At 36.8% G+C, this 144,179-nt stretch overlaps 1 protein-coding gene across 1 annotated transcript; it reads left to right on the top strand.

Moving 5' to 3' along the window:
- Window positions 1-31,686: 31,686 nt before the first annotated feature.
- Window positions 31,687-131,244, top strand: LOC138305123 (integrin beta-3-like). Its single transcript, XM_069245522.1, has 11 exons — window positions 31,687-31,969; window positions 68,974-69,071; window positions 73,362-73,387; window positions 81,629-81,738; window positions 86,236-86,308; window positions 109,343-109,421; window positions 121,186-121,289; window positions 124,767-124,925; window positions 130,002-130,134; window positions 130,851-130,964; window positions 131,234-131,244. The coding sequence occupies exons 2-11, from the start codon at window positions 69,029-69,031 to the stop codon at window positions 131,242-131,244; spliced, it is 852 nt and encodes a 283-aa protein (XP_069101623.1). The 5' UTR covers window positions 31,687-31,969; window positions 68,974-69,028.
- The last annotated feature ends 12,935 nt before the right edge of the window (window positions 131,245-144,179 follow it).

Here is a 144,179-nt window from a genome sequence, read left to right as displayed (position 1 = left end):
ATAATGATAATCTATAATGGATGTAAATGTTGTCAGGTGTAGAATTAATAAAATACTGTAAGAATCCTTTTGTAGATTAAATGTGGCGTTTGCTAGAAATATGTTGTAAAGTAAATGTGAAAACTATAAGATTATTTTGTAAACATTGTGTGATTGCGGTACGAATGTTGTTTTAATAGATTTAAACTTTAACGTATGATCTTTAGAACTGACATGGCGGTTGTAAAAGGTATTTTGAACAGCTGATACGAAGCCTGTAAAACCCACATGAATTATTGTGTAGAACACGATTGGCGGCTGTATCTGTAGAGAAATTGACTAAACAATTCAGTATCAACGCTAAGTTGTCATTTGATGTTTCATACAGTTATCTAAAAATATAAAAAAAATAACAAATATAATAGAATCTAGTTGAATTGTTCAATGCTCAGAAGTAAAGCTGCTATAAGGCTTTAGTGACTTGTAAGAACTGTGACAGAGGATCGTGTATTGTGTTACTGTTACTCAACACGACATTTAAGACACTCTACACACAACTAGTCACTATCATCTTGTCATTATAAATCGGAAATTTTTGATTCGTGCACTACATTTATATTTCGCAGGAAATTATTTATAATCACGCGTCAGGTTGTATTGTAAAACTTGTCAACATTGGTGTCTGTTTAAATACTTTTAATGATCTATACACGATAACATTTGACAAGATAATTTATGTTATCTCCGTAAATATTAAATAGGGTTAATCCATCATCACAACACGGGTTCCTTCTTATAGACGTTGTCGAGGAATTCCTCTACGTCTATTGAAGTTTGCTAGCATTACACGCTAAGTGTGGAGGATTCATATAGGGATTGGATTGCGCTTTTATGTTAACTATGCTTGTATGGAGCAATTCCTCTAAGAATATATTCTATAGGGCGCGTTAGCGCCCCATATTGAATATATTTCTAAGAGGAATTGCTCCATACAAGCATGGTTAACATAAATATATATATATCTAAGTATGATACTGTATACAAGATGACATCGATATAAGGTGGGTATGATACTGTATACAAGATGACATCGATATAAGGTAGGTATGATACTGTATACAAGATGATATCGATATAAGGTAGGTATGATACTGTATACAAGATGATATTGATATAAGGTGGGTATGATACTGTATACAAGATGACATCGATATAAGGTGGGTATGATACTGTATACAAGATGACATCGATATAAGGTAGGTATGATACTGTATACAAGATGACATCGATATAAGGTGGGTATGATACTGTATACAAGATGACATCGATATAAGGTGGGTATGATACTGTATACAAGATGACATCGATATAAGGTGGGTATGATACTGTATACAAGATGACATCGATATAAGGTGGGTATGATACTGTATACAAGATGACATCGATATAAGGTGGGTATGATACTGTATACAAGATGACATCGATATAAGGTGGGTATGATACTGTATACAAGATGACATCGATATAAGGTGGGTATGATACTGTATACAAGAGATGACATCGATATAAGGTGGGTATGATACTGTATACAAGATGACATCGATATAAGGTGGGTATGATACTGTATACAAGATGACATCGATATAAGGTGGGTATGATACTGTATACAAGATGAATGATATAAGGTGGTATGATACTGTATACAAGATGAATGATATAAGGTGGTATGATACTGTATACAAGATGATATCGATATAAGGTGGGTATGATACTGTATACAAGATGATATCGATATAAGGTGGTATGATACTGTATACAAGATGATATCGATATAAGGTAGGTATGATACTGTATACAAGATGACATCGATATAAGGTAGGTATGATACTGTATACAAGATGATATACATACAAGATGACATCGATATAAGGTGGGTATGATACTGTATACAAGATGACATCGATATAAGGTGGGTATGATACTGTATACAAAGATGACATCGATATAAGGTGGGTATGATACTGTATACAAGATGATCGATATACAAGTGGGTATGATATACTGTATACAAGATGACATCGATATAAGGTAGGTATGATACTGTATACAAGATGATATTGATATAAGGTAGGGTATGATACTGTATACAAGATGACATTGATATAAGGTAGGTATGATACTGTATACAAGATGACATCGATATAAGGTGGGTATGATACTGTATACAAGATGATATCGATATAAGGTAGGTATGATACTGTATACAAGATGACATCGATATAAGGTAGGTATGATACTGTATACAAGATGACATCGATATAAGGTGGGTATGATACTGTATACAAGATGACATCGATATAAGGTGGGTATGATACTGTATACAAGATGACATCGATATAAGGTGGGTATGATACTGTATACAAGATGACATCGATATATGAGTATGATACTGTATACAAGATGACATCGATATAAGGTGGGTATGATACTGTATACAAGATGACATCGATATAAGGTGGGTATGATACTGTATACAAGATGATATCGATATAAGGTAGGTATGATACTGTATACAAGATGATATTGATATAAGGTGGGTATGATACTGTATACAAGATGACATCGATATAAGGTGGGTATGATACTGTATACAAGATGACATCGATATAAGGTGGGTATGATACTGTATACAAGATGATATCGATATAAGGTGGGTATGATACTGTATACAAGATGATATTGATATAAGGTGGGTATGATACTGTATACAAGATGATATCGATATAAGGTGGGTATGATACTGTATACAAGATGATATTGATATAAGGTAGGTATGATACTGTATACAAGATGATATCGATATAAGGTGGGTATGATACTGTATACAAGATGATATCGATATAAGGTGGGTATGATACTGTATACAAGATGATATCGATATAAGGTGGGTATGATACTGTATACAAGATGATATCGATATAAGGTGGGTATGATACTGTATACAAGATGACATCGATATAAAGGTGGGTATGATACTGTATACAAGATGATATCGATATAAGGTGGTATGATACTGTATACAAGATGATATCATATAAGGTGGGTATGATACTGTATACAAGATGAATCGATATAAGGTGGGTATGATACTGTATACAAGATGATATCGATATAAGGTGGGTATGATACTGTATACAAGATGACATCGATATAAGGTGGGTATGATACTGTATACAAGATGATGTCGATATAAGGTGGGTATGATACTGTATACAAGATGACATCGATATAAGGTGGGTATGATACTGTATACAAGATGACATCGATATAAGGTGGGTATGATACTGTATACAAGATGACATCGATATAAGGTGGGTATGATACTGTATACAAGATGACATCGATATAAGGTAGGTATGATACTGTATACAAGATGACATCGATATAAGGTGGGTATGATACTGTATACAAGATGATATCGATATAAGGTGGGTATGATACTGTATACAAGATGACATCGATATAAGGTGGGTATGATACTGTATACAAGATGATATCGATATAAGGTGGGTATGATACTGTATACAAGATGATATCGATATAAGGTAGGTATGATACTGTATACAAGATGATATTGATATAAGGTGGGTATGATACTGTATACAAGATGATGTCGATATAAGGTGGGTATGATACTGTATACAAGATGATATTGATATAAGGTAGGTATGATACTGTATACAAGATGATATTGATATAAGGTAGGTATGATACTGTATACAAGATGATATCGATATAAGGTGGGTATGATACTGTATACAAGATGATATTGATATAAGGTGGGTATGATACTGTATACAAGATGATATCGATATAAGGTGGGTATGATACTGTATACAAGATGATATCGATATAAGGTAGGTATGATACTGTATACAAGATGATATCGATATAAGGTGGGTATGATACTGTATACAAGATGACATCGATATAAGGTAGGTATGATACTGTATACAAGATGACATCGATATAAGGTAGGTATGATACTGTATACAAGATGATATCGATATAAGGTATATGAATGTTGTATGATAATGTATATAAGATGGTATGATGATATAAGGTAGGTATGATACTGTATACAAGATGATATTGATATAAGGTAGGTATGATACTGTATACAAGATGATATCGATATAAGGTGGGTATGATACTGTATACAAGATGATGTCGATATAAGGTGGGTATGATACTGTATACAAGATGACATCGATATAAGGTGGGTATGATACTGTATACAAGATGATGTCGATATAAGGTGGGTATGATACTGTATACAAGATGACATCGATATAAGGTGGGTATGATACTGTATACAAGATGACATCGATATAAGGTGGGTATGATACTGTATACAAGATGACATCGATATAAGGTGGGTATGATACTGTATACAAGATGATATGATATAAGGTGGGTATGATACTGTATACAAGATGATATTGATATAAGGTGGGTATGATACTGTATACAAGATGATATTGATATATGGTGGGTATGATACTGTATACAAGATGATATCGATATAAGGTGGGTATGATACTGTATACAAGATGATATCGATATAAGGTGGGTATGATACTGTATACAAGATGATATGATATAAGGTGGGTATGATACTGTATACAAGATGATATTGATATAAGGTGGGTATGATACTGTATACAAGATGATATTGATATAAGGTGGGTATGATACTGTATACAAGATGATGTCGATATAAGGTGGGTATGATACTGTATACAAGATGACATCGATATAAGGTGGGTATGATACTGTATACAAGATGATATTGATATAAGGTGGGTATGATACTGTATACAAGATGACATCGATATAAGGTGGGTATGATACTGTATACAAGATGACATCGATATAAGGTGGGTATGATACTGTATACAAGATGATATCGATATAAGGTGGGTATGATACTGTATACAAGATGATATTGATATAAGGTGGGTATGATACTGTATACAAGATGATATTGATATAAGGTGGGTATGATACTGTATACAAGATGATATTGATATAAGGTGGGTATGATACTGTATACAAGATGATATTGATATAAGGTGGGTATGATACTGTATACAAGATGATATATAAGGTGGTATGATACTGTATACAAGATGATATGATATAAGGTGGGTATGATACTGTATACAAGATGATATTGATATAAGGTGGGTATGATACTGTATACAAGATGATATTGATATAAGGTGGGTATGATACTGTATACAAGATGATATTGATATAAGGTGGGTATGATACTGTATACAAGATGATATCGATATAAGGTGGGTATGATACTGTATACAAGATGATATCGATATAAGGTGGGTATGATACTGTATACAAGATGATATCGATATAAGGTGGGTATGATACTGTATACAAGATGATATCGATATAAGGTGGGTATGATACTGTATACAAGATGATATCGATATAAGGTGGGTATGATACTGTATACAAGATGATATCGATATAAGGTGGGTATGATACTGTATACAAGATGATATTGATATAAGGTGGGTATGATACTGTATACAAGATGATATCGATATAAGGTGGGTATGATACTGTATACAAGATGATATTGATATAAGGTGGGTATGATACTGTATACAAGATGATATCGATATAAGGTGGGTATGATACTGTATACAAGATGATATCGATATAAGGTGGGTATGATACTGTATACAAGATGATATCGATATAAGGTGGGTATGATACTGTATACAAGATGATATCGATATAAGGTGGGTATGATACTGTATACAAGATGATATTGATATAAGGTAGGTATGATACTGTATACAAGATGACATCGATATAAGGTGGGTATGATACTGTATACAAGATGACATCGATATAAGGTGGGTATGATACTGTATACAAGATGATGTCGATATAAGGTGGGTATGATACTGTATACAAGATGACATCGATATAAGGTGGGTATGATACTGTATACAAGATGATATCGATATAAGGTAGGTATGATACTGTATACAAGATGATGTCGATATAAGGTGGGTATGATACTGTATACAAGATGATATTGATATAAGGTGGGTATGATACTGTATACAAGATGATATCGATATAAGGTGGGTATGATACTGTATACAAGATGACATCGATATAAGGTGGGTATGATACTGTATACAAGATGATGTCGATATAAGGTGGGTATGATACTGTATACAAGATGACATCGATATAAGGTGGGTATGATACTGTATACAAGATGATGTCGATATAAGGTGGGTATGATACTGTATACAAGATGACATCGATATAAGGTGGGTATGATACTGTATACAAGATGACATCGATATAAGGTGGGTATGATACTGTATACAAGATGATATCGATATAAGGTGGGTATGATACTGTATACAAGATGATATCGATATAAGGTGGGTATGATACTGTATACAAGATGACATCGATATAAGGTGGGTATGATACTGTATACAAGATGACATCGATATAAGGTGGGTATGATACTGTATACAAGATGATATCGATATAAGGTGGGTATGATACTGTATACAAGATGACATCGATATAAGGTGGGTATGATACTGTATACAAGATGACATCGATATAAGGTGGGTATGATACTGTATACAAGATGACATCGATATAAGGTGGGTATGATACTGTATACAAGATGACATCGATATAAGGTGGTATGATACTGTATACAAGATGACATCGATATAAGGTGGGTATGATACTGTATACAAGATGATATCGATATAAGGTAGGTATGATACTGTATACAAGATGACATCGATATAAGGTGGGTATGATACTGTATACAAGATGATGTCGATATAAGGTGGGTATGATACTGTATACAAGATGATATCGATATAAGGTAGGTATGATACTGTATACAAGATGACATCGATATAAGGTGGGTATGATACTGTATACAAGATGACATCGATATAAGGTGGGTATGATACTGTATACAAGATGACATCGATATAAGGTGGGTATGATATACTGTATACAAGATGACATTGATATAAGGTGGTATGATACTGTATACAAGATGACATTGATATAAGGTGGGTATGATACTGTATACAAGATGACATCGATATAAGGTGGGTATGATACTGTATACAAGATGATATTGATATAAGGTGGGTATGATACTGTATACAAGATGACATCGATATAAGGTGGGTATGATACTGTATACAAGATGACATCGATATAAGGTGGGTATGATACTGTATACAAGATGACATCGATATAAGGTGGGTATGATACTGTATACAAGATGATATCGATATAAGGTGGGTATGATACTGTATACAAGATGATATCGATATAAGGTGGGTATGATACTGTATACAAGATGATATCGATATAAGGTGGGTATGATACTGTATACAAGATGACATCGATATAAGGTGGGTATGATACTGTATACAAGATGACATCGATATAAGGTGGGTATGATACTGTATACAAGATGACATCGATATAAGGTGGGTATGATACTGTATATAAGTATACAAGATGACATCGATATAAGGTGGGTATGATACTGTATACAAGATGACATCGATATAAGGTGGGTATGATACTGTATACAAGATGACATCGATATAAGGTGGGTATGATACTGTATACAAGATGACATCGATATAAGGTGGGTATGATACTGTATACAAGATGATATTGATATAAGGTGGGTATGATACTGTATACAAGATGACATCGATATAAGGTAGGTATGATACTGTATACAAGATGATATTGATATAAGGTGGGTATGAACTGTATACAAGATGATATTGATATAAGGTGGGTATGATACTGTATACAAGATGATATTGATATAAGGTGGGTATGATACTGTATACAAGATGACATCGATATAAGGTAGGTATGATACTGTATACAAGATGATATTCATATAAGGTGGGTATGATACTGTATACAAGATGATATTGATATAAGGTGGGTATGATACTGTATACAAGATGATATCGATATAAGGTGGGTATGATACTGTATACAAGATGACATCGATATAAGGTGGGTATGATACTGTATACAAGATGATGTCGATATAAGGTGGGTATGATACTGTATACAAGATGACATCGATATAAGGTGGGTATGATACTGTATACAAGATGACATCGATATAAGGTGGGTATGATACTGTATACAAGATGATATCGATATAAGGTGGGTATGATACTGTATAACAAGATGATATCGATATAAGGTGGGTATGATACTGTATACAAGATGACATCGATATAAGGTGGGTATGATACTGTATACAAGATGACATCGATATAAGGTGGGTATGATACTGTATACAAGATGACATCGATATAAGGTGGGTATGATACTGTATACAAGATGACATTGATATAAGGTGGGTATGATACTGTATACAAGATGATATCGATATAAGGTGGGTATGATACTGTATACAAGATGATATCGATATAAGGTGGGTATGATACTGTATACAAGATGACATCGATATAAGGTGGGTATGATACTGTATACAAGATGACATCGATATAAGGTGGGTATGATACTGTATACAAGATGATATCGATATAAGGTGGGTATGATACTGTATACAAGATGATATTGATATAAGGTGGGTATGATACTGTATACAAGATGACATCGATATAAGGTGGGTATGATACTGTATACAAGATGACATCGATATAAGGTGGGTATGATACTGTATACAAGATGATATCGATATAAGGTGGGTATGATACTGTATACAAGATGATATCGATATAAGGTGGGTATGATACTGTATACAAGATGACATCGATATAAGGTGGGTATGATACTGTATACAAGATGACATCGATATAAGGTGGGTATGATACTGTATACAAGATGACATCGATATAAGGTGGGTATGATACTGTATACAAGATGACATCGATATAAGGTGAAACTATATCGACAAGTACATAGAAAAAGGAATACAAGTAAGTTGAAACTATATCGACAAGTATAGAAAAAGGAATTTGACGTTGTATGGACAAATAGTAAGGTGATGTTTACAGCCCGGCATTGGCAAATAGTAAGAAAATGTTTACAGCATGGTATGGACAAATATTATTGAGATATTTACAGCATGGTATGGACAAATATTATTGAGATATTTACAGCATGGTATGGACAAATATTATTGAGATATTTACAGCATGGTATGGAAAAATCGTAAGGAGATGTTTACATGGCATGGACATATAGTAAGGAGATATTTACAGCATATTAGGGACAAATAGTATGGAGATGATTACAGCATAGTTTGGACAAATAGTAAGAAGATATTTACAGCATGGTTTGACAAATAGTAAGAAGATATTTACAGCATGGTTTGGACAAATAGTAAGAAGATATTTACAGCATGGTTTGGACAAATAGTAAGAAGATATTTACAGCATGGTTTGGACAAATAGTAAGAAGATATTTACAGCATGGTTTGGACAAATAGTAAGAAGATATTTACAGCATGGTTTGGACAAATAGTAAGAAGATATTTACAGCATGGTTTGGACAAATAGTAAGGAGATATTTACAGCATGGTTTGGACAAATAGTAAGGAGATATGTACAGAATGTTTTGTATTGTCATTGAAAGGTAGGTACAATGTAATAAATTTGTGGATAATTTTTGGTTCTCAGAGTAGGAGTATTGATTGTTTCTGGCTATAGGAAGATTTAAACAATAGGTTAGACGAGGCAACCAGCCAAATAAAGGCTTCTAAATGATCTCATAGTTGTATGTCCATCTGTTGTTGGTGTTAGACATAAGCGTGTCCTGAGCGACGTTCCTCCATTTTGAAGATACTTATATGTATATGTAAGTTAAAGCTGACAATGCAAGTTAAAAACATGCATTTGAAATTAAAAAAAAAAAGATAACGAAATATTTTTTTCGAAAATTGTTTCTGAGAGATTCCCTAGTTATGACAGTGTGGTATCTAAGGAAGTGGCAGCCATTTTTCTTTTGCTCTGCTTAGTAACCTTCACTGGCCAACCCCCTATAAAAAGCACGGGACACTTAACACACGTGTGTCTTTCTAAACATGTCTTGTCTCAGATACTCATGCCCCGATATTGCAAATAACAATGTCAAATTGAAAATAAACACTGCACTCACCTGACAATATTTCATTGAAGTAAACGATGAATGTGTTGTCAGCAATATCCCAACATATGTTCAATACGAACTAACAAAACACTTCAATATACACTAGGTTTTACACGTACATGTACATCGACTCGTGTGTGTCCTTGATAGTTGTCGCTCGTTCGGGTCAGGTGCTATAGTCACGTGGCATCTCCTTCAATGGCGAGGCATAGGTTTACTTAAGCTTATTCCTTCAAGACATGCTGGACCTAATGGCATCTCCTTCAATGGCGAGGCATAGGTTTACTTAAGCTTATTCCTTCAAGACATGCTGGGCCTAATGGCATCTACTTCAATGGCGAGGCATAGGTTTACTTAAGCTTATTCCTTCAAGACATGCTGGACATAATGACATCTCCTTCAATGGCGAGGCATAGGTTAATTTAAGCTTATTCCTTCAAGACATGCTGGACCTAATGGGATCTCCTTCAATGGCGAGGCATAGGTTTACTTAAGCTTATTCCTTCAAGACATGCTGGACCTAATGGCATCTCCTTCAATGGCGAGGCATAGGTTAATTTAAGCCTATTCCTTCAAGACATGCTGGACCTAATGGGATCTCCTTCAATGGCGAGGCATAGGTTTACTTAAGCTTATTCCTTCAAGACATGCTGGACCTAATGGGATCTCCTTCAATGGCGAGGCATAGGTTTACTTAAGCTTATTCCTTCAAGACATGCTGGACCTAATGGGATCTCCTTCAATGGCGAGGCATAGGTTAATTTAAGCTTATTCCTTCAAGACATGCTGGACCTAATGGGATCTCCTTCAATGGCGAGGTATAGGTTTACTTAAGCTTATTACTTCAAGACATGTTGGACCTAATGGCATCTACTTCAATGGCGAGGTATAGGTTTACCGTCTAATAGTCCATGGACAAGGAGTGAAAACATGCACTGTATTTGTCCATCACAGCTCTCTTCAAATACACTAAATAAAATTCACGGGAATTTTTCACGATATCTACACTTGTATATCAGGCCTGATCTAAGTTCCTCTATCAATACTTTTCAATCTGAATCTAGGAACTGGTGTGTATGAGGCCCCGACAGACCACCACCTGTGTCAGACTAACATTTTTCAATCTGAATTTAGGAACTGGTGTGTATGAGGCCCCAAAAGACCACCACCTGTGTCAGACTAAGATTTCTCAATCTGAATCTTGTAACTGGTGTTCACAAGGCCCCCAGCAACCACCACCTGTGTTGACTAAGATTTCCCAATCTGAATCTAGTAACCGTTGTGCATGAGGTCCCAACAACCACCACCTGTGTTGACTAAGATTTCCCAATCTGAATCTTGTAATCATTGTGCATGAGGTCCCAACAACCACCACCTGTGTTGACTAAGATTTCCCAATCTAAATCTAGTAACCGTTGTGTATGAGGCCCCAACAGACCACCTGTGTTGACTAAGATTTCCCAATCTAAATCTAGTAACCGTTGTGTATGAGGCCCCAACAGACCACCACCTGTGTTGACTAAGATTTCTCAATCTAAATCTAGTAACCGTTGTGTATGAGGCCCCAATAGGCCACACCCTCTGTGTCTTAGATTTCTCTAAATAACACATTAGAGATGCAGACTCGGGTTTTTTCGTAATAAACTGTTGTTTATGACAGAGTCTACTATTATTCCTGAAGACTACTGGTATTATTCCATATAAAATGGGCTATTAAAGGCCCTCACGGATGTCATCGTACATCTTATTTTGTTTTTGACCGAATACCCCGTAATAGATAAATGATGGACAGGGGACCACTGCATTACAAAGATGATAACACGGAGACAATAGGTCACAAACACTCAACAACTATACGTGAACCTATTAACACGGAGACAATAGGTCACAAACACCAACCAACTATATGTGTACCTATTAACACGGAGACAATAGGTCACAAACACTCACCAACTATATGTGTTCCTATTAACACGGAGACAATAGGTCACAAACACCCTCCAACTATATGTGTACCTATTAACACGGAGACAATAGGTCACAAACACCAACTATATGTGTACTTATTAACACGGAGACAAATACCCCGTAGTAGATAAATGATGGAAAGGGGACCATGATATATCAAATGATTTTACAACTACCACTGCATTACAAAAGTGATAACTTGGAGACAATAGGTCACACTCACCAACTATATGTGTACCTATTAACACGGAGACAATAGGTCACAAACACTCGCCAACTATATGTGTACCTATTAACACGGAGACAATAGGTCACAAACACTCACCAACTATATGTGTACCTATTAACACGGAGACAATAGGTCACAAACACTCGCCAACTATATGTGTACCTATTAACACGGAGACAATAGGTCACAAACACCAACTATATGTGTATCTATTAACACGGAGACAATAGGTCACAAACACCCACCAACTATATGTGTACCTATTAACACGGAGACAATAGGTCACAAACACTACCAACTATATGTGTACCTATTAACACGGAGACAATAGGTCACAAACACCCACCAGCTATATGTGTACCTATTAACACGGAGACAATAGGTCCCAAACATTAACTATATGTGTACCTATTAACACGGAGACAATAGGTATCACAAACACTCGCCAACTATATGTGTACCTATTAACACGGAGACAATAGGTCACAAACACTCAACAACTATACGTGTACCTATTAACACGGAGACAATAGGTCACAAACACTCAACAACTATACGTGTACCTATTAACACGGAGACAATAGGTCACAAACACTCACCAACTATATGTGTATCTATTAACACGGAGACAATAGGTCACAAACACCCACCAACTATATGTGTACCTATTAACACGGAGACAATAGGTCACAAACACCCACCAACTATATGTGTACCTATTAACACGGAGACAATAGGTCACAAACACCCACCAACTATATGTGTACCTATTAACACGGAGACAATAGGTCACAAACACATCACCAACTATATGTGTTCCTATTAACACGGAGACAATAGGTCACAAACACCCTCCAACTATATGCGTACCTATTAACACGGAGACAATAGGTCACAAACACTCGCCAACTATATGTGTACCTATTAACACGGAGACAATAGGTCACAAACACTCACCAACTATATGTGTACCTATTAACACGGAGACAATAGGTCACAAACACCCAACAACTATATGTGTACCTATTGTAAGTTTAACAGGATAGAATAGAGTCAATGATATAGAACGAAGACAACCTCGGTACCAAAACATTCTTTTATGGACGTCTGTATAGGTAGGTTATTTTAAAAACATTATCTTTCGTTTTCCGCTCTATAGAAAGGCGTTACTTAGCTTTTATGGTCACGTGATTCGGCCATTATTGGTAAAGAATTCAGTCATAGACATTACATGCCAGAAACAAGGTAAAATAAGTCATTCTAATGAATGACATTACTTACTGTGTGATAGTTTGAAGCTTTCTCTTCCTTGTACCCACTTCTCCCGCTGTGCCTATCTAACAACGTCAGTAAGGATATCATTGTTTCGGTAACTCATCCCTACAAGATATTAGTTGTTTAAATAAACTATTCTGGAAAGGTATTAGCATTCTTCCTAAAAATCTGGATATGATAACAAAGTTTGTAATAAAACAATCGCAATATAAATGAAACCATTCTATGATGATGATATTGATGATGATGATATCAACAAATGCACACACTCTGATACAAGCATATCTGATGTGTCGCGATGTCCACACTAGTACCAAATACTAGACAGTTATATATCATCATTTCTGACGTACCAACGTGATGTCCACACCAGTACTAAAGGCTAGACATTTATATACCATCATTTCTGTCGTACCAACGTGATGTCCACACTAGTACCAAAGGCTAGACATTTATATATCATCATTTTTGACGTACCAACGTGATGTCAACACTAGTACCAAAGTCTAGACATTTATATATCATCATTTCTGTCGTACCAACGTGATGTCAACACTAGTACCAAAGTCTAGACATTTATATATCATCATTTCTAACATACCAACGTGATGTCCACACTAGTACCAAAGTCTAGACATTTATATATCATCATTTCTGTCGTACCAACGTGATGTCAACACTAGTACCAAAGTCTAGACATTTATATATCATCATTTCTGTCGTACCAACGTGATGTCCACACTAGTACCAAAGGCTAGACATTTATATATCATCATTTCTGTCGTACCAACGTGATGTCAACACTAGTACCAAAGTCTAGACATTTATATATCATCATTTCTAACATACCAACGTGATGTCCACACTAGTACCAAAGTCTAGACATTTATATATCATCATTTCTGACATACCAACGTGATGTCAACACTAGTACCAAAGTCTAGACATTTATATATCATCATTTCTGACATACCAACGTGATGTCCACACTAGTACCAAAGTCTAGACATTTATATATCATCATTTCTGACGTACCAACGTGATGTCAACACTAGTACCAAAGTGCTAGACATTTATATATCATCATTTCTACATACCAACGTGATGTCAACACCAGTACCAAAGTCTAGACATTTATATATCATCATTTCTGACGTACCAACGTGATGTCCACACAAGTACCAAAGGCTAGACATTTATATATCATCATTTCTGTCGTACCAACGTGATGTCCACACAAGTACCAAAGTCTAGACATTTATATATCATCATTTCTGTCGTACCAACGTGATGTCAACACTAGTACAAAAGTCTAGACATTTATATATCATCATTTCTGACGTACCAACGCGATGTCAACACTAGTACCAAAGGCTAGACATTTATATATCATCATTTCTGACGTACCAACGTGATGTCAACACTAGTACCAAAGTCTAGACATTGATATATCATCATTTCTGTCGTACCAACGTGGTGTCAACACTAGTACCAAAGTCTAGACATTTATATATCATCATTTCTGACGTACCAACGTGATGTCAACACTAGTACCAAAGTCTAGACATTTATATATCATCATTTCTGTCGTACCAACGTGATGTCAACACTAGTACCAAAGTCTAGACATTTATATATCATCATTTCTGACGTACCAACGTGATGTCCACACTAGTACCAAAGTCTAGACATTTATATATCATCATTTCTGACGTACCAACGTGATGTCCACACTAGTACCAAAGTCTAGACATTTATATATCATCATTTCTGACGTACCAACGTGATGTCCACACTAGTACCAAAGTCTAGACATTTATATATCATCATTTCTGACATACCAACGTGATGTCCACACTAGTACCAAAGTCTAGACATTTATATATCATCATTTCTGACGTACCAACGCGATGTCCACACTAGTACCAAAGTCTAGACATTTATATATCATCATTTCTGACGTACCAACGTGATGTCAACACTAGTACCAAAGTCTAGACATTTATATATCATCATTTCTGGCGTACCAACGTGATGTCAACACTAGTACCAAAGTCTAGACATTTATATATCATCATTTCTGACGTACCAACGTGATGTCAACACTAGTACCAAAGTCTAGACATTTATATATCATCATTTCTGACGTACCACGTGATGTCCACACTAGTACCAAAGTCTAGACATTTATAATCATCATTTCTGACGTACCACTAGTAAACGTGATATATCACAAGTACCAAAGTACTAGACATTTTATATATCATCATTTCTGACGTACCAACGTGATGTCCACACTAGTACCAAACACTAGGCATTTATATATCATCATTTCTGACGTACCAACGTGATGTCCACACAAGTACCAAAGTCTAGACATTTATATATCATCATTTCTGACGTACCAACGTGATGTCCACACTAGTACCAAAGTCTAGACATTTATATAATCATCATTTCTGACGTACAACGTGATGTCCACACTAGTACCAAAGTCTAGACATTTATATATCATCATTTCTGACGTACCAACGTGATGTCCACACTAGCACCAAACACTAGACATTTATATAATCATCATTTCTGACGTACCAACGTGATGTATACTCAAGTACCAAAGTCTAGACATTTATATATCATCATTTCTGACGTACCAACGTGATGTCCACACTAGTACCAAAGTCTAGACATTTATATATCATCATTTCTGACGTACCAACGTGATGTCCACACTAGTACCAAAGTCTAGACATTTATATATATCATCATTTCTGACGTACCAACGTGATGTCCACACTAGTACCAAAGTCTAGACATTTATATATCATCATTTCTGACGTACCAACGTGATGTCCACACTAGTACCAAAGTCTAGACATTTATATATCATCATTTCTGACGTACCAACGCGATGTCCACACTAGTACCAAAGTCTAGACATTTATATATCATCATTTCTGACGTACCAACGTGATGTCCACACTAGTACCAAAGTCTAGACATTTATATATCATCATTTCTGACGTACCAACGTGATGTCCACACCAGTACCAAAGTCTAGACATTTATATATCATCATTTCTGACGTACCAACGTGATGTCCACACTAGTACCAAAGTCTAGACATTTATATATCATCATTTCTGACGTACCAACGTGATGTCCACACTAGTACCAAAGTCTAGACATTTATATATCATCATTTTCTGACGTACCAACGTGATGTCCACACAGTACCAAAGTCTAGACATTTATATATCATCTATTTCTGGCGTACCAACGTGATGTCCACACTAGTACCAAAGTCTAGACATTTATATATCATCATTTCTGACGTACCAACGTGATGTCCACACTAGTACCAAAGTCTAGACATTTATATATCATCATTTCTGACGTACCAACGTGATGTCAACACTAGTACCAAAGTCTAGACATTTATATATCATCATTTCTGACGTACCAACGTGATGTCCACACTAGTACCAAAGTCTAGACATTTATATATCATCATTTCTGACGTACCAACGCGATGTCCACACTAGTACCAAAGTCTAGACATTTATATATCATCATTTCTGACGTACCAACGTGATGTCAACACTAGTACCAAAGTCTAGACATTTATATATCATCATTTCTGACGTACCAACGTGATGTCCACACTAGTACCAAAGTCTAGACATTTATATATCATCATTTCTGACGTACCAACGTGATGTCCACACTAGTACCAAAGTCTAGACATTTATATATCATCATTTCTGACGTACCAACGTGATGTCCACACCAGTACCAAAGTCTAGACATTTATATATCATCATTTCTGACGTACCAACGCGATGTCCACACTAGTACCAAAGTCTAGACATTTATATATCATCATTTTTCTGACGTACCAACGTGATGTCAACACTAGTACCAAAGTCTAGACATTTTATATCATCATTTCTCACGTACCAACGTGATGTCAACACTAGTACCAAAGTCTAGACATTTATATATCATCATTTCTGACGTACCAACGTGATGTCCACACTAGTACCAAAGTCTAGACATTTATATATCATCATTTCTGACGTACCAACGTGATGTCCACACTAGTACCAAAGTCTAGACATTTATATATCATCATTTCTGACGTACCAACGTGATGTCCACACTAGTACCAAAGTCTAGACATTTATATATCATCATTTCTGACGTACCAACGTGATGTCCACACACTAGTACCAAAGTCTAGACATTTATATATCATCATTTCTGACGTACCAACGTGATGTCCACACTAGTACCAAAGTCTAGGCATTTATATATCATCATTTCTGACGTACCAACGCGATGTCCACACTAGTACCAAAGTCTAGGCATTTATATATCATCATTTCTGACGTACCAACGTGATGTCCACACTAGTACCAAAGTCTAGACATTTATATATCATCATTTAGGACATACCAACGTGATGTCCACACTAGTACCAAAGTCTAGACATTTATATATCATCATTTCTGACGTACCAACGTGATGTCCACACTAGTACCAAAGTCTAGACATTTATATATCATCATTTCTGACGTACCAACGTGATGTCCACACTAGTACCAAAGTCTAGACATTTATATATCATCATTTCTGACGTACCAACGTGATGTCCACACTAGTACCAAAGTCTAGACATTTATATATCATCATTTCTGACGTACCAACGTGATGTCCACACTAGTACCAAAGTCTAGACATTTATATATCATCATTTCTGACGTACCAACGTGATGTCCACACTAGTACCAAAGTCTAGACATTTATATATCATCATTTCTGACGTACCAACGTGATGTCCACACTAGTACCAAAGTCTAGACATTTATATATCATCATTTCTGACGTACCAACGTGATGTCAACACTAGTACCAAAGTCTAGACATTTATATATCATCATTTCTGACGTACCAACGTGATGTCAACACTAGTACCAAAGTCTAGACATTTATATATCATCATTTCTAACATACCAACGTGATGTCCACACTAGTACCAAAGTCTAGACATTTATATATCATCATTTCTGACGTACCAACGTGATGTCCACACTAGTACCAAAGTCTAGACATTTATATATCATCATTTCTGACGTACCAACGTGATGTCCACACTAGTACCAAACACTAGACATTTATAAATCATCATTTCTGACGTACCAACGTGATGTCCACACAAGTACCAAAGTCTAGACATTTATATATCATCATTTCTGACGTACCAACGTGATGTCCACACTAGTACCAAAGTCTAGACATTTATATATCATCATTTCTGACGTACCAACGTGATGTCAACACTAGTACCAAAGTCTAGACATTTATATATCATCATTTCTGACGTACCAACGTGATGTCCACACTAGTACCAAAGTCTAGACATTTATATATCATCATTTCTGACGTAATAACGTGATGTCCACACTAGTACCAAAGTATAGGCATTTATATATCATCATTATTTCTGACGTACCAACGCGATGTCCATACTAGTACCAAAGTCTAGACATTTATATATCATCATTTCTGACGTACCAACGTGATGTCCACACTAGTACCAAAGTCTAGACATTTATATATCATCATTTCTGACGTACCAACGTGATGTCCACACTAGTACCAAAGTCTAGACATTTATATATCATCATTTCTGACGTACCAACGTGATGTCCACACTAGTACCAAAGTATAGGCATTTATATATCATCATTATTTCTGACGTACCAACGCGATGTCCACACTAGTACCAAAGTCTAGACATTTATATATCATCATTTCTGACGTACCAACGTGATGTCCACACCAGTACCAAAGTCTAGACATTTATATATCATCATTTCTGACGTACCAACGTGATGTCCACACTAGTACCAAAGTATAGACATTTATATATATCATCATTTCTGACGTACCAACGTGATGTCCCATACTCAGTACCAAAGTCTAGACATTTATATATCATCATTTCTGACGTACCAACGTGATGTCCACACTAGTACCAAAGTCTAGACATTTATATATCATCATTTCTGACGTACCAACGTGATGTCCACACTAGTACCAAAGTCTAGACATTTATATATCATCATTTCTGACGTACCAACGTGATGTCCACACTAGTACCAAAGTCTAGACATTTATATATCATCATTTCTGACGTACCAACGTGATGTCCACACTAGTACCAAAGTCTAGACATTTATATATCATCATTTCTGACGTACCAACGTGATGTCCACACTAGTACCAAAGTCTAGACATTTATATATCATCATTTCTGACGTACCAACGTGATGTCCACACTAGTACCAAAGTCTAGACATTTATATATCATCATTTCTGACGTACCAACGTGATGTCCACACTAGTACCAAAGTCTAGACATTTATATATATCATCATTTCTAACGTACCAACGTGATGTCCAACACTAGTACCAAAAGTCTAGACATTTATATATCATCATTTCTGACGTACCAACGTGATGTCCACACTAGTACCAAAGTCTAGACATTTATATATCATCATTTCTGACGTACCAACGTGATGTCGACACTAGTACCAAACACTAGACATTTATAAATCATCATTTCTGACGTACCAACGTGATGTATACTCAAGTACCAAAAGTCTAGACATTTATATATCATCATTTCTGACGTAACCACACGTGATGTCCACACTAGTACCAAAGTCTAGACATTTATATATCATCATTTCTAACATACCAACGTGATGTCAACACACTAGTACCAAAGTCTAGACATTTATATATCATCATTTCTGACGTACCAACGCGATGTTCCACACTAGTACCAAAGTCTAGACATTTATATATCAATCATTTCTGGACACATTAACGTGATGTCCACACTAGTACCAAAGTCTAGACATTTATATATCATCATTTCTGACGTACCAACGCGATGTCCACACTAGTACCAAAGTCTAGACATTTATATATCATCATTTCTTGAACGTACCAACGTGATGTCCACACAGTACCAAAGTCTAGACATTTTATATCATCATTTCTGACGTACCAACGTGGATGTCCACACTAGTACCAAAGTCTAGACATTTATTTATCATCATTTCTGGACGTACCAACGTGATGTCCACACTAGTTACCAAATGTCTAGACATTTATATATCATCATTTCTGACGTACCAACGTGATGTCCACAACTAGTACCAAAGTCTAGACTAGACATTTATAAATCATCATTTCTGACGTACCAACGTGATGTCCACTCACACTAGTACCAAAGTCTAGACATTTATAAATATCATCATTTCTGACGTACCAACGTCGATGTCCACACACTAGTACCAAAGTCTAGACCATTTATATATCATCATTTCTGACATACCAACGTGATGTCACACACTAGTACCAAAGTCTAGACATTTATATATCATCATTTCTGACGTACCAACGTGATGTCCCCACACGTAAGTACCAAATGTCTAGACATTTATATATCATCATTTCTGGACGATACCAACGTGATGTTCCACACTAGTACCAAAGTCTAGACATTAATATATCATCATTTCTGACGTACCAACGCGATGTCCACACTAGTACCAAAGTCTAGGCAAGTTATATATTCATTTTGACGTACCCACGTGATGACCTCACTAGTATTACAAGTCCTAGACATTATATATCATCATTTCTGGACGTACCAACGTGATGTCCACACTAGTACCAAAGTCTAGGCATTTATATATCATCATTTCTGACGTACCAACGCGATGTCCACACTAGTACCAAAGTCTAGACATTTATATATCATCATTTCTGACGTACCAACGTGATGTCCACACAAGTACCAAAGTCTAGACATTTATATATCATCATTTCTGACGTACCAACGCGATGTCCACACTAGTACCAAAGTCTAGACATTTATATATCATCATTATTTCTGACGTACCAACGCGATGTCCATACTAGTACCAAAGTCTAGACATTTATATATCATCATTTCTGACGTACCAACGCGATGTCCACACCAGTACCAAATGTCTAGACATTTATATATCATCATTTCACTGACGTAACCAACGCGATGTCCAACACAAGTACCAAAGTCTAGACATTTATATATCATCATTTCTAGACGTATACCAACTCGTGATGTCCACACTAGTACCAAAGTCTAGACATTGATAAATCATCATTTCTGACGTACCAACGCGATGTTCAACACTAGTACCAAAGTCTAGACAATTTATATATCATCAATTCTGACGTACCAACGCGATGTCCAACACTAGTACCAAAGTCTAGACATTTATATATCATCATTTCTGACATAACGTACCAACGTGATGTCCCACACTAGTACCAAAGTAGACATTTATATATCATCATTTCTGACGTACCAACGCGATGTCCACACTAGTACCAAAAGTCTAGACATTTTATACGAATCATCATTTCTGACGTACCAACGTGATGTCGCACACTAGTACCAAGTCTAGACATTTATTTATCATCATTTCTGACATACCAACGTGATGTCAACACACTAAGTACCAAAGTCTAGACATTTATAAAATCATCATTTTACTGACGTACCAACGCGATGTCCCACACTAGTACTAAAGTCTAGACATTTATATATCATCATCATTTCTGAACGTAGACAACGTGATGGTCCACACTAGTACCAAAGTCTAGACATTTATATATCATCATTTCTGACATACCAACGTGATGTCCCACACTAGTACCAAAGTCTAGACATTTATATATCATCATTTCTGACGCGAGTACCAACGTGATGTCCAACACAAGTACCAAAGTCTAGACATTTATATATCATCAATTCCTGAACATACCAACGTGATGTCCACACTAGTACCAAAGTCTAGACATTTATATATCATCATTTCTGACGTACCAACGCGATGTCCACACACTAGTACCAAAGTCTAGACATTTATATATCATCATTTCGGACATACCAACGTGATGTCCCACACTAGTACCAAAGTCTAGACATTTATATATCATCATTTCTGACGTACCAACGCGATGTCCACACTAGTACCAAAGTCTAGACATTTATATATCATCATTTCTAACGTACCAACGTGATGTCAAACGACACTAGTACCAAAGTCTAGACATTTATATATCATCATTTCTGACGTACCAACGTGATGTCCACACCAGTACCAAATTCTAGACATTTTATATATCATCATTTCTGACGTAACCAACGTGATGTCAACACTAGTACCAAAGTCTAGACATTTATATATATCATCATTTCTGAACGTACCAACGTGATGTCAACACTAGTACCAAAGTCTAGACATTTATATCATCATTTCTTGACGTACCAACGTGATGTCAACACTGTACCAAAGTCTAGACATTTATATATCATCATTTCTGACGTACCACGCGATGATCAACACGTAGTACCAAAGTCTAGACATTTATATATCATCATTTCTAACGTACCAACGTGAATGTCCACACTAGTACCAAAGTCTAGACATTTATATATCATCATTTCTGACGTACCAACGTGATGTCCACACAGTACCAAAGTCTAGACATTTATATAATCATCATTTCTGTCGTATTCTTACGTGATGTCCACACTAGTACCAAAGTCCTAGACATTTATATATCATCATTTCTAACATACCAACGTGATGTCCACACTAGTAACCAAAGTCTAGACATTTATATATCATCATTTCTGACGTACCAACGTGATGTCCACACTAGTACCAAAGTCTAGACATTTATATATCATCATTTCTGACGTACCAACGTGATGTCCACACACTAGTACTCCAAAGTCTAGACATTTATAAATATCATCATTTTCTGACGTACCAACGTGATGTCCACACTAGTACCAAAGGTCTAGACATTTATATATCATCATTTCTGGCGTACCAACATTACCAACGTGATGTCAACTACTAGTACCAAAGTCTAGACATTTATATAATCATCATTTCTGACGTACCAACGTGATGTCCACACTAGTACCAAAGTCTAGACAATTATATATCATCATTTCTCGACATACCAACGTGATGTCCACACACCAGTACCAAAGTCTAGACATTTTATAATCATCATTTCTGACGTACCAACGTCGATTGTCCTCACACTAGTACCAAAGTCTAGGACATTTAATATATCATCATTTCTGACGTACCAACGGCGATGATGTCCACACTAGTACCAAAGTCTAGAACATTTATATATCATCATTTCGGACGTACCAACGCAACGATGTCCACACTAGTACCAAAGTCTAGACCATTTATAACATCATCATTTCTGACGTTACCAACGTGATGTCCATAACACATTATACTGAACCAAAGTCTAGACATTTTTATATAATCATCATTTCTGACGTTACCAACGTGATGTATACTCAAGTACCAGGAATAAAGTCTAGACATTTATATAACATCAATTCTGACGTACCAACGTGATGTCCACACTAGTACCAAAGTCTAGACATTTATATATCATCATTTCTGACGTACCAACGTGATGTCCACACTAGTACCAAAAGTCTAGACATTTATATTCATCATTTCTGACGTACACAACGTGATGTCCACACAAGTACCAAGTCTAGACATTTATATATCATCATTTCAGACGTACCAACGCGATGTTCCACACTAGTACCAAAGTAGACATTTATAACTTACATTTCTGACGTACCAACGTGATGTATCCACAAGTACCAAAGTCTAGACATTTATATATCATCATTTCTGACGTACCAACGTGATGTCCACACTAGGTACCAAAGTCTAGACATTTATATATCATCATTTCTGACGTACCAACGCACTATGTCCACACTAGGTAACTAAAAGTCTAGACATTTACTAACCAAAAGTATCAACTATCATCATTTCTGACCTATACCAACGTGATGTCCACACTACGTACCCAAAGTCTAGACATTTATATATCAACATTTATTCTGAACGTACCAACGTGATTATCCACACTAGTAGTACCAAAGTCTAGACATTTATATATCATCATTTCTGACGTACCAACGCGATGTCCACACTAGTACCAAAGTCTAGACATTTATATATATCATCATTTCTCTGACTGTACCAACGTGATGTCCAACACTAGTACCAAAATGTCTAGACATTTATATATCATCATTTCTGACGAACCAACGTGATGTCCACAACTAGTATCAAAGTCTAGACATTTATATATCATCATTTCTGAACGTACATACGTGAAGTATACACAAGTACTCAAAGTCCAAGACATTTATTTATCATCATTTCGTACCATAGGTCTAACGTTTGATGTCCAACACTAGTACCAAAAGATCTAGACATTGATATATACATCATTTCTGACGTACCAACGTGATGTCCACACTAGTAAACCAAAGTCTAGACATTTATAGTATCATCATTTCGGACGTATACTGAGACGTGATGTCCACACACATAGATACTAAGTCTAAGGCATTTATATATCAATTCATTTCTGACATAACCAACGCTTATGGTCCACACAAGTCCCAAAGTCATAACTTTATAGATCATCATTCTGACGTACCAACGTGATGTCCACACTAGTACCAAAGTCTAGACATTTATATATCATCATTTCTGACGTACCAACGTGATGTCCACACTAGTACCAAAGTCTAGACATTTATATATCATCATTTCTGACGTACCAACGTGATGTACACTAAGTACCAAAGTCTAGAACATTTATATCATCATTTCAACATACAACGTGAAGTCAACACTAGTAACCAAAGTCCCCAGACATTTTATATCGTCATTTCTGACGTGTCATACGTGATGTCCACACTAGTACCAAAGTCTAGACATTTTATATATCATCATTTCTAAACTGTACCAACGTGATGTCCACACTAGTACCAAAGTCTTACTAGACATTTATATATCATCATTTCTGACGTACCAACGTGATGTCCACACTAGTACCAAAGTCTAGACATTTATATATCATCATTTCTGACGTACCAACGCGATGTCCACACTAGTACCAAAGTCTAGACATTTATATATCATCATTTCGGACATACTAACGTGATGTCCACACTAGTATCAAAGTCTACCAATATAGGTCATACTTACAACGTGATGTCCACATAATTACTACAATTTTATATATCATAAATCTGACGTACAACGTGATGTCCACACTAGTACCAAAGTCTAGACATTTATATATCATCAATTTCTGACGTACCAACGTGATGTCCACACTAGTACCAAAGTCTAGACATTTATATATCATCATTTCTGACGTACCAACACACTAGTGTGATGTCCACACTAGTACCAAAGTCTAGGCATTTATATATCATCATTTCTGACGTACCAACGTGATGTCCACACTAGTACCAAAGTCTAGACATTTATAAATCATCATTTCTGACGTACCAACGTGATGTATACTCAAGTACCAAAGTCTAGACATTTATATATTCATCATTTCTGACGTACCAACGTGATGTCCACACTAGTACCAAAGTCTAGACATTTATATATCATCATTTAGGACATACTTAACGTGATGTCCACACTAGTACTCAAAAAAAAAAAATCTAGATGCATTTATATACATCAATTCTGACGTACCAACGCGATGTCCACACTCTTAGTACCAAAGTCAGACATTTAAATATCATCATTTCTGACGTACCAACGTGATGTCCACACAAGTACCAAAGTCTAGACATTTATATATCATCATTTCTGACGTACCAACGTGATGTCCACACTAGTACCAAAGTCTAGACATTTATATATCATCATTTCTGACGTACCAACGTGATGTCCACACTAGTACCAAAGTCTAGACATTTATATATCATCATTTCTGACGTACCAACGCGATGTCCACACTAGTACTAAAGTCTAGACATTTATATATCATCATTTCTGACATACCAACGTGATGTCCACACTAGTACCAAAGTCTAGACATTTATATATCATCATTTCTGACACATACCAACGTGATGTCCACACTAGTACCAAAGTCTAGACCATTTATATATCATCATTTCTGACGTACCAACGTGATGTCCACACCAGTACCAAAGTCTAGACATTTATATAATCATCATTTCTGACGTATACCAACGTGATGTCCACACTAGTACCAAATCTTGTCTTGACATTTATATATCATTCATTTCTGACGTACCTACGTGATAGTCAACACTAGTACCAAAGTCTTAGACATTTATATATCATCATTTTCTGACGTACCAACGTGATGTCGACACTAGTACCAAAGTCTAGACAATTTATTATATCATCATTTCTGACGTATACCAACGTGATGTATCACACTAGTACCAAAGTCTAGACATTTTATATATCATCATTTCTGATGACATCTACCTGATGATGTTACCAGACAGTCCGATGTCAACACTATTACCAAAGTCTAGACATTTATATAATCATCATTTCTGACGTACCAACGTGATGTTATACACTAAGTACCAAAGTCTAGACATTTATATATCATCATTTCTGACGTACCAACGTGATGTCCAACACTAGTACCAAAGTCTAGACATTTATATATCATCATTTCTGACGTATACCAACGTGATGTCCACACTAGTACCAAAGTCTAGACATTTATATATCATCATTTCTGACGTACCAACGTGATGTCCACACTAGTACCAAAGTCTAGACATTTATATATCATCATTTCTGACGTACCAACGCGATGTCCACACTAGTACCAAAGTCTAGACATTTATATATACTTATGATGTCCACACTAGTACCTAAAAATCCATTGACATTTATATATCCATCAAATCTAACGTACCAACTAGTGTGATGTTCACACAAGTACCAAAGGCTAGACCTTTATAAATCATCATTTCTGACGTACCAACGTGATGTCCACACCAGTACCAAAGTCTAGACATTTATATATCATCATTTTCTGACGTACCAACGTGATGTCACACTAGTACCAAAGTTCTAGACATTTATATATCATCATTTCTGACGTACCAACGTGATGTCAACACTAGTACCAAAGTCTAGACATTTATATATCATTATTTCTGACGTACCAACGTGATGTCCCACACTAGTACCAAAGTCTAGACATTTATATATCATCATTTCTGACGTACCAACGTGATGTCAACACGCAAGTACCAAAAGTCTAGACATTTATATATCCATCATTTCTGACGTACCAACGCGATGTCCAACACTAGTACCAAAGTCTAGACATTATAAATCATCATTTCTGACGTACCAACGTGATGTCCATACTCAGTACCAAAGTCTAGACATTTATATATCATCATTTCTGACGTACCAACGTGATGTCCACACTAGTACCAAAGTCACCAGACATTTATAATATCATCATTTCTGACGTACCAACGTGATGTTCCACACTCAGTACCAAAGTCTAGACATTTTATATATCATCATTTCTGACGTACCAACGTGATGTCCACACTAGTACCAAAGTCTAGACATTTATATATCATCATTTCTGACGTACCAACGTGATGTCCACACTAGTACCCAAAGTCTAGACATTTATATATCATCATTTCTGACGTACCAACGTGATGTCCACACTAGTACTCAAAGTCTAGACATTTATATATCATCATTTCTGACGTACCAACGTGATGTCCACACTAGTACCAAAGTCTAGACATTATATATCATCATTTCTGACGTACCAACGTGATGTCCACACTAGTACCAAAGTCTAGACATTTATATATCATCATTTCTGACGTACCAACGCGATGTCCACACTAGTACCAAAGTCTAGACATTTATATATCATCAATTTCTGACGTACCAACGTGATGTCCACACTAGTACCAAAGTCTAGACATTTATATATCATCATTTCTGACGTACCAACGTGATGTCCACACTAGTACTAAAGTCTAGACATTTATATATCATCATTTTTCTCACGTACCAACGTGATGTCCACACTAGTACCAAAGTCTAGACATTTATATATCATCATTTCTAACGTACCAACGTGATGTCCACACTAGTACCAAAGTCTAGACATTTATATATCATCATTTCTGACGTACCAACGTGATGTCAACACTAGTACCAAAGTCTAGACATTTATATATCATCATTTCTGACGTACCAACGTGATGTCCACACTAGTACCAAAGTCTAGACATTTATATATCATCATTTCTGACGTACCAACGTGATGTCAACACTAGTACCAAAGTCTAGACATTTATATATCATCATTTCTGACGTACCAACGTGATGTCAACACTAGTACAAAGTCTAGACATTTATATATCATCATTTCTGTCGTACCAACGTGATGTGTCAACACTAGTACCAAAAGTCTAGACATTTATATATCATCATTTCTGACGTACCAACGTGATGTCAACACTAGTACCAAAGTCTAGACATTTATATCATCATTTCTGACGTACCAACGTGATGTCCACACTAGTACCAAAGTCTAGACATTTATATATCATCATTTCTGACGTACCAACGTGATGTCCACACACTATACCAAAGTCTAGACATTTATATATCATCATTTCTGACGTACCAACGTGATGTCACACACTAGTACCAAAGTCTAGACATTTATATATCATCATTTCTGACGTACCAACGTGATGTCCACACTAGTACCAAAGTCTAGACATTTATATATCATCATTTCTGACGTACCAACGTGATGTCCACACTAGTACCAAAGTCTAGACATTTATATATCATCATTTCTGACGTACCAACGTGATGTCACACTAGTACCAAAGTCTAGACATTTATATATCATCATTTCTGACGTACCAACGTGATGTCACACTAGTACCAAAGTCTAGACATTTATATATCATCATTTCTGACGTACCAACGTGATGTCAACACTAGTACCAAAGTCTAGACATTTATATATCATCATTTCTGACGTACCAACGTAATGTCCACACTAGTACCAAAGTCTAGACATTTATATATCATCATTTCTGACGTACCAACGTGATGTCCACACTAGTACCAAAGTCTAGACATTTATATATCATCATTTCTGACGTACCAACGTGATGTCAACACTAGTACCAAAGTCTAGACATTTATATATCATCATTTCTGACGTACCAACGTGATGTCAACACTAGTACCAAAGTCTAGACATTTATATATCATCATTTCTGACGTACCAACGTGATGTCCACACTAGTACCAAAGTCTAGACATTATTTATATATCATCATTTCTGACGTACCAACGTGATGTCCACACTAGTACCAAAGTCTAGACATTTATATATCATCATTTCTGACGTACCAACGTGATGTCCACACTAGTACCAAAGTCTAGACATTTATATATCATCATTTCTGGCGTACCAACGTGATGTCAACACTAGTACCAAAGTCTAGACATTTATATATCATCATTTCTGACGTACCAACGTGATGTCGACACTAGTACCAAAGTCTAGACATTTATATATCATCATTTCTGACGTACCAACGTGATGTCCACACTAGTACCAAAGTCTAGACATTTATATATCATCATTTCTGACGTACCAACGTGATGTCAACACTAGTACCAAACACTAGGCATTTATATATCATCATTTCGGACATACTAACGTGATGTCCACACAAGTACCAAAGTCTAGACATTTATATACCATCATTTTTGACATACCAACGTGATGTCCACACCAGTACTAAAGTCTAGACATTTATATATCATCATTTCTGACGTACCAACGTGATGTCAACACTAGTACCAAAGTCACTAGGCATTTATATATCATCATTTCTGGACCAACGTGATGTCTAGTACCAAACTAGGCATTTATATATCATTATTTCACATACTATCGTGACCAACAAGTACCAAAGTCTAGACATTTATATACCATCATTATTTTTGACGTACCAACGTGATATCCACACTAGTACCAAAGTCTAGACATTTATATATCATCATTTCTGACGTACCAGTCTAGATATTTATATATCATCATTACGGATATACCAACGTGATATCAACACTAGTACCAAAGTCTAGGCATTTATATATCATCATTTCTGTCGCACAAACGCGATGTCCAACCAAATACTAATGGCTAGACATTTATATGTCCGTAATATCATCAAATATTGTCCGTCACATCACCGTGTATATCCGTCATATCATCGTGTATTTCTGTCACATCATCGTGTATTTCTGTCACATCATCGTGTATTTCCGTCACATCACCGTGTATTTCCGTCACATCACCGTGTATTTCTGTCATATCATCGTATATTGTCAGTCATATCATTGTATGTTGTCCATCATGGTACGTCGGGTGTGATATATTCTGCTATTGTTAACAATTTTACATTTTCATTTTCAACTTCCGTATATTTCATTGAAAGAATTCATTTGAAGAAACTATTCATGAATAGCTGAAGTATATTTGTAAATCATATGATTCTAACCCCTATAGGGGTCTTGTAGGCGGGTCAAAATGTACTTAAAAATCGCATATAAATGAAGTCGAACCCCGCATGGGACATTTGCCAGTTACCAATAGTAGGTCGATGCTTTTACTGTTGTTACATAATAAAGTACTGTGGTATTCCTAAAACTACTACCTTCAGAGTCAACATTCAAAATATTTTATATAAAAATGTGAAATAGACCAGTTTTCGTTATACACTCTGTGAGATAAAGCTGCTAAACTCTTATCGATAACAATCTGTTTTCAACATAATTGTGGAGAAACACGTTACCGTTTTACAGACTACCACCGAACAGAAAGTTATAGAAGTAAAAACACCATGTCCAGATTGTCTGTATGTGTTAATTCTTTATTTACGTAAAGGTACATAATAAATAAACATCTCGATAAAGGGTTAATTCAGTATTTTATTAGCCTCATCCCTTCCGCTCTCCAATGATCATCTGTCTAGTGTTGTCTGCTATACCATAACACGTCTCGATTCAGCAGCTGCAGCAGAGAGCTGAACATCAGCGGCCTGATATCGGCAGACGTCCGTGGTGTGAGGTTGTGTTCACCTGTATTCATACAGAGGATATTTACGTGCCGTGGTTAATGGGGATTTATAAATAGATTTTTCTGATCGTGTCATTGCGTGTTATGGGAAGGAATTAAGATACAAAACAGTTGGTAAGTTTTCATTATGTTATTTTATTTAGATATACAAATTAGTGTGTATGTTTGTTTAATTGGCCCTTTTCTAATCAAGTGAATGACCTTACCTATTCTCAGGTTTTGTCTTGTAAATACTGATGATTGTATGTTAGTCGTTTAAACCTAACCGTTACCGTATAGTTGATTACAATCGCTGTTTAAACCTAACCGTTACCGTATCATTAAAATTATTGTTTAAACCTTAACCATTGCCGTATCATTAAAATCATTGTTTAAACCTTAACCATTGCCGTATCATTAAAATTATTGTTCAAACCTTAACCATTGCCGTATCATTAAAATTATTGTTTAAACCTTAACCATTGCCGTATCATTAAAATTATTGTTTAAACCTTAACCATTGCCGTATCATTAAAATTATTGTTTAAACCTTAACCATTGCCGTATCATTAAAATTATTGTTTAAACCTTAACCATTGCCGTATCATTAAAATTATTGTTTAAACCTTAACCATTGCCGTATCATTAAAATTATTGTTTAAACCTTAACCATTGCCGTATCATTAAAATTATTGTTTAAAACCTTAACCATTGCCGTATCATTAAAATTATTGTTTAAACCTTAACCATTGCCGTATCATTAAAATTATTGTTTAAACCTTAACCATTGCCGTATCATTAAAATTATTGTTTAAACCTTAACCATTGCCGTATCATTAAAATTATTGTTTAAACCTTAACCATTGCCGTATCATTAAAATTATTGTTTAAACCTAACTCTACCCGTATAATTACAATCATCAATTTATTAATACTGTAAGATAAGAAAACATAATTAATTGTGTTTGTGGCTACCTTTATTACTCAGACTGAAGTTTTCTATGTCTGTAGATACCACGGAATCTTGTGAGTGTTATAGACGAAGAAGCTAGGTTAAGCAAGAATGTCCCTGGATTATTTGATTTGTTTTAAAAGAGACCATTTTACTTGTAGCTCCCCTGCTTTGTCAGTAAACAGTATGTAATCTTGCGCGCTTTAAAATCGCCTGTTTTATTATCTTGTGTTTAAAACAGTCCCACTCTATCAGTGAATAGCTGGTCCTTAGGTTTTCCCAGTCCCACTCTATCAGTGAATAGCTGGTCCTTAAGTTTTCCCAGTCCCATTCTACCAGTGAATAGCTGGTCCTTAAGTTTTCCCAGTCCCATTCTACCAAGGAATAGCTGGTCCTTAAGTTTTCCCAGTCCCACTCTACCAGTGAATAGCTGGTCCTTAGGTTTTTCCCAGTCCCATTCTACCAGTGAATAGCTGGTCCTTAGGTTTTCCCAGTCCCACTCTACCAGTGAATAGCTGGTCCTTAGGTTTTCCCAGTCCCATTCTACCAGTGAATAGCTGGTCCTTAGGTTTTCCCAGTCCCATTCTACCAGTGAATAGCTGGTCCTTAAGTTTTCTCAGTCCTACTCTACCAGTGAATAGCTAGTCCTTAGGTTTTCCCAGTCCCATTCTACCAGTGAATAGCTGGTCCTTAGGTTTTCCCAGTCCCACTCAACCAGTGAATAGCTGGTCCTTAGGTTTCCCCGAGCATGGGTTTCGTACGCTGTTCAATACTTATGAAATCAAACCCGGTTTCAAAATTTTGACAGCTAAACATTATTTAACGATATTCCAGTCTCTAAGAGTGTTACGTATTCATAAACCGAAATCCTCTTGTCATATAACTCTAATCTTAATTTTGGTAAAGTATCAGGCATTTCTAACAACAGTGATAAGATGTCCTTTTAATGGAATCCGCTATTGTCTCGAGACTCTCTTAAATATGCACGTACCATCATATGTACATTAAAACTTGGCATCGGCAAAATAAACGGATCCCTTGCCCTCCTTTGTGAATATCGGTTTTTAATCAGTATTCATGAAGTTTAAGTATGCAATTTCTGAGATCTTCATATTTGGATTATCCGAAAAAAGGAGTAAAGCGATTCATATAAACTCTTAGCCAATGCCTTCTATTCTTTTAACGTGACTCATCTTTAAAGTTGTGTTGTTGAAAGTTGTGTAGTTGATGTTGGTACAGTTGTGTGTGTTGATGGTGGTACAGTTGTGTATGTTGATGATGGTACACCTTGTTGTGTATAGTGGTTATCTGGTTTACAGTTGATGATCACAGTGTTATGTTTGATGGTGGTACATGTGTTGTTGAGAACTACGGCGGAGTATGTGATATGTTGATTCCTGGTGGTACAGTTGTGTGTGTTTGATGGTATTTAGTTGATGGTGGTACAGTTGTGTGTGTAGCATTCGAAAGAATGGTGGTACAGTTGTGTAACATGATGGTGGTACAGTTGTGTATGTTAATGTGGTACAGTTGTGTATGTTGATGGTGGTACATTTATGTGTATGTTGATGGTGGTACAGTTGTGTATCACATGAATATGTGTATTACAGTTGTGTGTGTTGATGGTAAAATTGTGTAATTTGAAGGTTGGTTGTAGCATGGTTTGTGTTGATGGTGGTACAGTTGTGGCACTGTTGGATGGTGGTACAGTTTGTTTGTGTTGATGATGGTGTACAGTTGTGTATGTTGATGGTGGTACAGTTGTGTATGTTGATGGTGGTACAGTTGTGTATGTTGATGGTGGTACAGTTGTTGTATGTTGATGGTGGTACAGTTTGTGTGTGTTGATGGTGGTACAGTTGTGTGTGTTGATGGTGGTACAGTTGTGTGTTGATGGTGGTACAGTTGTTGATGTTGTTGATGGTGGTACAGTTGATGTGGTACAGGTTGATGTTGTGGTGGTACAGTTGTGTATGTTGATGGTGGTACAGTTGTTGTGTGATGTTGATGTGGTGGTACACAAGTTGTGTGTGTTGATGGTGGTACAGTTGTGTGTGTTGATGGTTGGTACAGTTTGTGTGTATGTTGATGGTGGTACAGTTGTGTGTGTTGATGGTGGTACAGTTTGTGTGTGTTGATGGTGGTACAGTTGTGTGTTGATGGTGGTACACAGTTGTTGTGTAGTACAGTTTGTGTGTTGATGGTGGTACAGTTGTGTATGTTGATGGTGGTACAGTTGTGTGTGTTGATGGTGGTACAGTTGTGTATGTTGATGGTGGTACAGTTGTGTGTGTTGATGATGTTGATGGTGGTACAGTTGTGTATGTTGATGGTGGTACAGTTGTGTGTGTTGATGGTGGTACAGTTGTGTATGTTGATGGTGGTACAGTTGTGTATGTTGATGGTGGTACAGTTGTGTATGTTGATGGTGGTACAGTTGTGTATGTTGATGGTGGTACAGTTGTGTATGTTGATGGTGGTACAGTGGTGTGTTGATGGTGGTACAGTTGTGTATGTTGATGGTGGTACAGTTGTGTATGTTGATGGTGGTACAGTTGTGTGTGTTGATGGTGGTACAGTTGTGTGTGTTGATGGTGGTACAGTTGTGTGTGTTGATGGTGGTACAGTTGTGTATGTTGATGGTGGTACAGTTGTGTATGTTGATGGTGGTACAGTTGTGTATGTTGATGGTGGTACAGTTGTGTATGTTGATGGTGGTACAGTTGTGTGTGTTGATGGTGGTACAGTTGTGTATGTTGATGGTGGTACAGTTGTGTGTGTTGATGGTGGTACAGTTGTGTATGTTGATGGTGGTACAGTTGTGTATGTTGATGGTGGTACAGTTGTGTATGTTGATGGTGGTACAGTTGTGTATGTTGATGGTGGTACAGTTGTGTATGTTGATGGTGGTACAGTTGTGTGTGTTGATGGTGGTACAGTTGTGTATGTTGATGGTAGTACAGTTGTGTTGATGGTGGTACAGTTGTGTGTGTTGATGGTGGTACAGTTGTGTATGTTGATGGTGGTACAGTTGTGTGTTACAGATGGTATGTACAAGGTACAGTTGTGTATGTTGATGGTGGTTTACAGTTGTGTGTTGATGGTGGTACAGTTGTGTATGTTTGAATGGTGGATACAGTTGTGTATGTGTTGTTGATGGTGGTACAGTTGTGTAGTGTTGATGGTCGTGTTGTGTACAGTTGTTGTGTATGTTGATGGTGGTACAGTTGTGTATGTTGATGGTGGTGGTACAGCTGTGTATAGTTGATGGTGGTACAGTTTTGTGTAGTTGATGGTGGTACAGTTGTGTATGTTGATGGGGGTACAGTTGTGTAGTTTGATGGTGGTACAGTTGTGTATGTTGATGGTGGTACAGTTGTGTGTTGATGGTGGTACAGTTGTGTGTTGATGGTGGTACAGTTGTGTATGTTGATGGTGGTACAGTTGTGTATGTTGATGGTGGTACAGTTGTGTATGTTGATGGTGGTACAGTTGTGTATGTTGATGGTGGTACAGTTGTGTATGATGGTGGTACAGTTGTGTGTGTTGATGGTGGTACAGTTGTGTGTGTTGATGGTGGTACAGTTGTGTGTGTTGATGATGGTGATGGTGGTACAGTTGTGTATGATGATGGTACAGTTGTGTGTGTTGTGTGTTGATGGTTGATGGTACAGTTGTGTGTGTTGATGGTGGTACAGTTGTGTATGTTGATGGTGGTACAGTTGTGTATGTTGATGGTGGTACAGTTGTGTATGTTGATGGTGGTACAGTTGTGTATGTTGATGGTGTACAGTTTTGTGTGTTGATGGTTGGGTACAGTTGTGTTATGTTTGATGGTGGTACTGTTGTGTATTGATTGGTGGTACAGTTGTGTTTGTTGATGGTGGTTCCATAGTGTATGTTGTTGGTGGTACATGTTTTGTGTTTGTTGATGGTGGTACAGTTGTGTATGTTGTTGATGGTGGTACAAGTTGTGTGTGTGTTGGTGGTAGGTACAGTTGTGTTGTGTTGAAGTGGTGGTACATAGGGGGGGTTTTTTTTTTGTGGGATGTTGATGGTCTGGCGGTACAGTTGTGTGTGTGTTGATGGTAGTACAGTTGTGTGAGCGCTTGATGGTGGTACAGTGTGTTTGTGTTGATGGTGGTTCACAGTTGTGTAAGTTGATGGTGGTACTGTTGTGTGTTGATGGTGGTACAGTTGGTTATGTTGATGGGTGGTACAGTTGTGTATGTTGATGGTAGTGGTACAGTTGTGTGTGTGATTGATGGTGGTACAGTTGTGTATGTTGATGGTGGTACTGTTGTGTATGTTGATGGTGGTACAGTTGTGTATGTTGATGGTGGTACAGTTGTGTGTGTTGATGGTGGTACAGCTGTGGATGTTGATGGTGGTACAGTTGTGTATGTTGATGGTGGTACAGTTGTGTGTTGATGGTGGTACAGTTGTGTATGTTGATGGTGGTACAGTTGTGTATGTTGATGGTGGTACAGTTGTGTATGTTGATGGTGGTACAGTTGTGTGTTGATGGTGGTACAGTTGTGTATGTTGATGGTGGTACAGTTGTGTATGTTGATGGTGGTACAGTTGTGTATGTTGATGGTGGTACAGTTGTGTATGTGTACAGTTGTGTGTGTTGATGGTGGTACAGTTGTGTGTGTTGATGGTGGTACAGTTGTGTGTTGTTTGATGGTGGTACAGTTGTGTGTGTATGTTGATGGTGGTACAGTTGTATTATGTGTATGTTGATGTGGTACAGTTGTGTGTTGATGGTGGTACAGTTGTGTGTTGTGTGGTGATGGTGGTACAGTTTGTGTGTGTGATGGTGGTACAGTTGTTTGTGTTGATGGTATGTTGATGGTGGTACAGTTGTGTGTGTGTGATGATGGTGGTACAGTTGTGTATTGTGTTGATGGTGGTACAGTTGTTGTGTGATGTTGTATGGTGTGTACACAGTTTGTACAGTTGTTGGTGGTTGATGGTGGTGGTACAGTTGTGTGTGTTGATGGTGGTACAGTTGTGTATGTTGATGGTGGTACAGTTGTGTGTGTTGATGGTGTGGTTGTGTAGTTGTGTGTGTTGATGGTGGTACAGATGGTGGTACAGTTGTGTGTGTTTGATGGTGGTACAGTTGTGGATGTTGATGGTGGTACAGTTGTGTGTGTTGATGGTGGTACAGTTGTGTATGTTGATGGTGGTACAGTTGTGTATGTTGATGGTGGTACAGTTGTGTGTGTTGATGGTGGTACAGTTGTGTGTGTTGATGGTGGTACAGTTGTGTATGTTGATGGTGGTACAGTTGTGTGTGTTTATGGTGGTAAAGTTGTGTGGTTGATGGTGGTACAGTTGTGTTGATGTTTGTTGATGGTGGTACAGTTGTGTGTGTTGATGGTGGTACAGTTGTGTGTTGATGTTGATGGTGGTACAGTTGCTGGTACAGTTGTTGATTGATGGTGGTACAGTTGTGTATGTTGATGGTGGTACAGTTGTGTGTGTTGATGGTGGTACAGTTGTGTATGTTGATGGTGGTACAAGTTGTGTGTGTTGATGGTGGTACAGTTGTGTATGTTGATGGTGGTACAGTTCGTGTATGTTGATGGTGGTACAGTTGTGTGTGTTGATGGTGGTACAGTTGTGTATGTTGATGGTGGTACAGTTGTGTATGTTGATGGTGGTACAGTTGTGTGTGTTGATGGTGGTACAGTTGTGTGTGTTGATGGTGGTACAGTTGTGTATGTTGATGGTGGTACAGTTGTGTGTGTTGATGGTGGTACAGTTGTGTATGTTGATGGTGGTACAGTTGTGTGTGTTGATGGTGGTACAGTTGTGTATGTTGATGGTGGTACAGTTGTGTATGTTGATGGTGGTACAGTTGTGTGTGTTGATGGTGGTACAGTTGTGTATGTTGATGGTGGTACAGTTGTGTATGTTGATGGTGGTACAGTTGTTTGTGTTGATGGTGGTACAGTTGTGTATGTTGATGGTGGTACAGTTGTGTGTTGATGGTGGTACAGTTGTGTATGTTGATGGTGGTACAGTTGTGTATGTTGATGGTGGTACAGTTGTGTATGTTGATGGTGGTACAGTTGTGTGTGTTGTGTGTTGATGGTGGTACAGTTGTGTATGTTGATGGTGGTACAGTTGTGTATGTTGATGGTGGTACAGTTGTGTATGTTGATGGTGGTACAGTTGTGTGTGTTGATGGTGGTACAGTTGTGTATGTTGATGGTGGTACAGTTGTGTATGTTGATGGTGGTACAGTTGTGTATGTTGATGGTGGTACAGTTGTGTATGTTGATGGTGGTACAGTTGTGTATGTTGATGGTGGTACAGTTGTGTGTGTTGATGGTGGTACAGTTGTGTATGTTGATGGTGGTGCAGTTGTTGTGTGTTGATGGTGGTACAGTTGTGTATGTTGATGGTGGTACAGTTGTGTGTTGATGGTGGTACAGTTGTGTGTATGTTGATGGTGTACAGTGTGTATGTTGATGGTGGATTACAGTTGTGTGTTGATGGTGGTACAGTTGTGTATGTTGATGGTGGTACAGTTGTGGATGTTGATGGTGGTACAGTTGTGTATGTTGATGGTAGGTACAGTTGTTTGTGTTGATGGTGGTACAGTTGTGTATGTTGATGGTGGTACAGTTGTGTATGTTGATGGTGGTACAGTTGTGTATGTTGATGGTGGTACAGTTGTGTATGTTGATGGTGGTACAGTTGTGTGTGTTGATGGTGATTGGTACAGTTGTGTAGTTGATGTGGTGCAGTTGTATGTTGATGGTTGTGTATGTTGTGGTGGTAAAGTTGTATGGTGGGTACAGTTGTGGATGTTGATGGTGGTACAGTTGTGTATGTTGATGGTGGTGCTGTTGTTTGTGTTGATGGTGGTACAGTTGTGTATGTTGATGGTGGTACAGTTGTGTGTTGATGGTGGTACAGTTGTGTATGTTGGTGGTACAGTTGTGTATGTTGATGGTTGGTACAGTTGTGTTGTGTTGATGGTACAGTTGTGTATGTTGATGGTGGTACAGTTGTGTATGTTGATGGTGGTACAGTTGTGTATGTTGTGGTGGTGGTAACAGTTGTGTATGTTGATGGTGGTACAGTTGTGTGTGTTGATGGTGGTACAGTTGTGTATGTTGATGGTGGTACAGTTGTGTATGTTGATGGTGGTACAGTTGTGTATGTTGATGGTGGTACAGTTGTGTGTGTTGATGGTGGTACAGTTGTGTATGTTGATGGTGGTACAGTTGTGTATGTTGATGGTGGTGCAGTTGTGTGTGTTGATGGTGGTAGTCAGTTGTGTTGTTGATGTGGTACAGTGTGTGATGTTGTGGTGGTACAGTTGTGTGTGTTGATGGTGTAACAGTTGTGTGTGTTGATGGTTGTACAGTTGTGTATGTTGATGGTGGTACAGTTGTGTAATAGTTGATGGTGGTTTACAGTTGTGTATGTTGATGGTGGTACAGTTGTGTGTGTTGATGGTGGTACAGTTGTGTATGTTGATGGTGGTACAGTTGTGTGTGTTGATGGTGGTACAGTTGTGTGTGTTGATGGTGGTACAGTTGTGTATGTTGATGGTGGTACAGTTGTGTGTGTTGATGGTGGTACAGTTGTGTGTGTTGATGGTGGTACAGTTGTGGTGGTACAGTTGTGTATGTTGATGGTGGTACAGTTGTGTATGTTGATGGTGGTACAGTTGTGTATGTTGATGGTGGTACAGTTGTGTGTTGATGGTGGTACAGTTGTGTATGTTGATGGTGGTACAGTTGTGTGTTGATGGTGGTACAGTTGTGTATGTTGATGGTGGTACAGTTGTGTGTGTTGATGGTGGTACAGTTGTGTATGTTGATGGTGGTACAGTTGTGTGTGTTGATGGTGGTACAGTTGTGTATGTTGATGGTGGTACAGTTGTGTGTGTTGATGGTGGTACAGTTGTGTGTTGATGGTGGTACAGTTGTGTATGTTGATGGTGGTACAGTTGTGTGTGTTGATGGTGGTACAGTTGTGTATGTTGATGGTGGTACAGTTGTGTATGTTGATGGTGGTACAGTTGTGTATGTTGATGGTGGTACAGTTGTGTGTGTTGATGGTGGTACAGTTGTGTATGTTGATGGTGGTACAGTTGTGTGTTGATGGTGGTACAGTTGTGTGTTGATGGTGGTACAGTTGTGTATGTTGATGGTGGTACAGTTGTGTATGTTGATGGTGGTACAGTTGTGTATGTTGATGGTGGTACAGTTGTGTATGTTGATGGTGGTACAGTTGTGTATGTTGATGGTGGTACAGTTGTGTGTGTTGATGGTGGTACAGTTGTGTATGTTGATGGTGGTACAGTTGTGTATGTTGATGGTGGTACAGTTGTGTATGTTGATGGTGGTACAGTTGTGTATGTTGATGGTGGTACAGTTGTGTGTGTTGATGGTGGTACAGTTGTGTATGTTGATGGTGGTACAGTTGTGTGTGTTGATGGTGGTACAGTTGTGTGTATGTGATGGTGGTACAGTTGTGTATGTTGTGGTGGTACAGTTGTGTGTGTTGATGGTTGGGTACCAGTTGTGTATGTTGATGGTGGTACAGTTGTGTGTTGATGGTGGTACAGTTGTGTATGTTGATGGTGGTACAGTTGTGTGTTGTGATGGTGGTACAGTTGTTTGTGTGTTGATGGTGGTACAGTTGTGTATGTTGATGGTGGTACAGTTGTTATGTTGATGGTGGTTGTGTGTATGTTGATGGTGGTACAGTTGTGTGTGTTGATGGTGGTACAGTTGTGTGTATTGATGGTACAGTTTGTTTGTTGATGGTGGTACAGTTGTGTTGTGTGATGTTTGTGTACAGTTGTTGATGGACTGGTGGTACAGTTGTGTGTGTTGATGGTGGTACAGTTGTGTATGTTGATGGTGGTACAGTTGTTTGTGTTGATGGTGGTACAGTTGTGTATGTTGATGGTGGTACAGTTGTGTATGTTGATGGTGGTACAGTTGTGTGTTGATGGTGGTACAGTTGTGTATGTTGATGGTGGTACAGTTGTGTATGTTGATGGTGGTACAGTTGTGTATGTTGATGGTGGTACAGTTGTGTATGTTGATGGTGGTACAGTTGTGTATGTTGATGGTGGTACAGTTGTGTATGTTGATGGTGGTGCAGTTGTGTGTGTTGATGGTGGTACAGTTGTGTGTTGATGGTGGTACAGTTGTGTATGTTGATGGTGGTACAGTTGTGTGTGTTGATGGTGGTACAGTTGTGTATGTTGATAGTAGTACAAGTTGTGTGTATTGATGGTGGTACAGTTGTGTATGTTGATGGTGGTACAGTTGTGTGTGTTGATGGTGGTACAGTTGTGTATGTTGATGGTGGTACAGTTGTGTATGTTGATGGTGGTACAGTTGTGTATGTTGATGGTGGTACAGTTGTGTGTGTTGATGGTGGTACAGTTGTGTATGTTGATGGTGGTACAGTTGTGTGTTGATGGTGGTACAGTTGTGTATGTTGATGGTGGTACAGTTGTGTATGTTGATTGTGGTACAGTTGCTGTGATGTGTGATGGTGTACAGTTGTGATGTGTTGATGGTGGTACAGTTGTGTATGTTGATGGTGGTACAGTTGTTTGTGTTGATGGTGGTACAGTTGTGTATGTTGATGGTGGTACAGTTGTGTATGTTGATGGTGGTACAGTTGTGTGTGTGTTGATGGTGGTACAGTTGTGTATGTTGATGGTGGTACAGTTGTGTGTGTTGATGGTGGTACAGTTGTGTATGTTGATGGTGGTACAGTTGTGTGTGTTGATGGTGGTACAGTTGTGTATGTTGATGGTGGTACAGTTGTGTATGTTGATGGTGGTACAGTTGTGTATGTTGATGGTGGTACAGTTGTGTGTGTTGATGGTGGTACAGTTGTGTATGTTGATGGTGGTACAGTTGTGTGTTGATGGTGGTACAGTTGTGTATGTTGATGGTGGTACAGTTGTGTATGTTGATGTGGTATGTTGATGGTGGTACAGTTGTGTGTGTTGATGGTGGTACAGTTGTGTATGTTGATGGTGGTACAGTTGTGTATGTTGATGGTGGTACAGTTGTGTATGTTGATGGTGGTACAGTTGTGTATGTTGATGGTGGTACAGTTGTGTATGTTGATGGTGGTACAGTTGTGTGTTGATGGTGGTACAGTTGTGTATGTTGATGGTGGTACAGTTGTGTGTGTTGATGGTGGTACAGTTGTGTATGTTGATGGTGGTACAGTTGTGGATGTTGATGGTGGTACAGCTGTGGATGTTGATGGTGGTACAGTTTTGTGTGTTGATGGTGGTACAGTTGTGTATGTTGATGGTGGTACAGTTGTGTATGTTGATGGTGGTACAGTTGTGTGTGTTGATGGTGGTACAGTTGTGTATGTTGATGGTGGTACAGTTGTGTGTGTTGATTGGTTGGTACAGTTGTGTGTTTGATGGTGGTACAGTTGTGTATGTTGATGGTGGTACAGTTGTGTGTGTTGATGGTGGTACAGTTGTGTGTGTTGATGGTGGTACAGTTGTGTATGTTGATGGTGGTACAGTTGTGTATGTTGATGGTAGGTACAGTTGTGTATGAATGATGGTGGTACAGTTGTGTATGTTGATGGTGGTACAGTTGATGTAGTGTTGTTGATGGTGGTAACAGTTGTGTATGTTGATGGTGGTACAGTTGTGTGTGTTGATGGTGGTGGTACAGTTGTGTATGTTGATGGTGGTTACAGTTGTGTATGTTGATGTGTGAGTACAGTTGTGTGTGTTGTTGTGGTATAAATGGTTTTACAATACTAGTTGATACAATAATAGTTGTTCATGTAATGATATTAGACAATTCATTGACTATTACGCTTTGACCAAATATAGAAGTTGTCTACCAATTGGTATTAAAGTTTGTACAATGTGTACTAACAATTCATTAACGGTATTACCTGCTTTGACCAAAATTACTATATATGAAATACTAATTGACAATTCTATTAACCAGTATTACTCTTTTACCAAATAGAAGTTGTCTCTATAATGATACTAGACAATTCAATAACGGTATTACTCTTTGACCAAATAGAAGTTGTCCTATAATGATACTAGACAATTCATTAACGGTATTACGCTTTGACCAAATAGAAGTTTGTCTATAATGATACTAGACAAATTCATTAACGGTATTACTCTTTGACCAAATAGAAAGTTGTCTATAATGATACTAGGGACAATTCATTGAAGGTATTACTTATTTGAACCAAATAGAAGTTTGTCTAAGAATGATACTAGACCAATTCATTAACGGTATTACATCTTCCGACCAAATAGAAGTTTGTCCTATAATGATACTAGACAATTCATTAACGGTATTAATCTTTGACCAAATAGAAGTTTCGATCAATAGAAGTTGTCTAGACAATTCATTAACGGTATTAATCTTTGAAAAAATAGAAGTTGTCTATAATGATACTAGACAATTCATTAACGGTATTAATCTTTGACCAAATAGAAGTTGTCTATAATGATACTAGACAATTCATTAACGGTATTACTCTTTGACCAAATAGAAGTTGTCTATAATGATACTAGACAATTCATTAACGGTATTACTCTTTGACCAAATAGAAGTTGTCTATAATGATGACACTAGACAATTCATTAACGGTATTACTCTTTGACCAAATAGAAGTTGTCTATAATGATACTAGACAATTCATTAACGGTATTACTCTTTGACCAAATAGAAGTTGTCTATAATGATACTAGACAATTCATTAACGGTATTACTCTTTGACCAAATAGAAGTTGTCTATAAAGATACTAGACAATTCATTAACGGTATTACTCTTTGACCAAATAGAAGTTGGTCTATAATGATACTAGACAATTCATTAACGGTATTACTCTTTGACAAATAGAATGTTGTCAATAATACGCATACTAGACAATTTCATTAACGGTATTACTCTTTGACCAAATAAAAGTTGTCTATAATGATACTAGACAATTCATTAACGGTATTTACTCTTTGAACCAAATAGAAGTTGTTATTCATAACTATAATGATACTAGACAATTCATTAACGGTATTACTCTTTGACCAAATAGAAGTTGTCTATAATGATACTAGACAATTCATATAACGGTATTACTCTTGGAACTAAATAAAAGTTGTCTATAATAAATATGCCGATACTAAGATACATAGACAATGCATTAACGGTATTACTATTTGACTAAATAAAAGTTGTCAATAATAAATATGCCGATACTAAGATAATAGACAATTCATTAACGGTATTACTATTGGACTAAATAAAAAGTGTCAATCATAAATATGCCGATACTAGATAATAGACAATTGCATTAACGGTATTACTCTTTGACCAAATAAAAGTTATCAATATAAATATGCCGATACTAGATAATAGACAATTCATTAACGGTATTACTATTGACCAAATAAAAGTGTCAATTCATAAATATGCCGATACTAGACATAATAGACAATGCATTAACGGTATTACTATTTGACTAAATAAAAGTTGTCAATATAAATATGCCGATACTAGATAATAGACAATGCATTAACGGTATTACTATTTGACCAAATAAAAAGTGTCAATCATAAATATGATTACTAGATAATAGACAATGCATTAACGGTATTACTATTTGACTAAATATTAAAAAGTGTCTCAATAGAAGTATGTCTATAATGATAACTAGACAATTCATTAACGGTATTACTCTTTGACTAAATAGAAGTTGTCAATAAAATGATAGCTAGACAATTCATTGAAGGTATTACTCTTTTACCAAAATAGAAGTTGTCTATAATGATACCTAGACAATTCATTAACGGTTACTCTTTTGACTAATAGAGTTGTCTATAATGATACTAGACAATTCATTAACGGTATTACCTTTGACCAAATATTGAAGTTGTCTCCTATAATGATACTAGATACTAGACAATTCATTAACGGTATTACTCTTTGACCAAATAGAAGTTGTCTATAATGATACTAGACAATTCAATAACGGTAGTTACTCTTTTGACCAAATAGAAAGTTGTCTATAATGCTGGATACTAGACAATTCATTAACGGTATTACTATTGGACTAAATAAAAGTTGTCAATAATAAATTATGCCGATACTAGATAATAGACAAATAGAAGTTGTCTATAATATACTAGACAATTCATTAACTATTTTGAGACTAAATAAAAAGTGTCAATCATAAATATGCCGATACTAGATAATAGACAATGTATTAACGGTATTACTATTTGACCAAATAAAAGTTTGTCAATCATAAATATGCCGATACTAGATAATAGACAATGTATTAACGGTATTACTATTGGACTAAATAAAAGTTGTCAATCATAAATATGCCGATACTAGATAATAGACAATGCATTAACGGTATTACTATTGGACTAAATAAAAGTGTATCAATCATAAATATGCCGATACTAGATAATAGACAATGCATTAACGGTATTACTATTGGACTAAATAAAAAGTGTCAATCATAAATATGCCGATACTAGATAATAGACAATGTATTAACGGTATTACTATTGGACTAAATAAAAAGTGTCAATCATAAATATGCGATACTAGATAATAGACAATGTATTAACGGTATTACTATTGGACTAAATAAAAGTTATCATCAATCATAAATATGCCGATACTAGATAATAGACAATGTATTAACGGTATTACTATTGGACTAAATAAAAAGGTTGTCAATCATAAATATGCCGATACTAGATAATAGACAATGCATTAACGGTATTACTATTTGACTAAATAAAAGTTATCAATCATAAATATGCCGATACTAGATAATAGACAAATGCATCAACGGTATTACTATTTGACCAAATTAAAGTTATTCAATAATAAATATGCCGATACTAGATAATAGACAATGCATTAACGGTATTACTATTGGACTAAATAAAAAGTTGTCAATCATAAATATGCCGATACTAGATAATAGACAATGCATTAACGGTATTACTATTGAACTAAATAAAAGTTATCAATAATAAATATGCCGATACTAGATAATAGACAATGCATCAACGGTATTACTATTGGACTAAATAAAAAGTGTCAATCATAAATATGCCGATACTAGATAATAGACAATGCATTAACGGTATTACTATTGGACTAAATAAAAAGTGTCAATCATAAATATGCCGATACTAGATAATAGACAATGCATTAACGGTATTACTATTGGACTAAATAAAAGGTGTCAATCATAAATATGCCGATACTAGATAATAGACAATGCATTAACGGTATTACTATTGAACTAAATAAAAGTTATCAATAATAAATATGCCGATACTAGATAATAGACAATGTATCAACGGTATTACTATTGGACTAAATAAAAGTTGTCAATCATAAATATGCCGATACTAGATAATAGACAATGCATTAACGGTATTACTATTGGACTAAATAAAAAGTGTCAATCATAAATATGCCGATACTAGATAATAGACAATGTATTAACGGTATTACTATTGGACTAAATAAAAAGTGTCAATCATAAATATGTCGATACTAGATAATAGACAATGTATTAACGGTATTACTATTGGACTAAATAAAAAGTGTCAATCATAAATATGCCGATACTAGATAATAGACAATGTATTAACGGTATTACTATTGGACTAAATAAAAGGTGTCAATCATAAATATGCCGATACTAGATAATAGACAATGTATTAACGGTATTACTATTGGACTAAATAAAAAGTGTCAATCATAAATTTGCCGATACTAGATAATAGACAATGCATTAACGGTATTACTATTGGACTAAATAAAAAGTGTCAATCATAAATATGTCGATACTAGATAATAGACAATGCGTTAACGGTATGTAGTTAGCTACGAACAATTAACATTATATATTTCTAAATACCAGATGTATCCGAAACAATCGTTTTGACTAGATATCAGATCTCCCTTTATGTTCAAATTAATGTCACCTACCAACACTAAATAAAGATACATATATTGTAGGATACACTATCTATTCACGATGTGTCCAGAGCTAAGAATCGTTAGGTATTGACACAAACAACTCTAAAATGTATTTAACAAATTCCTCATAGTCGTCATTTCTTTTTTGAAAACTACTCGGCATAAAGATAGAAACACACACCGCTTTGATGACAATGAAAAAGTTTGAATCAGTGTTTGACAATCTGTGTAGGGAAACATGACATACATACATTTTTGATAACTGTTTAAATGGGTTTTAATGAGAACATGCTTATTGAAATCCATCATTTTGGTTTGAGACTGTAAAAGCTCTTAAAATCGGTCAAAAGTAATTCTGTTTTCACTTTAGACATCCAACAAGGTCCCAGAGGAAATGAAAGCAATTGCCGAACAAACCTGCGAATATTTTATGACTTAGACTCGCATATACCGATAAAAGAAAGTACATTGCTATAAGTATATCCATTAAAAAACTGTCTGGATTTATGAATCTCCAACTAGTGTGAGAGTAGTTAAGATAAAATTAAAATCCTCTTTAGATGGTGTCTACGTGTCCCCTCCTCGCCTTAGCGAACCAATTGTTAGTGAACCTTTATGGAACAGTGATTAAACCGCGATGAAGTTATTACGTTATCAAGAGGAAAGAATAAAAAAGGAACAAAATGTCAGGTTTATCATTTTGGATCACACGTGAAAATAATGTATCGAAATGATAGGAATGGGGTTTATAATTGAGAAGCATAGTTGATAAAACAAGAACCAATAAAATCAAATATTGTGTTAATATGATTTATTCCTCTGGCTAACATCTGGTAGATCTAGTTTGAAAACATTACTGCTAGCGTCTGTTCCGACTTAAAAGTTAAGGCATTGAGTATAACTAATCGAGCTTCAAGGTTCCAAAGTCATGACGATAGTGTGACTTAAACGCAATGCATTATTACTTGTGTGGAGGACGAAACACTCCCTTATCTTTGTACAGCTATGGCTTTATACTAGATAACAACTCAATGGTTTCAGACGATCACAGAGAAAAACGTTACTGCATTAATTGTGCGCTATACAGAATGGTACCCATTGTTTTGAAGGACGGAAAAATCCCTTTCTCGACTTGGATACGATGTTGAAGAAATTTGACTGTATATATTCAACGAGTTATCATCAAAATCACAAACAGGCATTATAGCATAATTGTAATTCTAAAACTTTTGAAATGAGGAACAGGTACAGAAGTTGTATTTGTGTAAAAGAGAGAAACGATTAAATGCGCATTTCCCCTCTACACAACGTTCTATATATATATATATATGTGTGTGTGTAAATGTGTTATTAACATATTTAAGTAAGAGTGAATGTTTTTCTTATGAAGATATCATATGACCATTTTGGATATATTAAAAATCTGTTTTTGTTTAGAATAATTCTAGTGCCATCCGATGTAAGTCTACTCTTTCTTACCGACAATATGGACAATATATGCTACCTTGTATATGGAGTTTACAATGATTAACATAGAGTATTTCATATTCGTCTATAATTTCCTCAACATGATCTCGTAACCTGTAATTGTATATCTAGACAATGTTATCTGACGACCCATAACCAAGTTTGACTCTCTATTTTGTTATTTCAATTGAAGTAAATAACTTTGTTGTTGCTGAAATCATGCATTGGCGTTCAAGCGTTTAAACATATATTTAGTGAGCGGAATTCCTCTGTTATATTATATATGGGGACCGGCTCCTCACAGACATGTACGTGAAACAGCAGCAATGTATTTAAATAAATATATCGTCCCGAAATTTGAGTCTGCAAACTATTTGTGATTTCATATAGCACTGGACTCGGCGAAGTTAATGAAGGTCTATCCCTGCTGGGTAGAAAAGAGACACTCGGACGCCATTTCAAGTGGTTGAAATAAAGAAGTCCGCCGGTCAAACGACTAGTTAGTAGTAGGTGATGGATTTCTTCTTAACCTACAGATGACGTACAGTTTCAATGGGCAATGGAGTTAATGTGAAAAGTATGTGAACTCTCTGTCATTACTCAAATCCGCTAGTGTTTATATATCATAGACATGGCTTAATTGGAGATAAGCATGTGGCATGCAGATATTGGAGTGAATGTGTTTGAGATTAGGGCCAACTGCCATACCACTGTGATATATAGTTGATCAGGAACCGCCGGAAGGTTCGCTTCCTCCATCAACTACCAACAACACTAACACACCTTACAGTTCTCCTCCTGTCTCAATGCTCGCCTTATAACTACTCTACATCCAAGTTTATAGTTTGAAGAATAATTTGCAAATTTTCTTTATCCCATAACTATGCATGTTTCAAAATAGAAAAACAACACGTGATCAATTACACCTACGGCGCCTCTGATTGGTTCACAGAACATTGGCTCGCTGTTTAGGCACTGTATTTTATGGTGGAAATATATATCATTACACATTGTATGGTGGATAGTTTTCTGATGGAAGACGAGAAATGGTTACATTTATATATAAGTTTCTAAACTACCGTTAGTAAATTAAAAAAAAAAAAAAATAGACACACGCTAAAGCTGGTATCTTTTCACAATATGAGAAGTATCTCACTGGAATCAATATGATAGACAAGAATCAGATGTTTGGGAACCTCCATTTATCCTGCCGGGACACATTGCATGACAAATCGCTGCTAGATGATTGTGTTTTCTGCAAACTTTGATATATCAACAAACGATGATCAGAAAGTGACGTCATAATTGTATCAATAATAGTATCAAGAGACGCATGCTGAGAAAATATACCGTTATATTTACATTGCCATTTTACAGTACATATATGATGGTACTAAGCCCAATATGTTTGATTTTCCAATGTTAACATTATCAGTTAGGTTCTGACGTACTTATACCATAATCAAATTTCAAGAGGTTGTCATGATAACACTTGATTTCAGTCAGTGTGATAATTCACTGAAAGAATGTTTAAATATTCTTATAATTGGTCAAAATGAAAATATTTGAAATGGATTGAAATGTTGTATTTATCTTTGTATATCTGGTTTGATGCTGTTTAGTCGATTGTCCATAAGTTGACAACCTACTGGAGGACAGTGGCATCCAATATTTCCTGCCAAATCATAGGCTGTTTGATCAACTGTTATTTTTCTCCATGCAGACGTATACGTCTTTTTTCATGTTTTATTGTTTTTTTATCTGTTTCCTTTTTTAAACGATAATGACTACATCATATGTAAATATAAGCATCGGTTGTCATATTTGTGACATGCATTGGTGTTTAAAATACATTGGATATGCTAGAACACCCAATATATGTGACACACCAATGCATGTCAAAAATGTGATAACCTATGTTAAAATGATAATGTCAACAGACGCATGATAAGACAGTACCGTCATAATAATGTTATCAGACGCTTGATCAGACAGTGATGTCATAATTATGTAATCATATGCACATATCAGATACATTGTAGTACAATGTCAATAGACGCATGATCAGACAGGAACGTTATAATAACGTCAATAGACGCATGGTCAGACAGTAACGTTATAATAACGTCAACAGACGCATGATCAGACAGTAACGTTATAATAACGTCCACAGACACATAATCAGACATTAACGTTATAATAACGTCCACAGACACATGATCAGACTGGTCAGACAGTAACGTTATAATAACGTCAACAGACGCATGATCAGACAGTAACGTTATAATAACGTCCACAGACACATGATCAGACATTAACGTTATAATAACGTCAACAGACACATGATCAGATATTAACGTTATAATAACGTCCACAGACACATAATCAGTGTTATAATAACGTCCACAGACACATATCAGACGGTAACGTTATAATAACGTCAACAGACACATGATCAGACAGTAACGTTATAATAACGTCAACAGACGCATGATCAGACGTTATAATAACGTCCACAGACACATATCAGACAGTTATAATAACGTCCACAGACGCATGATCAGACAGTAACGTTATAATAACGTCCAACAGACGCATGATCAGACAGTAACGTTATAATAACGTCAACAGACGCATGATCAGACAGTAACGTTATAATAACGTCAACAGACGCATGATCAGACAGTATCGTTATAATAACGTCAACAGACGCATGATCAGACGGTAACGTTATAATAACGTCAACAGACGCATGATCAGACGGTAACGTTATAATAACGTCAACAGACGCATGATCAGACATGCAGTAACATTATAATAACGTCAACAGACGCATGATCAGACAGGAACGTTATAATAACGTCAACAGACGCATGATCAGACGGTAACGTTATGATAACGTAAACAGACGCATGATAAGATAGTAATGTTATAATAACGTCAACAGACGCATAATCAGATAGTAATGTTATAATAACGTCAACAGACGCATGATCAGACAGGTAAACGTTATAATAACGTCAACAGACACATGATAGATAGTAATGTATCACAACAGACGCATGATCGATAATAGATAGAAGTTATAATAACGTCAACGACGCGATGATCAGACAGTTATAATAAAGTCAACAGACGCATGATCAGACAGGCAACGTTATAATAACGTCAACAGACGCATGATCAGACGGTAACGTTATAATAACGTCAACAGACGCATGATCAGACGGTAAGTGATAATAACGTCAACAGTTATAATAACGTCAACAGACGCATGTTCAGATGGTAACGTTCAATCTCTCCCAGGATTCAATGCGGTCCCCACATTCACCTCTGTCAACGGCTCACTAACTTGCCGTCTGTTTACCTCGGGTCACAGAATATTACGTCTAGACGATTGTTTAATACATGGTGACCCCTTTATATATGACGTCACTGTGATTGTTTTTGAAACGGCGGACGTCGTATGCAAATCGTGACTATTTACTTACAAGTAAATCTAATGTATCCGCAAAAGAATCCAATAATGTTTGGTTTGATATTGAATGATCAAATTATATAATGTCAGAACTCACAGTCGTTTATAGGAAAATGATACTTACAATATGTATTAAAGAATTTGGTATATGTCCGAAATTTTTTATTCAAGAATCTTGAAATTTCGCTGAGCCGTTTACAGAGGTGAAATTGTGGCGACCGCAATGCACCTTGGGAGAGATTGGGTAACGTTATAATAACGTCAAAAGGCGCATGACCAGACGGTTACGTTATATTAATATACCTCTACTTTATTTACGCTCTATAAAAGTTACTTGGTTAAATTGACTAGCCCTCTACTTTTTCCAAAAACCTCATTCAGCTGTGTGGTAGTCATCGAACTAGCACACCCCTGGAAGCTAGCACACCCCTGCACTCGGATATTTCCGTTTAACAAATCAAATTCGAGGTGGGTGGGGCTTGTTTCCGATCACGCCATCAGTTGCTAGGTGACGTAACAATTGGGCAGAGCTAGTTTCCGATCACACCATCTCCGTTGAGGTACTCAGACGACGTTAGTATCGAACAGAAACTGTTACCGAACACGTCGTCATGTTTATCTTGTGGGAGGCTTGTGAAAAATGCAATGGGACAATACCTTTTATATGTACGTACAGATGTTATGTACATGTACGTACAGATGTTATGTACATGTACGTACAGATGTTATGTACATGTACGTACAGATGTTATGTACATCTTTAGGCTACATGTAAGTGGTTAACGTCTCGGAATTTCAACAATACTTGTATATAAATTTAGTATTATGCCTAGTGGTATAAATGTTGAAATATTGAGAAATCATAGCGGAATCAAATCTTAACCGGCGGTTTGAATAGAAGCAAAACAAAACGGACATGGAATCACAATTGTTATCTCAAATAATTTATATGTTTGAAGATAAGATTACGTAGATCGATTACAATGTAAAATTCTCTCAATCTCTAATGACCATTGCCGTACGCGACAGGAATGTAGTGTATGAGAATAATATATTTTAGTATAATCAAAGCTTTTGTATGTATCGGTATATTAAAACAGTAAAAGTATTGGATTCAGTGATATGGCCAATTTCCGGTTTCTCTCGAACTTGCCTATTTCACTCGGCTCCGCCTCGGGAAATAGACAAGTCTCGGGAAAACAGAAACTTGCTATATCCCTCATCCCCATACTTTAACTGTATAATAAGGTCAACAGACGCATGATCAGACAGTAACGTTATAATAACGTCAACAGACACATGATCAGACAGTAACGTTATAATAACGTCCACAGACACATGATCAGACAGTAACGTTATAATAACGTCAACACACGCATGATCAGACGGTAACGTTATAATAACGTCAACAGACGCATGATCAGACGGTAACGTTATAATAACGTCAACAGACACATGATCAGACAGTAACGTTATAATAACGTCAACACACGCATGATCAGACAGTAACGTTATAATAACGTCCACAGACACATGGTCAGATATTAACGTTATAATAACGTCAACAACGCACAGACAGTAACGTTATAATAACGTCATGATCAGACAGTAACGTTATAATAACGTCAACACACGCATGATCAGACGGTAACGTTATAATAACGTCAACACACGCATGATCAGACAGTAACGTTATAATAACGTCAACACACGCATGATCAGACGGTAACGTTATAATAACGTCAACACACGCATGATCAGACAGTAACGTTATAATAACGTCAACATACGCATGATCAGACGGTAGCGTTATAATAACGTCAACACACGCATGATCAGACGGTAACGTTATAATAACGTCAACAGACACATGATCAGACGGTAACGTTATAATAACGTCAACAGACACATGATCAGACAGTAACGTTATAATAACGTCAACAGACACATGATCAGACAGTAACGTTATAATAACGTCAACACACGCATGATCAGACGGTAGCGTTATAATAACGTCAATAGACACATGATCAGACGGTAGCGTTATAATAACGTCAATAGACACATGATCAGACAGTAACGTTATAATAACGTCAACAGACACATGATCAGATAGTAACGTTATAATAACGTCAATAGACACATGATCAGACGGTAGCGTTATAATAACGTCAATAGACACATGATCAGACGGTAACGTTATAATAACGTCCACAGACACATGATCAGACGGTAGCGTTATAATAAAGTCAACAGACGCATAATCAGACAGTAACGTTATAATAACGTCCACAGACACATGATCAGACGGTAACGTTATAATAACGTCCACAGACACATGATCAGACGGTAACGTTATAATAACGTCCACACACACATGATGAGACAGTAACATTATTTAAGGAATAGATATTAATTTTGTTGAGGTTATGTGGGTATAATGATAATGGAGCACGTGTAAATTATGTAAGCCCCGGCGAAGCCGGGTTACATAAAATTTACACGGGCTCCATTATCATTATACCCTCATAACCTCACCAAAATAAACATTTATTCCTTATATTTACAGTTTTTTCAAGTAAATGAATATTATTGATTCCCGCGGCAGTTGCTTATTTTTTATTAAAATACACATATTTTTTTCTCTCCCGTCATCGTCAACGAATTCGATTGAACAGCTGATTGGAATCGAGTCATTCATATGTTCCCGCCAAAAGTGGGGTCATGATCCCACGTTGCTACGTCATCAACTATTCACGTAACAATAGAATCGCCGCGCGTGTTGTGCTAACATTATACACTGAAAATGATAATACTAGAAAGCATGGTTATTGAGTCCATGTCAGTGCAAACTGTAAATATGATAACGTCCACAGACACATGATCAGATATTAACGTTATAATAACGTCCACAGACACATGATCAGACAGTAACGTTATAAGAACGTCAACACACGCATGATCAGACAGTAACGTTATAATAACGTCCACAGACACATGATCAGACGGTAACGTTATAATAACGTCCACAGACACATGATCAGATATTAACGTTATAATAACGTCCACAGACACATAATCAGACGGTAACGTTATAATAACGTCCACAACATGATCAGACGGTAACGTTATAATAACGTCCACAGACACATGATCAGACAGTTACGTTATAATAACGTCCACAGACACATAATCAGACATTAACGTTATAATAACGTCCACAGACGCATAATCAGACGGTAACGTTATAATAACGTCAACAGACACATGATCAGACGGTAACGTTATAATAACGTCCACAGACAAATAATCAGACATTAACGTTATAATAACGTCCACAGACACATAATCAGACATTAACGTTATAATAACGTCCACAGACACATGATCAGACAGTAACGTTATAATAACGTCCACAGACACATGATCAGACATTAACGTTATAATAACGTCCACAGACACATAATCAGACATTAACGTTATAATAACGTCCACAGACACATAATCAGACATTAACGTTATAATAACGTCCACAGACACATGATCAGATATTAACGTTATAATAACGTCCACAGACACATGATCAGACAGTAACGTTATAATAACGTCCACAGACACATGATCAGACATAAACGTTATAATAACGTCCACAGACACATGATCAGACATTAACGTTATAATAACGTCCACAGACACATGATCAGATATTAACGTTATAATAACGTCCACAGACAACATGATCAGACGGTAACGTTATAATAACGTCCACAGACACATGATCAGACGGTAACGTTATAATAACGTCCACAGACACATGATCAGACAGTAACGTTATAATAACGTCCACAGACACATGTTATCACAGACAGTAACGTTATAATAACGTCACAGACACATATCAGACAGTAACGTTATATAACGTCACAGACACATGATCAGACAGTAACGTTATAATAACGTCCACAGACACATGATCAGATATTAACGTTATAATAACGTCCACAGACACATAATCAGACAGTAACGTTATAATAACGTCCACAGACACATGATCAGACAGTAACGTTATAATAACGTCCACAGACACATGATCAGACAGTAACGTTATAATAACGTCAACAGACGCATGATCAGATATTAACGTTATAATAACGTCCACAGACACATAATCAGACATTAACGTTATAATAACGTCCACAGACACATAATCAGACGGTAACGTTATAATAACGTCAACAGACACATGATCAGACAGTAACGTTATAATAACGTCCACAGACACATGATCAGACGGTAACGTTATAATAACGTCAACAGACACATGATCAGACGGTAACGGTATAATAACGCCACAGACATATGATCAGATATTAACGTTATAATAACGTCCACAGACACATGATCAGACAGTAACGTTATAATAACGTCCACAGACACATGATCAGACGGTAACGTTATAATAACATCCACAGACACATGATCAGACAGTAACGTTATAATAACGTCCACAGACACATGATCAGACAGTAACGTTATAATAACGTCCACAGACACATAATCAGACAGTAACGTTATAATAACGTCAACAGACACATGATCAGACAGTAACGTTATAATAACGTCCACAGACACATAATCAGACATTAACGTTATAATAACGTCCACAGACACATGATCAGACAGTAACGTTATAATAACGTCCACAGACACATGATCAGATATTAACGTTATAATAACGTCCACAGACACATGATCAGACATTAACGTTATAATAACGTCCACAGACACATGATCAGACGGTAACGTTATAATAACGTCCACAGACACATGATCAGACAGTAACGTTATAATAACGTCCACAGACACATATCAGACAGTAACGTTTAATACGTCACAGACACATAATCAGACAGTAACGTTATAATAACGTCCACAGACACATAATCAGACAGTAACGTTATAATAACGTCCACAGACACATAATCAGACAGTAACGTAATAATAACGTCCACAGACGTATGATCAGGCAGGAACGTTATAATAACGTCAACAGACACATGATCAGATATTAACGTTATAATAACGTCAACAGACGCATGATCAGATATTAACGTTATAATAAGGTCAACAGACGCATGATCAGACAGTAACGTTATAATAACGTCCACAGACGCATGATCAGATATTAACGTTATAATAACGTCCACAGACACATGATCAGACGGTAACGTTATAATAACGTCAACAGACACATGATCAGACAGTAACGTTATAATAACGTCAACAGACGCATGATTAGATATTAACGTTATAATAACGTCCACAGACACATGATCAGACAGTAACGTTATAATAACGTCCACAGACACATGATCATCAGACGGTAACGTTATAATAACGTCCACAGACACATAATCAGACGGTAACGTTATAATAACGTCCACAGACACATAATCAGACAGTAACGTTATAATAACGTCCACAGACACATGATCAGAAATTAACGTTATAATAACGTCCACAGACACATGATCAGACAGTAACGTTATAATAACGTCCACAGACACATGATCAGACGGTAACGTTATAATAACGTCCACAGACACATGATCAGATATTAACGTTATAATAACGTCCACAGACACATAATCAGACAGTAACGTTATAATAACGTCCACAGACACATAATCAGACATTAACGTTATAATAACGTCCACAGACACATGATCAGATATTAACGTTATAATAACGTCCACAGACACATAATCAGACATTAACGTTATAATAACGTCCACAGACACATGATCAGACAGCAACATTTTAAAAAGAACATGAGAAATAACCCATATCTATATGGGTAATTCACGGTGGGAGTAAACACTGATGAACAGATTCATTTTCTGTACTTGGTGCAGTAATAATGTATGGATCAAAAGAGAAAAGTAAGATTTATGCCCTTAAAAGTATCATCAGAGACGATTTTCTGGTGCAACTAACATAAAACAAATCGTACTATCTATTTCTTTAAGAATATCCCTTGGCATGGTCCATAAATAGTCACACAATACACGCGGCCTCAGCTACTCTCTAGTTTTCGACATGATGAGAAAGGACTCGGAACTGGGATGGACGAACGTGTCTTTAGTTACACCTTTGGTATTCCGACAAATGTAGCCATTTAGACAAATCCAAGCAAATAAAAATATGTATACTAAATAATGTGCAGAAATGAATCTTCATACAAAGTCGTTATAATCAAATTGTAACGTATAAACAAACTAAACAACTGATTTTAAACCGGAGAGGCACCTAAAACCATTTAGCAGTGAAGTGGGCATATAAACTAGCAGCGAATCTCAGTAAGGTAGACTTTTATAGAGACCTTGACGGGGAATGGAAGTTACTATGAAAGCATGCTTATTATTAACGTGTTTTAATGTTTACCAACGTTCATCGCAATAGGACGATCTAGATTTTGTCCATTCAGAAACACCAAGAAATAGCGGCAATGTTGTTGGCGAATGCGTAAGCCAAGCATGCGCACTTCCGTACCATGATGGACGCAAGGCTTTTTATAAAGTAATTTTTGAGAAATGTGCCGGATAGAATTATGTGGAAACAAAATAAAATCCTGTTGCTAATTATCAAAAATATTGTAGCTCAACCAATATATACATGTACTTAGAGAAATGAAGAGGCTCAATTATTGTAAACCAAACATGTAAATCAACATATAATTCTGCAGCAATGACGATGCTTTCAGATATAGCTTTTACAATAAAATGTATAACTATAGTAAAAACATATACTGTATCAAAACCCTTTAAATACAGTCATTTCACCGGGTATATGTCAACAAAATGTGTGGAGGCAGGTTGGCTTCCAATTACGATGATTATTAAGTCAATGTTCAGCCGGCGCGTAATGCACGAGCTCTGGGTCAAAGGTGGTAAAGAATGTCCAATTGAATTACACAGATTAATACGATGGCCATCAGCGGCCGGCAAAAAACAACCCCTACAAAACGTTTTTCGTACTTAAATAGTCATTGATATTTAAGTATAACTTTTATTTTCTAAAATTATTTTTTGTCATGAGAAATAATTTTGTACAAAATAATTATGTATAGAAAATATTTTCTTTACTAGAAATGTTTGTGTCATAGTATTGCTGATAAACAGCGTGACACATTTACTTTACTACACATTTGTGTCAGGCTGCTATCGGTCATCGTAATAACTTAGATATATAAAAGGCATTATAACTAGGCAAAAATAGTGATTATGACCTGTTTATTACCACTTACATTTTGCGACTTTATGAACTTTCTCAAATATAGATAAAATAAAGTCCACTAAGAAACCCGTATTAATTGATTGTGTATGACCCAGTCTATTTTTTAAGCAAGCCAAATGGAACATTCATAATTGTACACCTGAGAATAGGAAAATTATTTTTCATGACAAAAAATATTTTCAGAAAATAAAGTTGTACTTAAATATCAATGAATATTTTAGTACGAAAAACGTTTTGTAGGAGTTGTTTTGTGCCGGTCGCTGTCGGCCATCGTAGATTAATGTTGATTTGCATATGACGTTTTAAAACTTACTGTATATCACGTGAATCTAGGCGTGCAGGCTGTCTTGTCTTGGGTAAGGCAAAGAATTCTTACTCTTCCAGGAAGTGCAGACATATCTGTCCGAAGGAGTAGAATAACTATTGGTCGGACAGTAAGCTTAAATTTTAACACTGGGTGAAGGGATAGGCTATTACATGTACTTCAGATAAGATTTAACAAGTGATTCGGCGTCAAATTAGACATACTGAAGTTATTCATAAATTTTTAAATCCTTATAGAATTATTATCGTATCCAGTAAATAGTTAGGTAATTCTAAACTTTGTTAAGTTATGCACATTTTCAGACAGTGAATGTCGACTAATAAACAAAGAAATGAGGAAACCTAAGAGGAGAGAGTTATTCAGACATCTATAGATAAAACTTAAGGATAGGATCTATACGTTTCTCAATGGCACGGTACTTATCTGATGAAGTGAGAATTGCTTTAGAGCGCGGCTCCTTAACCCAGAGGTAATATTATCACCGATCTCAAGGCATTTGCTACTTTCTAATTTAATGTTACCGTGATCAGATAGTCTTACTTTCATTGATGTTAGATTATAACCTAAGCGTATCTCTGTTTACGTTCAAACCTTTTTTCTATGTTGTAAAGGAAGTGTATCTATGTTTAAGCTAAAACAATTTTCAATGGAATTGTATCTGTGGTTACTTTCATAACTCGTATATGTTATAAAGGAAGTGGATATTCTGTTATGACCCAGGATTTCTGTTATGACCCAGAATAACAGAAATGAGAATCCAGCAGCTAAATTCAAAACACAATTTATTTATGTATACAATATTAAACAGAGATGGTTTACAATATTTAAAGTAATTGGTGGTGGTACAAGAGTAATACGATAATTTAAAGTGTTACTTATCTGTATGCGAATGTCCTGGTATAACCCTTGATCCTTCCAGGTTTCAAATTAACAATGATCACAAATCGACAAGGAAAATTTACTTTTTAATTTAATTTTTTGTGTCTCATTACAGTTCTGAATAGCCTTGGACAGCTGGAGAATAGCCTTGGACAGCTGGAGTATATATAGCTAAACCCTAATTCAAGAATATTTGAGAACTTTCTACTCCTAGAAATATCTAACTAAAAACAGTAAACAAATAAACACACAGAACTTTCTGGAAATAGATCAATCTAGATCCCTACTTATAATCAACATGTTACAAACAAGTATGTTTATACATGATATTATTCTAGAAAGTTCTATAGCCTAAATTAATGATATAAACTTTATAGGATGTATCAATAATAAAGCTATAGGAGTTATCTCCCTTATCTAATAACTACATGTATTTAGTGTCATACATAACCCTAAGTTTAAGCTAAAACTATTTTCAATGTTATAAAGGAATGGTATCTGTGGTTACTTTCATAACTCGTATATGTTATAAAGGAAGTGTATCTATGTTTTCGTTTAAATAGTTTTTCTATGTCATATAGGACGCTTATCTATGTTTAAGCTGAAACCCTTTTTCTATATTACAAAGGAGTGGTATCTATTTTTACGTTCAAACCTTTTCAAGTTCTATCTAATAAATGAAGTGTGTCTATGTTTAACCCGAAACCTTTTTTCTATGCTATAAAGGAAGCGTATCTATGTTTACGTTCAAACATTTTTTATGTTATAAAGGATGATATCTCTTTTTAAACCGAAACTTCTTCTATCATAAAAAGAAAATCTGCCAATCAGAAAGTCGGATTAAGTATGACAACAAATACAAATTATTTTGCTATATTTTGGGATGAATGAAACGTATATATGTTTACGGTGAAATGTTTTATATGTTATACCGTTGTCTGTGGATAGGCGTGACCCCACTAATTACATGTACATTGTCTCCCTTGCTGTGATTAAACGTGACCCCACTAATTATATGTACATTGTCTCCCTTGCTGCATGGCCCTTGTTATACCACTGTCTTTGGATAGGGGTGACCCCGCTAATAACATGTACATTGTCTCCCTTGCTGCATGGCCCTTGTTATACCACTGTCTGTGGATAGGCGTGACCCCATTAATTACACGTACATCGTTAACCTTGCTGTGGATAGGCATGACACCATTAATTACATGTACATTGTCTCCCTTGCTGCATGGCCCTTGTTATACCCTTGTCTGTGGATAGGCGTGACCCCACTAATTACATGTACATTGTCTCCCTTGCTGCATGGCCCTTGTTATACCCTTGTCTGTGGATAGGCGTGACCCCACTAATTACATGTACATTGTCTCCCTTGCTGCATGGCCCTTGTTATACCATTGTCTGTGGATAGGCGTGACCCCATTAATTACACGTACATCGTTAACCTTCCTGTGGATAGGCGTGACCCCACTAATTACATGTACATTGTCTCCCTTGCTGCATGGCCCTTGTTATACCCTTGTCTGTGGATAGGCGTGACCCCACTAATTACATGTACATTGTCTCCCTTGCTGTATGGCCCTTGTTATACCACTGTCTGTGGATAGGCATGACCCTTAATTACACGTACATCGTCTCCCTTGCTGTGGATAGGCGTGACCCCATTAATTACATGTATATTGTCTCCCTTGTTGTCATGGTCCTTATTATACTAATGTCTGTGGTTAGACGTGACCCCACTAATTACATGTATATTGTCTCCCTTGCTGCATGGTCCTTGTTATACCACTGATAACATGTACATCGTCTCCCTTGCTGTGAATAGGCGTGACCCCATTAATTACATGTATATTGTCTCCCTTGCTGTCATGGTCCTTATTATACTACTGTCTGTGGTTAGACGTGACCCCAGTAATTACATATACATTGTCTCTCTTGCTGTCATGGTCCTTGTTATACCACAGTCTGTGGATAGGCGTGACCCCACTAATCACATGTACATTGTCTCCCTTGCTGCATGGTCCTTGTTATACTACTGACTGGTTAGACGTGACCTAACTAATTACACGTAAATTGTCTCCCTTGCTGTCATGGTCCTTATTATGCTGTTGTCTGGGGATAGACGTGACCCCACTAATTACACGTACATTGTCTCCCTTGCTGTCATAATCCTTGTTATACCACTGTCACTTATTACATGTATATTGTTTCCCTTGTTGTGGATAGGCGTGACTTAAGGGAGACAATGTACATGTAATTAGTAGGGTCATGTCAATCCACAGACAGTAGTATAACAAGGACCTTGATAGCACGGCAGACAATGTACATGTAATTAGTAGGGTCACGCCTATCCACAGACAGTAGTATAACAAGGACCTTGATAGCACGGCAGACAATGTACATGTAATTAATGGGGTCACGCCTATCGACAGCAAGGGAGACAATATACATGTAATAACGGTCTCCCTCGCTGTCATGGTCCTTATTATACTACTGTCTGTGGATAGACATAACCCACTTATTACATGTACATTGTCTCCCTTGCTGTGGATAGACGTGACCCCACTAATTACATGTATATTGTCTCTCTTGCTGCATGGCCCTTGTTATACCACTGTCTTTGGATAGGGGTGACCCCGCTAATTACATGTACATTGTCTCCCTTGCTGCATGGTCCTTGTTATACCACTGACTGTGGATAGACGTGACCCCACTAATTACATGTATATTGTCTCCCTTGCTGTCATGGTCCTTATCATACTACTGTCTGTGGATAGACGTGAACCCACTTATCACATGTACATTGTCTCCCTTGCTGCATGGTCCTTGTAATACCACTGACTGGTTAGACGTGACCCAACTAACTACACGTAAATTGTCTCCCTTGCTGTCATGGTCCTTATTATACTACTGTCTGTGGTTAGACGTGACCCCACTAATCACATGTACATTGTCTCCCTTGCTGCATGGTCCTTGTTATACCACTGACTGGTTAGACGTGACCCCACTTATTACATGTACATTGTCTCCCTTGCTGTCATGGTCCATGTTATACCACTGACTGTGGTTAGACGTGACCCCATTAATTACATGTACATTGTCTCCATTGCTGTCATAATCCTTGTTATACCACTCTCTGTGGTTAGATGTGACCCCACTAATTACATGTACATCGTCTCCCTTGCTGCATGGTCCTGGTTATATCACTGTCTGTGGTTAGACGTGACCCCACTAATTACACGTACATTGTCTCCCTTGCTGTCATAGTCCTTGCTAAAGCACTGTCTGTGTATAGACGTGACCCACTAATTACATGTACATTGTCTCCCTTGCTGTCATGGTCCTTATTATACTGTTGTCTGTGGATAGGCGTGAGCCGACTTATTACATGTACATTGTTTCCCATGCTGTGGATAGACGTGACCCCTCTAATTACACGTACATTGTCTCCGTTGCTGTCATGGTCCTTGTTATACCACTATCTGTGGATAGGCGTGACCCCGCCAATTACATGTCTATTGTCTCCCTTGCCGTCATGATCCTTGTTATACTGTTTCTGTAGATAGGCGTGACCCCACTTATTACAGGTACATTGTCTTCCTTGCTGTGGATATACGTGACCCCACTTATTACATATACATTGTCCCTTTTGCAAGCATGGTCCTAATTATAACACTGACTGTGGATAGGCGTGACCCCACTAATTACATGTATATTGTCTCCCTTGCTTTTGATAGACGTGACCCCACTAATTACATGTACGTTGTCTTCCTTGCTGTGGATAGACCTAACCCCACTAATTACATGTACATTGTCTCCCTTGCTGTGGATAGAAGTGACCCCACTAATTACATGTACATTGTCTCCCTTGCTGTCCTGGTCCTAATTATACCACTGCCTGTTGACAGGCGTGACCCCACTAATTACATGTACATTGTCTCCCTTGCTGTGGATAGACGTGACCCCACTAATTACATGTACATTGTCTCCCTTGCTGTCATGGTTCTTGTTATACTGTTGTCTGTGGATACACGTGACCCCACTAATTACATGTATATTGTCTCCCTTGCTGTCATAATCCTGTTATACCACTGTCTATGGATAGGCGTGACCCCACTAATTACATGTATATTGTCTCCCTTGCTGCCATAATCCTTGTTATACCACTGTCTGTTGATAGACGTGACGCCACTAATTACATGTATATTGTCTCCCTTGCTTTGGATAGACGTGACCCCACTAATTATATGTACATTGTCTATCTTGCTGCCATGGTCCTTGTTATACTGTTGTCTATGGATAGGTGTGACTCCTTTAATTACACGTACATTGTTTTCCTTGCTGTGGATAGGTGTGACCTCACTAATAACATGTACATTGTCTCCCATGCTGTGGATAGGCGTGACCCGACTTATTACATGCACATTGTTTCCCATGCTGTGGATAGGCGTGACCCGACTGATTACATATACATTGTCTCCCTTGATGTCATGGTCATGGTTATACTGTTGTCTGTAGATAAACGTGACCCCACTAATTACATGTATATTGTCTCCATTGCTGTAAAACAACTCTAGATAATGTACAACTCCTACAGTGTTTCCAGAGCCAGTACAGCAGCTCTAGATAATGTACAACTCCTACAGTGTTTCCAGCGCCAGTACAGCAGCTCTAGATAATGTACAACTCCTACAGTGATTCCAGAGCCAGTATGGCAGCTCTAGATAATGTACAACTCCTAAAGTGATTCCAGAGCCAGTATGGCAGCTCTAGATAATGTACAACTCCTACAGTTATTCCAGAGCCAGTATGGCAGCTCTAGATAATGTACAACTCCTTCAGTTATTCCAGAGCCAGTACGGTAGCTCTAGATAATGTACAACTCCTACAGTGATTCCAGAGCCAGTATGGCAGCTCTAGATAATGTACAACTCCTACAGTGATTCCAGAGCCCGTATGGCAGCTCTAGATAATGTACAACTCCTACAGTGATTCCAGAGCCAGTATGGCAGCTCTAGATAATGTACAACTCCTTCAGTTATTCCAGAGCCAATACAGCAGCTTTAGATAATGTACAACTCCTACAGTGATTCCAGAGCCAGTATGGCAGCTCTAAATAATGTACAGTCCTACAGTGATTCCAGAGCCAGTACAGTAGCTCTAGATAATGTACAACTCCTACAGTGATTCCAGAGCTAGTATGGCAGCTCTAGATAATGTACAACTCCTTCAGTTATTCCAGAGCCAGTACAGCAGCTTTAGATAATGTACAACTCCTACAGTGATTCCAGAGCCAGTATAGCAGCTCTAGATAATGTACAACTCCTACAGTGATTCCAGAGCCAGTTTGGCAGCTCTACATAATGTACAACTCCTACAGTGATCCCAAAGCCAGTATGGCAGCTCTAGATAATGTACAACTCCTACAGTGATTCCAGAGCCAGTATGGCAGCTCTAAATAATGTATAATTCATACAGTGATTCCAGAGCCAGTACGACAGCTCTAGATAATGTACAATTCCTACACTCATTCCAGAGCCAGTATGGCAGCTCTAGATAATGTACAACTCCTACAGTGATTCCAGAGCCAGTATGGCAGCTCTAGATAATGTACAACTCCTACAGTGATTCCAGAGCCAGTATGGCAGCTCTAGATAATGTACAACTCCTACAGTGATTCCAGAGCCAGTATGGCAGCTCTAGATAATGTACAACTCCTACAGTGATTCCAGAGCCAGTATGGCATATCTAGATAATGTACAACTCCTACAGTGATTCCAGAGCCAGTAGAGCAGCTCTAGATAATGTACAACTCCTACAGTGTTTCCAGAGCCAGTACAGCAGCTCTAGATAATGTACAACTCCTACAGTGATTCCAGAGCCAGTATAGCAGCTCTAGATAATGTACAACTCCTACAGTGATTCCAGAGCCAGTACAGCAGCTCTAGATAATGTACAACTCCTACAGTGATTCCAGAGCCAGTATGGCAGCTCTAGATAATGTACAACTCCTACAGTGATTCCAGAGCCAGTATGGCAGCTCTAGATTATGTACAACTTCTACAGTGATTCCAGAGCCAGTATGGCAGCTCTAGATAATGTACAACTCCTACAGTGATTCCAGAGCCAGTATGGCAGCTCTAGATAATGTACAACTCCTACAGTGATTCCAGAGCCAGTATGGCAGCTCTAGATAATGTATAACTCCTTCAGTGATTCCAAAGCCAGTACGGCAGCTCTAGATAATGTACAACTCCTACAGTGATTCCAGAGCCAGTATGGCAGCTCTAGCACATTTATGTGCTCCCAGTGTTGACACCTCCGTACGCAACCTCCAATTCGCCCCTTGTCAGCTTGCCTGGCATGTAGTCATTATTATTCCATTATATTCATTCTAACTCACTTCCTTACTTCACTATAAAAACTTACACTTTTACTTAGTATTACAAATATGGTTAATCTAACATAGACAAGAGGATGTTTCACATGAAGGATTTTGGGGGATTTTTGTGTAGTGTTTCCCCATACCTCGTCCTGTCTGAAAATGTTTAATTTCTGTTACATTGTGTCGTGGTTGGGCAACACTTAGAGGATACATTACCTAGCTACCATGGGTTTATCTTCTCCTGAAATTACAGCAATTCACAAATACATTTAAGTTATTTCACAATGATGTCGTTATGATATATTTCGATTAAAAGGACGAAATCCAAAGATGCTGAACAATTTTCCAAATATGAATTATTAAATATAACTTCCTAAAAGTCGGTAGGCGATTCCCGGAGTATCCGAAAATCGACCCGTGCCGTCCAAGCTCTAGACCCTCACTAACTCATCACAAAGCATAACTCATATGATATATATATAACAAAAAATGGAAGATGAACAGACAGCATTTAGAATTATAATAAAACAGTGGTCTTGCAGGTAAATTAATTGTCCATTGCCCTTGGGATAAGTGTCATGTCTGGTTGGTCTCCTTAATACTACTCAGTTAACACTTCACGATAAATAGATATAATTACTACTCAGAGTTGAGTCAACAACAATAAATCAAAAACTTACCAAATTGATCATAGAATTTCAGTACAATATTATTACACAATATTAAAATGATTTAGCAAAAATTGGTGATTAAAAGTCTCAAATGATATAATAGATCGAATGTTCATAACTGTTCTAATAAGCACTTTTTCCTTATGAAAGTTATATATGCTGTTATGTTTATACTTGAGAATCAAGAAGCACTTTTTAAAGTTATTCACTATCAGGTTTTAATAACACAAAACATTATACTTACGGTTACAGTGCAGTATAAAGACTACACAAAGTAAGACCAGAAAACCAGATTATCGTCTATTTTTACAGTGATTTATGTATAACGTGACTTCTATATGTTTTCATCTTAACATAATCAACCATAAAACAAGAACATTCACAGTGTATAAAGTATGTGTTGTTTGAAATGCTGATAAAGCATCATGCATGTTTTTTTTATATCCGTCCGTGCCTTTAAATTATATTTACAGATTAATTCAACATAACTTATGGTTGTCAATAGATTATTGAAGAAAAAATAACATGTCAAAATTTCACAATATGACTGTATTAAAGATAAAATTAACCTGATTTTAGAACAAAATAGTATCAATTATTTTTGTTTTGTCCCATTGTACTACATTGTATTATGAAAAGTTTGATGAAATTCACCTTTTCATTTTCAGCATCCTAGAGATATAAGGACATTTCAGGCAGAAATCTACAAAACAACTTGAAGTAATGGGTCGGCAGACATATTGGGTGGTTATTGCTGTGCTTGGATGTAAGTATTAAAGCCTGGTGGTAATAACATTATACGATGTCTAATCTCACTCATGATGAAAAACAACATAGCAATACCTCCATGAACCGACACGATCGAATTGGTGATATATAACGTTTGATAATAGACCTAAGACACATAGAGTGTTACATTATGTATTTTTTAAATTTGTTCACATTTGCATAAACCTTCACGAATAAGAAAAAACAAGAAAGATGTCCTTAAAACTGATAATCTCTTTTACTTTCTTATATCTTTTGGATATCTACACCGCTACTTATTTATCCCTTAATACAAAATTTTCCCATGTAATTGAATTCTGATTTGACAAGACTGTTTATGGTTTATGTTATAACAATGATAAAAAGTGATCAATGTAATACAGGTAATCAGATCAGTGTAATACATGTAATCAGATCAATGTAATACAGGTAATCAGATCAATGTAATACAGGTAATCAGATCAATGTAATACAGGTAATCAGATCAATGTAATACAGGTAATCAGATCAGTGTAATACATGTAATCAGATCAATGTAATACAGGTAATCAGATCAATGTAATACAGGTAATCAGATCAGTGTAATACATGTAATCAGATCAATGTAATACAGGTAATCAGATCAATGTAATACTCGTAATCAGATCAGTGTAATACAGGTTATCAGATCAATGTAATACAGGTAATCAGATCAATGTAATACAGGTAATCAGATCAATGTAATACAGGTAATCAGATCAATGTAATACAGGTAATCAGATCAATGTAATCGGGTAATCAGAACAGTGTAATACAGGTAATCAAATCGATGTAATACAGGTAATCAGATCAATGTAATACAGGTAATCAGATCAATATAATAAGGTAATCAGATCAATGTAATACAGGTAATCAGATCAGTGTAATCGGGTAATCAGAACAGTGTAATACAGGTAATCAGATCAGTGTAATACATGTAATCAGATCAATGTAATACAGGTAATCAGATCAATGTAATACAGGTAATCAGATCAGTGTAATACATGTAATCAGATCAATGTAATACAGGTAATCAGATCAATGTAATACAGGTAATCAGATCAATGTAATACAGGTAATCAAATCGATGTAATACAGGTAATCATATCAATGTAATCGGGTAATCAGAACAGTGTAATACAGGTAATCAGATCAATATAATACAGGTAATCAGATCAATGTAATACAGGTAATCAGATCAGTGTAATACATGTAATCAGATCAATGTAATACAGGTATTCAGATCAATGTAATACATGTAATCAGATCAGTGTAATACATGTAATCAGATCAATGTAATACATGTAATCAGATCAATGTAATACATGTAATCAGTAATCAGATCAATGTAATACAGGTAATCAGATCAATGTAATACAGGTAATCAGATCAATGTAATACAGGTAATCAGATCAGTGTAATACAGGTAATCAGATCAATGTAATACAGGTAATCAGATCAATGTAATACAGGTAATCAGATCAATGTAATACAGGTAATCAAGATCAATGTAATACAGGTAATCAGATCAATGTAATACAGTAATCAGATCAATGTAATACAGGTAATCAGATCAATGTAATACAGGATCAGATCATGTAATACAGAATCAGATCAATGTAATACAGGTAATCAGATCATGTAATACAGGTAATCAGATCAATGTAATACAGGTAATCAGATCAATGTAATACAGGTAATCAGATCAATGTAATACAGGTAATCAGATCAATGTAATACAGGTAATCAGATCAGTGTAATACAGGCAATCAGATCAGTTGTAATACAGGTAATCAGATCATGTAATACAGAATCAGATCAATGTAATACGAATACATGTAATACAGAATCAAATCAGTGTATCAGTAATCAAAATCAGGTAATCAGATCAGTGTAATACAGGTAATCAGGTATCAGTGTAATACAGGCAATCAGATGAATGTAATACAGGTAATCAGATCAATGTAATACAGAATCAGATCAATGTAATACAGGTTATCAGTTCAATGTAATACAGGTAATCAGATCAATGTAATACAGGTAATCCGATCACTGTAATACAGGTAATCAGATCACTGTAATACAGGTAATCAGATCAATGTAATACAGGTTATCAGTCATGTATACAGTTCAATGTAATACAGGTAATCAGATCAATGTAATACAGGTAATCAGATCAATGTAATACAGGTTATCAGTTCAATGTAATACAGGTAATCAGATCACTGTAATACAGGTAATCAGATCAATGTAATACAGAATCAGATCAATGTAATACAGGTAATCAGATCAATGTAATACAGATAATCAGAACAGTGTAATACAGGTAATCAGATCAATGTAAAACAGGTAATCAGATCAGTGTAATACAGGTAATCAGATCATCAAAATGATGAAGTGATCAATGTAATACAGGTTATCAGATTTTCCAAATGAATAAGTGATCAATGTAATACAGGTAATCAGATTTTCAAAATGATGAATTGATCAATATAATACAGGTAATCAGACCATCTAAATGATGAAGTGATCAATGTAATACAGGTAATCATATCAATGTAATACAGGTAATCATATCAATGTAATACATGTTATCAGATCTTCCAAATGATCACAAACAAGCCGAAATGCCTTTTTCGTTAATTTCCTTTTCATCAATGAACTGATTAGATAAGACATTACCACTGTCCTTAATGCTTTAATGTGATACTTTACCTTCCTTTGCCGGCAGCACGACGTGGGTTTTAGCTGAATTCTCTAACATACAGTGTACAAGCTTAATGTCTAATAAAATACCCTCAAAATGGATCACATGATGTCATTAAAGTTATATTTCATGCTAATTTCACTGTTTTTGTCACGATTTGTCGGTGAACATGGACATGCAACTTGATGATTTAGCTCCGCAAAAGCACATGTCAGCCTATAAGAGATCCGACATCATGGGATAATATTTTGCTAGTTTTGAATAAAGCGCCTTCAATCACCGCCATGTTCAGTACCGAAGGCTGCCTTCGACTGGCAACTCTCAGGTCGACAGAGTTATTACTCGAGCACTCGAACGCACAGGGTTCTTACTTGAGTATGCTAAAAATAGATTTTATACGGAAGGTGAAGATCGTTTTCAGAACCCTCGTTTTTGGAGAGTTTAATCAGAGTTAAAATGTCGGAACGAGGCTGACCGTTTTCATTTATTCGTAACAACCAGTTCGGCCGTTTGTTAAAGTGATTATTTCAAGTATAAATCATCACTGAACTATAGCTTTTTTATACTAGCTTATGCGGGCTTTGTCAAGGCTCGTTTGAAATAACATAAAATCCCCAGATCTGTTTTTATTTCACAAAAGAACAACTAGAGGTCCAACCAGTCAAGCCGTATAAACGAAAATGTCCTTACTCTCGGAGTGAAACATTCGACTGACAGAGAGTTTGACATTACTATAAATAGCCTCATTCATACTCGAGAGTTGCCAGTCGAAGGCAGCCTAAGAGTTCTGTCGGAATCCGGAATCGTATCACATGACTGATGTCGACACGACCTGCAAGCAACTGTGTGCCAGGTAACTAGCGTAAGCGCACATGTGTTTATTTACGTTTTTTTTCTAGCTAATATGAGCAAATTATACTGGTATATATGTATTATTCTCTTTATTTCCTCCAGTTTGAAGATTACATAAATAGAATAACATACATGTAATACAATATTCAACATGGCTTAATCTGTACAACGAATAATATAAGTGATGTGACAACTAGTTGAGTAGATGTACATAAAACTATTTAGTACTATCTATATTATTCACAAATTACCGTAAAATATTGTGTGTATCAAATATTGTAATGTGCGAGCATTATTTTCATTGTAAACCAGGTCTGCTGAGGTCGACTACATGGATTTTTTAAAGAAAAAATGTTGACATTTTCTCTTGGTTTCACAACTCTTGTGTTACTTAGAGATTGTCGCGACGATGTTCGGAAGAGTTCGGAAGATGCGGCACCTTTCGAGCCTTTTTTTCACATGTACTTTTATAATTGAAAATACGTCCAACTTTATAAATTTTTCACTATGACAAAAAGAGCGAAAGTTATAGACCATACAACTTTGAATCTTTTTATTTTTTCTAACAAGTCGATGATGTTATAACAAAATGCTTTCACATTATTAGAATTTATCTCAGTTTCTTTAAATGGAATATCCACGACACTCGCCTTGTAATTCATTGTTCTCACTTCATAGTATAATTTATAGTAATTATAGTTTATTATTCAGTTGCAGGTCAGCTGGCACAGACACAGGTAAGGAAAACATACCAGGCAGAGTCATATAGATTTTCTGCGCTTTCTGTTTACGAGGAAAACGTTTATAATTCGATTTACCACTGAATTATTTATGATACTGTATAATTTCATTAAAATTCCTGTTGGTGTAAATGCATTTTAATGATTTTATTTTTTCCTCGTGGCCATAAAATAATTTTATGTGCTCCTATATAAAGCGTTTTATTGAACCACGTGTTTTAATTGTATTTATAAAGTTTTTAATAGCCGACAAAAATGATAAAAGACATAATTTACCGTGATTAGATAAGTCCTTTACCTGCTGTATGTTTATTTCAGCTATATCTTGGTGGCATAAGTATCTTCATTCCTCAAACACTTTTCCTTTGGTTATCAATTACTGCTTAACTTAACAATTTTTTCTATATTTTGCGTCTTTATTAATTTCAACGAATTCAGGAATATATTCACGAAATATTGCTGCCTACTACAAATGTTCCTAGTATATAATACTTTAGACTAACTTTGTTGTAGATCCCTGTCTGTAGTGACCATAGATAAAGCCGACTGTTACTGCAGACTACCAATGTTACTAGTATATAATACTATAGACTAACTTTATCATTGTTGTAGACCCCTGTCTGTAGTGACCATAGATAAAGTCGACTGTTACTGCAGACTACCAATGTTACTAGTATATAATTCTATAGACTAACTTTATCATTGTTGTAGACCCCTGTCTGTAGTGACCATAGATAAAGCCGGCTGTTACTGCAGACTAACCAATGTTACCAGTATATAATACTATAGACTAACTTTATCATTGTTGTAGACCCCTGTCTGTAGTGACCATAGATAAAGCCGGCTGTTACTGCAGACTAACCAATGTTACCAGTATATAATACTATAGACTAACTTTATCATTGTTGTAGACCCCTGTCTGTAGTGACCATAGATAAAGTCGACTGTTACTACAGACTAACCAATGTCACCAGTATATAATACTATAGACTAACTTTATCATTGTTGTAGACCCCTGTCTGTAGTGACCATAGACAAAGTCGACTGTTACTACAGACTACCAATGTTACCAGTATATAATACTATAGACTAACTTTATCATTGTTGTAGACCCCTGTCTGTAGTGACCATAGATAAAGTCGACTGTTACTGCAGACTACCAATGTTACTAGTATATAATACTATAGACTAACTTTATCATTGTTGTAGACCCCTGTCTGTAGTGACCATAGATAAAGCCGGCTGTTACTGCAGACTACCAATGTTACCAGTATATAATTCTATAACTAACTTTATCATTGTTGTAGACCCCTGTCTGTAGTGACCATAGATAAAGTCGACTGTTACTGCAGACTACCAATGTTACTAGTATATAATTATAGACTAACTTTATCATTGTTGTAGACCCCTGTCTGTAGTGACCATAGATAAAGTCGACTGTTACTACAGACTACCAATGTTACCAGTATATAATACTATAGACTAACTTTATCATTGTTGTAGACCCCTGTCTGTAGTGACCATAGATAAAGTCGACTGGTACTGCAGACTACCAATGTTACCAGTATATAATACTATAGACTAACTTTATCATTGTTGTAGACCCCTGTCTGTAGTGACCATAGATAAAGTCGACTGTTACTGCAGACTACCAATGTTACTAGTATATAATACTATAGACTAACTTTATCATTGTTGTAGACCCCTGTCTGTAGTGACCATAGATAAAGTCGACTGTTACTACAGACTACCAATGTTACCAGTATATAATTCTATAGACTAACTTTATCATTGTTGTAGACCCCTGTCTGTAGTGACCATAGATAAAGTCGACTGTTACTGCAGACTAACCAATGTTACCAGTATATAATACTATAGACTAACTTTATCATTGTTGTAGACCCCTGTCTGTAGTGACCATAGATAAAGTCGACTGTTACTGCAGACTACCAATGTTACCAGTATATAATTCTATAGACTAACTTTATCATTGTTGTAGACCCCTGTCTGTAGTGACCATAGATAAAGCCGGCTGTTACTGCAGACTACCAATGTTACCAGTATATAATTCTATAGACTAACTTTATCATTGTTGTAGACCCCTGTCTGTAGTGACCATAGATAAAGTCGACTGTTACTGCAGACTACCAATGTTACCAGTATATAATTCTATAGACTAACTTTATCATTGTTGTAGACCCCTGTCTGTAGTGACCATAGATAAAGCCGACTGTTACTGCAGACTACCAATGTTACTAGTATATAATACTATAGACTAACTTTATCATTGTTGTAGACCCCTGTCTGTAGTGACCATAGATAAAGCCGACTGTTACTGCAGACTACCAATGTTACCAGTATATAATTCTATAGACTAACTTTATCATTGTTGTAGACCCCTGTCTGTAGTGACCATAGATAAAGCCGACTGTTACTGCAGACTACCAATGTTACCAGTATATAATTCTATAGACTAACTTTATCATTGTTGTAGACCCCTGTCTGTAGTGACCATAGATAAAGTCGACTGTTACTGCAGACTACCAATGTTACTAGTATATAATACTATAGACTAACTTTATCATTGTTGTAGACCCCTGTCTGTAGTGACCATAGATAAAGTCGACTGTTACTGCAGACTACCAATGTTACTAGTATATAATACTATAGACTAACTTTATCATTGTTGTAGACCCCTGTCTGTAGTGACCATAGATAAAGTCGACTGTTACTGCAGACTACCAATGTTACTAGTATATAATTCTATAGACTAACTTTATCATTGTTGTAGACCCCTGTCTGTAGTGACCATAGATAAAGTCGACTGTTACTGCAGACTACCAATGTTACCAGTATATAATACTATAGACTAACTTTATCATTGTTGTAGACCCCTGTCTGTAGTGACCATAGATAAAGTCGACTGTTACTACAGACTACCAATGTTACCAGTATATAATACTATAGACTAACTTTATCATTGTTGTAGACCCCTGTCTGTAGTGACCATAGATAAAGCGATGTACGACTGTTACTGCAGACTACCAACTGTTACTCCATGTACAGTATATAATACTATAGACTAACTTTATCATTGTTGTAGACCCCTGTCTGTAGTGACCATAGATAAAGTCGACTGTTACTGCAGACTACAATGTACCAGATAATTACTAGACTAACTTTATCATTGTTGTAGACCCCGTCTGTAGTGACATAGATAAGCGACTGTTACTCAGACTACAATGTTACAGTATAATACTATAGACTAACTTTATCATTGTTGTAGACCCCTGTCTGTAGTGACCATAGATAAAGTCGACTGTTACTGCAGACTACCAATGTTACTAGTATATAATTCTATAGACTAACTTTATCATTGTTGTAGACCCCTGTCTGTAGTGACCATAGATAAAGCGACTGTTACTGCAGACTACCAATGTTACAGTATATAATTCTATAGACTAACTTTATCATTGTTGTAGACCCCTGTCTGTAGTGACCATAGATAAAGTCGACTGTTACTACAGACTACCAATGTTACCAGTATATAATTCTATAGACTAACTTTATCATTGTTGTAGACCCCTGTCTGTAGTGACCATAGATAAAGTCGACTGTTACTGCAGACTACCAATGTTACTAGTATATAATTCTATAGACTAACTTTATCATTGTTGTAGACCCCTGTCTGTAGTGACCATAGATAAAGTCGACTGTTACTGCAGACTACCAATGTTACTAGTATATAATACTATAGACTAACTTTATCATTGTTGTAGACCCCTGTCTGTAGTGACCATAGATAAAGTCGACTGTTACTGCAGACTACCAATGTTACTAGTATATAATTCTATAGACTAACTTTATCATTGTTGTAGACCCCTGTCTGTAGTGACCATAGATAAAGTCGACTGTTACTGCAGACTACCAATGTTACCAGTATATAATACTATAGACTAACTTTATCATTGTTGTAGACCCCTGTCTGTAGTGACCATAGATAAAGCCGGCTGTTACTGCAGACTACCAATGTTACCAGTATATAATTCTATAGACTAACTTTATCATTGTTGTAGACCCCTGTCTGTAGTGACCATAGATATAAAGTCGACTGTTACTGCAGACTACCAATGTTACTAGTATATAATACTATAGACTAACTTTATCATTGTTGTAGACCCCTGTCTGTAGTGACCATAGATAAAGTCGACTGTTACTGCAGACTACCAATGTTACCAGTATATAATTCTATAGACTAACTTTATCATTGTTGTAGACCCCTGTCTGTAGTGACCATAGATAAAGTCGACTGTTACTGCAGACTACCAATGTTACCAGTATATAATACTATAGACTAACTTTATCATTGTTGTAGACCCCTGTCTGTAGTGACCATAGATAAAGCCGGCTGTTACTGCAGACTACCAATGTTACTAGTATATAATACTATAGACTAACTTTATCATTGTTGTAGACCCCTGTCTGTAGTGACCATAGATAAAGTCGACTGTTACTGCAGACTACCAATGTTACTAGTATATAATACTATAGACTAACTTTATCATTGTTGTAGACCCCTGTCTGTAGTGACCATAGATAAAGTCGACTGTTACTGCAGACTACCAATGTTACTAGTATATAATACTATAGACTAACTTTATCATTGTTGTAGACCCCTGTCTGTAGTGACCATAGATAAAGTCGACTGTTACTGCAGACTACCAATGTTACTAGTATATAATACTATAGACTAACTTTATCATTGTTGTAGACCCCTGTCTGTAGTGACCATAGATAAAGTCGACTGTTACTGCAGACTACCAATGTTACTAGTATATAATACTATAGACTAACTTTATCATTGTTGTAGACCCCTGTCTGTAGTGACCATAGATAAAGCCGGCTGTTACTGCAGACTACCAATGTTACCAGTATATAATACTATAGACTAACTTTATCATTGTTGTAGACCCCTGTCTGTAGTGACCATAGATAAAGTCGACTGTTACTGCAGACTACCAATGTTACCAGTATATAATTCTATAGACTAACTTTATCATTGTTGTAGACCCCTGTCTGTAGTGACCATAGATAAAGTCGACTGTTACTGCAGACTACCAATGTTACAGTATATACTATAGACTAACTTTATCATTGTTGTAGACCCCTGTCTGTAGTGACCATAGATAAAGCGACTGTTACTGCAGACTACCAATGTTACTAGTATATAATACTATAGACTAACTAACTTTATCATTGTTGTAGACCCCTGTCTGTAGTGACCATAGATAAAGCCGGCTGTTACTGCAGACTACCAATGTTACTAGTATATAATACTATAGACTAACTTTATCATTGTTGTAGACCCCTGTCTGTAGTGACCATAGATAAAGCCGGCTGTTACTGCAGACTACCAATGTTACTAGTATATAATTCTATAGACTAACTTTATCATTGTTGTAGACCCCTGTCTGTAGTGACCATAGATAAAGTCGACTGTTACTACAGACTACCAATGTTACTAGTATATAATACTATAGACTAACTTTATCATTGTTGTAGACCCCTGTCTGTAGTGACCATAGATAAAGCCGGCTGTTACTGCAGACTACCAATGTTACCAGTATATAATACTATAGACTAACTTTATCATTGTTGTAGACCCCTGTCTGTAGTGACCATAGATAAAGCCGGCTGTTACTGCAGACTACCAATGTTACCAGTATATAATACTATAGACTAACTTTATCATTGTTGTAGACCCCTGTCTGTAGTGACCATAGATAAAGTCGACTGTTACTGCAGACTACCAATGTTACCAGTATATAATACTATAGACTAACTTTATCATTGTTGTAGACCCCTGTCTGTAGTGACCATAGATAAAGTCGACTGTTACTGCAGACTACAAATGTTACTAGTATATAATACTATAGACTAACTTTATCATTGTTGTAGACCCCTGTCTGTAGTGACCATAGATAAAGTCGACTGTTACTGCAGACTACCAATGTTACTAGTATATAATACTATAGACTAACTTTATCATTGTTGTAGACCCCTGTCTGTAGTGACCATAGATAAAGTCGACTGTTACTGCAGACTACCAATGTTACCAGTATATAATACTATAGACTAACTTTATCATTGTTGTAGACCCCTGTCTGTAGTGACCATAGATAAAGTCGACTGTTACTGCAGACTACCAATGTTACCAGTATATAATACTATAGACTAACTTTATCATTGTTGTAGACCCCTGTCTGTAGTGACCATAGATAAAGTCGACTGTTACTGCAGACTACCAATGTTACCAGTATATAATACTATAGACTAACTTTATCATTGTTGTAGACCCCTGTCTGTAGTGACCATAGATAAAGCCGGCTGTTACTGCAGACTACCAATGTCACCAGTATATAATACTATAGACTAACTTTATCATTGTTGTAGACCCCTGTCTGTAGTGACCATAGATAAAGTCGACTGTTACTGCAGACTACCAATGTTACTAGTATATAATACTATAGACTAACTTTATCATTGTTGTAGACCCCTGTCTGTAGTGACCATAGATAAAGTCGACTGTTACTGCAGACTACCAATGTTACCAGTATATAATACTATAGACTAACTTTATCATTGTTGTAGACCCCTGTCTGTAGTGACCATAGATAAAGTCGACTGTTACTGCAGACTACCAATGTTACTAGTATATATAATACTATAGACTAACTTTATCATTGTTGTAGACCCCTGTCTGTAGTGACCATAGATAAAGTCGACTGTTACTGCAGACTACCAATGTTACCAGTATATAATACTATAGACTAACTTTATCATTGTTGTAGACCCCTGTCTGTAGTGACCATAGATAAAGCCGGCTGTTACTGCAGACTACCAATGTTACCAGTATATAATTCTATAGACTAACTTTATCATTGTTGTAGACCCCTGTCTGTAGTGACCATAGATAAAGTCGACTGTTACTGCAGACTACCAATGTTACCAGTATATAATACTATAGACTAACTTTATCATTGTTGTAGACCCCTGTCTGTAGTGACCATAGATAAAGTCGACTGTTACTGCAGACTAACCAATGTTACCAGTATATAATACTATAGACTAACTTTATCATTGTTGTAGACCCCTGTCTGTAGTGACCATAGATAAAGCCGGCTGTTACTGCAGACTACCAATGTTACTAGTATATAATACTATAGACTAACTTTATCATTGTTGTAGACCCCTGTCTGTAGTGACCATAGATAAAGTCGACTGTTACTGCAGACTACCAATGTTACTAGTATATAATACTATAGACTAACTTTATCATTGTTGTAGACCCCTGTCTGTAGTGACCATAGATAAAGTCGACTGTTACTGCAGACTACCAATGTTACCAGTATATAATACTATAGACTAACTTTATCATTGTTGTAGACCCCTGTCTGTAGTGACCATAGATAAAGTCGACTGTTACTGCAGACTACCAATGTTACCAGTATATAATACTATAGACTAACTTTATCATTGTTGTAGACCCCTGTCTGTAGTGACCATAGATAAAGTCGACTGTTACTGCAGACTACCAATGTTACCAGTATATAATACTATAGACTAACTTTATCATTGTTGTAGACCCCTGTCTGTAGTGACCATAGATAAAGTCGACTGTTACTGCAGACTACCAATGTTACCAGTATATAATTCTATAGACTAACTTTATCATTGTTGTAGACCCCTGTCTGTAGTGACCATAGATAAAGTCGACTGTTACTACAGACTACCAATGTTACTAGTATATAATACTATAGACTAACTTTATCATTGTTGTAGACCCCTGTCTGTAGTGACCATAGATAAAGTCGACTGTTACTACAGACTACCAATGTTACCAGTATATAATACTATAGACTAACTTTATCATTGTTGTAGACCCCTGTCTGTAGTGACCATAGATAAAGCCGGCTGTTACTGCAGACTACCAATGTTACTAGTATATAATACTATAGACTAACTTTATCATTGTTGTAGACCCCTGTCTGTAGTGACCATAGATAAAGCCGGCTGTTACTACAGACTACCAATGTTACTAGTATATAATACTATAGACTAACTTTATCATTGTTGTAGACCCCTGTCTGTAGTGACCATAGACAAAGTCGACTGTTACTACAGACTACCATTGTTACTAGTATATAATACTATAGACTAACTTTATCATTGTTGTAGACCCCAGTCTGTAGTGACCACGGGACCATGGAGAAGGGCATGTGTGTATGCGATGAAGATTACATGGGTGTCAATTGTTCTGTTAATAAGATAGACAATTGCAAAAAGCCGTAAGTAGAGCAGAACAAACATTGCGCTTAAATTTACATTTTTAATATCAGCATAATAGACTTGAACTTCGTACTACGTAAATGATATGATATTCAATACACAAGTATAAAACTAAAATACATGGTAAAAAACGAAATAGAATACAATGTAGATAAATAACTATATTAAAAATATGATAAAGTTAATCATTTGGTTGAATAGCTTGTTTGCCTGCTGCAAAGAAAAATTTGGGGAGATAGCCCACTCACATAGGATATCGCAAGAATTTCTACAATTCTCGAACATGTTAAATGCGTAGAGCAGTCTGTATCATCCCGCATAGACTCTCGAAATGCTCACAGAAGGATGCATCTCAAGTCAAAAACATAATTTAGTAATACAATTTACAGAAATATCAGTTTCTAATCTAGGATTATGTATCAAAGTAATAAGTACACAGCCCTTACGAAGTGCAAAGTGTTTCATAAATGGAAAACCCTATCTTCACCATTCCGGCCTGAAAACTGACAACTTAAGTCTTAGGGAGCCATGTTGGATTCCTATGTAGAATTCTGGGTAAAAATCACAACGGACAGGAAGTTTTACAGTTATATCATTATATTACTAAGCGTTTCAAACACGTAAATATCCATCCGGCAGAAGCATATTGATATCACTGCAAACGTTCAAGTGATTAAATTTGTAAGACAGTAATTTGATTGCTTTAGCTTGACTTCTTTATTATTAAGTCATTTGATTAAAATAATGATTGTTGCCCTCGATCGCAGGTTTGATCCCATTTAAATCTTCAGAAATATTTTCTACAATTTTTCCAACCTGTTGGTAAATATATTTTCTTGGGTGGTGTTCAAATAATTCTCTCTTTACCAGCTTCCAATATAATCAGCTGACCAAAACAGAATATCTGCAATGGAACTATAATTATTTTTCCCGAATGAGGGCGGGGACGAAAGGTGGCGTGTGAAATACATAAATGAAAATAAAACATCAAGTTGGTACCGTTGTTATCATAAAATACACATGATCACATAGCTCATTCCCCGAACACGAACTCTGCTTAATACAATGGGAGGTGTTTATGTAGGGAACCCTTTGAAGTTTAGTTATAGTCTGTTTCAAAATCTAACACTAACACAGGTAACTTTTCAACCAGGTAATTTCATACTCATACCTATGATAAGATATATATTAAGATATACTACAGTTTTGTTAATTAAGTTCAAGCACTCACTTATATATTCTATATTATTTATTATATAATTATTATTACTTTTTTAAATCATCATATAAAAACACACTGTGCAATAGGCCTAATTATTAGAGAGTCACACATATTTTACAAATAAGATATTTCAATTGGTATATATTTTACAGTAATTAAAATATCCTAGCACTCACGTAATTGAATGTTTTCCAAAATGATCATATAATAATAAGACATTATACAAGTGTCACATATATTTTATACAGTAAGTTATTTACCATTAGAGCATGCTCATATGCAAAATAGTTCCTGCCAATTTAAACAATGTGCACAGTTGTGATGCTGATCATTAATCGGCATATGTCATCAAGTCAACTGTTCCATTCTGGTATCCCAAATATTGTCTGTATATTCTAAAATTGGTCTGATATAGGAGAGATATAAATTCTTGGTAAATTTCTATCTAGTTTATGTTTCAATGTTCGTAATAAGTTCTGTCTTGATGAAGCTTTTTCACAAATATTTAAGATGTGATCCGACCATGATACTTTTTTTGGATTAAAAAGAATTAGCCATTGATTGATAAGCCCATGAAGAAATTGGTGATAGATCATCATTCAAGAACTCTGCATGTGTTACTCTCAGTAAAAAGTCATCATCATTATCAATACAGAAATGTATCATCAGCAAATATTTTTATATTACATTATCCGTTAAGTCATTTGTAAACAATAGGAAAAGAAAAGACCAAGTACTGAACCTTGCGGTACTCCAGCATTTATCGGTTTTTTATTGGATTAATTGATATTCCTTTATTGTTACGCGTTTTCTGTAAGATTAGTAGGCTTCAAACCAATCATACAGTTTACCTTTAATTCCATATTTTTTTCAACTAATACAATAAGCCTAAATGCCATACTCGATCAAAAGCCTTATATTACTTATATCACAGAAAACAGATAAAAATAGTGATTGATTTATAAGAGAAACACCCCACTAAGTGTTTAAAAGGGTCATTTTATGATATTTCAGATCATATCTGACATTATTTGTTTCTCAAAAGAAATCTCTGAATTAAAGAGGAAGATTATCATCCTTGAAAACAGAAAAATAACACTGCCAGTCAAGTATAGATCACTAAGAAACTGTAAATTCGACATTTCTAGTACATATGTTTTACAAAGTATATATTAATCTAAATTTGAAAACTAAAATAAGTCAGAAATGATAAGAAAATGATGAGACATTTAATGATCTAGTATACTATTTATATTTAATATTTACACTTATAACGCTGAGAAATAGCACAAGAATATTTAGCTTATACACTTTCTGAAGTATGCCATGCACTGTTTTATACACCATTCTGCAGCAGCATGACATGCAGTTACTGATTTGCTGTTCACCTACCAAGTAAGTTGATTTACCTAAGATTTACCTGTAATCTTGCACTGAGAGCAATTCTGACATAGACTATAACACCCTATCAACACACCTTAACCCATATGAAAACACCCCACCCTACCCAGAGTTGGTGTTCGGGGAAGACCCCGATCACATTGCATAAATTCTAAAAATTTTAATTTGTTTACTTAAACATTTGGCTACACTCTTGAATGCATTGCCTTCAGTCATATTACAGAAAATTGTTATTATAATCTGAAAACAACTTTCCTTGAATAGATTTTACATATAAATAACTTTTTCACGGAAGATTCCAAATTCAAGACAATTATTATATTCACATAGTATGTGGTGTTGTAACGTTTTTCCGTCCTGCTCTGCTGGGTTCTTTCGCCAATATGGCGAAACTGTAGTCACAGACTCACGTACTTAAGTCAGTCCTGGCTGTAATGTAACAGTCTTCACTTACAGTGGTGGAAATTAACTTTGTAACAGTGTAATATATGGTTTTATTATTTTTCTGGATTTTTTGTCACTTCTCATTGGTCAAAAACACGCCACGTGATCACCGATAAAAACAACGATTTTTTTAAGATAACGTTATCCTCTACGTTACCAAAACGCTTCGTGTTCCTGGCGCTTTGAAACAAACGCTTTGATGACCTGAGTTTGAAGCGTAACCACAAAATGTGACAGACGACGTTGATTGTTTAGGTTTCTAACAAAGATGATGATGGCTTCCAGCTGATGACTACCGTTTAAGCTTTTAAAGTTTCAATATAAACACGGTAGGAGTGTAGGAAATAATCGAATAACATTCATTAAGCGTCTGGAGCCATTGTATAGTGAACAAGTTTGATATTTATTTTTGAATTCCACCTAGGCTACTTACAACATTAGGCCTAGGCTAATCCTACTGTATGTATACGATTTTTATTTACGGAATGGAGTACTAAGCATAAGATAATGTATCTTAATGTCAATCTGAATCTGTTAATATATGTTTGACTTCGAAGTGTATTATTTCAACGGAGAACAAACTATACATTTATTGACTGTGTCCTTAAGACATGGAGCTACATGTATAATGGAGTACATGTACATGTATGCAATTTACAAACACGCATGCACCGGGTTCATGTAATAAAAGCTTGAAGTGCATCAATTGATACTGTTTTCATATGTTGTTTTTGAATTATACTTGTTACAAAATCATAGGATTGTAACTGTCATCACGAAGCAGAATTTACAATGCGATGCTCATTTAGTTTCACACTCATTTCAAAATGTAAAAAATCCAGAAAAATAATAAAACAATTATAGCATTTTGATTTCGGTCAAAACATGGTTATATCGACCACAGAAAAAATATCGACCTCGGACTACGTCCTCGGTCAACATTTTTTCTTTATTTGTATAATATATAGCTATCCATGGAATTCTTAAATAAGTATACAATCACTAAAAACCAGGAAACAAATAAATGCTCACCTACAAATGTGAACTATCGGAACAGATATGAGGTCAGGAAGTGTATTCATTTTAGATGATAGGAGTTATCACCCTTGCAACACAACCAAGCTTTATACAGTATCAGTTAGGTTTACCCCGATTGTAGCTAGTCTGTAGTATCACATGTCTGCTTCAAATGATCTCTGTACTAAAATGTGATTAAAACAACTGAAGGTTACGTGTTGGGGTAATGACAATGCCTATTGATTTTTCTATTGTTTACCAGTGACTTTATATTGTTGTCTCATAAACTCATAGACCTACCAATCCAAATAATGAGACATGAGTATTGGACCGTATCGGTCTTTACTATATCAGTAACTAACTTTAATTAATCTGTGTTTTCATGATAAATCTTTGTAAATGTTTTTAACAGGGGCGATAACTCAGTCTGTTCAGGTCATGGCTACTGTATGGATGGGACGTGTCTTTGCCAGTCTAGGGGAGATGTAAGTAAATCTAGTTAAGATACATTCTGTTTACCGTTTTATTTGGTCTTTGTAATATAACACGTATTGATTACCATCACCTGAAGTTAAGTAGTATAAACTAGAGCACAATTACCCTGGCAATATTTGTATAATAGAGATGACATTCAAAACGAAAGCAAAGTATCGGTTATTTACCTGGTTTCGCTCGAAATGAGATGCTTCAAGAAAAGCTTCATTCACTAAACCGAATGAGAGTGTACTTTTTGCTTCACTATACAAGCGTTTTCGCAAATAGTTCCAGTAATTCTGTTCAGTGTGTAATATCATTGCAATAATATGGAAATATTAAAGCCCAATGATTATCCATAAATAATTACTTTACAATACATTCCTTTGCCATAAGCCGAGAGAAAGACAACACCGCCATATGAGAGTTTCGATAGTAAGGCATGACGTTATCCCGGTGATGTCACGTCACATTTTAATGACGTTTCATTCACTTGATTGTGTAAAATAAGAGGTCAAGTTAGAAAATGTTTTAGCACATGTGGACGGATAAAGCATTTTGTATTGACGGATAAAGCATTTTGTATTGACGGATAAAGCATTTTGTATTGACGGATAAAGCGCAAATTTATCTGGCAGTTTTTATCGTCAGTATGTGCGGCATTTGCAGGATAAAAAAATGATGTTGTCAGATATGGTAGTAAATCGTGTTAGCTGTGATGTTGTCAGATATGGTAGTAAATCGTGTTAGCTGTGATGTTGTCAGATATGGTAGTAAATCGTGTTAGCTGTGATGTTGTCAGATATGGTAGTAAATCGTGTTAGCTGTGATGTTGTCAGATATGGTAGTAAATCGTGTTAGCTGTGATGTTGTCAGATATGGTAGTAAATCGTGTTAGCTGTGATGTTGTCAGATATGGTAGTAAATCGTGTTAGCTGTGACGTTGTCAGATATGGTAGTAAATCGTGTTAGCTGTGATGTTGTCAGATATGGTAGTAAATCGTGTTAGCTGTGATGTTGTCAGATATGGTAGTAAATCGTGTTAGCTGTGACGTTGTCAGATATGGTAGTAAATCGTGTTAGCTGTGATGTTGTCAGATATGGTAGTAAATCGTGTTAGCTGTGACGTTGTCAGATATGGTAGTAAATCGTGTTAGCTGTGATGTTGTCAGATATGGTAGTAAATCGTGTTAGCTGTGATGTTGTCAGATATGGTAGTAAATCGTGTCAGCTGTGATGTTGTCAGATATGGTAGTAAATCGTGTTAGCTGTGATGTTGTCAGATATGGTAGTAAATCGTGTTAGCTGTGATGTTGTCAGATATGGTAGTAAATCGTGTCAGCTGTGATGTTGTCAGATATGGTAGTAAATCGTGTTAGCTGTGATGTTGTTCGATATGGAAGTAAATCGTGTTAGCTGTGATGTTGTCAGATATGATAGTTAATCGTGTTAGCTGTGATGTTGTCAGATAGGTAGTAAATCGTGTCAGCTGTGATGTTGTCAGATATGGTAGTAAATCGTGTTAGCTGTGATGTTGTTCGATATGGTAGTAAATCGTGTTAGCTGTGATGTTGTCAGATATGATAGTTAATCGTGTTAGCTGTGATGATGTCAGATATGGTAGTAAATTGTGTTAGCTGTGATGTTGTCAGATATGGTAGTTAATCGTGTTAGCTGTGATGTTGTCAGATATGGTAGTAAATCGTGTTAGCTGTGATGTTGTCAGATATGGTAGTTAATCGTGTTAGCTGTGACGTTGTCAGATATGGTAGTAAATCGTGTTAGCTGTGATGTTGTCAGATATGGTAGTAAATCGAGTTAGCTGTGACGTTGTCAGATATGGTAGTAAATCGTGTTAGCTGTGATGTTGTCAGATATGGTAGTAAATCGTGTTAGCTGTGACGTTGTCAGACATGGTAGTAAATCGTGTTAGCTGTGACGTTGTCAGACATGGTAGTAAATCGTGTTAGCTGTGATGTTGTCAGATATGGTAGTAAATCGTGTTAGCTGTGATGTTGTCAGATATGGTAGTAAATCGTGTTAGCTGTGACGTTGTCAGATATGGTAGTAAATCGTGTTAGCTGTGATGTTGTCAGATATGGTAGTAAATCGTGTTAGCTGTGATGTTGTCAGATATGGTAGTAAATCGTGTCAGCTGTGATGTTGTCAGATATGGTAGTAAATCGTGTTAGCTGTGATGTTGTCAGATATGGTAGTAAATCGTGTTAGCTGTGATGATGTCAGATATGGTAGTAAATCGTGTCAGCTGTGATGTTGTCAGATATGTTAGTAAATCGTGTTAGCTGTGATGTTGTTCGATATGGAAGTAAATCGTGTTAGCTGTGATGTTGTCAGATATGATAGTTAATCGTGTTAGCTGTGATGTTGTCAGATAGGTAGTAAATCGTGTCAGCTGTGATGTTGTCAGATATGGTAGTAAATCGTGTAAGCTGTGATGTTGTTCGATATGGTAGTAAATCGTGTTAGCTGTGATGTTGTCAGATATGATAGTTAATCGTGTTAGCTGTGATGTTGTCAGATATGGTAGTAAATTGTGTTAGCTGTGATGTTGTCAGATATGGTAGTAAATCGTGTTAGCTGTGACGTTGTCAGATATGGTAGTAAATCGTGTTAGCTGTGATGTTGTCAGATATGGTAGTTAATCGTGTTAGCTGTGACGTTGTCAGATATGGTAGTAAATCGTGCTAGCTGTGATGTTGTCAGATATGGTAGTAAATCGTGTTAGCTGTGACGTTGTCAGATATGGTAGTAAATCGTGTTAGCTGTGATGTTGTCAGATATGGTAGTAAATCGTGTTAGCTGTGACGTTGTCAGACATGGTAGTAAATCGTGTTAGCTGTGACGTTGTCAGACATGGTAGTAAATCGTGTTAGCTGTGATGTTGTCAGATATGGTAGTAAATCGTGTTAGCTGTGATGTTGTCAGATATGGTAGTAAATCGTGTTAGCTGTGATGTTGTCAGATATGGTAGTAAATCGTGTCAGCTGTGATGTTGTCAGATATGGTAGTAAATCGTGTTAGCTATGATGTTGTCAGATATGGTAGTAAATCGTGTTAGCTGTGATGTTGTCAGATATGGTAGTAAAACGTGTCAGCTGTGATGTTGTCAGATATGGTAGTAAATCGTGTTAGCTGTGATGTTGTTCGATATGGTAGTAAATCGTGTTAGCTGTGATGTTGTCAGATATGATAGTTAATCGTGTTAGCTGTGATGTTGTCAGATATAGTAGTAAATCGTGTCAGCTGTGATGTTGTCAGATATGGTAGTAAATCGTGTTAGCTGTGATGTTGTTCGATATGGTAGTAAGTCGTGTTAGCTGTGATGTTGTCAGATATGATAGTTAATCGTGTTAGCTGTGATGTTGTCAGATATGGTAGTAAATTGTGTTAGCTGTGATGTTGTCAGATATGGTAGTTAATCGTGTTAGCTGTGACGTTGTCAGATATGGTAGTAAATCGTGTTAGCTGTGATGTTGTCAGATATGGTAGTTAATCGTGTTAGCTGTGACGTTGTCAGATATGGTAGTAAATCGTGTTAGCTGTGATGTTGTCAGATATGGTAGTAAATCGTGTTAGCTGTGACGTTGTCAGATATAGTAGTAAATCGTGTTAGCTGTGATGTTGTCAGATATGGTTGTAAATCGTGTTAGCTGTGACGTTGTCAGACATGGTAGTAAATCGTGTTAGCTGTGACGTTGTCAGACATGGTAGTAAATCGTGTTAGCTGTGATGTTGTCAGATATGGTAGTTAATCGTGTTAGCTGTGATGTTGTCAGATATGGTAGTAAATCGTGTTAGCTGTGATGTTGTCAGATATGGTAGTAAATCGTGTTAGCTGTGATGTTGTCAGATATGGTAGTAAATCGTGTTAGCTGTGATGTTGTCAGATATGGTAGTAAATCGTGTTAGCTGTGATGTTGTCAGATATGGTAGTAAATCGTGTTAGCTGTGATGTTGTCAGATATGGTAGTAAATCGTGTTAGCTGTGATGTTGTCAGATATGGTAGTAAATCGTGTTAGCTGTGATGTTGTCAGATATGATAGTTAATCGTGTTAGCTGTGATGTTGTCAGATAGGTAGTAAATCGTGTCAGCTGTGATGTTGTCAGATATGGTAGTAAATCGTGTAAGCTGTGATGTTGTTCGATATGGTAGTAAATCGTGTTAGCTGTGATGTTGTCAGATATGATAGTTAATCGTGTTAGCTGTGATGTTGTCAGATATGGTAGTAAATTGTGTTAGCTGTGATGTTGTCAGATATGGTAGTTAATCGTGTTAGCTGTGACGTTGTCAGATATGGTAGTAAATCGTGTTAGCTGTGATGTTGTCAGATATGGTAGTTAATCGTGTTAGCTGTGACGTTGTCAGATATGGTAGTAAATCGTGCTAGCTGTGATGTTGTCAGATATGGTAGTAAATCGTGTTAGCTGTGACGTTGTCAGATATGGTAGTAAATCGTGTTAGCTGTGATGTTGTCAGATATGGTAGTAAATCGTGTTAGCTGTGACGTTGTCAGACATGGTAGTATATCGTGTTAGCTGTGATGTTGTCAGATATGGTAGTAAATCGTGTTAGCTGTGACGTTGTCAGACATGGTAGTAAATCGTGTTAGCTGTGACGTTGTCAGACATGGTAGTAAATCGTGTTAGCTGTGATGTTGTCAGATATGGTAGTAAATCGTGTTAGCTGTGATGTTGTCAGATATGGTAGTAAATCGTGTTAGCTGTGATGTTGTCAGATATGGTAGTAAATCGTGTCAGCTGTGATGTTGTCAGATATGGTAGTAAATCGTGTTAGCTATGATGTTGTCAGATATGGTAGTAAATCGTGTTAGCTGTGATGTTGTCAGATATGGTAGTAAAACGTGTCAGCTGTGATGTTGTCAGATATGGTAGTAAATCGTGTTAGCTGTGATGTTGTTCGATATGGTAGTAAATCGTGTTAGCTGTGATGTTGTCAGATATGATAGTTAATCGTGTTAGCTGTGATGTTGTCAGATATAGTAGTAAATCGTGTCAGCTGTGATGTTGTCAGATATGGTAGTAAATCGTGTTAGCTGTGATGTTGTTCGATATGGTAGTAAGTCGTGTTAGCTGTGATGTTGTCAGATATGATAGTTAATCGTGTTAGCTGTGATGTTGTCAGATATGGTAGTAAATTGTGTTAGCTGTGATGTTGTCAGATATGGTAGTTAATCGTGTTAGCTGTGACGTTGTCAGATATGGTAGTAAATCGTGTTAGCTGTGATGTTGTCAGATATGGTAGTTAATCGTGTTAGCTGTGACGTTGTCAGATATGGTAGTAAATCGTGTTAGCTGTGATGTTGTCAGATATGGTAGTAAATCGTGTTAGCTGTGACGTTGTCAGATATAGTAGTAAATCGTGTTAGCTGTGATGTTGTCAGATATGGTAGTAAATCGTGTTAGCTGTGACGTTGTCAGACATGGTAGTAAATCGTGTTAGCTGTGACGTTGTCAGACATGGTAGTAAATCGTGTTAGCTGTGATGTTGTCAGATATGGTAGTTAATCGTGTTAGCTGTGATGTTGTCAGATATGGTAGTAAATCGTGTTAGCTGTGATGTTGTCAGATATGGTAGTAAATCGTGTTAGCTGTGATGTTGTCAGATATGGTAGTAAATCGTGTTAGCTGTGATGTTGTCAGATATGGTAGTAAATCGTGTTAGCTGTGATGTTGTCAGATATGGTAGTAAATCGTGTTAGCTGTGATGTTGTCAGATATGGTAGTAAATCGTGTTAGCTGTGATGTTGTCAGATATGGTAGTAAATCGTGTTAGCTGTGATGTTGTCAGATATGATAGTTAATCGTGTTAGCTGTGATGTTGTCAGATAGGTAGTAAATCGTGTCAGCTGTGATGTTGTCAGATATGGTAGTAAATCGTGTAAGCTGTGATGTTGTTCGATATGGTAGTAAATCGTGTTAGCTGTGATGTTGTCAGATATGATAGTTAATCGTGTTAGCTGTGATGTTGTCAGATATGGTAGTAAATTGTGTTAGCTGTGATGTTGTCAGATATGGTAGTTAATCGTGTTAGCTGTGACGTTGTCAGATATGGTAGTAAATCGTGTTAGCTGTGATGTTGTCAGATATGGTAGTTAATCGTGTTAGCTGTGACGTTGTCAGATATGGTAGTAAATCGTGCTAGCTGTGATGTTGTCAGATATGGTAGTAAATCGTGTTAGCTGTGACGTTGTCAGATATGGTAGTAAATCGTGTTAGCTGTGATGTTGTCAGATATGGTAGTAAATCGTGTTAGCTGTGACGTTGTCAGACATGGTAGTATATCGTGTTAGCTGTGACGTTGTCAGACATGGTAGTAAATCGTGTTAGCTGTGATGTTGTCAGATATGGTAGTAAATCGTGTTAGCTGTGATGTTGTCAGATATGGTAGTAAATCGTGTTAGCTGTGATGTTGTCAGATATGGTAGTAAATCGTGTCAGCTGTGATGTTGTCAGATATGGTAGTAAATCGTGTTAGCTATGATGTTGTCAGATATGGTAGTAAATCGTGTTAGCTGTGATGTTGTCAGATATGGTAGTAAAACGTGTCAGCTGTGATGTTGTCAGATATGGTAGTAAATCGTGTTAGCTGTGATGTTGTTCGATATGGTAGTAAATCGTGTTAGCTGTGATGTTGTCAGATATGATAGTTAATCGTGTTAGCTGTGATGTTGTCAGATATGGTAGTAAATCGTGTCAGCTGTGATGTTGTCAGATATGGTAGTAAATCGTGTTAGCTGTGATGTTGTTCGATATGGTAGTAAATCGTGTTAGCTGTGATGTTGTCAGATATGATAGTTAATCGTGTTAGCTGTGATGTTGTCAGATATGGTAGTAAATTGTGTTAGCTGTGATGTTGTCAGATATGGTAGTTAATCGTGTTAGCTGTGACGTTGTCAGATATGGTAGTAAATCGTGTTAGCTGTGATGTTGTCAGATATGGTAGTTAATCGTGTTAGCTGTGACGTTGTCAGATATGGTAGTAAATCGTGTTAGCTGTGATGTTGTCAGATATGGTAGTAAATCGTGTTAGCTGTGACGTTTTCAGATATAGTAGTAAATCGTGTTAGCTGTGATGTTGTCAGATATGGTAGTAAATCGTGTTAGCTGTGACGTTGTCAGACATGGTAGTAAATCGTGTTAGCTGTGACGTTGTCAGACATGGTAGTAAATCGTGTTAGCTGTGATGTTGTCAGATATGGTAGTAAATCGTGTTAGCTGTGATGTTGTCAGATATGGTAGTTAATCGTGTTAGCTGTGATGTTGTCAGATATGGTAGTAAATCGTGTTAGCTGTGATGTTGTCAGATATGGTAGTAAATCGTGTTAGCTGTGATGTTGTCAGATATGGTAGTAAATCGTGTTAGCTGTGATGTTGTCAGATATGGTAGTAAATCGTGTTAGCTGTGATGTTGTCAGATATGGTAGTAAATCGTGTTAGCTGTGATGTTGTCAGATATGGTAGTAAATCGTGTTAGCTGTGACGTTGTCAGATATGGTAGTAAATCGTGTTAGCTGTGATGTTGTCAGATATGGTAGTAAATCGTGTTAGCTGTGATGTTGTCAGATATGGTAGTAAATCGGTTTAGCTGTGACGTTGTCAGATATGGTAGTAAATCGTGTTAGCTGTGATGTTGTCAGATATGGTAGTAAATCGTGTTAGCTGTGATGTTGTCAGATATGGTAGTAAATCGTGTTAGCTGTGATGTTGTCAGATATGGTAGTAAATCGTGTTAGCTGTGATGTTGTCAGATATGGTAGTAAATCGTGTTAGCTGTGATGTTACCACGCCGAAGGTGGAGAACTTCTATCTAGCTGTGTATTTAAGATTAAGGTGGAGAGCATTTTTCTAGCTGGGTATTTAAGATTAAGGTGGAGAGCATTTTTCTAGCTGGGTATTTAAGATTAAGGTGGAGAGCATCTATCTAGCTGTGTATTTAAGATTAAGGTGGAAAGCATCTATCTAGCTGTGTATTTAAGATTAAGGTGGAGAACATCTATCTAGCTGTGTATTTAAGATTAAGGTGGAGAGCATCTATCTAGCTGTGTATTTAAAATTAAGGTGGAGAGCATCTATCTAACTGTGTATTTAAGATTAAGGTGGAGAGCATCTATCTAGCTGTGTATTTTAAGATTAGGTGGAGAGCATCTATCTAGCTGTGTATTTAAGATTAAGGTGGGGAGCATCTATCTAGCTGTGTATTTAAGACTAAGGTGGAGAGCATCTATCTAGCTGTGTATTTAAGATTAAGGTGGGGAGCATCTCTCTAGCTGTGTATTTAAGTTTAAGGTGGAGCGCATCTATCTAGCTGTGTATTTTAAGATAAGGTGGAGAGCATCTATCTAGCTGTGTATTTAAGACTAAGGTGGAGAGCATCTGTCTAGCTTTGTATTTAAGGTTAAGGTGGAGAGCATCTATCTAGCTGTCTAATTAGGACTAAGGTGGAGAGCATCTATCTAGCTGTGTATTTAGGTTTAAGGTGGAGAACTTCTATCTAGCTGTGTATTTAAGATTAAGGTGGAGAGCATCTATCTAGCTGTCTATTTAAGATTAAGGTGGAGAGCATCTATCTAGCTGTGTATTTAAGATTAAGGTGGAGAGCATCTATCTAGCTGTGTATTTAAGATTAAAGTGGAGAGCATCTATCTAGCTGTGTATTTAAGATTAAGGTGGAGAGCATCTATCTAGTTTTGTATTTAAGATTAAGGTGGAGAGCATCTATCTAGCTGTCTATTTAAGATTAAGGTGGGGAGCATCTATCTAGCTGTGTATTTAAGATTAAGGTGGAGAGCATGTTTCTAGCTGTGTATTTAAGACTAAGGTGGAGAGCATCTATCTAGCTGTGTATTTTAAATCAAGGTGGGGAGCATCTATCTAGCTGTGTATTTAAGATTTATACCAATTGTAAGATATCAGTCTCTGTGTATTGAGTAATCAACTAATAGCACATGACCTTTTCGTCTTTCTAGACTCAACATTTCAAACAATTTCCCCATTAGGAATAATCATCCCTTTAACACCAAATAGGAGGATGAATGTCAGGATGTTCATGTTCCTAAAATAAACCAGTTCCTTGGAGAAATGAAACGCCAAACTACATAACATTTATCGTGTAATGCGTTATTGCTGAATGAAAGGTATGGTCCCCTAAATGAGAGGTAGGGTCGATCAAAGAAAACATGTCGGTAAGCATGTGGAGCATTATAATAAATTTGTAGTTTCCATGGGAAAAAAGACTTTACAAGTTTGTGTACACAACATTTAAAAAATCGAGCACAGTGTGTTGATTAGACATAACATTGGTTTTTATATAAAGATGCACAAGGCGTACATGTATCATTAAGATGATTTTTATAACGAATATCTAACAAATGACGTTCAACGCGCGACTAACGACTGTAATTAAACACCCACCCAGCGCCATAACTGTACCATGTTCTCCCAAGAAAAGTTAATTATCCACTGTGTAGATTCCGTTCACTGTCTCTACCTTAATATTAAAAAATACAAACAAGAATACAGAGACTTTCGTATGTATCCAAGAATGCTGTAAACGTATTTAATGCACATTTAAAAAAAACCACTAAAACAATATTACAGTCAAAGCCTGTTCGTTTGTAGGGAGACAATAAAGCTCAACAAGCAGATAGAATACTAACAACTGTATCAAGATCTGATACAGGGATAGGTCTGATGGTTCATCTATTTTGTTAATAACATTCATAAATTCGATTTAAGACCAAAGCCGATTGTTTATAGGAATATTTACGTAGTCAGAAAGCATATTGTTTTCAACTCTATAGGAATGCTGGCTTTGTCAGAAAGCATTTTGTTGTTGTCAGCTCTATAGGAACACTGGTTTTGTGAGAAAGCATTTGTTGTCAAATCTATAGGAATACTTGCTTTGTCAGAAAGCATATTATTGTCTTCTCTAAAGGAATACTGGTTTTGTGAGAAAGCATATTGTTGTCAACTCTATAGAATTTCTAGCTTTGTCAGAAAGCATATTATTGTCAACTCTATAGGAATAATGGCTTTGTCAGAAAGCATTTTGTTGTCAGCTCTATAGAATTACTAGCATTGTCAGATAGCATATTATTGTCAACTTTATAGGAATACTGATTTTATCAGAAAGCATATTATTGTCACATCTATAGAATTATTGGCTTTGTCAGAAAGCATATTATTGTCAACTCTGAAGGAATACTGGCTTTGTCAGAAAGCAGATTATTATCAACTCTGAAGGAATGCTGGCTTTGTCAGAAAGCAGATTATTGTCACATCTATAGAATTATTGGCTTTGTCAGAAAGCATATTATTGTCAACTCTATAGGAATACTGGTTTTGTGAGAAAGCATTTGTTGTCAAATCTATAGGAATACTTGCTTTGTCAGAAAGCATATTGTTGTTTTCTCTCTATAGGAATACTGGTTTTGTGAGAAAGCATATTGTTGTCAACTCTATAGGGATACTGACTTTGTCAGAACGCATATTGTTGTCACATCTATAGAAATACTGACTTTGTGAGAAAGCATATTGTTGTCAACTCTATAGAAATACTGACTTTGTCAGAAAGCATATTATTATCAACTCTATAGAAGTACTGGCTTTGTCAGAAAGCATATTGAAGTTACTATAAGGGTTCACTAATGCATATTCTTTTATACCAGGGATGTTATACTGGCTGGTCTAGGGCATTACACTCATGCCGCCTGAGGCTGTATTGCATGGCTACCCATGCAATGCAATAAAGCCGCATGACGTTACGGCGTCAACAAAACTTCTGTTTCACAAACTTGACTGGTTTTACTATAAAAGAAAATATCACGTAATTTTTCATGTATGAAAAATTGACTTTCAGCTGTGGATTTCTTCGAATTAATTTCAAAATGGCGGGATATTATAGTTGAATAATTGCAATAAAACGTCGAGGTATGAAAGAAAACTACTCTTTCATAAGTGGATATGAAGGATAGGGATATTCTTCCCTCGGGATCACAAAATGTTGCAAAACCTTCGGCAAGCCTCGGGTTTTACTACATTTTGTGACCCTCGGGTAGAATATCCCTATTCTTCATATCCAAATATGAAAGAGTCTTATATTATTGTCATCTCTATAAAAAACTATTAGGGTTCAGCAATGCATATTATTGTCTCCTCTTTAAAAAACTCTTAGGGTTCAGTAAAACATGTTGATGACACGTCTACAGGAAATTTTTAGGGTTCAGTATTGCATATTGTAGTCACATCTATAGGAAACTATTTGGGTTCAATAATGCATACTGTTGTCACAATTATGAAGTTGCTCTGAAGTCCTTGCCCTAAATTCTCCGTTATTAAGCAGTACATGCTATTTTTACATTAAACTCCATATCACGTAGTTAATAAACTCATTGCTATGATGTTATATCAAAGTATATTAAAAAAACCTGTTAGGAAATACTACAGATCATTTCAGAAAAGGTAGAATTCTCATTAACACTTTCCTGTTCGGTTTTTTTGATGTGCTAAATAACTAAATTTCGACGTTTTAGATGTGCTAAATAACTAAATTTCCACGTTATTTGATGTGCTAAATAACTAAATTGCAACGTGTTTGATGTGCTTAACTAAATTTCGACGTTTTGATGTGCTAAATTAATAATTTTCGACGTTCTTGATGTGCTAAATAACTGAATTTCGATGTTTTTGATGTGATAAACTTAATTTCCACGTTTTTGATGTGCTAAATAGCTAGATTTCCACGTTTTTTGTGTGCTTATATCTAAATTTTCACGTTTTAGAAATGAGAAATAACTAAATTGCCACGTTTTAGATGTGCTAAATAACTTAATTGCCACGTTTAAGATGTGCTAAATAACTGAATTGCCACGTTTTAGATGTACCAAATAACTAAATTTCCACGTTTTTGATGTGCTTAATAACTAAATTTACACGTTTTAGATGTGCTTAATAACTAAATTTACACGTTTTAGATGTGCTAAATAACTACATTTCCAACTTTTAGATGTGCTAAATAACTAAATTTCCACGTTTTTTGATGTGCTACATAACTAAATTGCCACGTTTTAGATGTGCTAAATAACACTAAATTTCCAAGTTTTAGATGTGCTAAATAACTAAATTTCCACTAACAAAATTTTCACGTTTTAAATGTGCTACATAACTAAATTTCCACGTTTTTGCTAAATAGAACCAATAAGTGTTATACATCATTGAATAGGATATTTCCAAATTTTTTTTAAGATAAAAAAATCACAAAATTTTATCGTATTATTGAATAAAACATAAAAAAATGTGTTTCTTGCTCATTTACCATGCGGAACAACACCAAGATAATTAATGGCCATCAATTACAAACTATAAAATATGTGGATATTATGATTAAAAAAAACCCAGCTGAATATTCAGCATAATTTTCCGATTTTTGTTGGAGAATTCCAAATGATATGCACTATTGTCATCAATGATTTGGTAGAATTATTTATTTAGAACGCTTGTTAAACATTCTTGTAACAAATGTTCATCAGTACCATCAAAAAGAGAAAATGTATTTACCGAACTTTATGATAAAGCTAACCATATTTAAAGCTGCTACACCGCTGACAATAGTATTGTTCTCTATTAAATATTCAGCTCGACCATATTTTTATTCTTTGTAACATTATTAGACAGAATATCGCCTATATTCAGTTAGATCAAGTTTTGTAACCTTCATTAGACAGAATACCACATATATTCAGTTAGATCAAGTTTTGTAACCTTCATTAGACAGAATATCGCCTATATTCAGTTAGATCATGTTTTGTAACCTTCATTAGACAGAATACCACATTATATTCAGTTAGATCAAGTTTTGTAACCTTCATTAGACAGAATACCACATATATTCAGTTAGATCATGTTTTTATTCATTGTAACCTTCATTAGACAGAATATCGCCTATATTCAGCTAGATCATGTTTTTATTCATTGTAACCTTCATTAGACAGAATATCACATATATTCAGTTAGATCATGTTTTGTAACCTTCATTAGACAGAATATCGCCTATATTCAGTTAGATCATGTTTTCATTCTTTGTAAATTATTAGACAGAATATCGCCTATATTCAGTTCGTTCATGTTTTTATTTTGTAAACCTTTATTAGACAGAATATCGCCTATATTCAGCTAGATCATGTTTTTATTCTTTGTAAACTTTATTAGACAGAATATCGCCTATATTCAACTAGATCATGTTTTTATTCTTTGTAAACTTTATTAGACAGAATATCGCCTATATTCAGCTAGATCATGTTTTTATTCATTGTACTTAACTTTAATTTAGACAGAATATCGCCTATATTCAGCTAGATCATGTTTTTATTCTTTGTAACCTTCTTTAGACAGAATATCGCCTATATTCAGCTAGATCATGTTTTTATTCATTGTAACCTTCATTAGACAGAATATCGCCTATATTCAGCTAGATCATGTTTTTATTCATTGTAACCTTCATTAGACAGAATATCGCCTATATTCAGCTAGATCATGTTTTTATTCATTGTAACCTTCATTAGACAGAATATCGCCTATATTCAGCTAGATCATGTTTTTATTCATTGTAACCTTCATTAGACAGAATATCGCCTATATTCAGCTAGATCATGTTTAGTAACCTTCATTAGACAGAATATCGCCTATATTCAGCTAGATCATGTTTTTATTCTTTGTAACCTTCATTAGACAGAATATCGCCTATATTCAGCTAGATCATGTTTTTATTCATTGTAACCTTCATTAGACAGAATATCGCCTTATATTCAGCTAGATCATGTTTTTATTCTTTGTAACTTTTTAGACAGAATATCGCCTATATTCAGCTAGATCATGTTTTTATTCTTTGTAAACCTTTATTAGACAGAATATCGCCTATATTCAGCTAGATCATGTTTAGTAACCTTCATTAGACAGAATATCGCCTATATTCAGCTAGATCATGTTTTGTAACTTCATTAGACATATTAGCATGATGACAGAATATCGCCTATATTCAGCTAGATCATGTTTTTATCTTGTACCTTCATTAGACAGAATATCGCCTATATTCAGCCAGATCATGTTTTAGTAACCTTCATTAGACAGAATATCGCCTATATTCAGCCAGATCATGTTTTTAGTAACCTTCATTAGACAGAATATCGCCTATATTCAGCTAGATCATGTTTTTATTCTTTGTAACCTTCATTAGACAGAATATCGCCTATATTCAGCTAGATCATGTTTTTATTCATTGTAACCTTCATTAGACAGAATATCGCCTATATTCAGCTAGATCATGTTTTTATTCATTGTAACCTTCATTAGACAGAATATCGCCTATATTCAGTCTGTTTGTATTTCAGCAGAATATCCTAGATCATGTTTTTATTCATTGTAACCTTCATTAGACAGAATATCGCCTATATTCAGCTAGATCATGTTTTTATTCTTGTAACTTTTTAGACAGAATATCGCCTATATTCAGCTAGATCATGTTTAGTAACTTTTACTAGACAGAATATCGCCTATATTCAGCCAGATCATGTTTAGTATCTTTTTACTAGACAGAATATCGCCTATATTCAGCTAGATCATTTTTATTCTTGTAAACTTTATTAGACAGAATATCGCCTATATTCAGCTAGATCATGTTTTTATTCATTGTAAACTTTATTAGACAGAATATCGCCTATATTCAGCTAGATCATGTTTTTATTATTGTAAACTTTATTAGACAGAATATCGCCTATATTCAGCTAGATCATGTTTAGTAACCTTATTAGACAGAATATCGCCTATATTCAGCTAGATCATGTTTTTATTCTTTGTAACTTTCATTAGACAGAATATCGCCTATATTCAGCTAGATCATGTTTTTATTCATTGTAACCTTCATTAGACAGAATATCGCCTATATTCAGCTAGATCATGTTTTTATTCTTTGTAACCTTTATTAGACAGAATATCGCCTATATTCAGCTAGATCATGTTTTTATTCATTGTAACCTTCATTAGACAGAATATCGCCTATATTCAGCTAGATCATGTTTTTTATTCATTGTAACCTTTATTAGAACAGAATATCGCCTATATTCAGCTAGATCATGTTTTTATTCATTGTAACCTTCATTAGACAGAATATCGCCTATATTCAGCTAGATCATGTTTTTATTCATTGTAACCTTCATTAGACAGAATATCGCCTATATTCAGCTAGATCATGTTTTTATTCATTGTAACCTTCATTAGACAGAATATCGCCTATATTCAGCTAGATCATGTTTTTATTCTTGTAAACTTTCATTAGACAGAAATATCGCCTATATTCAGCTAGATCATGTTTTTATTCATTGTAACCTTCATTAGACAGAATATCGCCTATATTCAGCTAGATCATGTTTTATTCTTGTAACCTTCATTAGACAGAATATCGCCTATATTCAGCTAGATCATGTTTTTATTCATTGTAACCTTCATTAGACAGAATATCGCCTATATTCAGCTAGATCATGTTTTTATTCATTGTAACCTTCATATAGACAGAATATCGCCTATATTCAGCTAGATCATTTTTATTCTTGTAACTTCATTAGACAGAATATCGCCTATATTCAGCTAGATCATGTTTTTATTCTTGTAACCTTCATTAGACAGAATATCGCCTATATTCAGCTAGATCATGTTTTTATTCTTGTAACCTTCATTAGACAGAATATCGCCTATATTCAGCTAGATCATGTTTTTATTCATTGTAACCTTCATTAGACAGAATATCGCCTATATTCAGCTAGATCATGTTTTTATTCATTGTAACCTTCATTAGACAGAATATCGCCTATATTCAGCTAGATCATGTTTTTATTCATTGTAACCTTCATTAGACAGAATATCGCCTATATTCAGCTAGATCATGTTTTTATTCATTGTAACCTTCATTAGACAGAATATCGCCTATATTCAGCTAGATCATGTTTTTATTCATTGTAACCTTCATTAGACAGAATATCGCCTATATTCAGCTAGATCATGTTTTTATTCATTGTAACCTTCATTAGACAGAATATCGCCTATATTCAGCTAGATCATGTTTTTATTCTTTGTAACCTTCATTAGACAGAATATCGCCTATATTCAGCTAGATCATGTTTTTATTCTTTGTAACCTTCATTAGACAGAATATCGCCTATATTCAGCTAGATCATGTTTTTTATTTATTAACGATATCGTATATTCATTATGACAGAATATCGCCTATATTCAGCTAGATCATGTTTTTATTCTTTGTAACTTTTATTAGACAGAATATCGCCTATATTCAGCTAGATCATGTTTTTATTCATTGTAACCTTCATTAGACAGAATATCGCCTATATTCAGCTAGATCATGTTTTTATTCATTGTAACCTTCATTAGACAGAATATCGCCTATATTCAGCTAGATCATGTTTTTATTCTTTGTAACCTTCATTAGACAGAATATCGCCTATATTCAGCTAGATCATGTTTTTATTCTTTGTAACCTTCATTAGACAGAATATCGCCTATATTCAGCTAGATCATGTTTTTATTTGTAACTTCATTAGACAGAATATCGCCTATATTCAGCTAGATCATGTTTTTATTCATTGTAACTTTATTAGACAGAATATCGCCTATATTCAGCTAGATCATGTTTTAGTAACCTTCATTAGACAGAATATCGCCTATATTCAGCTAGATCATGTTTTTATTCTTTGTAACTTTCATTAGACAGAATATCGCCTATATTCAGCTAGATCATGTTTTTATTCATTGTAACCTTCATTAGACAGAATATCGCCTATATTCAGCTAGATCATGTTTTTATTCATTGTAACCTTCATTAGACAGAATATCGCCTATATTCAGCTAGATCATGTTTTTATTCTTTGTAACCTTTATTAGACAGAATATCGCCTATATTCAGCTAGATCATGTTTTGTAACCTTCATTAGACAGAATATCGCCTATATTCAGCTAGATCATGTTTTTATTCTTTGTAACCTTTATTAGACAGAATATCGCCTATATTCAGCTAGATCATGTTTTTATTCATTGTAACCTTCATTAGACAGAATATCGCCTATATTCAGCTAGATCATGTTTTTATTCATTGTAACCTTCATTAGACAGAATATCGCCTATATTCAGCTAGATCATGTTTAGTAACCTTCATTAGACAGAATATCGCCTATATTCAGCTAGATCATGTTTTTATTCATTGTAACCTTCATTAGACAGAATATCGCCTATATTCAGCTAGATCATGTTTTTATTCTTTGTAAACTTTATTAGACAGAATATCGCCTATATTCAGCTAGATCATGTTTTTATTCATTGTAACCTTCATTAGACAGAATATCGCCTATATTCAGCTAGATCATGTTTTTAACCTTTATTAGACAGAATATCGCCTATATTCAGCTAGATCATGTTTTGTTTGAACCTTCATTAGACAGAATATCGCCTATATTCAGCTAGATCATGTTTTTATTCATTGTAACCTTCATTAGACAGAATATCGCCTATATTCAGCTAGATCATGTTTTTATTCTTTGTAACCTTCATTAGACAGAATATCGCCTATATTCAGCTAGATCATGTTTTTATTCATTGTAACCTTCATTAGACAGAATATCGCCTATATTCAGCTAGATCATGTTTTTATTCATTGTAACCTTCATTAGACAGAATATCGCTTATTCACTAATCAGCCTATATTCAGCAGATCATGTTTTTATTCTTGTAACTTTCATTAGACAGAATATCGCCTATATTCAGCTAGATCATGTTTTTTTGTAACTTCATTAGACAGAATATCGCCTATATTCAGCTAGATCATGATTTATATCAGCAGTTATTCATTAGACATTCTTTGGAACCTTCATTAAACAGAATATCGCCTATATTCAGCTAGATCATGCTTTGTAACCTTTATTAGACAGAAATATCGCCTATATTCAGCTAGATCATGTTTTTATAACCTTCATTAGAAAGAATATCGCCTATATTCAGCTAGATCATGTTTTTTATTCTTTGTAACCTTCATTAGACAGAATATCGCCTATATTCAGCTAGATCATGTTTTTATTCTTTGTAACCTTCATTAGACAGAATATCGCCTATATTCAGCTAGATCATGTTTTTATTCATTGTAACCTTCATTAGACAGAATATCGCCTATATTCAGCTAGATCATGTTTTTATTCTTTGTAAACTTTATTAGACAGAATATCGCCTATATTCAGCTAGATCATGTTTTTATTCATTGTAAACTTTATTAGACAGAATATCGCCTATATTCAGCTAGATCATGTTTTTATTCATTGTAAACTTTATTAGACAGAATATCGCCTATATTCAGCTAGATAATATTTTTATTCATTGTAAACTTTATTAGACAGAATATCGCCTATATTCAGCTAGATCATGTTTTTATTCTTTGTAAACTTTATTAGACAGAATCTCGTCTATATTCAGCTAGATCATATTTTTATTCTTTGTATCCTGTATTAGACAGAATCTTGGCTATATTAAACAAGCTAAATACATTACAGGTGTCAAAGCAAATGTTTATGTAGGCGACACTAACAGGTGTTGAATGCCAGGTATACTGATAAGTAACAGGTAGTAATTGTTTCTAAGAGAATATCTTTATGAACAAAAACATTAAGTACACAGCTAGCTAGAGCTTTATAACATTATCCACTCCTTTGTCTCACCAGGTGAATGTCGTCCCAATTTTATGTATACACTTAAGTTTGTCTATTAGAGTTGGAATATTTTTACCACCGAATGAAAACGTATACGTTAAAAAATTGGATCGATGTTTTACTGACGGTAGAACGTTTTGCATCACAGATTTTATCTAATTTAAAAGTTAAGATTTTGATTTGCTTTAAAGATTGAAAATTTGTAAATTTACGAATAATAAGCATTCGAAATGCGATGTTTATCGGGAAATAACTGCAATAGTCATCATAATGTGATTTGCTGAAAACAAGGTTGAGGACTATAGTGTAGTCCGAACGTACATAGTGTAGTCCGAACGTACATAATGTAGTCCGAACGTCAGAGTGTAGTCCGAACGTATAGAGTGTAGTAGATATGTATATGAATGTTAAGGGGATTCGTTAGCCCGTGTCGAACGATTTGATGATCTCAATTTGACCCTAGATAAGGAGGACCAGCGACTGAAAAAGTATTTAAAAGAATTTCAAAACGAAAGTAGTATATTAAGCCATGAAACATCTTCAAATTGTTAGATCGGTCCAAGATACGAAAGGATAAATCACCGAAAGAAAAACGGCAAAGTGCTAGAGTAGTATATACGTAAAGGGATGTAGATAAAGTGTTAGAACTAAAACACCTCACAAGGGAGGAAAACGTCCAGTCTTCGCAAATAACAGAAAGATTGGAATATTGAAAGCAAACGAGATGGACGACAACTGATTTTACGAAAGCTTAAGCAAGCAACAACAATTGGCATTCTATTTTTGAACCTGGATAAACTTTGTTGCTTCCATGAATCTTAACTTTAACACCTGAATCACGCTGATAGATCTCATGAGATGACGCGCATGTGCAACACTAGTTCAGTATATATCAATAGTTTTGATTCTGTAACATCTTTCACATCGGTCTAGTTTGTACGAGGATTAGGATACCATGTACGAGTATGGGACTAGTTCGTAGTATGATGATGATAGCTTGTACGAGTATGGGACTAGTTCGTAGTATGATGATGATAGCTTGTACGAGGATGAGACTAATTTGTACGAGGATGAGGATAGCTTCTACGAGGATGACGATAGCTCGTATGAGGATGAGTATACCTTTTACGAGGATGAGACTAGTTTGTCCGAGGATGGGGATAGCTTGAACGAGGATGAGGATAGCTTGTATGAGGATGAGTATACCTTTTACGAGGATGAGACTAGTTTGTCCGAGGATGAGGATACATTGTACGAGTAAGAGGACACATGGTACGCGGATGAGACTAGTTTTTACGAGGAAGAAGTAGCTTGTACAAGGGCGAAGATAGCTTGTACGAGAATGAGGATAGCTTGTTCGAGGACGACGATAGCTTGTACGAAGAAGAATATAGTTTGTACGAGGATGAGGATACCTGTTCAAATCAAACGAGTTTGAGTGGGTATATATTAATGCTAATAAGACCATGTTTTCTTAATATTTAAATTCAAAATAGTCAATATATCTCGAATTAGCGTTTCAAAAAGACATCATTTTTAGAGAAAACAGTTGATGCTGTCAAATTCTTGGTAGCAAGTCTTCCATTCTTGTAGGTTTATGTCTGCAACATTGATACACTTCTATGAAAAGTAGATAGCAAAATTACGGTCATAATACGAAGACGAATAAAGTAAGAAACTTAACCATTTTTCATTTCAGTATATTTTATTGTAGTATAACAATTGGGATTGGGCAACAGGCTATGCCTATATTAGCCCTTTACCCGGTAGCTACATGAATAACAGTACAATACATAAAATCCATCAATAGAAATAGCATCTCGTTAACAGAAATTACAAATAATTTAGGAGAATCTCATAAGCTTAAAATAAAGCATAAGAAATTATTGTCAGATAAGTATCACAATTTTTACAATATGTTAAAGATGCTCCACCACCAACAAGGAATAAACGAATTTCATTATTTGAGCAATAATTAGCATTTACTCATGTTAATATATATCTATTGAGGTAATTTACAATACATTTGGTGAATGTGTTCCATATAGGGCACAGTGGCATGGACATTTCTTGGGATGTAATAAATTGTTTTATATTTTTATTAAGAAGTAGAAAAGAAGTTCTGACTTTCTGTAGAAAACATCAACTCGTCTGCTCATGTATTTGATGGAGAGAAAATAGCATTCGTTGGTGGAAAAGCATATTTAATAAATGTTCACAATATCTCAATGAATAGAATTGAAATGCTCCAGGGTCAATGACATCTCATACAAAAGGTCTGGTATCACTAATGTATTCATGTACAATTTTCAATAATTTATCATTTGAACTAAAATATTGGCGATTATATCCATAGAGGTAAGTGACGATAGAATGAGGAATTTGATATCTAGTGCAAGAATATAATTACACAGGCGAGTTCTTTGATTATTATAGAGAGGGCAATAAAGGAATTAATGATAGAAATCTTCAATTGGATAACCACACAGGCAGGCGGAACTGTCGGTTAAATGAGAGCTAAAAAATCAGAGTTTAGATTACTAGCGGAATATCTTAATTGGCACAATGTAATATTTGTTTTCCTCTCGCCAGAATGTATTTAAATGCTTCCGAATATATTGGAAAATTATCGGTAACACCAGATTGTAAACATTCCTTTTTTATTGCACGTATGGATGACATAGAGGGAAACGGACAGGACGAAGAGTTCCATTCTGACATTAAAGAAGGAAAAAAGCTATTATTGTATAATTGAGTTCTGGAGGTTGAAATATTAAACAATCTAGTATGACGAAAAGTATAGGCAGTACTGGTGTTAATGAATGGTTGTAGTCGGTCTTTTATATAGTTGGGACAGTTATTGTTAAAAATATTATAAAAAGTGATATTTTGATGAAGATGTCTTCTCTTAATGAGAGGTACAATGCCAATTTCATTATATAATATATCATGACTAGCCCCCTTTCTTAAACCTGAAATTATATGTATTGCTTCAAGCTGGATTGACTCCAAGAGGTCACATTCTGCCTGGATACAATTTGACCACACGATACTAGCATATTCAAGAATAGGTCAGATAAAAGAAGTATATATAGTTGTTAAGGACTTTCTATCTATTTTGTATTTTAGCATCCTGAGTATATTTTACCTAACCATACGATATTCTTCTTGTTCGACGTACATGACGTCGGCTGGTAGCTCATGTGTTTATTACGTTGCTAAAAGCTGGATCAAACGGATAGGCACATTGCTTGACATTGAATGTTTTATTTGATGATAGAACTGCCTTCAGTTAGCAATTTTGGGAAAATTAATGTCAATTGGACACCGGTAAATTGAATGAAGCATTCTATCGGTATATGCGACATGACATATTATTCATCCATGTATCCATAATGCACATAGTATACAATCGAAAGAAGTCGCTTATTCTTTACAAACCTACAGAGTCTCCCATTGTTCAAATCGCTTGATTCCGATTGGTTGCATGTATGGTTTCCAATTTTGAACTACGTTTATATGGCCATTTCTTTTTAAATTGCATTTAAAATGAATCAAAATATGTACAACGTATTACTTATTTCAAAGTATTAACAAATTAAAATTTGGTCTGTATATAGGGACAATATTTTATGGTAAAACAATGCGTATGACGCAGTATGTTGTGCTTAGCCTCCATGGAGTAACAACTGATTATCAAGGTAAAAGATAGGTTATGAGATAAGTCCCCTAACCAGTAACTGTTAGATATAACATTTGTATTTAAAAAGTTTAAAATATGAAAATACACCGTTAGTGTCTTTTTATAATTTAAACTAACTCGAGTCTGATACACCTGGTAAACAACAGTCTAATTATCACAAAAATACAATACTTCCAAATGTACGGAACAGTATATTCTCTTGTTCATTTTACAGATAGTTAATATCTTACACCATCCATTATTCTCTATGACGTCATGTATAATTTACAATTGATAAGCTATTCCCAGGAGTACCCTTCGTACTCTATGAGCACTCTCTACAGAACAGTGATTGAGATATATCGCAAATATCTTCATCCAGGACTACTAACATTACATTTTCGTTATATGGCATTAGGACGTAACTGCAAACTTTATAGCACTAACCTTCATGTAATCCAACTTATAGTCTATTTAGGAGAAATATATCTCGTACTAAACTTGATGTAGTGAAAGTATTATGGAATTATAGGGAAATAAAGTAAGGCATACCCAATGTTTTTTTTAGGATTTACATCGATTTTCCGGTCGATATTGTGAATGTGATGAGCGCAGTTGCCCCTACTTTGAGGATGACGTTTGTGGAGGTATGTATGTCAGCATTTGAGGTCTGTATGTCAGTAATAAAGGTATATATGTCAGTAATTAAGGTCTATATGTAAGTAATAAAGGTATGTATGTAAGTAATAAAGGTCAGTATGTAAGAAATAAAGGTATGTATGTAAGTAATAAAGGTATGTATGTAAGTAATAAAGGTCAGTATGTAAGAAATAAAGGTATGTATGTAAGTAATAAAGGTATGAATGTCAGTAATAAAGGTATGTATGTCAGTAATAAAGGTATGTATGTCAGAACTTAAGGTCTGTATGTAAGTAATAAAGGTATGTATGTCAGTAATAAAGGTATGTATGTCAGTAATAAAGGTATGTATGTAAGTAATAAAGGTATGTATGTCAGTAATAAAGGTATGTATGTCAGAAATAAAGGTATGTATGTCAGTAATAAAGGTATGTATGTCAGTAATAAAGGTATGTATGTCAGAACTTAAGGTCTGTATGTAAGTAATAAAGGTATGGATGTCAGTAATAAAGATATGAATGTCAGTAATAAAGGTATGAATGTCAGTAATAAAGGTATTTTTGTCAGCAATAAAGATATGAATGCCAGTAATAAAGGTATGTATGTCAGTAATAAAGGTATGTATGTCAGTAATAAAGGTATGTATGTCAGTAATAAAGGTATGTATGTCAGTAATAAAGGTATGTATGTCAGTAATAAAGGTATGAATGTCAGTAATAAAGGTATGTATGTAAGAAATAAAGGTATGTATGTAAGTAATAAAGGTATGTATGTAAGAAATAAAGGTATGAATGTCAATAAAGTATGATGTCAGTAATAAAGGTATGTATGTCAGTAATAAAGGTATGTATGTCAGTAATAAAGGTATGTATGTAAGTAATAAAGGTATGAATGTCAGTAATAAAGGTATGTATGTCAGTAATAAAGGTATGTATGTCAGTAATAAAGGTATGTATGTCAGTAATAAAGGTATGTATGTCAGTAATAAAGGTATGTATGTCAGTAATAAAGGTATGTATGTCAGTAATAAAGGTATGTATGTCAGTAATAAAGGTATGTATGTAAGTAATAAAGGTATGTATGTAAGTAATAAATGTATGTATGTCAGTAATAAAGGTATGTATGTCAGTAATAAAGGTATGTATGTCAGTAATAAAGGTATGTATGTCAGTAATAAAGGTATGTATGTAAGTTATAAATGTATGTATGTCAGTAATAAAGGTATGTATGTCAGTAATAAAGGTATGTATGTAAGTTATAAATGTATGTATGTCAGAACTTAAGGTATGTATGTCAGTAATAAAGGTATGTATGTAAGTAATAAAGGTATGTATGTCAGTAATAAAGGTATGTATGTAAGTAATAAAGGTATGAATGTCAGTAATAAAGGTATGTATGTCAGTAATAAAGGTATGAATGTCAGTAATAAAGGTATGTATGTCAGTAATAAAGGTATGTATGTCAGTAATAAAGGTATGTATGTCAGTAATAAAGGTATGAATGTCAGTAATAAAGGTATGTATGTAAGTAATAAAGGTATGTATGTCAGTAATAAAGGTATGCATGTAAGAAATAAAGGTATGTATGTGAGTAATAAAGGTATGAATGTCAGTAATAAAGGTATGTATGTCAGTAATAAAGGTATGTATGTCAGTAATAAAGGTATGTATGTCAGTAATAAAGGTATGTATGTCAGTAATAAAGGTATGTATGTAAGTAATAAAGGTATGTATGTCAGTAATAAAGGTATGTATGTAAGTAATAAAGGTATGTATGTCAGTAATAAAGGTATGTATGTCAGTAATAAAGGTATGTATGTCAGTAATAAAGGTATGTATGTCAGTAATAAAGGTATGTATGTCAGTAATAAAGGTATGTATGTAAGTAATAAAGGTATGTATGTCAGAAATAAAGGTATGTATGTCAGTAATAAAGGTATGTATGTCAGTAATAAAGGTATGTATGTCAATAATAAAGGTATGTATGTCAGTAATAAAGGTATGTATGTCAGTAATAAAGGTATGTATGTCAGTAATAAAGGTATGTATGTCAGTAATAAAGGTATGTATGTCAGTAATAAAGGTATGTATGTCAGTAATAAAGGTATGTATGTCAGTAATAAAGGTATGTATGTCAGTAATAAAGGTATGTATGTAGTAATAAAGGTATGTATGTCAGTAATAAAGGTATGTATGTCAGTAATAAAGGTATGTATGTCAGTAATAAAGGTATGTATGTCAGTAATAAAGGTATGTATGTCAGTAATAAAGGTATGTATGTCAGTAATAAAGGTATGTATGTCAGTAATAAAGGTATGTATGTCAGTAATAAAGGTATGTATGTCAGTAATAAAGGTATGTATGTCAGTAATAAAGGTATTGTAAGTAATAAAGGTATGAATGTAAGTAATAAAGGTATGAATGTCAGTAATAAAGGTATGTATGTCAGTAATAAAGGTATGTATGTCAGAATAAAGGTATGTATGTCAGTAATAAAGGTATGTATGTCAGTAATAAAGGTATGTATGTCAGTAATAAAGGTATGTATGTCAGTAATAAAGGTATGTATGTCAGTAATAAAGGTATGTATGTCAGTAATAAAGGTATGTATGTCAGTAATAAAGGTATGTATGTCAGTAATAAAGGTATGTATGTCAGTAATAAAGGTATGTATGTCAGTAATAAAGGTATGTATGTCAGTAATAAAGGTATGTATGTCAGTAATAAAGGTATGTATGTCAGTAATAAATAAAGGTATGTATGTCAGTAATAAAGGTATGTATGTCAGTAATAAAGGTATGTATGTCAGTAATAAAGGTATGTATGTCAGTAATAAAGGTATGTATGTCAGTAATAAAGGTATGATGTCAGTAATAAAGGTATGTATGTCAGTAATAAAGGTATGATGTCAGTAATAAGGTATGTGTAGTAATAAAGGTATGTATGTCAGTAATAAAGGTATGTGTGTAAGTAATATAAAGGTCTGTAATGTAAGTAAAATAAGGTTTGTGTGTCATCAGCTAAGGTGATTATGTCATTACTTAAGGTATAAATGTCAGTAATAAATGTTTGAATGTCAGCAAGTAAGGTAGGTATGTCACTAGCTAAGGTAGATATGTCATTAGCTAAGGTAGGTGTGTCATTAGCTAAGGTAGGTGTGTCATTAGCTAAGGTAGGTGTGTCATTAGCTAAGGTAGATATGTCATTAGCTAAGGTAGGTGTGTCATTAGCTAAGGTAGGTGTGTCATTAGCTAAGGTAGGTGTGTCATTAGCTAAGGTAGGTGTGTCATTAGCTAAGGTAGGTGTGTTACTAACTAAGGTAGGTGTGTCACTAGCTAAGGTAGATATGTCACTAGCTAAGGTAGATATGTCATTAGCTAAGGTAGGTGTGTCATTAGCTAAGGTAGGTGTGTCATTAGCTAAGGTAAGTATGTCACTAACTAAGGTAGGTATGTCATTAGCTAAGGTAGATATGTCACTAGCTAAGGTAGGTGATATGTCACTAGCTAAGGTAGGTGTGTCATTAGCTAAGGTAGGTGTGTCATTAGCTAAGGTAAGTATGTCACAGCTAAGGTAGTGTGTCACTAGCTAAGGTAGGTGTGTCACTAGCTAAGGTAGGTGTGTCACTAGCTAAGGTAGGTGTGTCACTAGCCTAAGGTAGGTGTGTCACTAGCTAAGGTAGGTGTGTCACTAGCTAAGGTAGGTGTGTCACTAGCTAAGGTAGGTGTGTCACTAGCTAAGGTAGATATGTCACTAGCTAAGGTAGGTGTGTCACTAGCTAAGGTAGGTGTGTCACTAGCTAAGGTAGGTGTGTCACTAGCTAAGGTAGGTATGTCATTAGCTAAGGTAGGTATGTCACTAGCTAAGGTAGGTATGTCACTAGCTAAGGTAGGTGTGTCACTAGCTAAGGTAGGGTATGTCATTAGCTAAGGTAGGTATGTCATTAGCTAAGGTTGTATGTCACACGCTAAGGTAGGTGTGCCACTAGCTAAGGTAGGTGTGTCACTAGCTAAGGTAGGTGTGTCACTAGATAAGGTAGGTGTGTCACTAGCTAAGGTAGGTATGTCACTAGCTAAGGTAGGTGTGTCACAAGCTAAGGTAGGTGTGTCACTAGCTAAGGTAGGTATGTCATTAGCTAAGGTAGGTATGTCACAAGCTAAGGTAGGTGTGTCACTAGCTAAGGTAGGTGTGTCACTAGCTAAGGTAGGTGTGTCACTAGCTAAGGTAGGTATGTCATTAGCTAAGGTAGGTATGTCATTAGCTAAGGTTGTATGTCACACGCTAAGGTAGGTGTTACACTAGCTAAGGTAGGTGTGTCACTAGCTAAGGAAGGTATGTCACTAGCTAAGGAAAGTATGTCACTAGCTAAGGTAGGCATGTCATTAGCTAAGGTAGGTATGTCATTAGCTAAGGTAGGTGTGTCACTAGCTAAGGTAGGTATGTCATTAGCTAAGGTTGTATTTCACAAGCTAAGGTAGGTGTTACACTAGCTAAGGTAGGTGTGTCACTAGCTAAGGTAGGTATGTCACTAGCTAAGGAAGGTATGTCACTAGCTAAGGTAGGTATGTCATTAGCTAAGGTAGGTATGTCATTAGCTAAGGTAGGTGTGTCACTAGCTAAGGTAGGTGTGTCACTAGCTAAGGTAGGTATGTCACTAGCTAAGAAGGTATGTCACTAGCTAAGGTAGGTATGTCATTAGCTAAGGTAGGTATGTCATAGCTAAGGTAGGTGTGTCACTAGCTAAGGTAGGTATGTCACTATGTGTCATAGCTAAGGTAGGTATGTCGATCTATAAGATGTATATGTGATTATATTTGTCTCTGATTTGAATGAATGTTGTAGATGTACATCTGTCTATAATAATTACTTTTGTCTCCGATTTGACGATGAATGTTGTAGATGTACATATGTCTATAATAATTATATTTGTCTCTGATTTGACGATGAATGTTGTAGATGTACATCTGTCTATAATAATTACTTTTGTCTCCGATTTGACGATGAATGTTGTAGATGTACATCTATCTATAATAATTACATTTGTCTCTGATTTGACGATGAATGTTGTAGATGTACATCTGTCTATAGTAATTAAATTTGTCTCTGATTTGACGATGAATGTTGTAGATGTACATATGTCTATAATAATTAAATTTGTCTCTGATTTGACGATGAATGTTGTAGATGTACATATGTCTATAATCATTACTTTTGTCTCTGATTTGACGATGAATGATGTAGATGTACATCAGTCTATAATAATTACTTTTGTCTCTGATTTGACGATGAATGATGTAGATGTACATCTATCTATAATAATTACATTTGTCACTGGTTTGACGATGAATGTTGTAGATGTACATCTGTCTATATTTAATTACATATATCTCTGATCTGACAATGAAGGTTTTAAAGGTATATATGTCATCAATAAAAAATATATTTCGTTGTCTAGTCAACTGATAAATTTACACATTCTGCACTTTATTCTCTCAGTTGTCAAAACAACATACAGATTTACAGATGCTCTTTGCAGTCTAGACAATTATAAATTTAATAACTATTTATTTTCCCCGTCTTTTCATATAGCATCATAAATGCTCTCTGTTATATTGGCAATGGATAGTATTACAAATTTCTTTTTGTTAAGATAGAGGATACCTTCACAAAATATCCCTATTGTATAGGCAGCTGAAAGCCTTTCATATCCTCCCCTGTTGTATAGGCAGCTGATAGCCTTTCATATTCATCCCTGTTGTATAGGCAGCTGATAGCCTTTCATATTTTCCCCTTTTGTATAGGCACCTGATAGACTTTCATAGTCTCCCTGATTGTCTAGGCAACTGATAACATTACATATCCTCTATTGCTGTCTAGGCCACTGATAGCCTTACATATTCTCCTTGCTGTATAGGCAGCTGATAGCCTTTTATATTCTCCCTTATTGTCTTGGCAACTGATAGCCTTACATATTCTCCTTGTTGTACAGACAGCTGATAGCCTTTCATAGTCTCCCTTGTTGTCTAGACCACTGATAGCCTTACATATTCCCATTGTTGTACAGAAAGCTGATAGCCTTTCATAGTCTCTCTTGTTGTCTAGACCACTGATAGCCTTACATATTCTCCTTGTTGTATACACAGCTGATAGCCTTACCTATTCTCCGTGTTGTATACACAGCTGATACCTTACCTATTCTCCGTGTTGTATACACAGCTGATGCCTTACTATATCTCCGTGTTGTATACACAGCTGATAGCCTTACCTATTCCCCGTGTGTATACACAGCTGATAGCCTTACCTATTCTCCGTGTTGTATACACAGCTGATAGCCTTACCTATTCTCCGTGTTGTATACACAGCTGATAGCCTTACCTATTCTCCGTGTTGTATACACAGCTGATAGCCTTACCTATTCCCCGTGTGTATACACAGCTGATAACCTTACCTATTATTCCGTGTTGTATACACAGCTGATAGCCTTACCTATTCTCCGTGTTGTATACACAGCTGATAGCCTTACCTATTCTCCGTGTTGTATACACAGCTGATAGCCTTACCTATTCTCCGTGTTGTATACACAGCTGATAGCCTTACCTATTCTCCGTGTTGTATACACAGCTGATAGCCTTACCTATTCTCCGTGTTGTATACACAGCTGATAGCCTTACCTATTCTCCGTGTTGTATACACAGCTGATAGCCTTACCTATTCTCCGTGTTGTATACACAGCTGATAGCCTTACCTATTCTCCGTGTTGTATACACAGCTGATAGCCTTACCTATTCTCCGTGTTGTATACACAGCTGATAGCCTTACCTATTCTCCGTGTTGTATACACAGCTGATAACCTTACCTATTCTCCGTGTTGTATACACAGCTGATAGCCTTACCTATTCCCCGTGTGTATACACAGCTGATAGCCTTACCTATTCTCCGTGTTGTATACACAGCTGATAGCCTTACCTATTCTCCGTGTTGTATACACAGCTGATAGCCTTACCTATTCCCCGTGTGTATACACAGCTGATAGCCTTACCTATTCTCCGTGTTATATACACAGCTGATAGCCTTACCTATTCTCCGTGTGTATACACAGCTGATAGCCTTACCTATTCTCCGTGTGTATACACAGCTGATAGCCTTACCTATTCTCCGTGTGTATACACAGCTGATAGCCTTACCTATTCTCCGTGTGTATACACAGCTGATAGCCTTACCTATTCTCCGTGTTGTATACACAGCTGATAGCCTTACCTATTCTCCGTGTTGTATACACAGCTGATAGCCTTACCTATTCTCCGTGTGTATACACAGCTGATAGCCTTACCTATTCTCCGTGTTATATACACAGCTGATAGCCTTACCTATTCTCCGTGTTGTATACACAGCTGATAGCCTTACCTATTCTCCGTGTTATATACACAGCTGATAGCCTTACCTATTCTCCGTGTTGTATACACAGCTGATAACCTTACCTATTCTCCGTGTTGTATACACAGCTGATAGCCTTACCTATTCTCCGTGTTGTATACACAGCTGATAGCCTTACCTATTCTCCGTGTTGTATACACAGCTGATAGCCTTACCTATTCTCCGTGTTATATACACAGCTGATAGCCTTACCTATTCTCCGTGTTATATACACAGCTGATAGCCTTACCTATTCTCCGTGTTATATACACAGCTGATAGCCTTACCTATTCTCCGTGTTGTATACACAGCTGATGGCCTTACGTATATTCCGCGTTGTATACACAGCTGATAGCCTTACCTATTCTCCGTGTTATATACACAGCTGATAGCCTTACCTATTCTCCGTGTTATATACACAGCTGATAGCCTTACCTATTCTCCGTGTTGTATACACAGCTGATGGCCTTACCTATTCCCCGTGTTGTATACACAACTGATAACCTTACCTATTCTCCGTGTTGTATACACAGCTGATGGCCTTACGTATTCTCCGTGTTGTATACACAGCTGATAGCCTTACCTATTCCCCGTGTGTATACACAGCTGATAGCCTTACCTATTCTCCGTGTTATATACACAGCTGATAGCCTTACCTATTCTCCGTGTGTATACACAGCTGATAGCCTTACCTATTCTCCGTGTGTATACACAGCTGATAGCCTTACCTATTCTCCGTGTGTATACACAGCTGATAGCCTTACCTATTCTCCGTGTTGTATACACAGCTGATAGCCTTACCTATTCTCCGTGTTGTATATACACAGCTGATAACCTTACCTATTCTCTGTGTTATATACACAGCTGATAGCCTTACCTATTCTCCGTGTTGTATACACAGCTGATGGCCTTACGTATATTCCGCGTTGTATACACAACTGATAGCCTTACCTATTCTCCGTGTTATATACACAGCTGATAGCCTTACCTATTCTCCGTGTTATATACACAGCTGATAGCCTTACCTATTCTCCGTGTGTATACACAACTGATAACCTTACCTATTCTCCGTGTTGTATACACAGCTGATAACCTTACACAGCTATTCTCCGTGTTGTATACACAAGCTGATAGCCTTACCTATTCCCCGTGTGTATACACAGCTGATAGTCTTACCTATTCTCCGTGTTGTATACACAGCTGATAGCCTTACGTATATTCCGTGTGTATACACAGCTGATAGCCTTACCTATTCTCCGTGTGTATACACAGCTGATAGCCTTACCTATTCTCCGTGTTGTATACACAGCTGATAGCCTTACCTATTCCCCGTGTGTATACACAGCTGATGTCTTACCTATTCTGATAGTTATAACTTGATAGCCTTACCTATTCCCCGTGTGTATACACAGCTTCCGATAGATAGTCTTACCTATTCTCCGTGTTGTATACACAGCTGATAGCCTTACCGATAGCCGTACGTATATTCCGTGTTGTATACACAACTGATAGCCTTACCTATTCTCCGTGTTGTATACACAGCTGATAGCCTTACCTATTCCCCGTGTGTATACACAGCTGATAGCCTTACCTATTCCCCGTGTGTATACACAGCTGATAGCCTTACCTATTTTCCGTGTTATATACACAGCTGATAGCCTTACCTATTCTCCGTGTGTATACTCAGCTGATAGCCTTACCTATTATCCGTGTTATATACACAGCTAATTGCCTTACATATATTCCGCGTTGTATACACAGCTGATTTTTTGACCTCTTGTCATTCAGTAAAAACAACAACAAAAATATATAGAGATGCAAAAGAGAATTATTGTTATACCATCATTTGGTTCACAAAACATCAATGGGTGCGTATACTGTGCATATAATTGTTATTTTTACGAAATCCAAACGCTGAACTACCGTTTCCTGGTGTATTTTAATTTCCTAAAAAAGAACATTGAATAGTTACGCTTCATAAGTTCTCAGAATATCTACGTGGGACAAGTCACAGTTTCCTATCTTCAAATTTTCATAACATATCCCATTTTCATATTTGAAATTTTGTAGACTAGCAGTGTCTCAAAAACAATTACTATAGCACAACACTTACCGACAGCGTAACAAATATAACCTAAGCTAAGCCTGTGTTTCCGTCCATATACTCAACAGTTTTCAAAAGTTTGTGTCTTTGAAAATGAGCACATCCATTGAATATTTCCTATACCTATCTTTAGCAAAATGTCAGATGTTACTACATTGTCGCATATTTCTTTCAATTATTCCCAATGATAATCATTATCATTGTGCCTGCTTTCTCCCCTCACTGATCTATCCACTGAAGTGACTCGGCATGTCCGATAGCTTGTTAATGTAGTCCGAATCAGAGTCATCGAGATATCAGAATCAAATTCGTCGAAAGCCCGAGCGTCGTCTTCGATGTCGAGTCGATGAGCTGATGTGACAGTACATAACCAGTGTTGTTCTAGCCTGTCATCTTTCATGACGTATCCATGACCAGAGCTCATATCAGTAACAACAGGTTCAGGGATGTGGGAGCTCTTCAAGATTCCAACATATCCTATAGGCTGTTCTAGACTTCTCAGGCATAATGAAAATTACACCAGATTCAAATTCTTCTTCGAATGGTTGAATTGGTTCTCCTTAGCACATATAGCTCCATAATTCGTATGAAGCACCATTCATCAGCCCCGTGAACACTTGTGCGACCATAGATGGCTCAGATAATATCCTCGAGGTCTTAAATGTTAAATGTTTTACTCTTCGCCAAGCTTGGAAAGCACTTGCAGCGAACTATTGAGTTTTCTTGAGAGTCTTCACAGGTCTGACCTATCCCACTCACTTGAAGGTGCTAGTTGTGCCTCATATGGTGTATTCATGCAGACGCCATTGTAGACTCTATAGTGCTTCCAAACTTGTCAAAGAGTGGAACTTCAGTGCAGATCTCATTTATGACCTCAAAGAATTCACCTGTACCATCTATGGTCGCCGAGGGTTCACAAGAATGAGGCATCTATGGTCGCCGAGGTTTCACAAGAATGAGACATCTGTGGTCGCCGAGGGTTCACAAGAATGAGGCAATGTGCTTCATTCGAATTAAGGGGAACCAACTCAACCCTTCGAAAAATGTGTATCTGTTGTCTTTTCCATCATGCCGGGAAGTCTGGAACACCATATATGATCAATGTGAATCACTACGTTGAAAACAGGAAGAGCACCCAGATCCCTGAACCCGATTTTCCTGATGGGCATTTGACAAGTTAGAACCAAGGTGGTAAACTGGTAATGTAATGTCACATAAGCTCATCAGCTCATCGACATCAAGGACGACACAATGATAATGATTGTTATCTGGCATTTCATTACGTTATACACATGAAACAAGCAAAACTGATAAGATATAACAGTTTGCTGTCGGGGAATGTTTTTGCTGCGTCAAGTCAAATACAATATATGAAAAATCTGCTAAAAATACCATTTTTGAGCTTAAAATCCGATTTTTTCATTTCCTACGTAGAAATCATTACATGTTGTATTATTTGGTCCTGATATGTATTTGCTGTGGTCATTTTGTATACCCCATGTGTCTAATTCGGTTGAAAAATGTCAATGTTATGTCTATTTTTTAGTCAAACTAGAGGTGGCGGCTATCTTGATGACATAATAGCCGGAAGTTCATCCCAACTTATGCCATGTTGACATTTTGATTTGTGATCAGTGGGTCATAAGAGTTGAGAAAAAAAATATTGGTTCGGAGGTGGGGGGGGGGAAGGGGGGAGGAGGAGAAGGTGCATGTGGGACCCTCCTAGCCCTTGGCTGACAAGTGATGAAGGCGAAACGACGATAAGAAAAGCTATATGAAAATCAATGCATATTGTTTACCTTTAGTCAGTTGTATACTTGTATCAAGGCTAAAAGATACATAAACCACTAGAACAATGCCGGTCCCATCACATTACGGTGACTCTCTATTTTACATCGAAGCGGGATACAATCGCATCACAGTCTGGACATTATCCTACCGCAGAATTGGCGGACGATTTTTGCCATAATTTCTAAATCTATTCTAATGGGTTTTTTTTTGTTTTTCTTTTTTTTTCAATCTGAATTACACAAATAAGGCAATTGTTTCAAAATAAATGAATGACAAATTGTAATATTTGCATATTTTATTTCAATTACATGTAGTTGAATTCTAATGGCGGACTACCTCATGAAATCGACCAAAGCAAGATTCAGTCCTTAAGTATTTAGGTTGTAAAAAAAGGTTGAATACTAGCGTCACGTAGCTTTCACTACAGCAACTAGCGACAACTTTTAATATATGTCAATGTTCTAGGAAGGGGTCGGTGTGATTGTGGAACATGTCGGTGTTATGAGGGATTCACGGGAGACGATTGTTCCTGTACGACAGTTACGGACAATTGTGTAGCAGACGATGGGGTAAGTACAAAATACCAAGTGAAGCAGACGATGGGGTGAGTACAAAATACCAAGTGTAGCAGACGATTGAGGTGAGTACAAAATACCATGTGTAGCAGACGATTGAGGTGAGTACAAAATACCAAGTGTAGCAGACGATGGGGTGAGTACAAAATACCATGTGTGGTAGACGATGGGGTGAGTACAAAATACCAAGTGTAGCAGACGATTGAGGTGAGTACAAAATACCAAATGTAGCAGACGATGGGGTAAGTACAAAATACCAAGTGTAGCAGACGATTGAGGTGAGTACAAAATACCGAGTGTAGCAGACGATTGGGTGAGTACAAAATACCAAGTGTAGCAGACGATGGGGTGAGTACAAAATACCAAGTGTAGCAGACGATTGAGGTGAGTACAAAATACCAAGTGAAGCAGATGATGGGATGAGTACAAAATACCAAGTGTTGCAGACGATGGGGTAAGTACAAAATACCAGTAAGTGTAGCAGCCGATTGGGTTGAGTACAAAATACCAAGTGTAGCAGACGATATGGTGAGTAAAAAAATGCCATGTGCAGCAGATGATTGGGAAAGTACAAAATATCATGTGTAGCTGACGATGGGGTAAGTACAAAATACCATGTGTAGCAGACGATGGGGTGAGTACAAAATACCATGTGTAGCAGACGATGGGGTGAGTACAAAATACCATGTGTAGCAGACGATGGGGTGAGTACAAAATACCATGTGTAGCAGACGATGGGGTAAGTACAAAATACCATGTGTAGCAGACGATGGGGTGAGTACAAAATACCAAGTGTAGCTGACGATGGGGTGAGTACAAAATACCAAGTGTAGCTGACGATGGGGTGAGTACAAAATACCAAGTGTAGCTGACGATGGGGTAAGTACAAAATACCAAGTACCGATGGGGTGAGTACAAAATATCATGTGTAGCTGACGATGGGGTAAGTACAAAATACCAAGTACGTACGACGGGGATAGGTACAGATAGGTCTGTAATGTACGATGGGGATAGGTATAGACAGATGTGTAATGTACGACGGGGATTGGTACAGACAAATGTAGAACGTACGACGGGGTTAGGTACAGACAGATGTATAACGCACGACGGGGATAGGTACAGACAAAGGTATTACGTACGACGGGGATTGGTACAGACACATGTATGACGTACGACGGGGATAGGTACAGACATATGTATAACGTACAACTGAGACAGTTACAGACAGATATATAACGTACGACGGGGATAGGTACAGACAGATGTAGAACGTACGACGAGGATAGGTACAGACAGATGTATAACGTACGACGGGGATAGGTACAGACAGATGTATAACGTACGACGGGGATAGGTACAGACATATGTATAACGAACGACTGAGACAGCTACAGACAGATATATAACGTACGACGGGGATAGGTACAGACAGATGTAGAACGTACGACGAGGATAGGTACAGACAGATGTATAACGTACGACGGGGATAGGTACAGACAGATGTATAACGTACGACGGGGATAGGTACAGACATATGTATAACGAACGACTGAGACAGCTACAGACAGATATATAACGTACGACGGGGATAGGTACAGACAGATGTAGAACGTACGACGAGGATAGGTACAGACAGATGTATAACGTACGACTGAGACAGTTACAGACAGATATATAACGTACGACGGGGATAGGTACAGACAGATGTATAACGTACGACGGGGATAGGTACAGACAAATGTATAATGTACGACGGGGATAGGTACAGACAAATGTATAATGTACGACGGGGATAGGTACAGACATATGTATAATGTACGACGGGGATAGGTACCGTTATATGTGTAATGTACCTCATGAATTTGTAAGAAATATGTATAACGTACGACGAGGAGGTACAGACATATGTATAATGTACGACGGGGATAGGTACCGACATATGTGTAACGTACCACAGGAATTGGTACAGACAGATGTATAACGTAAGACGAGGAGGTACAGACAGATGTATAACGTACGACGGGGATAGGTACAGACAGATGTATAACGCACGACGGGGATAGGTACAGACATATGTATAACGCACGACGGGGATAGGTACAGACATATGTATAACGTACGACGGGGATAGGTGCAGACATATGTATAATGTACGACGGGGATAGGTACAGACATATGTAATATGTACGACGGGGATAGGTACCGACATATGTGTAATGTACCACAGGAATTTGTACAGACAGATGTATAACGTACGCCGAGGAGGTACAGACAGATGTATAATGTACGACGGGGATTGGAAAAGACAGATGTATAACGTACGACGGGAATTGGTACAGACAGATGTATAACGTAAGACGAGGAGGTACAGACAGATGTATGGCGTACGACGGGAATAGGTACAGACATATGTATAATATACGACGGGGATAGATACAGACAGATGTATAACGTACGACAAGGATAGATACAGACAGATGTTTAACGTAGGACGGGGATAGGTACAGACATATATATAACGTACGATGGGGATATATATAGACAGATGTATAACGTATGACGGGGATTGGTACAGACAGATGTATAACGTACGACGGGGATAGGTACAGACATATGTAGAATGTACGACGGGGATAGGTACAGACAGATGTATAAGGTACGACGGGGATAGGTACAGACAGATGTATAACGTACGACGGGGATAGATACAGACAGATGTATAAGGTACGACGGGGATAGATACAGACAGATGTATAACGTACGACGGGGATATATACAGACAGATATATAATGTACGACGGGGATAGGTACAGACATATTTATAACGTACGACGGGGATAGGTACAGAGAGATGTATAACGTAAGACGGGGATAGATACAGACAGATGTATAACGTACGATGGGGATAGATACAGACAGATGTATAACGTACGACGGGGATAGATACAGACAGATGTATAACGTACGACGGGGATAGATACAGACAGATGTATAACGTACGACGGGGATAGATACAGACAGATGTAGAACGTACGACGGAGATAGGTACAGACAGATGTATAATGTACGACGGGGATATATACATTCAGATATATAACGTACGACGGGGATAGGTACAGACATATGTGTAACGTAAGACGGGGATAGGTGCAGACAGATATATAATGTACGACGGGGATAGATGCAGACAGATGTATAACGTACGACGGGGATAGGTACAGACAGATGTATAGCGTACGACGGGGATAGGTACAGACATATGTATAACGTACGACGGGGATAGGTACAGCATATGTATAATGTACGAGGGGGATAGGGACAGATTGATGTATAACGGTGTAGATAGGTATAGGTAGTGGATGTATGATATCTTTGTGAATATTTATTCCGACAATGCTTGTTGAGAAAGCTTATGCATGTATTGCAATGGATGTATTTGATTATATATGTATCATTAAACTCTTTTGACAGAGAATTTGCAATGGAAATGGAAACTGTCGCTGTAATGAATGCATATGCATCAAAGGATATGGTGGTCCGACATGTAGCGATAAACAAAATATGGAACAACCCAAGTCCTCCATGTCGGTAAATGACAGGGTCCGAACACAATCCAAGTCTTTCATGTCGGTAAGTGGCAGGGTCCGAACACAATCCATGTCCTTCTTGCCTGTAGGCGGCAGGGTGCAAACACAATCCTTCATGTCGGTAGTCGAAATGTACAAATACAATCCAAGAGCTTTATGTCAGTAGGTGGCAGGGTCCGAACACAATCCAAGTCTTTCATGTCGGTAGTTGGCAGGGTCCGAACACAATCCAAGTCCTTCATGTCGGTAGGTGGCAGGGTCCGAACACAATCCAAGTCCTTCATGTCGGTAGGTGGCAGGGTCCGAACACAATCCAAGTCCTTCATGTCGGTAGGTGGCAGGGTCCGAACGCAATCCAAGTCCTTCATATCGGTAGTTGGCAGGTCCGAACACAATCCAAGTCCTTCATATCGGTAGGTGGCAGGGTCCGAACACAATCCAAGTCCTTCATATCGGTAGATGGCAGGGTCCGAACACCATCCAAGTCCTTCACGTCGGTAGGTGGCAGAGTCCAAACACAATCCAAGTCCTTCATATCGGTAGTTGGCAGGGTCCGAACACAATCCAAGTCCTTCATGTTGGTTGGTGGCAGAGTCCAAACACAATCGAAGTCTTTCATATCGGTAGTTGGCAGGGTCCGAACACAATCGAAGTCCTTCATGGCGGTAGGTGGCAAGGTCCGAACACAATCCAAGTCCTTCATATCGGTAGTTGGCAGGTCCGAACACAATCCAAGTCCTTCATATCGGTAGATGGTAGGGTCCGAACACCATCCAAGTCCTTCATGTCGGTAGGTGGCAGGGTCCGAACACAATCCAAGTCCTTCATATCGGTAGGTGGCAGAGTCCGAACACAATCCAAGTCCTTCATGTCGGTAGGTGGCAGGGTCCGAACACAATCCAAGTCCTTCATATCGTTAGTTGGCAAGTCCGAACACCATCCAAGTCCTTCATGTCGGTAGGTGGCAGAGTCCGAACACAATCCAAGTCCTTCATGTCGGTAGGTGGCAGGGTCCGAACACAATCCAAGTCCTTCATGTCGGTAGGTGGCAGGGTCCGAACACAATCCAAGTCCTTCATGTCGGTAGGTGGCAGGGTCCGAACACAATCCAAGTCCTTCATATCGGTAGTTGGCAGGTCCGAACACCATCAAAGTCCTTCATGTCGGTAAGTGGCAGGGTCCGAACACCATCCAAGTCCTTCATGTCTGTAGGTGGCAGGGTCCGAACACAATCCAAGTCCTTCATGTCGGTAGTTGGCAGGGTCCGAACACCATCCAAGTCCTTCATGTCGGTAGTTGGCAGGGTCCGAACACCATCCAAGTCCTTCATGTCGGTAGGTGGCAGAGTCCAAACACAATCCAAGTCCTTCATATCGGTAGTTGGCAGGGTCCGAACACAATCCAAGTCCTTCATATCGGTAGGTGGCAGGTCCGAACACAATCCAAGTCCTTCATATCGGTAGGTGGCAGGGTCCGAACACAATCCAAGTCCTTCATATCGGTAGGTGGCAGGTCCGAACACAATCCAAGTCCTTCATATCGGTAGGTGGCAGGGTCCGAACACAATCCAAGTCCTTCATATCGGTAGATGGCAGGGTCCGAACACCATCCAAGTCCTTCACGTCGGTAGGTGGCAGAGTCCAAACACAATCCAAGTCCTTCATATCGGTAGTTGGCAGGGTCCGAACACAATCCAAGTCCTTCATGTTGGTTGGTGGCAGAGTCCAAACACAATCGAAGTCTTTCATATCGGTAGTTGGCAGGGTCCGAACACAATCGAAGTCCTTCATGGCGGTAGGTGGCAGGGTCCGAACACAATCCAAGTCCTTCATATCGGTAGGTGGCAGGTCCGAACACAATCCAAGTCCTTCATATCGGTAGGTGGCAGGGTCCGAACACAATCCAAGTCCTTCATATCGGTAGATGGCAGGGTCCGAACACCATCCAAGTCCTTCACGTCGGTAGGTGGCAGAGTCCAAACACAATCCAAGTCCTTCATATCGGTAGTTGGCAGGGTCCGAACACAATCCAAGTCCTTCATGTTGGTTGGTGGCAGAGTCCAAACACAATCGAAGTCTTTCATATCGGTAGTTGGCAGGGTCCGAACACAATCGAAGTCCTTCATGGCGGTAGGTGGCAGGGTCCGAACACAATCCAAGTCCTTCATATCGGTAGGTGGCAGGGTCCGAACACAATCCAAGTCCTTCATATCGGTAGATGGTAGGGTCCGAACACCATCCAAGTCCTTCATGTCGGTAGGTGGCAGGGTCCGAACACAATCCAAGTCCTTCATATCGGTAGGTGGCAGAGTCCGAACACAATCGAAGTCCTTCATATCGGTAGTTGGCAGGGTCCGAACACAATTCAAGTCCTTTATGTCGGTAGGTGGCAGGGTCCAAACACAATCCAAGTCCTTCATATCGGTAGGTGGCAGGGTCCGAACACAATCCAAGTCCTTCATATCGGTAGTTGGCAGGGTCCGAACACAATCCAAGTCCTTCATGTCGGTAGGTGGCAGGGTCCGAACACAATCCACGTCCTTTATGTCGGTAGGTGGCAGGGTCCGAACACAATCCAAGTCCTTCATGTCGGTAGGTGGCAGGGTCCGAACACAATCCAAGTCCTTCATGTCGGTAGGTGGCAGGGTCCGAACACAATCGATTTCCTTCATGTCGGTAGGTGGCAGGGTCCGAACACAATCGAAGTCCTTCATGTCGGTAGGTGAAGGGTCCGAACACAATCCAAGTCGTTCATTTTTGTAGGTGAAATCCAAACACAATCCAAGACCTACATGCTGGTAGATGTATGTAGGGTCCGAACACAATCCAGGTCCTCCATGTCGGTAGGTGAAAATGTTATGTCCAAACACAATCTAAGTCCTTCCTGTTGATCGGTACTGAAAAAAAACGTAAATAAATAAGATATACTTTTCTAACATGCTTGGTTGACTTGAAGACTTACACAATGATGTTCATGTAAAATGATTTAATTTTGTTGATACGCGTTCTGTACCTCTGTCCTTCATGAAATGTAATCGTATACTTTATTGTTGAATGTTTCTTGTCGTATCAATATCGTTAATTTATATATCTTTATTGGTCAATATCCTGATATATTTATAACATGTTTTTAAATAATATTTCACTGACTGGTTTGGATGGTTGATACCGCCAAAATTATTTTACAACATTTACAACATCGAAGTCCTTCATATCGGTAGGTGGCATTGTCCGAACACAATCGAAGTCCTTCATATCGGTAGGTGTGGCATGGTCCGAACACAATCGAAGTCCTTCATATTGGTAGTTGGCAGGTTTTCGAACACAATGGAAGTCCTTCATGGGCGGTAGGTGGCAGAGTCCCGAACACATTCCAAGTCCTTCATATCGGTAGGTGGCAGGGTCCGAACACAATCCAAGTCCTTCATGTCGGTAGGTGGCAGAGTCCGAACACAATCGAAGTCCTTCATATCGGTAGTTGGCAGGGTCCGAACACAATCGGAGTCCTTCATATCGGTAAGTGGTGGCAGGGTCCGAACACAATCCAAGTCCTTCATATCGTGTAGGTGGGCAGGGGCAGTCCGAACACAATCGAAGTCCTTCATATCGGTAGGTTGGGCAGGGTCCGAACACAATTCAAGTCCTTTATGTCGGTAGGTGGCAGGGTCCAAACACAATCCAAGTCCTTCATATCGGTAGGTGGCAGGGTCCGACTACAATCCAAGTCCTTCATATCGGTAGGTGGCAGGGTCCGAACACCAATCCAAGTCCTTCATGTCGGTAGTTGGCAGGGTCCGAAACACAATCAAGTCCCTTTATGTCGGTAGGTGGCAGGGTCGTCCGAACACAATCCACGTCCTTCATGTCGGTAGGTGGCAGGGTCCGAACACAATCCAAGTCCTTCATGTCGGTAGGTGGCAGGGTCCGAACACAATCCAAGTCCTTCATGTCGGTAGGTGGCAGGGGCCGAACACAATCGATTTCCTTCATGTCGGTAGATGGCAGGGTCCGAACACAATCGAAGTCCTTCATGTCGGTAGGTGAAGGGTCCGAACACAATCCAAGTCGTTCATTTTTGTAGGTGAAATCCAAACACAATCCAAGACCTACATGCTGGTAGATGTATGTAGGGTCCGAACACAATCCAGGTCCTCCATGTCGGTAGGTGAAAATGTTATGTCCAAACACAATCTAAGTCCTTCCTGTTGATCGGTACTGAAAAAAAACGTAAATAAATAAGATATACTTTTCTAACATGCTTGGTTGACTTGAAGACTTACACAATGATGTTCATGTAAAATGATTTAATTTTGTTGATACGCGTTCTGTACCTCTGTCCTTCATGAAATGTAATCGTATACTCTATTGTTGAATGTTTCTTGTCGTATCGATATCGTTAATTTATATATCTTTATTGGTCAATATCCTGATATATTTATAACATGTTTTTAAATAATATTTCACTGACTGGTTTGTGGTTGATACCGCCAAATATTTACAACATTTTTTTTTATATAATATTTCACTGACGGGTTGCTGGTTGATACCCCAAAATATTTACAACATGGTTGTTGATATAATATTTCAATGACTTATTGTTAGTTGATACCTCGACATATTTACAACATGTTTTTTATATAATATTTCACTGACTGGTTGATGGTTGATTCCTCGACATATTTACTTTATATATGTATGTTTGTTGATATAATATATCACTGACTGGTTAGTGGTTGATACCTCGACATATTTACAACATGTTTTTTTACATAATATTTCAATGACTTGTTGTTGGTTGATACCTCGACATGTTAACAACATTTTTGTTGATATAATAGTTCACTGACTGAGCTGGTTGTTGGTTGATACCTCGATATTTACTTTATATATATGTTTATAGATATAATATTCCACTGACTGGTTGTTGGTTGATATTTCGACATACATTCTATATATATATCTTTGTTGATATAATATTTTATTGATTGGCTTAAGGTTGATATTTTGGTATTCCTATTATCAATTACGTTAGCTGACATAATGCATATATCTTATTCTCAGCTGATTTGAAGAATGCCTTTTGTTTTGATTCAATCTTTGTAGTCATATTTCTGTTCTAGGATCTCACAGAAGTTTGTAACTTATTAACCCCATGTGTATTGTGTGTGGGCTTTCATTCTGGCGAAAAGGACAAAGAAGAATGCGATGAAGATTGTAACATGAACAGATTACATATTGTAGAGAAGTTACCGGGTAAATAAACATTGGGAAACGTAAAGTTGTATAACTGTCATGGAGTTGTATAAAATACAATTTATCTTATCTACAAAAATATATATATGATCGATAATACAGTCGCTTATTATTAATTATTGGCTTTAAATCAACTTCTCAGAATGTATTTAAAAATATTCGTTTTTTATTCATATATTTTATGTTGTAGATTCTCTTAATAATCGTATTATCATTGTGGCTATTATTTCTGTTACTGACACCCCCGATAATTCTATCATAAGTCTGTCTATATTTTCTGTTACTGACACTCCCGATAATTCTATCATAAGTCTGTCTATATTTTCTGTTACAGACTCCCGGTAAAATTGCACCATCATTCAGTCTATAATTTGTGTTACAGACTCTCCCCAAAAATCGTATCATTATTCTGTCTATATTTTCTGTTACAGACTCCACCGATAATTGTATCATCATTCTGTCTATATTTTCTGTTACAGAAACCCCCGATAATTGAATCGTCATTCTGTCTCTATTTCCTGTTACAGACTTCCCCGATAATTGTATCATGTATCTGTCTATATTTCTGTTACAGACTTTCCCGATAATTGTATCATCTTTCTGTCTATATTTCTGTTACAGACTTCCCCGATAATTAAATCATCTATCTGTCTATAATTCTGTTACAGACTTCCCCGATAATTGTATCATCATTCTGTCTATATTTTCTGTTACAGACTCACTCGATAATCGTGTTTGTCGCCACACAGACACAGATGAGTGTGTTGTTACTTTCTCTCATACTGACGAGTCATTTTACGCCATGTCAGTATACATTCAGGATCAAAAAGGTAAGCCAATCATGCCGTATATTTAAAAGTTGATTTGGTATCAACTCGCTGAAAAATTTCTTATTAAAGAATATGTTTTCAGTTTTATAATTGATAAGATTTCATATAATAGAATATGTTATTATTGTTATGACTGATCAGATTTCTTCTTAAGGAATAAGTTATCATTTTTATTATTAATCAGATTTCTTATTTAAGAATATGCTATTATTTAATTATTAATCATATTTCTTATTAAGGATTAAGTAAGCGTTTTTATTGTTGACTAGATTTCTTATAACAGAATATGTAATTATACCCTCCTTTCTCCGAAACGTGGGATATGAATTTGGGTTTGTCCGTCTGTCTGTATGTAACACTTCGTTTCTGTGCAATAACTGTAACAAATGTGAACCGATTTTCTTCAAACTAAGTGACAAGTTAAATTCCTTAAGGGCTCGGCCAAGTTCGATCGCGACTGTCGATGGGCCTTATTTAGCGGAGTTATGGCCTTTTGAATTGCAGTACTAAAAACGTCATTTTCTGCCATTTCCATGCAATAAGTTTAACAAATGTAAACCGATTTTGTTCAAACTTAATAACAAGGTTAAATGCCTTAAGGACTCGGCCAAGTTCGATCGCGACTTTCAACTAGCCTTAATTAGCGGAGTTATGGCCCGTTGCTTAAATAAAAAATTCAGTTTCTGCCACTTTCGTACAATAACTGTAATACATATTAACCGATTTTCTTCAAACTCGGTAACAAGGTTGAATGCCTTAATGCCTGGCCATGTTTGATCAACTCTTTCAGCGGATTTTATTTATCAGGGTTATGGCCATTTAATTTACAAATGTCATTTGTCTGCAGTTTCTGTGTAATAACTAACAAATGTTAAAACTAATATCGTTAAAACTTGGTAACAAAGTTAAATGCCTTAGCCAAGTTCGATCGCCACTTTTGGCAGATCTTAATTAGCAGAGCTATGGCCCTTTGATTTAATAAAAAAAGGCATTTCCTGCCACTTCCGTACAATAACTGTAATAGATATTAACCGATTTTCTTCAAGCTTGGTAACAAAGTTAAATGTCTTACTTCCGAACAAGACTTCAGTTTATTTTTTCATGTTTCATCCAAGGTTAAACCTAACCTCAATAAAGTTTACCTATAATATGTCCTCATACCGGGGGATGGAAATTCCACGAATTTGCTTGTTATTTTTATGATTGGTCAGCTTTCTTTTTAAGAATATTTTATCATTTTTATGATTGATCAGATTTCATATTAAAAAATATAATATCATATTTATTATTGATCAGATTTCTTATCATGTAATATGTTTTCATTTTTATTATCGATCAGATTTATTGTTTAAGAATATGTTATCTTTTTTATTATTGATCAGATTTATTATTAAAAAAATTCTAATCATTTTTATGATTGATCAGATTTCTTATTTAAGAGTATCTTATCATTTTTATTATTGATCAGATTTCTTATCAAAGAATATGTAAGCATTTTTGTTATTGACCAGATTTCTTATAACAGAATATTTCAGCATTTTTATTATTACCAGATTTCTTATGAAGGAATATGTTATCATTTTTATTATTGATCAAATTTCTTATCAAACAATATGTTTTCATTTTTATTATTGATCAGATATCTTATCAAAGAATAAGTTATTTTTTTGTTATTGATCATATTTCTAAAGAAATGTTATCGGATTTCCATAAAACACGTCTCTGGATTCTATTCACACTTCCTTGTTGTTAAACTTGGTTACATTTATAAAAGAAATATTGTAAAGCAAAGATTTTAACCCTCTTATTTAAATTGAAATGAAAATCTCTGGGAATCAATTTAGGATCTTACATGAGTGTTCATTTCATATGCGATTCTATAAAACGAGTCTAAGAAGTTTTTATTTTTGCGAGCCTTGACGAGTAAAAATTAAAACTTCGAGACGAGTTTCATAAAATCGCAGATGAAATGAACACAAATTTAAGTTATTTTTTTATCACATAAATACAGATTCCTACAAAACAAAGAATTCAAACTGTATTCCGGAAGGGTTTAATACAGTTCTATATTAAGTAAACTTAACAAAAGTAGTTGGGAGAAGGGCAGTATAAATACATGATGCGATAAGATTAGGAGTGGGGCAATATAAATATACGATGCGATAAGCTTGGGAGTGGGGCAATATAAATATACGATGCGATAAGCTTGGGAGTGGGGCAATATAAATACACGATGCGATAAGATTGGGAGTGGGGCAGTATAAATACACGATGCGATAAGATTGGGAGAAGGGCAGTATAAATACACGATGCGATAAGATTGGGAGTGGGGCAGTATAAATACATGATGCGATATAAATTGGGAGAAGGGCAGTATAAATACACGATGCGCTCAGATTGGGAGTGGGGCAATATAAATACATGATGCGATAAGATTGGGAGTGGGGCAGTATAAATACATGATGCGATCAGATTGGGAGTGGCGCAATATAAATATAAAAACACATGATGCGATAAGATTGGGAGTGGGGCAATATAAATACACGATGCGATAAGATTGGGAGTGGGGCAATATAAATACACGATGCGATAAGATTGGGAGTGGGGCAATATAAATACACGATGCGATAAGATTGGGAGTGGGGCACTATAAATACACGATGCGATAAGATTGGGAGTGGGGCAGTATAAATACACGATGCGATAAGATTGGGTGTGGGGCAGTATAAATACATGATGCGATAAGATTGGGAGTGGGGCAATATAAATACACGATGCGATAAGATTGGGAATGGGGCAATATAAATACACGATGCGATAAGATTGGGAGTGGGGGCAGTATAAATACACGATGCGATAAGATTGGGAGTGGGGCATGTATAAATACATGATGCGATAAGATTGGGAGTGGGGCAGTATAAATACACGATGCGATAAGATTGGGAGTGGGGCAATATAAATACATGATGCGATAAGATTGGTAGTGGGGGCAGTATAAAATACATGATGCGATAAGATTGGGAGTGGGGATGTATAAATACATGATGCGATAAGATTGGGAGTGGGGCAGTAAAAAATACACGATGCGATAAGATTGGTTGGGGCATAAAATACGATGCATAGTAGTGGGCATATAAACACATGATGCGATAAGATTGGTAGTGGGGCAATATAAATACATGATGCGATAAGATTGGGAGTGGGGCATGTATAAAATACATGATGCGATAAGATTGGGAGTGGGGCAGTAAAAATACACGATGCGATAAGATTGGGAGTGGGGCAATAAAAAATACATGATGCAATAAGATTGGGAGTGGGGCAATATAAATACATGATGCGATAAGATTGGGAGTGGGGCAGTATAAATACATGATGCGATAAGATTGGGAGTGGGGCACTATAAATACACGATGCGATAAGATTGGGAGTGGGGCAATATAAAACACATGATGCGATAAGATTGGGAGTGGGGCAGTATAAATACATGATGCGATAAGATTGGGAGTGGGGCAATATAAATACATGATGCGATAAGATTGGGAGTGGGGCAGTATAAATACATGATGCGATAGATTGGGAGTGGGGCAGTATAAATACATGATGCGATCAGATTGGGAGTGGGGCAATATAAATATAAAAACACATGATGCGATCAGATTGGGAGTGGGGCAATATAAATACATGATGCGATAAGATTGGGAGTGGGTGCAATATAAAATACATGATGCGATCAGATTGGGAGTGGGGCAATATAAATATAAAAACACATGATGCGATCAGATTGGGAGTGGGGCAATATAAAATACATGAGATGCGATAAGATTGGGAGTGGGGCAATATAAATACATGATGCGATAAGATTGGGAGTGGGGCAGTATAAATACATGATGCGATAAGATTGGGAGTGGGGCACTATAATAAAATACATGATGCGATAAGATTGGGAGAGTGGGGCAGTATAAAAATACATCGATGCGATCAGATTGGGAGTGGGGCAACTATAAATACATGATGCGAGTAAGATTGGGAGTGGGGCACTGATATAAATACACGATTGCGATCAGATTGGGAGTGGGTACTATAAAAATACAAGATGCGATGAGATTGGGAGTGGGGCACTATAAATATACGATGCGATAAGATTGGGAGTAGGGCAGTATAAATGCATGATGCGATGAGATTGGGAGTGGGGCAAGTATAAATACATGATGCGATAAGATTGGAGTGGGGCAATATAATCACATGATGCGATAAGATTGGGAGTGGGGCAATATAAAATACATGATGCGATAAGATTGGGAGTGGGGCAGTATAAATACATGATGCGATAAGATTGGGAGTGGGGCAGTATAAATACATGATAAATACATGATGCGATAAGATTGGGAGTGGGGCATATAAATACATGATGCGATAGATTGGGAGTGGGGCAGTATAAATACATGATGCGATAAGATTGGGAGTGGGGCAGTATAAATACATGATGCGATAAGATTGGGAGTGGGGCAGTATAAAATACATGATGCAATACAGTGGGAATACATGATGCGATCAGATTGGGAGTGGGGCAATATAAATACATGATGCGATAAGATTGGGAGTGGGGCAATATAAATACATGATGCGATAAGATTGGGAGTGGGGCAATATAAATACATGATGCGATAAGATTGGGAGTGGGTCGCAATATAAAATACATGATGCGATAAGATTGGGAGTGGGGCAATATATAAATACATGATGCGATCAGATTGGGAGTGGGGCATATAAATACATGATGCGATCAGATTGGGAGTGGGGCAATATATAAATACATGATGCGATAAGATTGGGAGTGGGCAATATAAAATACATGATGCGATCAGATTGGGAGTGGGGCAATATAAATACATAGAATTGGGAGTGGGCATGCGATAAGATTGGGAGTGGGGCAATATAAATACATGATGCGATCAGATTGGGAGTGGGGCACTATAACAATACACGATGCGATAAGATTGGGAGTGGGGCACTATAACAATTCACGATGCGATACGATTGGGAGTGGGGCACTATAAATACACGATGCGATAAGATTGGGAGTGGGGCAATATAAATACACGATGCGATAAGATTGGAAGCGGGGCAATATAAATACACAATGCGATAAGATTGGGAGTGGGGCACTATAAATACAGGATGCGATAAGACTGGGAGTGGGGCACTATAACAATACAAGATGTGATCAGATTGGGAGTGGGGCACTATAAATACAAGATGCGATCAGATTGGGAGTGGGGCACTATAACAATACACGATGCGCTCAGATTGGGAGTCGGGTACTATAACAATACAAGATGCGATGAGATTGGGAGTGGGGCACTATAACAATACAAGATGCGATAAGATTGGGAGTGGGGCACTATAAATACACGATGCGATAAGATTGGGAGTGGGGCACTATAAATACAAGATGCGATAAGATTGGGAGTGGGGCAATATAAAAATACATGATGCGATAAGATTGGGAGTGGGGCAATATAAATACATGATGCGATAAGATTGGGAAGTGGGGCAGTATAAATACATGATGCGATAAGATTGGGAGTGGGGCAATATAAAATACATGATGCGATAAGATTGGGAGTGGGGCAATATAAATACATGATGCGATAAGATTGGGAGTGGGGCAATATAAATACATGATGCGATAAGATTGGGAGTGGGGCAATATAAATACACGATGCGATAAGATTGGGAGTGGGGCAATATAAATACATGATGCGATAAGATTGGGAGTGGGGCAGTATAAATACATGATGCGATAAGATTGGGAGTGGGGCAATATAAATACATGATGCGATAAGATTGGGAGTGGGGCAATATAAATACATGATGCGATAAGATTGGGAGTGGGGCAATATAAATACATGATGCGATAAGATTGGGAGTGGGGCAATATAAATACATGATGCGATAAGATTGGGAGTGGGGCAATATAAATACATGATGCGATAAGATTGGGAGTGGGGCACTATAACAATACAAGATGCGATAAGATTGGGAGTGGGGCAATATAAATACATGATGCGATAAGATTGGGAGTGGGGCAATAAAATATACAAAAGATGCGATAGATTGGGATGGGAGTGGGGCAATATAAATACATGATGCGATAAGATTGGGAGTGGGGCAGTATAAATACATGATGCGATAAGATTGGGAGTGGGGCAGTATAAATACATGATGCGATAAGATTGGGAGTGGGGCAATATAAATACATGATGCGATAAGATTGGGAGTGGGGCAATATAAATACATGATGCGATAAGATATTGGGAGTGGGCAGCAATATAAATACATGATGCGATAAGATTGGGAGTGGGGCAGTATAAATACATGATGCGATAAGATTGGGAGTGGGGCACTATAAATAATACATGATGCGATAAGATTGGGAGTGGGGCACTATAAATACAAGATGCGATCAGATTGGGAGTGGGGCACTATAACAATACACGATGCGATCAGATTGGGAGTCGGGTACTATAACAATACAAGATGCGATGAGATTGGGAGTGGGGCACTATAAATACACGATGCGATAAGATTGGGAGTGGGGCAATATAAATACATGATGCGATAAGATTGGGAGTGGGGCAGTATAAATACATGATGCGATAAGATTGGGAGTGGGGCAGTATAAATACATGATGCGATAAGATTGGGAGTGGGGCAGTATAAATACATGATGCGATAAGATTGGGAGTGGGGCAATATAAATACATGATGCGATAAGATTGGGAGTGGGGCAATATAAATACATGATGCGATAAGATTGGGAGTGGGGCAGTATAAATACATGATGCGATAAGATTGGGAGTGGGGCAGTATAAATACACATGATGCGATAAGATTGGGAGTGGGGCAATATAAATACATGATGCGATAAGATTGGGAGTGGGGCAATATAAATACATGATGCGATAAGATTGGGAGTGGGGCAATATAAATACATGATGCGATGATGCGATAAGATTGGGAGTGGGGCAATATAAATACATGATGCGATAAGATTGGGAGTGGGGCAATATAAATACATGATGCGATCAGATTGGGAGTGGCGCAATATAAATACATGATGCGATCAGATTGGGAGTGGCGCAATATAAATACATGATGCGATAAGATTGGGAGTGGGGCACTATAACAATACAAGATGCGATCAGATTGGGAGTGGGGCACTATAACAATACAAGATGTGATCAGATTGGGAGTGGGGCACTATAAATACAAGATGCGATCAGATTGGGAGTGGGGCACTATAACAATACACGATGCGCTCAGATTGGGAGTCGGGTACTATAAATACAAGATGCGATAAGATTGGGAGTGGGGCACTATAACAATACACGATGCGATAAGATTGGGAGTGGGGTACTATAACAATACACGATGCGATAAGATTGGGAGTGGGGCAGTATAAATATTGGGATGGGGCGATGCGATAAGATTGGGAGTGGGGCAGTATAAATATACATGATGCGATAAGATTGGGAGTGGGGCAATATAAATACATGATGCGATAAGATTGGGAGTGGGGCAGTATAAATACAAGATGCGATAGATTGGGAGTGGGGGCAATATAAATGGGGCACAATAAAAATACATGATGCGATAAGATTGGGAGTGGGGCAGTATAAATACATGATGCGATAAGATTGGGAGTGGGGCAGTATAAATACACGATGCGATAAGATTGGGAGTGGGGCAATATAAATACATGATGCGATAAGATTGGGAGTGGGGCAGTATAAATACATGATGCGATAAGATTGGGAGTGGGGCAATATAAATACATGATGCGATAAGATTGGGAGTGGGGCAATATAAATACATGATGCGATAAGATTGGGAGTGGGGCACATATATAAATACATGATGCGATAAGATTGGGAGTGGGGCACTATAAAATACATGATGCGATAAGATTGGGAGTGGGGCAAATATAAATACATGATGCGATCAGATTGGGAGTGGGGCAACAATAAATATACATGATGCGATAAGATTGGGAGTGGGGCACTATAACCAATACAAGATGCGATCAGATTCGGGAGTGGGGCACTATAACAATACAAGATGCGATAAGATTGGGAGTGGGGCACTATAAATACAAGATGCGATAAGATTGGGAGTGGGGCAATATAAAATACACATGCGATAAGATTGGGAGTGATCGGGTACATAGACAATACAAGATGCGATGAGATTGGGAGTGGGGCACTATAATATACACCGATGCGATCAGATTGGGAGTGGGGCACTATAAATACACGATGCGATAAGATTGGGATGTGGGGCACTTATACACAATACGATAAGTTGGGAGTGGGCACTATAACACATTACACGATTGCGATAAGATTCGGGGAGCTAGGGCACTATATAAATACACGATGCGATAAGATTGGGAGTTGGGGCACTATAACAATACACGATGCGATTAGATTGGGAGTGGGGCACTATAAACAATTAAAACGATGCGATAAGATTGGGAGTGGGGCACTATAAATACAAGATGCGATAAGATTGGGAGTGGGGCACTATAACATACACGATGCGATAAGATTGGGAGTGGGGCAGTATAAATACATGATGCGATAAGATTGGGAGTGGGGCAGTATAAATACACGATGCGATAAGATTGGGAGTGGGGCAATATAAATACATGATGCGATAAGATTGGGAGTGGGGCAGTATAAATACATGATGCGATAAGATTGGGAGTGGGGCAATATAAATACATGATGCGATAAGATTGGGAGTGGGGCAATATAAATACATGATGCGATAAGATTGGGAGTGGCGCAATATAAATACATGATGCGATCAGATTGGGAGTGGGGCAATATAAATACATGATGCGATAAGATTGGGAGTGGCGCAATAATAAATACATGATGCATGATGGGAGTGATACAGATTAAGATTGGGAGTGGGGCAATATAAATACATGATGCGATCAGATTGGGAGTGGCGCAATATAAATACATGATGCGATAAGATTGGGAGTGGGGCACTATAACAATACAAGATGCGATCAGATTGGGAGTGGGGCACTATAAATACAAGATGCGATCAGATTGGGAGTGGGGCACTATAACAATACACGATGCGATCAGATTGGGAGTGGGGCACTATAACAATACAAGATGCGATAAGATTGGGAGTGGGGCACTATAAATACACGATGCGATAAGATTGGGAGTGGGGCACTATAACAATACACGATGCGATCAGATTGGGAGTGGGGCACTATAAATACACGATGCGATAAGATTGGGAGTGGGGCAGTATAAATACACGATGCGATAAGATTGGGAGTGGGGCAATATAAACACATGATGCGATAAGATTGGGAGTGGGGCAGTATAAATACATGATGCGATAAGATTGGGAGTGGGGCAATATAAATACATGATGCGATAAGATTGGGAGTGGGGCAGTATAAATACATGATGCGATCAGATTGGGAGTGGCGCAATATAAATACATGATGCGATCAGATTGGGAGTGGGGCAATATAAATACATGATGCGATAAGATTGGGAGTGGGGCAATATAAATACATGATGCGATAAGATTGGGAGTGGCGCAATATAAATACATGATGCGATCAGATTGGGAGTGGGGCAATATAAATACATGATGCGATAAGATTGGGAGTGGGGCAATATAAATACATGATGCGATCAGATTGGGAGTGGCGCAATATAAATACATGATGCGATCAGATTGGGAGTGGGGCAATATAAATACATGATGCGATCAGATTGGGAGTGGCGCAATATAAATACATGATGCGATAAGATTGGGAGTGGGGCACTATAACAATACAAGATGCGATCAGATTGGGAGTGGGGCACTATAACAATACAAGATGCGATCAGATTGGGAGTGGGGCACTATAACAATACAAGATGCGATCAGATTGGGAGTGGGGCACTATAAATACAAGATGCGATCAGATTGGGAGTGGGGCACTATAACAATACACGATGCGCTCAGATTGGGAGTGGGGCACTATAAATACAAGATGCGATAAGATTGGGAGTGGGGCACTATAAATACACGATGCGATAAGATTGGGAGTGGGGCACTATAAATACACGATGCGATAAGATTGGGAGTGGGGCACTATAAATACATGATGCGATAAGATTGGGAGTGGGGCATATATAAATACACGATGCGATAAGATTGGGAGTGGGGCACTATAAATACACGATGCGATAAGATTGGGAGTGGGGCAGTATAAATACATGATGCGATAAGATTGGGAGTGGGGCAGTATAAATACACGATGCGATAAGATTGGGAGTGGGGCAATATAAATACATGATGCGATAAGATTGGGAGTGGTGGGGCAGTTATAAATACATGATGCGATAAGATTGGGAGTGGGGCAGTATAAAATACATGATGCGATCAGATTGGGAGTTGGGGCAATATAAATACATGATGCGATCAGATTGGTGGAGTCGGGCAATATAAATACATGATGCGATAAGATTGGGAGTGGGGCAATATAAATACATGATGCGATAAGATTGGGAGTGGGGCAATATAAATACATGATGCGATAAGATTGGGAGTGGGGCAATATAAATACATGATGCGATAAGATTGGGAGTGGGGCAATATAAATACATGATGCGATAAGATTGGGAGTGGGGCAATATAAATACATGATGCGATCAGATTGGGAGTGGGGCAATATAACAATACATGATGCGATAAGATTGGGAGTGGGGCACTATAACAATACAAGATGTGATCAGATTGGGAGTGGGGCACTATAAATACAAGATGCGATCAGATTGGGAGTGGGGCACTATAAATACACGATGCGATCAGATTGGGAGTGGGGCACTATAACAATACACGATGCGATCAGATTGGGAGTGGGGCACTATAACAATACAAGATGCGATAAGATTGGGAGTGGGGCACTATAAATACACGATGCGATAAGATTGGGAGTGGGGCACTATAACAATACACGATGCGATAAGATTGGGAGTGGGGCACTATAACAATACACGATGCGATAAGATTGGGAGTGGGGCACTATAACAATACACGATGCGATAAGATTGGGAGTGGGGCACTATAACAATACACGATGCGATCAGATTGGGAGTGGGGCACTATAAAATACACGATGCGATAAGAATTGGGAGAAGTGGGGCACTATAAATATACAACGATGCGATAAGATTGGGAGTGGGGCACTATAATAATACACGATGCGATAAGATTGGGGAGTTTGGGCACTATAAATACAAAATACACGATGCGATAAGATTGGGAGTGGGGCACTATAATTACACGATACGATAAGATTGGGAGTGGGGCACTATAACAATACACGATGCGATAAGATTGGGAGTGGGGCACTATAACAATACAAGATGCGATAAGATTGGGAGTGGGGCACTATAAATACACGATGCGATAAGATTGGGAGTGGGGCAATATAAAATACATGATGCGATAAGATTGGGAGAGTGGGGCAATATAAAACACATGATGCGATAAGATTGGGAGTGGGGCACTATAAATACATGATGCGATAAGATTGGGAGTGGGGCACTATAACAATACACGATGCGATAAGATTGGGAGTGGGGCACTATAAATACACGATGCGATAAGATTGGGAGTGGGGCAATATAAATACATGATGCGATAAGATTGGGAGTGGGGCAGTATAAATACATGATGCGATAAGATTGGGAGTGGGGCAGTATAAATACATGATGCGATAAGATTGGGAGTGGGGCAATATAAATACACGATGAGATAAGATTGGGAGTGGGGCACTATAAATACATGATGCGATAAGATTGGGAGTCGGGCACTATAACAATACAAGATGCGATCAGATTGGGAGTGGGGCACTATAAATACAAGATGCGATAAGATTGGGAGTGGGGCACTATAAATACACGATGCGATCAGATTGGGATGAGATTGGGAGTCGGTTACTATAACAATACAAGATGCGATCAAGATTGGGAGTGGGGCACTATAAATACATGATGCGATCTCAGATGCACTATAAGAATTGGATCAGAGCGAGTGGGGGGCACTATAAATACACGATGCGATCAGATTGGGAGTGGGGCACTATAACAATACACGATGCGATAAGATTGGGAGTGGGGCACTATAAATACACGATGCGATAAGATTGGGAGTGGGGCACTATAAATACACGATGCGATAAGATTGGGAGTGGGGCACTATAACAATACACGATGCGATAAGATTGGGAGTGGGGCACTATAACAATACACGATGCGATAAGATTGGGAGTGGGGCACTATAAATACACGATGCGATAAGATTGGGAGTGGGGCACTATAAATACACGATGCGATAAGATTGGGAGTGGGGCACTATAAATACACGATGCGATAAGATTGGGAGTGGGGCACTATAAATACACGATGCGATAAGATTGGGAGTGGGGCACTATAACAATACACGATGCGATAAGATTGGGAGTGGGGCACTATAACAATACAAGATGCGATAAGATTGGGAGTGGGGCACTATAAATACACGATGCGATCAGATTGGGAGTGGGGCACTATAAATACATGATGCGATGAGATTGGGAGTGGGGCCACTATAAATTCACGATGCGATAAGATTGGGAGTGGGCACTATAACAATACATGATGCGATAAGATTGGGAGTGGGGCACTATAAATACATGATGCGATAAGATTGGGAGTGGGGCACTATAAATACACGATGCGATAAGATTGGGAGATTGGGAGTGGGGCACTATAAAATACACGATGCGATAAGATTGGGAGTGGGGCACTATAAATACACGATGCGATAAGATTGGGAGTGGGGCACTATAAATACACGATGCGATAAGATTGGGAGTGGGGCACTATAACAATACACGATGCGATAAGATTGGGAGTGGGGCACTATAAAATACACGATGCGATCAGATTGGGAGTGGGGCACTATAAATACAAGATGCGATAAGATTGGGAGTGGGGCACTATAACAATACACGATGCGATAAGATTGGGAGTGGGGCACTATAAATACACGATGCGATAAGATTGGGAGGGGCACTATAATACATGATGCGATCAGATTGGGAGTCGGGCACTATAACAATACAAGATGCGATCAGAT

The sequence above is a fragment of the Argopecten irradians genome, chromosome 12, assembly GCF_041381155.1.
Source record: "Argopecten irradians isolate NY chromosome 12, Ai_NY, whole genome shotgun sequence".
Classification (NCBI taxonomy): domain Eukaryota; kingdom Metazoa; phylum Mollusca; class Bivalvia; order Pectinida; family Pectinidae; genus Argopecten; species Argopecten irradians.
This window is presented reverse-complemented; position numbering and strand designations above follow the sequence as displayed.

Coding starts and splice junctions, on each gene's coding strand:
- LOC138305123 (XM_069245522.1), top strand. CDS start 69,029: ATGGGTCGGCAGACATATTGGGTGGTTATTGCTGTGCTTGGAT. Junction 69,072..73,361: donor GGTTATTGCTGTGCTTGGAT/GTAAGTATTAAA, acceptor TTTATTATTCAG/TTGCAGGTCAGCTGGCACAG. Junction 124,926..130,001: donor AATCCAAGTCTTTCATGTCG/GTAAGTGGCAGG, acceptor TTTCTGTTCTAG/GATCTCACAGAAGTTTGTAA.